The sequence below is a fragment of the Schistocerca piceifrons genome, chromosome 10, assembly GCF_021461385.2.
Source record: "Schistocerca piceifrons isolate TAMUIC-IGC-003096 chromosome 10, iqSchPice1.1, whole genome shotgun sequence".
Classification (NCBI taxonomy): Eukaryota; Metazoa; Arthropoda; class Insecta; order Orthoptera; family Acrididae; genus Schistocerca; species Schistocerca piceifrons.
In genome coordinates this window covers 4,210,330-4,354,508 of record NC_060147.1, presented here as the reverse complement: position 1 = coordinate 4,354,508, position 144,179 = coordinate 4,210,330, and positions in this window count along the sequence as shown.

The window sequence follows — 144,179 nt, the reverse complement described above, 5'->3', positions numbered from 1 at the left end:
CTGATACGGGTGTCATTGGACTTCCGCCCTGAAGAAATTCAGTGAACACTATAGAACGATTTTTTTTTAAAAGTAATTGGTGGCGTTCAAGCCGCTGGATTGCTGGAACGAGTTCCGTTCGTCGGTTTTTTTTCTTTTCAACACAGTCATTTTCTTTACTATTTAGATTACAATTGATATAATGGGAAAAATGCGGGCAATCAGATGAACTTTTATTAAATTTACAGTGTTATTTGGCAGCCTACTAATTTTTATTATCACAAATAATATAATACTCATAATGTATGCTTGTCCGTGTCTTCAAAGCTGTTCGTATTAAATCGAAAGAGAACGAGAAATTGCTTCTCGGAAGACGCTATTAAAATACACTCGATACTGCATAACCAATTATCAGCGCCGATTTTTAAGGAAATACTGCGTTATGCATGGTTTGCTTCCAAACTATCGTCTGAAAGAGAGGTATTTGAAAATGTTAACGAGGTTGTTTTTCCATGGAAAACGTCAAAAGACCTTGCGTATGCGGATACATAGCATTTATTCAATGCAGCTGGTGCCCTTTAACTTTTTGTTTTCCATGTTTCTACGAAAAATACCATCCTGCAACTTGTACTCGTTAGGTCGAAAGCGACTATTAGTTGTACATCTTTCAAAAGCTGACAGTGCCGGTCAAAACTTGGAGGTAACAAGTCGTTTCAGGCTCCTTCCAGCTAGAAGGGATTTCTCAAATTGCGGACAAGCATACATCTTCAGTATCACTTTATGCTTTTGCCCGTTTACTAGTCGGCAGTTATGAATATTATTTTATTTTTGGTAATAAAAATTTGTAGACTGCCAAATAAAATTGTAATTTTAATAAAAGTTCATCCGATTACACGTATTTTCCCCATTATATCAATTGTGATATAAATAATAAAGAAAATGACTGTGTTGAAAATAAAAAAAACGACGAACGGAACTAGACCCAGCGATCTAGCTGCTTGAGCGCCAACCACTTAAAAAAAAAAAAAAATGTTCTATATTATTCGTTGAATGTATTCAGGGCGGACGTCCGGTGATACCCGTTTAGTTTTGTTCGATGGCCCGTTCGCTCAGTTCTTTTATTAGAATGGAAAAGCGAGCGAGGTGGCGCAGTGGTTAGACACTGGACTCACATTCAGGAGGACGACGGTTCAATCCCGCGTCCGGCCATCCTGATTTAGGTTTTCCGTGATTTCCCTAAATCACTCCAGGCAAATGCCGGGATGGTTCCTCTGAAAGGGCACGGCCGACTTCCTTCCCCATCCTTCTCTAATCCGATGAGACCGATGACCTCGCTGTCTGGTCTCCTTCCCCAAACAACGCAACCCTAGGATGGAAAGCTCACGCTCTGACCGAACACGCTGAGTTACCGTGCCGGCTTTACTCGGCTGCAGCCGCTTCATGGTTAAAATGGCCACGCACAGATATATATCTGACGACCGAAATTATCTTGCGATTTTCTCAGTAACGCTTGAGGAGTACGCGCCACTGCTCACACACTTTCTTGTCCTCGTGGAGTGCTACGAGTGTACAAAGTTCGCAGTAGATCCGCGTTCCAAACGTCGCGGGCTCCCCTTGTTGGACTGTGGAGCCGCCTGCGACGGAAGTTCCGATGCCCGGACGAGAGGGGTGTTTTTGTGGCCGACCGCCGCGCCTCGCTGCAGCAGCACAAGCACAGTACTGCAGAGGGCCAGGTGGCTGTGTGCCTTCTCGGAAGTGGGCGGCCCGCGACACGACACGCTGTTTACGGCATGAATGCGACGATGATGAATCGATTGCGGAGTCGACCGCGGGCGTCGACGGCGTGGCGAATGCGCTGCCCGGGGGCGGGGCGCGGTGGCAAGACGTGAGCAGGTACGTGTTCAGTGGGGCGGGGGGCGGCGGCGAGACGTGAGCAGCTACGTGTACAGGGGGGCGGGGGGCGGCGGCGAGACGCGAGCAGCTACGTGTAGCGGGGGGCGACCGCCACCGCGGAGAATCGACCGTGCGCAATCGATTCGGCCGGCGGCCCGAGGTGCGGCAACACAGACGTCACCAGGGGTTCAGGCGTGGTAGGGGGGGGGGGGGGGGGGGCGATTAGGTGCGAGGCGGAGGGTGTGGCCGCAGGCACTGTAGGCTGCTCCGTCCCGTTACGCGGGGAGGCTGCGTGTACGATCTACGTCTACGTCCACAGTACACGAGGCACCTTGCGGTCTGTCCTGGTACCTTCAGTATTCCCCCCCACCCCCCCTTATTCCATTCCCCAAATGCGCGTCGGAAAAATGATCGTTGGTAATACTACGTATGAGCTCTCATTTCTTCTGTTGTCTTGTCATTTCGGAACAGAGCATGTACGAGAGAAACTAACACGTTGCACGTCTGTTCTTCTAATGTACGCTCTCGTCATTTCCACGGCAGGCCTCTCCGTGATATACAGGGTCATTATACACTACTGGCCATTAAAATTGCTACACCAAGAAGAAATGCAGATGATAAACGGGTATTCATTGGACAAATATATTATACTAGAACTGACATGTGATTACATTTTCACGCAGTTTCGGTGCATAGATCCTGAGAAGTCAGTACCCACCACAACCACCTCTGGCCATAATAACGGCCTTGATACGCCTGGGCATTGAGTCAAACACAGCTTGGATGACGTGGACAGGTCCAGCTGCCCATGCAGCTTCAACACGGTACCACACAGTTCATCGAGAGTAGTGACTGGCGTATTGCGACGAGCCAGTTGCTCGGCCACAATTGACCAGACGTTTACAATTGGTGAGAGATCTGGACAATGTGCTGGCCAGGGGAGCAGTCGAACATTTTCTGTATCCAGAAAGGCCCGTACAGGACCTGCAACATGCGGTCGTGCATTATGCTGCTGAAATGTAGGGTTTCGCAGGGATCGAATGAAGGGTAGATGCCGGCCGGAGTGGCCGTGCGGTTCTAGGCGGTACAGTCTGGAGCCGAGCGACCGCTACGGTCGCAGGTTCGAATCCTGCCTTGGGCATGGATGTGTGTGATGTCTGTAGGTTAGTTAGGTTTAATTAGTTCTAAGTTCTAGGCGACTGATGACCTCAGAAGTTAAGTCGTATAGTGCTCAGAGCCATTTGAACCATTTGAAGGGTACAGCCACGGGTCGTAACACATATGAAATGTAACGTCTACTGTTCAAAGTGCCGTCAATGCGAACAAGAGGTGACCGAGACGTGTAACCGATGGCACCCCATACCATCACGCCGGGTGATACGCCAGTGCGGCGATGACGAACACACCCGTCCAATGTGCATTCACCGCGATGTCGCCGAACACGGATGCGACCATCATGATGCTGTAACCAGAACCTAGATTCACCAGAAAAAATGACGTTTTGCCATTCGTCCACCTAGGTTCGTCGTCGAGTACACCATCGCAGGCGCTCCTGTCTGTGATGCAGCGTCAAGGGTAACCGCAGCCACGGTCTCCGAGCTGATAGTCCGTGCTGCTGTAAACGTCATCGAACTGTTCGTGCAGATGGTAATAGTCTTGCAAACGTCGCCATCTGTTGACTCAGGGATGGAGACGTGGCTGCACGATGCGTTACAGCCATGCGGATAAGATGCCTCTCATCTCGACTGCTAGTGATACGAGGCCAGCACGGCGTTCCACCGATTCCATATTCTGCTAGAAGTTATTGGATCTCAACCAACGCAAGCAGCAATGTCGCGATACGATAAACCGCAGTCGCGATAGGCTACAATCCGACCTTTATCAAAGTCGGAAACGTGATGGTACGCATTTCTCCTGCTTACACGAAGCATCACAACAACGTTTCACCAGGCTACGCCGGTCAACTGCTGTTTGTGTATGAGAAATCGGTTGGAAACTTTCCTCGTGTCAGCACGTTGTAGGTGTCGCCACCGGCGCCAACCTTGTGTGAATGTTCTGAAAAGATAATCATTTGCATATCACAGCATCTTCTTCCTGTCGGTTAAATTTCGCGTCTGTAGCATGTCATCTTCGTTTTGTAGCAACTTTAATGACCAGTAGTGTAATTTAAGTTAAACTTTCAAAACGCTGTATAAATAACACCACTGGTCACAATAACGTCAAATTCCAACGGAATCTTATCGGAGAAGGTGCAAAACGTATGGAAGAAGAAAAAATAGTGTGGAGATTGGTCAATAGATGGCGCTGTATGTGTCATAATACGTAAATGAAAACACCTGTGATGCTCACGACCTGCTGAAGTCGGTATAAACACGCCGGGTACTCGGCTTGTCCCGCCTTCACGTCTGCGACGTTCGCCATGACTGTCTCAATGCAGGATCGCGCTCTGCTTGTAAAGCTGTATTACAAGAATGACGACTGTGCACACGCCGCTCTGCAGGAGTTCCGGACACTGAAGGGTTTGAAATAAGGCGCTGGTCCGATGACTGCCGTGGGCCTGGAGAAAATGGTTCGGAAACTGGAAAAGGCGGGTTTTTTGGTGTGCAACCTGGTAGAGGGAGGAAGCGAATTGATTCGACGTCAGCGGAAGCAGTGCAGTAGGAGACGACTGGTGGTGTGCAAACGTGCAATGCACGGAGAATTGTCCCAACATTGCACATACCCGTGACCACAGTGCGTAAAATCCTACCTAAAGTCCTTCTTTGTTATCCATTCAAAATTACCCACGTGCACGAGTTGCTTCCTGTTGACCTGCCAGCAAGAGAGACCTGTGCTTTGGAATTTCTTGCTCGCATGGAAGTGGACAATGATTGGCAGTGGAATATTTTGTGGACCGACGAAGCCCAGTTCCATCAGACAGGATATGTCAATACTCAGAATTTTCGAGTATGGGCAACGGAAAATCCACATGCAAATCAACCAGTACCACTTCATCCTGAAAAGGTTACTGTGTGGTGTAGGTTTATGGCATCACTTATCATAGCGCCATATTTTTTCGAAGAGACAGGTGCTTCAGATCCTGTTACGTATACTGGTAAGAGCTATCAGTGTCTTTTGCGCAACTTCGTCATTCCAGCTCTTGAACGGCGTGGATGTGTGGATGGGATCATTTTTATGCAAGATGGCGAACCTCCGCACATTCCAGATCCAGTTAAGCAGCTGCTGAAGCGCCATTTCGGAGATAATAGAATTATCGGCCGCCATTTCCCTACAGCCTGGCCGTTAATCCGTGTGACTTCTGGCTGTGGGGCTGTCTGACAGATGCTGTGCTCAGTGTTCCGATTGCAAACTTAGCTGCATTGAAGGCCGCCTAACCACTTACAATTTCCCACATGTATCTGTGTAGTCACCAGCAAATAATTTTTTTTGTATTTATTCAGTGATCTCCAACAGTACAAAGATGTACATGAATGTATAAACACCTGAAGATGGGCGCAAGCCCGAAACCGGTCGTGTGACAAATAAACAGCCTTTTATTGTGAATGGCAGCGGATATTTTTCTACAGCCCCATAAAAGAACAGTCACGGAGTTCGACAGCATCTGTAAGGTGTCAGGCAAATCCAACACCTTCCATGAAAACCCTGACATGATAGTAAATCCGGCAGTATGTGACATAGCTCCGAATAAATACTGATATTAAATTAACCAAAGTAATACGATCGATCAACGAGTGAGCAAATGGAATACCACAGACTAAGACAAGAACGCCTAAATGCATGTCATACCTTCCCACCGTGAAACACACGCAGTTCCGAGGGAAGAAACGAGAACAGAAGCCGAGAGCAGAACCGTGTTAAGGTAGAAGACCCTACGGTAGGGGACGGACACCCACATCCCCGGCTGACCGCCAGGACCACCCCCCAGGCCATGTTAAAAGATAGAGTCCTCCAGAAAAACAGTACAGATCTTACGATAACACTAAAAGGGCCACACCAGCTGCAAGTTTTAGCGTGAGACTTTTTCGCGTCTCTGTTACGTTGCAAACGTTAAAAACATTGCCCCACCACGAACAGCATAACGTTTCTCATTGGATAGACAGATGTTTTGTAGGCGGAGCTTAAGGTTAACATTGAGACCCTGATTGGTCAGTTGAAAACACAGCCAGATACCTTTTTTTTAAACCAACTTCGGTAAATTGTAGTAAGGAGAAGTTAGGAGAGAGTTGCTTCCGAGACGGCGAGGTGTGTGGAGCTGCGCCGTCCGCCGCCCCCTGACGCTGACTAAACACCGACAAGGTGATGAACGCACGCAATGCCGCATAACAGCACATAAGGCTTCACTCAGAACTGCAGAAGTCTCATCTGGTACATCCCCTTTTTACGTAATACTAGTGTCGATCGTCAATTGAAGCTCATGGTATTCACATTTGCTACTTGAAGTAAAAATCTGAAACGCGATGATTTTTCTGTTATATAATTATTGAGAAGCCACATCAGCCACTGTAATTTACGATAAGTTAGATAAGTAATTAAAGATAATTGCGGGTCACTGTAGACCATTTTTGATAGTTTTCACTTTTATGAAACTTAATTTAAACCTAGATTATAGATGTGATATGGCATAGGTCATCCTTCGATCCATTGTAGAACTTGGAAACCCATTCAGGGAATATTCGATCGCATTTTTGTTGAACGCAGTTGGTTTATATCATCCTGTATTAAAACATTTCGTTTTATCGATAGTGCAATTTATAAACAATGTTTTGTGAGTAGAATAAAATTTCCAATGGTAAATTTAACTGCTTTTCGACGTTATTTCACGAGCTAACTAAAAATAGGAAAGCCTTGAACCCCTCCCACTAAATTTAGTTAGTATTAAGATTCTTTTACAGGGAGTGCAGTGGAGCTGATGATGAAGTCAATAAGTATTTGGTTATATCATCGCTAGTCTCACTGAACTGCCCGCATCTCGTGGTCGTGCGGTAGCGTTCTCGCTTCCCACGCCCGGGTTCCCGGGTTCGATTCCCGGCGGGGTCAGGGATTTTCTCTGCCTCGTGATGGCTGGGTGTTGTGTGTTGTCCTTAGGTTAGTTAGGTTTAAGTAGTTCTAAGTTCTAGGGGACTGATGACCATAGATGTTGTCCCATAGTGCTCAGAGCCATCTCACTGAACTCTTCTGAATTCTACATGTCACGTGTGGTGTGGCGTCTCCTTACCGGCAACAGGTCCCAGGTTCAGACTAGTCAATTCCCTAAAAAACACGCTCAGAGCGTCGTTGCGCGAAAGTGGTAGGAAGACACGACTTGGAACAGACAGACACTATGCAGAATGTTAGACATCCACTACGGATTCATTTTTATTTATTTTCTTTTTTTTCTCGCGCGTGTATAATGAGAAGAATATCCACTGTGCCCTTTCTGTTGCGACCGTCACATACGGTTGGCGAGACGTAAGGTAGGCTGGCAGGCGGCCACGAGCAGACGGCGTAACGAGCGGGGCGTGCCGCGCGGCATGCCGGGAACGCGGGCTGCCGTCGCCATTGAGCGGCCGCCGGCTGCCCGCCACACGCATTCTGCGCGCGCCTGCTCCCTAGCCACTTTGCGCTCCTCTCCGGCGGGCAGGGAATCGGGAACAATGGCGCACCGGAGTGGGGGCAGCGCCGCCTGCGGTGGCCGCATTTTTGTCGCCAAACAAATTTCGGAGCGGACGTTTCGAGTGCCCGACCTCCCTCACCCCGTCCCAGAATACTCTGTTGTCCTAACCCTGGGCTCTTTCTTGCTGCTCCGTTTTTTCCATTCATTTGCCGTTCATTAAGACCTACATCTCCCTTTGGACGAGAAGCTACTGCGCACCATTCAGAATTGCACCTTATTTTGTTTTCGAGCGCACAGACGATTCCGGTACTAATTTTCCCACTCACCGTCACTATTGTGTACTCTCTCTTTCAAGTTCTGAAGGTGGCAGGCGTAAAATACAGGGAACGAAAGGCTATTTATAATTTGTACAGAAACAAGATGGCAGTTATAACAGTTGAGGGGCACGAAAGGGAAGCAGTGGTTGGGAAGGGAGTCAGACAGGGTTGTAGCCTCTCCCCGATGTTATTCAATCTGTATACTGAGCAAGCAGTAAAGGAAACAAAAGAAAAATTCGGAGTAGCTATTAAAATCCATGGAGAAGAAATAAAAACTTTGAGGTTCGCCGATGACTTTGTAATTCTGTCAGAGACAGCAAAGGACTTGGAAGAGCAGTTGAGCGGAATGGACAGTGTCATGAAAGCAGGATATAAGATTAACATCAACAAAAGCAAAACGAGGATAATGGAATGTAGTCGAATTAAGTCGGGTGTTGCTGACGGAATTAGATTACGAAATGAGACATTTAAAGTAGTAATTTGGGGAGCAAAATAACTGATGATGGTGGAAGTAGAGGGAATATAAAATGTAGATTGGCAATGGCAAGGAAAGCGTTTCTGAGAAAGAGAAATTTGTTAACATCGAGTATAGATTTAAGTGTGAGGAAGTCGTTTATGAAAGTATTTGTATGGAGTGTAGTGATGTATGGAAGTGAAAAATGGACAATAAATAGTTTGGACAAGAAGAGAATAGAAGCTTTAGAAATGTGGTCCTACAGAAGAATGCTGAAGATAAGATGGGTAGATGACGTAACTAATGAGGAGGTATTGAATAGGATTGGGGAGAAGAGGAGTTTGTGGCACAACTTGACCAGATGAAGGGATCGGTTGGTAGGACATGTCCTGAGGCATCAAGGGATCACCAGTTTAATATTGGAGGGCAGCGTGGAGGGTAAAAATCGTAGAGGGAGACCAAGAGATGAATACACTAAGCAGATTCAGAACGATGTAGGTTGCAGTAAGTACTAGGAGATGAAGCTTGCACAGGATAGAGTAGCATGGAGAGCTGCATCAAATCAGTCTCAGGACTGAAGACCACAACTAGAAAAACATTGCTAATCGATACGAAATACTTTTGTGCGTTCGTCTCGTGATCACTATCCGAATTCTGGCAAGTAATTTGCGTGTTCTCTCACGCCTCACGTGAGTTCAGCACTATATACTGTTTCCGTTCAAGAAAATGAGGGAGCGCAAAATACTCAGGTCTGTATTTTAAGAATTGCAGCAGCCAGCTACTTTATATATTTTTGATTATGCCAATTCGCTTTTCGACGTTTCCCCCATCTTATGTGCACTTAATTTCTATTCTACTTAATATTAATGGTATTTTCTTAGATGTACTTCTGTTGTGTTAATATTGTTCGAATTTTCGGATTTATAAACGTGGCGCCAATCCGTCACATTGCCGATGACCCGTTTGTTTCATCGGAAAATTAAATCTATGCTCGAAGATACGTTTTGCTTGCAGATGCCGAAAGTGACCCCCAGTTCGCCGGTACCAAACTCGCCACACTTCTCCAAAGTCAACATAATACTTACAGATTATTTTTTTTAAAGGAACGCACAGATTGTTTACTTAAGTACAACCCAGGTTTCGGCCTTTTACGCCATTTTCAAGTATTTGATTTTATGTCTTTAACGTATATTGCAGGACACTTAACATGTTGTGAAGCACAAAGTCGGCCATAAACTAACAAAAATGTTGGGTCCCGACGAAATGCAATACATGCTGAAAATGTCACAAAGAGGCCGAAACCTGGGTTGTGCTTAAACAAAAAATAAAACAGTCAAATAGCGGTGTGTTCCTTTAAAAAATATTTATGACTGTCGCTCAGGAACATCAAAAATCGTTTCTTGCGGATTAGTTTCTTCACACAAGTCACTAATAGCAGTTCAAATTTCAGTTAAATATTGAACAGATGTTGATAGTGCTCGTGTAAAAATCTCTGCTTCCTAAAAGTGATCATACTCTGCTACAATGGGATTTTCCTTTCCTGTTATCGACAATTCAACAATGTCGCATTCAGTGCGCGTTGTTGGTGCTCGTAAAGACGAAACACGACTCGTCAAGTTTTAACTATTTTCTTTCCAGTTCTGGATACACTTCGTCGTCACGAACCAGGCGGCTGCCGATAAAAATAATTAATAAACAACTCGATCTGATATTACATTCGATTTATGCGATACATGTGACCACATATAAGTAAATTATTTCATTCAGAAAGTGTCATATCTAAATGGGATATATATTTTAAGGTATAGTCGAGTACACTACGTGCGTGTACACGGTGTTCCCGTAAGAACGTTCAAAAATGTAACAGGACGTACAGAATGCTCCTCCGAACCATTTAAGGTGGGCAACATGGCGTAGGAGGGCCAGCTCAAGGAACTAAACTTGTCTACCGCTTTGCCTAGCATTACTGTTTTCCAGATTGCTTACAACTAAAGTGCGTAAAAGTTTATACGCACTGTGCCGCGGTCTGTGTTATGGTCTACGGTCCCACACGTACAGTGCGGGCTGGGCTGTTACGGAACTATGACTTGCAGCTTACCTGTGTTAAGTATCGTTAGTGTCGTGGGGTTGATCTCTCTATGGAGAAAGTGTAACCTCGTGTTCGCCTCTCGCGCGTTGTGAACCGCACGCTCGCGCAAGTCGCTGGAGAGCTCTTTTACCGTCCCCGGTGCGGCGTGTGACGTCAAAACGCCACGTCTGCCTCAGGTGATGTGGACTGACGAGGGGAGGTCACGACGCTTGGAACGCGGATTTACCGCAGACTTCCTACACTCGTAGTACTCCACGAGGACAACAAAATGTGTAAGCAGTAGCGCGCACTTCTCAAGCGTTATTGAGAAAATCGCAAGATAATTTCGGTCGTCAAATGTCTTCAAATATATACACCTGCGCGTGGCCGTTTTTACCAGGAAACGCCAGCAGCCGAGTGGTCAGCCGGCAGGGTAACTCTGCGTGTTCGGTCAGAGGGTTAGCTGCCCTCTGTAATAAAGAAAACTGAATTAATGGGTCAACGACGAACTGAAACGGGTGTCTTGCGACGTCTGCCCCGAGCAGATGCCACGAAGGAAAACGAATAAATTGAGATTTAAAAAAAAGAAAGTGGTTAGCGTTCAAGCCCGGTAATCGCTGGGGCCGGCCGATATGGCCGTGCGGTTCTAGGCGCTTCAGTCTGGAACCGCGTGACCGCTACGGTCGCAGGTTCGAATCCTGCCTCGGGCATGGATGTGTGTGATGTCCTTAGGTTAGTTAAGTTTAAGTAGTTCTACGTTACAGGGCCATTTTTTAATCATTGGGTAGCTGGATCGAGTCCCGATCGTCAGTTTTTTTTTATTTCTAACACAGTCATTTTCTTTACTATTTACATTACAATTGATGTAATGGGAAAAGTACGTGTAATCGGATGAACTTTTATTAAATTTACAATTTTATTTGGCGGTACAAATTTTTATTACCACGAATAATATGACTATATCTTTTTTACTATTATAATATTATTATATAATTACAATTATTATATATATTATATTATACTTTACTATTATAATATTATAATATTTTTTACTAAATCGAATAAATGAAAAGATAGAAAAGGAGCTGAGTGAACAACAGCATGGGTTTAGGAAAGTAAGGAGCACGATCGACCTGATATTTTCTATCCGTCAACTGATGGAAAAAAGTTGGGACTATAACAAAAGGGTGATACTGGTTTTTATACACATAGAAAAGGCATATGACTCAGTTGCCAGGGAAAGACTCTGGGAAGAAACGAAGAAGATAGATATAGAAGATGGATATATTAATGTTGTAAAGACAATGTACAGAGGACACAATTGTAGAATTAGAACACCATTGGGGAACTGAATACTTCGAAATAAGACAAGGACTTAAGCAAGGAAGTATTCTATCTCCTGCACTTTTTAATGTCGTGATGGAGGGAATGAATAGGACAGTTAAAGATATAGTAAAAGAAAAAGACAAAAAGATCATTTTTGCAGATGATATGGTAATACGGGGTGATAAAGAGGTAGATGTACAGTTACAGCCTGATGCGTGGAAGGAAATAATGAAAAAGTATGGATTAAAAATAAATAAAGATAAGAGTGAAGGTGTTTGCAAGAGGGAAAGGAATCAACGGAAGTATTACCTTGAATCGAGAACCCCTCAAAGTGGTAGAAAGTTTTACTTATTTAGGGAGTGAAATATCTAGGGATGGAAGAATAACTAACGAAATTAATAGGAGGTTACAGAAGAGAGGCAATTTCTACCAAACAATAAAACACCTGATTTGGAATAATGAAGTTTCAGAAAGATCAAAACTCCTTATGTACAAGAACTATTACATCCCTATTGTCACCTATGGTGGAGAAACATGGACAATGACAGAAAGGGACTGGAGCAGACTGCAAGCAGGGGAAATGAAATTTCTCAGAGCAGTTAAGGGAAAAACAAGAATGGACAGAGTAAGGAATGTAGAAATTAGAAAGGACCTCAAACAAGAAAGTATGAGAGAAGAAACTGAAAGAAAGAGATTAAGATGGTATGGGCATGTTAAGAGGATGCATGGGCAGAGACTCCCCAAAATTATGGAAGAACTAAAGATGGATGGGAAAAGACCTAGAGGGCGCCCAAGAACACGGTGGAAAATGGGAGTGAGAATATCTGTAGAAAGGAGAGGTGTGACCTGGCAGCAAGTGGAGGAAGAAAAGTGGTGGGAGGACCGAGCCAAATGGAGGGGACTCATCAGCACCCAGACCCAGCGGTAACTGGAGCAGGATTCGGATATAGATAGATAGATATAGATAGAATACAACTACCGACTAGTAAACAACAAAACGCATAAAGTGATACTGAAAATGTATGCTTATCCGTGTCTTCAAAATTGTTCGTATGTAATCGAAAGAGAACGAGAAATTGCTTCTCGTGAAGGCGCTATTACAATACACTCGATGTTGCATGACCAATGATCAGCGCCGATATTTAAGGAAATGCTGCGATATGCATGGTTTGCTTCCAAATTATCTGGCTGAAAGAGAGGTTTTTGAAAATCATAACGAGGTTTGTTTTCCCACGGAAAACATCAAAAGACCTTGCGTGTGCGGAAACATAGCATTTATTCGATGCAGCTGGTGCCGTTTAACTTTGTTCTTCATGTTTTTACGAAAAATACCATCCCGAAACTTGTAATCGTAAAGTCGAAAGCGACGATTAATAGTACATCTTCGGAAAGCCGTCTGTGCCGGTCAAAACTTGAAAGTAACAAGTAGTTTCGGGATCCTTCCAGGTATCAGGGATTTCTCAAACCACTGACAAGCATGCATTTTCAGTATCATTTTGTGCGTTTGGCCGTTTGCTAGTCGGTAGTTATGAATGTTATTTTATTTGAGGTAATAAAAGTTCGTAGACTGCCAAATAAAATTGTAAATTTAATAAAATTCATTCGAATTCACGTATTTTTCCCATTGCATCAATTGTAATATAAATAGTAAAGAATGACTGTGTTAGAAATAAAAAAAAACTGACGAGCGGGTGTCGATCTAGCGACCCAGCGATTACCGGGCTTGAACGCCTGCCGGCGCTTCCTGGTGAAAACGGCCACGCGCAGAAGTATTATTTGACGACATTTGACGATCGAATTATCTTGCGATTTTCTCAGTAACGCTTGAGAAGTGCGCGCTACTGCTTAGACATTTTGTTGTCCTAATGGAGTACTGCGAGTGTAGGAAGTTTGCAGTAAATACGCGTTCCAAACGTCGCGGCCTCGCCTTGTGTGTGCAGTAGAGTGGGTCTGCACAACACAGACTCAAAGGAAGGCCTCGGCGTTTGTTGGTGACGTCACGTCAGCTAGGCACGGCGAACGCCACGCCTGCTGCAGGCAGAAACGCCTCGGCGTGCTTATCACTATAAATCTCTTATTTTTGGACAAAATGTTTGGTATTGTTTTGGATTCTGCACTTTTATTTAGTTGAAAGATTTTGTTACTATCGTAAAGCTACAAATGAAGATCATAGGTCTGTATTATTGAATCCTGTCGAAACAAACGTAGATCAATATGAGAAGATGCTTTGCCCCATTGCAAGCTTCGGAAATTTTACATTCGAGTAACAATATTTACTTGATCCATTTTGCTGTCGAAACTTACCGCAACCCCCTTACAATGAACTCATTTCTTTTATATATTTTCGTTTGACATCGTCACTGGAAATGTGAACGAATTTACATGTGTGAATGCCCAAATGTTGCCAGTCAAGAAAAGGTAAATATTCCCCCCTTCAACTCGAAGGAGAAACTTCATAAGACAAAAAATTTTATTTGATGAAACAAGTCTCTCTTTTGCCTCTTCTTCTGTTCCCCACCCCCTCGCCCAACCTGTACAGTCGCGAGATATTTCATTAACATTCAGTGCCCCTCACCCCATAGTCAACCGAGATACCTAAAGAAGAGCATCAATATGTTCACAGTTTCTTGTAAAAGCAACCCAGCACAAACGTAAGTTCCTCAGATTTACAAATAAGGTAGAGAAGCACGAATTCTGTTGCTGCTGCATCACGAAGTTGTTTTTGTATGCCAATCCTTAAAACAGGTGGAGATTTAAGTTCGGGAGTAGACTATTTGTTAAGAAGTGTAACGAATTGCACAATTAATTGATTGCAGAAATCTCTCAGAACAGTGTGTGTCGGTCAACTACCGGCAATAGTTTGACATTTTCGTGTGTCAGAGAGGGAGACACCACCATTATGAGTATGCCTGCAACAGACATAGCGTTCGCCGTGCCTAGCTGACGTGACGCCTCCACCAAGCGCCGAGGCCTTCCTTTGGGTCGGTGTCGGTCTGGAGCGGTGTGGCGGGAGGTAGCGAGCGGGCAGCGGCGCCAGAGCCGGCCCGCTGCGCTAATCCCGTCAGGGTGCGGCGGTGCGAGCACCATTACGCCGGCTCAGCTGGCGCACAGCCCGCTGCCTCTCTGGAATGCCGCCGCCACACACCTGCTGGGGCCCGCGCATCACTCCACCTCCTCTGTCCTGGCCAGCCAGCAGCTTCTCTGTGCCCAACAGAATCAACTCCTCCGTTCCGACCATCTGGGGTTACGGAAATGTCGACCGTGTCGACTCAACTCTCAAATGACGCCACGAAAGCTACGCATTGCCGGCCGGAGCGGCCGAGCGGTTCTAGGCGCTACAGTCTTGAACCGCGCGACCGCTACGGTCGCAGGTTCGACTCCTGCCTCGGGCATGGATGTGTGTGATGTCCTTAGGTTAGTTAGGTTTAACTAGTTCTAAGTTCTAGGGGACTGATAGTGCTGTGTGTGGTACCGAGCGAGGTGGCGCAGTGGCTAGCACACTGGACTCGCATTCGGGAGGACGACGTTTCAATCCCGCGTCCGGCCATCCTGATTTAGGTTTCCCGTGATTTCCCTAAATCGCTTCAGGCAAATGCCGGGGTGGTTCCTTAGAAAGGGCACGGCCGGTTTCTTTCTCCATCCTTCACTAATCCGAGCTTGTGCTCCGTCTCTAATGACCTCGTTGTCCTCCTCCTCCTCCTCTGTGTGGTGCAGTAATCGAGGGTGCACGAGAAGGCCTTCTGCTTCTAAAGATCATATCTATGATGATGTTTCGTCGTATGGTACACACACTAAAGTTTGTTGATGGCCCAGCTTTAAAATAAGCAATAATTCGCGAAAGGGTTGCCTTCTGGCACTCGTCGTTGGTCATGTTCTTGCAATAACTTTTTCCGGCCCCAGCGATGTCGGATATTTGATATTTTACCGGATTCTTGATATTTACGGTACACTCGCGAAATGGTGGTACGGGAAAATCCCGACTTCATAGCTACCTCCGAGATGCTCTGTCCCATCGCTCGTGCGCCGACCATAACACCCCGTTCAAACAGACCATAACACCACGTTCAAACCGACCATAACACACCGTTCAAACAGACCATAACACCACGCTCAAACCGACACTAACATCCCGTTCAAACCGACCATAACACCCCGTTCGAACAGACCATAAAACCACGTACAAACCGACCATAACACCCCGTTCAAACAGACCATAACACCACGTTCAAACAGACCATAACACCCCGTTCAAACAGACCATAACACCACGTTCAAAACGACCAAAACACCCCCTTCAAACCGACCACAACACCACGTTCAAACGGACCATAACACCCCGTTCAAACAGACCATAACACCACGTTCAAACCGACCATAACATCCCGTTCAAACAGACCATAACACCACGCTCAAACCGACACTAACATCCCGTTCAAACCGACCATAACACCCCGTTCAAACAGACCATAACACCACATTCAAACCGACCATAACACCACGTTCAAACAGTCCATAACACCACGTTCAAACCGACCATAACACCCCGTTCAAACCGACCATAACACCCCATTCAAACAGACCATAACGCCACGTTCAAACCGACCATAACACCCTGTTCAAACAGACCATAACACCACGCTCAAACCGACACTAACATCTAGTTCAAACCGACCATAACACCCCGTTCAAACAGACCATAACACCCCATTCAAACAGACCATAACACCCCGTTCAAACCGACCGTAACATCCCGTTCAAACCGACCGTAACACCCCGTTCAAACCGACCACACACCTCGTTCAAACGGACCATAACACCCCGTTCAAACAGACCATAACACCACGTTCAAACCGACCATAACATCCCGTTCAAACAGACCATAACACCACGCTCAAACCGACACTAACATCCCGTTCAAACCGACCATAACACCCCGTTCAAACAGACCATAACACCACATTCAAACCGACCATAACACCACATTCAAACCGACCATAACACCCCGTTCAAACAGACCATAACATCCCGTTCAAACAGACCATAACACCACGCTCAAACCGACACTAACATCCCGTTCAAACCGACCATAACACCCCGTTCAAACAGACCATAACACCCCATTCAAACAGACCATAACACCCCGTTCAAACCGACCGTAACATCCCGTTCAAACCGACCGTAACACCCCGTTCAAACCGACCACACACCTCGTTCAAACGGACCATAACACCCCGTTCAAACAGACCATAACACCACGTTCAAACCGACCATAACATCCCGTTCAAACAGACCATAACACCACGCTCAAACCGACACTAACATCCCGTTCAAACCGACCATAACACCCCGTTCAAACAGACCATAACACCACATTCAAACCGACCATAACACCACATTCAAACCGACCATAACACCCCGTTCAAACAGACCATAACACCACGTTCAAACCGACCATAACACCCCGTTCAAACCGACCATAACACCCCGTTCAAACAGACCATAACGCCACGTTCAAACCGACCATAACACCCCGTTCAAACAGACCATAACACCACGTTCAAACCGACACTAACATCCCGTTCAAACCGACCATAACACACCGTTCAAACAGACCATAACACCACAATCAAACCAACCATAACACCCCATTCGAACAGACCATAACACCACGTACAAACCGACCATAACACCCCATTCAAACCGACCATAACACCCCGTTCAAACAGACCATAACACCACGTTCAAACCGATCATAACACCCCGTTCAAACAGACCATAACACCCCGTTCAAACAGACCATAACACCACGTTCAAATCGACCAAAACACCCCCTTCAAACCGACCACAACACCACGTTCAAACCGACCATAACACCCCATTCAAACAGACCATAACACCCCGTTCAAACCGACCGTAACATCCCGTTCAAACCGACCGTAACACCCCGTTCAAACCGACCACACACTTCGTTCAAACGGACCATAACACCCCGTTCAAACAGACCATAACACCACGTTCAAACCGACCATAACACCCCGTTCAAACAGACCATAACACCACGCTCAAACCGACACTAACATCCCGTTCAAACCGACCATAACACCCCGTTCAAACAGACCATAACACCACATTCAAACCGACCATAACACCACGTTCAAACCGACCATAACACCCCGTTCAAACCGACCATAACACCCCGTTCAAACAGACCATAACGCCACGTTCAAACCGACCATAACACCCCGTTCAAACAGACCATAACACCACGTTCAAACCGACACTAACATCCCGTTCAAACCGACCATAACACCCCGTTCAAACAGACCATAACACCACAATCAAACCGACCATAACACCCCATTCGAACAGACCATAACACCACGTACAAACCGACCATAACACCCCATTCAAACCGACCATAACACCCCGGTCAAACAGACCATAACATCCCGTTCAAACTGACCGTAACACCCCGTTCAAACCGACCACACACCTCGTTCAAACGGACCATAACACCCCGTTCAAACCGACCATAACACCACGTTCGAACCGACCACAACACCACATTCAAACCGACCACAACACCTCGTTCAAACCGACCATACACCTCGTTCAAACGGACCATAACACCCCGTTCAAACCGACGATAACACCACGTTCAAACCGACCGTAACATCCCGTTCAAACCGACCGTAACACCCCGTTCAAACCGACCACACACCTCGTTCAAACGGACCATAACACCCCGTTCAAACCGACCATAACACCACGTTCAAACCGACCATAACACCCTGTTCAAACCGACCATAACACCCAGTTCAAACCGACCATAACACCACGTTCAAACCGACCATAACACCACGTTCAAACCGACCATAACACCCAGTTCAAACCGACCATAACACCACGTTCAAACCGACCATACACCTCGGTCAAAGGGACCATAACACCCCGTTCAAACCGACGATAACACCACGTTCAAACCGACCGTAACATCCCGTTCAAACCGACCGTAACACCCCGTTCAAACAGACCATAACACTACGTTCAAACCGATCATAACACCCCGTTCAAAGAGACCATAACACCACGTTCAAACAGACCATAACACCCCGTTCAAACAGACCATAACACCACGTTCAAATCGACCAAAACACCCCCTTCAAACCGACCAAAACACCACGTTCAAACCGACCATAACACCCCATTCAAACAGACCGTAACACCCCGTTCAAACCGACCGTAACATCCCGTTCAAACCGACCGTAACACCCCGTTCAAACCGACCACACACCTCGTTCAAACGGACCATAACACCCCGTTCAAACCGACCATAACACCACGTTCAAACCGACCATAACACCACGTTCAAACCGACCATAACACCCAGTTCAAACCGACCATAACACCACGTTCAAACCGACCATACACCTCGGTCAAAGGGACCATAACACCCCGTTCAAACCGACGATAACACCACGTTCAAACCGACCGTAACATCCCGTTCAAACCGACCGTAACACCCCGTTCAAACAGACCGTAACACCCCGTTCAAACAGACCATAACACAACGTTCAAACCGATCATAACACCCCGTTCAAACAGACCATAACACCACGTTCAAACAGACCATAACACCCCGTTCAAACCGACCATAACACCACGTTCAAACCGACCATAACACCCCGTTCAAACAGACCATAACACCACGTTCAAACCGACCAGAACACCCCGTTCACACCGACCATAACACCCCGTTCAAACAGACCATAACGCCACGTTCAAACCGACCATAACACCCCGTTCAAACAGACCATAACACCACAATCAAACCGACCATAACACCCCGTTCGAACAGACCATTAAACCACGTACAAACCGCCCATAACACCCCGTTCAAACCGACCATAACACCCCGTTCAAACAGACCATAACACCACGTTCAAACCGATCATAACACCCCGTTCAAACAGACCATAACACCACGTTCAAACAGACCATAACACCCCGTTCAAACAGACCATAACACCACGTTCAAATCGACCAAAACACCCCCTTCAAACCGACCACAACACCACGTTCAAACCGACCATAACACCCCATTCAAACAGACCATAACACCCCGTTCAAACCGACCGTAACATCCCGTTCAAACCGACCGTAACACCCCGTTCAAACAGACCATAACACCACGTTCAAACCGACCATAACATCCCGTTCAAACAGACCATAACACCACGCTCAAACCGACGCTAACATCCCGTTCAAACCGACCATAACACCCCGTTCAAACAGACCATAACACCACATTCAAACCGACCATAACACCCCGTTCAAACAGACCATAACACCACGTTCAAACCGACCATAACACCCCGTTCAAACCGACCATAACACCCCGTTCAAACAGACCATAACGCCACGTTCAAACCGACCATAACACCCCGTTCAAACAGACCATAACACCACGCTCAAACCGACAGTAACATCCCGTTCAAACCGACCATAACACCCCGTTCAAACAGACCATAACACCACAATCAAACCGACCATAACACCCCGTTCGAACAGACCATAACACCACGTACAAACCGACCATAACACCCCGTTCAAACCGACCATAACACCCCGTTCAAACAGACCATAACACCACGTTCAAACCGATCATAAAACCCCGTTCAAACAGACCATAACACCACGTTCAAACAGACCATAAGACCCCGTTCAAACAGCCCATAACACCACGTTCAAATCGACCACAACACCCCCTTCAAACCGACCACAACACCACGTTCAAACCGACCATAACACCCCATTCAAACAGACCATAACACCCCGTTCAAACCGACCGTAACATACCGTTCAAACCGACCGTAACACCCCGTTCAAACCGACCACACACTTCGTTCAAACGGACCATAACACCCCGTTCAAACAGACCATAACACCACGTTCAAACCGACCATAACACCCCGTTCAAACAGACCATAACGCCACGTTCAAACCGACCATAACACCCCGTTCAAACAGACCATAACACCACGCTGAAACCGACAGTAACATCCCGTTCAAACCGACCATAACACCCCGTTCAAACAGACCATAACACCACAATCAAACCGACCATAACACCCCGTTCGAACAGACCATAACACCACGTACAAACCGACCATAACACCCCGTTCGAACAGACCATAACACCCCGTTCATACAGACCGTAACACCCCGTTCAAACAGACCATAACACAACGTTCAAACCGATCATAACACCCCGTTCAAACAGACCATAACACCACGTTCAAACAGACCATAACACCCCGTTCAAACCGACCATAACACCACGTTCAAACCGACCATAACACCCCGTTCAAACAGACCATAACACCACGTTCAAACCGACCAGAACACCCCGTTCACACCGACCATAACACCCCGTTCAAACAGACCATAACGCCACGTTCAAACCGACCATAACACCCCGTTCAAACAGACCATAACACCACAATCAAACCGACCATAACACCCCGTTCGAACAGACAATTAAACCACGTACAAACCGCCCATAACACCCCGTTCAAACCGACCATAACACCCCGTTCAAACAGACCATAACACCACGTTCAAACCGATCATAACACCCCGTTCAAACAGACCATAACACCACGTTCAAACAGACCATAACACCCCGTTCAAACAGACCATAACACCACGTTCAAATCGACCAAAACACCCCCTTCAAACCGACCACAACACCACGTTCAAACCGACCATAACACCCCATTCAAACAGACCATAACACCCCGTTCAAACCGACCGTAACATCCCGTTCAAACCGACCGTAACACCCCGTTCAAACAGACCATAACACCACGTTCAAACCGACCATAACATCCCGTTCAAACAGACCATAACACCACGCTCAAACCGACACTAACATCCCGTTCAAACCGACCATAACACCCCGTTCAAACAGACCATAACACCACATTCAAACCGACCATAACACCCCGTTCAAACAGACCATAACACCACGTTCAAACCGACCATAACACCCCGTTCAAACCGACCATAACACCCCGTTCAAACAGACCATAACGCCACGTTCAAACCGACCATAACACCCCGTTCAAACAGACCATAACACCACGCTCAAACCGACAGTAACATCCCGTTCAAACCGACCATAACACCCCGTTCAAACAGACCATAACACCACAATCAAACCGACCATAACACCCCGTTCGAACAGACCATAACACCACGTACAAACCGACCATAACACCCCGTTCAAACCGACCATAACACCCCGTTCAAACAGACCATAACACCACGTTCAAACCGATCATAAAACCCCGTTCAAACAGACCATAACACCACGTTCAAACAGACCATAAGACCCCGTTCAAACAGCCCATAACACCACGTTCAAATCGACCACAACACCCCCTTCAAACCGACCACAACACCACGTTCAAACCGACCATAACACCCCATTCAAACAGACCATAACACCCCGTTCAAACCGACCGTAACATACCGTTCAAACCGACCGTAACACCCCGTTCAAACCGACCACACACTTCGTTCAAACGGACCATAACACCCCGTTCAAACAGACCATAACACCACGTTCAAACCGACCATAACACCCCGTTCAAACAGACCATAACGCCACGTTCAAACCGACCATAACACCCCGTTCAAACAGACCATAACACCACGCTGAAACCGACAGTAACATCCCGTTCAAACCGACCATAACACCCCGTTCAAACAGACCATAACACCACAATCAAACCGACCATAACACCCCGTTCGAACAGACCATAACACCACGTACAAACCGACCATAACACCCCGTTCGAACAGACCATAACACCCCGTTCAAACAGACCATAACACCACGTTCAAACCGATCATAACACCCCGTTCAAACAGACCATAACACCACGTTCAAACAGACCATAACACCACGTTCAAATCGACCACAACACCCCCTTCAAACCGCCCACAACACCACGTTCAAACCGACCATAACACCCCATTCAAACAGACCATAACACCCCGTTCAAACCGACCGTAACATCCCGTTCAAACCGACCGTAACACCCCGTTCAAACCGACCACACACCTCGTTCAAACGGACCATAACACCCCGTTCAAACAGACCATAACACCACGTTCAAACCGACCATAACACCCCGTTCAAACAGACCACAACACCACGCTCAAACCGACACTAACATCCCGTTCAAACCGACCATAACACCCCGTTCAAACAGACCATAACACCACATTCAAACCGACCATAACACCCCGTTCAAACAGACCATAACACCACGTTCAAACCGACCATAACACCCCGTTCAAACCGACCATAACACCCCGTTCAAACAGACCATAACGCCACGTTCAAACCGACCATAACACCCCGTTCAAACAGACCATAACACCACGTTCAAACAGACCATAACACAACGTTCAAACAGACCATAACACCACGTTCAAACCGACCAAAACACCCCGTTCAAACAGACCATAACACCACGTTCAAACCGACCACAACACCCCATTCAAACAGACCATAACACCCCGTTCAAACCGTCCATAACACCCCGTTCAAACCGACCGTAACATCCCGTTCAAACTGACCGTAACACCCCGTTCAAACCGACCACACACCTCGTTCAAACGGACCATAACACCCCGTTCAAACCGACCATAACACCACGTTCGAACCGACCACAACACCACATTCAAACCGACCACAACACCACGTTCAAACCGACCATACACCTCGTTCAAACGGACCATAACACCCCGTTCAAACCGACGATAACACCACGTTCAAACCGACCGTAACATCCCGTTCAAACAGACCATAACACCACGCTCAAACCGACACTAACATCCCGTTCAAACCGACCATAACACCCCGTTCAAACAGACCATAACACCACGTTCAAACCGACCATAACACCCTGTTCAAACCGACCATAACACCCAGTTCAAACCGACCATAACACCACGTTCAAGCCGACCATAACACCACGTTCAAACCGACCATAACACCCCGTTCAAACAGACCATAACACCACGTTCAAACCGACCATAACACCCCGTTCAAACAGACCATAACATCCCGTTCAAACGGACCAATACACCCCGTTCAAACCGACCATAACACCACGTTCAAACTGACCATAACACCCTGTTCAAACCGACCATAACACCCAGTTCAAACCGACCATAACACCACGGTCAAACCGACCATAACACCACGGTCAAACCGACCATACACCTCGATCAAACGGACCATAACACCCCGTTCAAACCGACGATGACACCACGTTCAAACCGACCGTAACATCCCGTTCAAACCGACCGTAACACCCCGTTCAAACCGACCACACACCTCGTTCAAACGGACCATAACACCCCGTTCAAACCGACCATAACACCACGTTCGAACCGACCACAACACCACATTCAAACCGACCACAACACCACGTTCAAACCGACCATACACCTCGTTCAAACGGACCATAACACCCCGTTCAAACCGACGATAACACCACGTTCAAACCGACCGTAACATCCCGTTCAAACCGACCGTAACACCCCGTTCAAACCGACCACACACCTCGTTCAAACGGACCATAACACCCCGTTCAAACCGACCGTAACACCACGTTCAAACCGACCATAACACCCTGTTCAAACCGACCATAACACCCAGTTCAAACCGACCATAACACCACGTTCAAACCGACCATAACACCACGTTCAAACCGACCATAACACCACGTTCAAACCGACCATAACACCCCGTTCAAACAGACCATAACACCACGTTCAAACCGACCATAACACCCCGTTCAAGCAGACCATAACACCACGCTCAAACCGACATTAACATCCCGTTCAAACCGACCATAACACCACGTTCAAACCGACCATACACCCCGTTCAGACGGACCATAAACTCCGTTCAAACCGACCATAACACCACATTCAAACCGACCACAACACCACGTTCATACCGACCATAACATCACGTTCAAACCGACCATAACACCCCGTTCAAACCGAACATAACAACCCGTTCAAACCGACCATAACACCCCGTTCAAACGGACCATAACACCCCGTTCAAACCGACCATAACATCACGTTCAATCCGACCATAACACCATATTCAAACCGACCACAACACCACGTTCAAACCGACCATAACACCTCGTTCAAACTCACTTAAATCTTGATAACCTGCTCTTCCAGCAGTAGTAATCGATATAACAACATTGATCTCTTATGTAGGCGCTGCCGACGTCATCCCCTTATTCTGCCTTTTTACATATCTCTGTATTTGAATAACCATTCCTAGACCAGTTCTTTGGCGCTTCAGTCTATGTCGAGTATGGTTTTCTGCGAACAAAAAAAACACAAAAAAGCAGTGGTTTTCCGAGGTAGAAAAATGGCTGTAAGAAATGGGTGTAACCCTTAGGAGAACGTCCAGAAACGCATGTCCGCTGCAGAACAAACTCAAAGAGTAGCCTAACTTTGATTACATGTCGAAACTAAAAACTCTAATCGACAGAAGAAGGGGAAATTAATGTGGGAATAGTGGGCTACAGGTAAAGTCAGAGCGCAAGCAGGGAGATAACTGCAGATGAAATAGCGTGTTGCGGGGATGATTGATAGAAAAGAAGAAGAGGAAAAAGATGACGGCAGCTGCGTTGCCAATCCTTTCATGTCGGAACAGCCTCATCTCCATCTGAACGGATACAGCCCACCTTAATCGTATACACCCAAAACAAAGTTATCATCAATTGCACGGGAAGCGGCCATCTCGCTTACAGAAAGAAAAAGCTTTCCCCTTAGGCGACCGAACGTACTATTTGTCTCGCAGCTAGTGCTGCACGAGCATTTCTTGATTTCGTATTCTGCATCTCTGCGCGAGTGGATTCTACTAGAAGCCGTCCTTGGGGAAGAAATGTAGGAAAACGCAAACTGATAGTAACCTCACGACTATTCTTAGAAGGAATGTAAAGAAACAAAAATGTACATTTATAGCATTTTAAGAGCACAAGGCAAAAATGATGATAGTCACTTTTTTTCCCATTTTCAGGTTAGGACAGGAATTTGTAGCTCAGATACATGGTGATAATTTTATTGACACCCCTGTGTGTTATAAAGCAGTTTTGTCTATTTTTGGTGTAACTGGGAGATGGGTTCAAACTATCCAAACGGGTCTGAAAGAAACAGGTGAACCCCCAACAGACAAGAGAGGAAAGTATGACCACAAACATTGTAGGACCTCAGAAGAAGTTACGCAAAGTGTCATTGATCACATTGCACCATTTAAGGGCCGTACAAGCCATTATAGTTTTGATAAAACTAAAAAAAACATATCAGCCAGACACTTTAAATTTGAAAAAAATGTACACATTGTACAAGACAGGTAGGCCTAGTGGTAAGATTGTGTCCTATGAATATTATAGACAGATATTCGTATCTAAGTTTAACATAGCTTTCGGATATCCCATAAGCGACACCTGCAGTGCATGTGACAGGTACCAAGCAGAAATGAAAGCACTAAACCTCCAGCTGGAACAGACTAATGATGACAAGGAAAAAGCAAATATTTTAAGCACCATTAAGACAAAACAATGTGGAAATGAACTACACTTGAGGAAAGCTAACATGTTTTATGACACAAAGAGAAAATGTAAGAAAATTTCAAGGAAAAGGGAGGATACTGAGACACTTACCATTGATTTCAAAAAAATTTAAGCTTACCTAATTTGACCACAAATTACTACCGCCGTCAGTTGTCATTGTATTTGTTCAATGTCCACAGCCTGTCTACGGGAAATGCAACTTTTTTTGCTTACCCAGAAACAGAAGGAGGTAAAGGTGCAGACAAAGTAGTATCGATGTTGCACTAGTATATCTTCACCATGTTACACTCCAATGTCAAAAACTTGTACATATTTTGAGATTCTCGTAGCGGACAGAACAAGAACTACACCATGTTTCGCTTCTGTCATTATGTGGTACAAATCCTAAAAAAACTAGATTGCTAACAATCATATTCCCTATTCGCGGCCACTCTTACCTAGAATGCGATAGAGATATGGGCCTGATAAACGGCAAATTCCCCGCAGAGATATCAGAACAATGGGTAAATGAAATAAACAATGCCAGAATAAAGCCTTCGCCTTTCACTGTGATTCAAGCTGACCAAAACCTATTTAGAAAATGGACTGCTTTTTTGGAAAATCACTATCACAAGGAATGCCCATTTGCTACACGACCAATTCTTGAAATAAAATTTTCAAGAGACCATTGTATGTTAGTTGAACACAGATCATCTTACACTAGGTACTTTCTTATGTCACTGATCCTAACACAACACCAACTTACCAAGCTTTCAAAAGAGATAGAAGACGCTGGTGATAATTTGTCCTTCTCTTTACCACCAATTCTGCGTGGAGATAAGAGAAAATGACTCAGCACTTTACCTTTGCTTTCACATATCAATAATCTATAGACCCATAATGAGTTATAGAATAATACCTCATGAAAATAGTGTAACCTTGAAAGTAATGAAAACTTATCAGTACAGGAAATGTTTTTGCCGTTATTGCAACAGATATTTAGTTAGGTTATTAGTTAAATTCATAATACTCTATGTAAGTAGGTAGGATACTATTTTATGACAAAAACCACCAGCAGGTTGCCTTGTTTCAGTCCAAAAGTTTGCTTATTTCACCTGCAGTACCTGAAGCAGTTTTGCCGTCCATCTGCTCAAAAGTACTTTGAAGAACTTCCTCATTGACAAAACGTAAGCTGTAAGTAACAGTATTAAAATAAAATCTATATGGGCCTAATGTGCTAAAATCTAGAACATTATAAATCTTATAAAATAAACAGTAAACAGAATCTGTTTACAGGTCACAAGATCCACTGAAGAAGCACAGAAAGATAATGGACTTTCATTGTTTTCACCAAGTTTTTTTATGACTACCATCACTTTTACCATGTTTTTTGTGTACCTATTTAAGTTCTTAATTAGTAAAGTACCTTAAAATTGAAAATGTGTTTATTGTATTACATTTATTACCTAAACAAATATATATAGAACAATAAAATTGTTGTTGTGATAATTATACGGTGAACGTTTATGATACACGAGAGACTAGAGCAGAAAATTCGTCGTCCTGAAAAGTTACAAAAAAGTGACTATCATCATTTTTGCCTTGTGCTCTTCATTTGCAGAGGCAGAGAAAGCTTTCGACTATGTTGACTGGACTACACTCAGTGAAAATCTGAAGTTACCACTGGCAAATACAGGAAGCGAAAATTCATTTAAAACTCCTCCAGAAACAAGACTGCAGTTGTTACAGCCGAAGGACTTTAAGGGGAAACAGTATTTGAGAAGGGAGTGAGACGGTTGTAGCCTACCTCAACGTTATTCAGTGTGTACTTGAGCAAGCAGTGAAACAAACCGAGTTCAATTTGGAGAGGGAATTAGTGTTCGGAGAGAAGAAATAGAAACTCTGATGTTTGGCGCTGATATGCTGGATCTGTCAGAGACTCAAAGGACGTGCAACAGCAATTTAACGGAGTGGATAGGCTTTGAGATGAACATCGGCAGAAGTAAAACAACGATAAAGGAGTTTTGTGGAATTAGGTGATGCAGAGCGATATTAGGAAGCGAGACGCTAAAAGTATTAGAAGGATTGTGCTATTTGGGCAGGTAAACATCTGAAGGTGCCCGAAGTAGGGAGGGTGTAAAATGCTGACTGTCAATAGAAAGAAAACCATTTCTGAAAAACAGGATTTCGGAAAGATTTATATGAATATATGATTATTAGGCATATTAGCCAGCGGAACTGCTCTTTAAATGGTTTTTGTTTTATAAATCATTCACGATGAGCCCGTTTCGCCATATTGCCATCATCAAGTGCCCTGTAAATACATAAGTAAGTGATGGTCTTAATATAATGGTCTGTAACAATGATCAAGTATTTTTACCTTACATGTAATATCGTTGCTGCCATGTCCTGTCTTTTTTTTTTTTACAATTATTAGTTTCTACTTAGATGTAGCTGAAGATATATACCTGACTTTAGTTTGTTTGTATGTATGCTATTTTTATCTTAATAGCCTGGATGACAGAGGATCAGCAATACTACGTGTTTAAATAGTTACCATTATAAGTGATTGGTGTGTGTAAATTCGAATGTTTTTTGTTACTCTTATAGATTTGGTCCTAATTATGTTTTTGTCTGGAATTTATTTAGTTTTATTTGAGATTTTTATGTTATACCTTTTTCATAATAATTTTGTTATTGTCTGTAATTTATGATGTTTTTTTGGTGTTATGTCTTTGTTTTATACTCTTCATGTTATTATCGCTGTTACTATGGATGTGTGTGATTTAGTGTATCTGATTTATTACTTTACCTGTTTTCTTGATTTATAGTGTGAAGAAAGTTTTCTACGTACGTTTTTGTCCAAAAGGTCGGTTTGATCATTCAGTAAATTAGTGGAGTTGCTGTATGCAAGTGAACATATCTCTATTTCTTCAAAGATGTTGATGAATGCTCCACTTTGCCTAATATGATTTCTTACGTCGCATTTTTCTACCTGTAGATGTTGAAAAAATGTGGATGAGTTGTTCTGACTTTCTTTGGTGTGCTCTTAATATCTGATTTTGAAGTTTCTACCGGTTCGTCCCACGCGGATTTTGTAGCATATGTTATATGCAATGTTGTAAACGCCACGGTTGTTGCCGGCCGGTGTGGCCGTGCGGTTCTAGGCGCTTCAGTCTGAAACCGCGTGACCGCTACGGTCGCAGGTTCGAAGCCTGCCTCGGACATGGATGTGTGTGATGTCCTTAGTTAGGTTTAAGTAGTTCTTAGTTCTAGGCGACTGATGACCACAGATGTTAAGTCCCATAGTGCTCAGAGTCATTTGAACCATTTTTTTGCCACTGTTGTTGTGTATGGGAGTTTTCGAGCTGCTTTTGTGGGTTTTGTTGTGTTGGCAGAAGAGCCAAAACCGTGTTACTAGAGGAGGCCAAAATGCACGCGTTTAGCTCACGCAGGCTGGCGTGAGGAGGGAAGAACTATACTGACGTGAGGTCTGGAACATGACAAGGAATGAGAATTCGGAAAGCGGACCTAATTAGTTTGATAGTTAACTTTAATCCATTAATGATGAACGTCGCTCTTGACGGTACATGATTCACAATATTATCTGTTCAGAAGACATAGTAACTGAATATGGCGCCTTGTTAGGTCGTAGCAAATGACGTAGCTGAAGGCTATGCTAAACTGTCGTCTCTGCAAATGAGAGCGTATGTAGACAGTGAACCATCGCTAGCAAAGTCGGCTGTACAACTGGGGCGAGTGCTAGGAAGTCTCTCTAGACCTGCCGTGTGGCGGCGCTCGGTCTGCAATCACTGATAGTGGCGACACGCGGGTCCGACGTATACTAATGGACCGCGGCCGATTTAAAGGCTACCACCTAGCAGGTGTGCTGTCTGGCAGTGACATCACAGGTTTTGTATTTGAGGCTGTATGTATTGTGATACGCAAAGACGATGTCGGTTTTGTTGAATCATTTGTTAATTTTGTTTGAGATGTTTCCTAGATAAATTTAAGTGTTCGGATGTAATTTCTGAAGGTGTTGTCTAGAGTGTAACCTTGCACCGAAATGAAACGTAGCAGTTTAGACAGGAAGGGAACAGCCGGACGGAGTGGCCGAGCGGTTCTAGGCGCTTCAGTCTGGAACCGCGCGACCGCTACGGTCGCAGGTTCGAATCCTGCCCCGGACATGGATGTGTGTGATGTTCTTAGGTTAGTTAGTTTTAAGTAGTTCTAAGTTCTAGGGGACTGATGACCTCAGAAGTTAAGTCCCATAGTGCTCAGAGCCATTTGAACCATTTTGAACCAGGAAGGGAACGTAAGTTCTTGAAACCTTGAAATGTACTGTAGAAGGATGCTTAAGATTCGGCGCGTAGATGGATTAAGCAATGAACCAAACCAAACTCCGCAGGAATTGGCGACGAAGACCGAACGGTAGCATCCGGCCGCCGCGTCACCCTCAGGCCATTGTTGTCACTGGATGCGGATACGGTGGGGCATGTGGTCAGCACACCGCTCTCCCGGCCGTACGTCAGTTTACGAGACAGGAGCCGCTACTTCTCAATGAAGTCGCTCCTCAGTTTGCCTCACAAGGGCTGAGTGCACCCCGCTTGCCAACAGCGCTCGGCAGACCGGATGGTCAGCCACTCTACATCTACATCTACATGATTACTCTGCAATTCACATTTAAGTGCTTGGCAGAGGGTTCATCGAACCACAATCATACTATCTCTCTACCATTCCACTCCCGAACAGCGCGCGGGAAAAACGAACACCTAAAACTTTCTGATAGAGCTCTGATTTTTCTTATTTTATTTTGATGATCATTCCTACCTATGTAGGTTGGGCTCGAAAAAATATTTTCTCATTCGGAAGAGAAAGTTGGTGACTGAAATTTCGTAAATAGATCTCGCCGCGACGAAAAACGTCTTTGCTTTAATGACTTCCATCCCAACCCGCGTATCATATCTGCCACACTCTCTCCCCTATTACGTGATAATACAAAACGAGCTGCCCTTTTTTGCACCCTTTCGCTGTCCTCCGTCAATCCCACCTGGTAAGGATCCCACACCGCGCAGCAATATTCTAACAGAGGACGAACGAGTGTAGTGTAAGCTGTCTCTTTAGTGGACTTGTCGCATCTTCTAAGTGTCCTGCCAATGAAACGCAACCTTTGGCTCGCCTTCCCCACAATATTATCTATGTGGTCTTTCCGACTGAAGTTGTTCCTAATTTTTACACCCAGTTACTTAGTTGAATTGACAGCCTCGAGAATTGTACTATTTATCGAGTAATCGAATTCCAACGGATTTCTTTTGGAACTCGTGTGGATCACCTCATACTTTTCGTTATTTAGCGTCAACTGCCACCTGCCACACCATACGGCAATCTTTTCTAAATCGCTTTGCAACTGATACTGGTCTTCGGATGACCTTACTAGACGGTAAATTACAGCATCATCTGCGAACAACCTAAGAGAACTTCTCAGATTGTCACCCAGGTCATTTATATAGATCAGGAACAACAGAGGTCCCAGGACGCTTCCCTGGGGAAGCCCCACAGCGCTTAAGTTGCTTGATCTGCCACTGCGGCGAGGCCGTTGGTGATTAAGTCGTGAGGAGGTACTCGGCCGTATGGTACAGCTTCGCTAACAGGAGGCATCGATTGCTGCAAGACTTCCTGACGCAGATCCACAATCTGGTAGTGGAAGAAAGAGGAGGGATGGAGATCGAAGAAAGAGACCACGACTCCAGTACAAGAAGCAAGTTCAAACGGATGTAGTTATGAATGCCGGACATCTGCCACGCCGGACTTTCGCCATACTTGCCCCTTCGCCAGGTAGCTTGAGTAGCGATCCCTCAGGTAAGGGACGCCCTTCCTCGTACTTCTCCTGTCCGCTTTCAAACTGCCATCTCCACATCTTACTCGATACATCCAGTACGTAAGGGACCTTCTTCTTCGACATCTTGGCCAAATACAGAGCTTCTTTTCCGAAATCGAAATATTTATAACTTTCGGGAAACGAAAGCAATACCGACGATTAAGTCAGTATGTAATTAGTTCTGCCAAGTATAAATATAGATCCCTTTGTCTGTACAGTAGCTTCCTTTCACGCTTACTGATTGCGATAGAAACAGTCCATCGCCATAGGAGCAACAAGAAAGGAACGATGTAAACAGACTGCGAAACTACGCTAATCATATCTTTTTTATCACTGCATTTGTGCCTACTTTAATTACTACAACTGCATGCCCAAAAGTCAATAAGAAAAGAAGAAATGGGTATGTGAATGTTTGAAAAGAAGAACGACATACTTCATATTAATTTACCCTCTAAAATACGATATCCCCTGCAGCGAAACATTAGTTAATAAAGTGTAGCGGGACAATGTTCAAAACATGACTGAAAGTACGTTCATAAACAAAGAACATCTATGATTGACATGTCATCTAAAGTCGACGTACAATTTTAAAATGTTAGAAATAAGAAAATGAAGTAATACAGAATGCTATGCTTGTAACGTACGTTGTTGTACTACATTCTTTAGCTCTGGTATTTACAGGGTCACAGAGGAAGCATCCTAGGTTTTGAAGGGAAAAGCCGTGCTTCTAATGATCTGCACTACAACAGAAACAAGAAGCACAACTTAAGAAAAAATAATGTAATGTGTGTTCCAGCTCACAAGTGACATTGAAGCAGGTAGTTCCCGTGACTTAGTATGGGCAGAGGTTATATTCGACAACCGGAATAAATTTATAACTGGCTCCTTTTACCGCCCCCCGGTCTCAGATGAAACAGCTGCTGAACAGTTCAAAGAAAACTCGAGTGTCATCGCAAATAGGTACCCTACTCATACAATTATAGTTGGCAGTGACATCAATCTACCTTCTGTATGTTGACAAAAATACATTTTCAGACCCTGTTGTGGATAGAAAACAACTTCCGTAATTGTTCTAAATGCTTGTTATAAAATTATTTTGAACAATTAGTTCACGACTCCATTCAAATTGTGAATGGTTGCGAAAACACACTTGACCTCTTAGCCACAAATAATCCTGAGCATCACGACGGATACAGGGATTAGTGAACACACATTCGTAGGGAGGCTCTATTCCGTAACAAAGAAATTCACGAAACTAAACGCGAAATATATCTATTTATAAAAGCAGCTAAAAATTCGGTTGACGTCTTTCTAAGAGACAGTCTCCCATCCTTCCAAACTATGTAAGTGAAGACCATATGTGGCTTAAGTTCAAAGTAATAGTATCAACAGCACTCGAGATATTCATACCAAATAAATTATTAAGAGACGGAACTGATCCCCCGTAGTACACAAAACACGTCAGAAAGCTGCTGCAGGAGCACCGAAAAAGGCACGTATAATTTAGAGCAGGGCTTCTCAACGTGTGATCCACGGACCCCTAAGGGGTCCGTCGGCTCTATCTACGGGGTCCGCGGCCACCTTTCAACAAATCGTGTAAAATAATGAGTAAAATTATTGAATAAAAATGTGAAAATCAAATTCATCACTTTTTTTCGTGTGAAAAACGTGTACTTTTACTTCAGGTCGTATTCCCAAGCAGCCAGCCTTTCCGGTTCCTAAGTGAGAACGCACGCACAGTTTAGTTCAAAATGGTTCAAATGGCTCTGAGCACTATGGGACTTAACATCTTAGGTCATTAGTCCCCGAGAACTTAGAACTAATTAAACCTAACTAACCTAAGGATATCACTAACATCCATGCCCGAGGCAGGATTCGAACCTGCGACCGTAGCAGTCTTGCGGTTCCAGACTGCAGCGCCTTGAACCGCACGGCCACTTCGGCCGGCCCACAGTTTAGTGCCGGAGAATGCGGCTTCTCTGATCGACTGTTTCGCAACAATACGGGGGTCATTTGTGCCCCGGCTCACGGCGCTAGATGCGCTGAAACCTTTTACGCGCGAGAGGAGCGAGCTTTGTCGACCAATCACAGCGCTCGCTGGCACGTATACGGCCCCAGGCGTCGTTAAATGTTGAACTTGCTTTGTCAGTGCACTACCTGCTTCATGAGTCGATTTTTGACCACTTTATTACTTCTAACATGGAACGGTGGCTGAAGTCAGGATCATTGAAGAAGGGTGCAGTTTCTCCATCGCCTTCACAACAAGGGAAGTTTCCAGTTGAAATGAATTAGGAGGGAGGACGACCAAAGGAAGAACAGTCACAAGAAGCTCCAAAGACTATTGATAGTTAGGGGGGGAGGGGTATTGGAAACATGGCACTTGCATTAAGAAGCTTTCAGTTCAGTTCCCATGGGTTTCGCTCTGAAATTTAAAGTTACTATGCTCTTGACTGACTAGGGGTGCGCCATGTATTTTCGACTGTAGAAAGGGTACGGCAGCTGAAAAGAATGGGAAGCGCTGATTTAGACGAACGCAAAATCTCAAAGATTGGCGAAGTTTTTCTGAGGCTCGAAATTTGGTGCGGATTTCAATGCGAGATGCATTTAATAGGTTCCACAACGAAAGTCTCTCTGAAAATGTGGCAGAAAATCCGAAGATATTCTGGTGCTATGTTAAGTAAACCAGCGGAAAGGCTCAGTAATTGATGAGGAGGAGGGGGAGACAAGGGACCCAACCCTTCGGAGCAAGTAGCATCGTGGCAAATGTCCGGCGTGTCAAATGTCTGCACACCGTAGTTATTTGGAGATGAAGACGCTTGCACGGCGGTGCAGACTAGCGGGGAGCGCAAATCAGACAAGCAGTCTTCTGACGGAAAGAGGCAAGTCGAAATAAAACAGAGTATGTTGGCGACACACACAGACACGTGACTACTGAGTGGAGCAGGTGTTCGGGAGAGCTAGTTGGCCCACACCACAGGGAGGGGTGTGGCGGCAGGCTCACAGATCGGCGATAACCAGCCTGGGGCTTCCCCGCAAACAGCCGCTGTTTGCAGGCGGCCAATATTTGAGCGTCGGCCGGCGACCAGGGAGCTGTTTGCCGAGCGGCAAACACGCTGCGCCTATAGACCCAGCCAGCTCCGCTCTGTCAACAGCCCGCCGGCGCGACGCGTGTTAAACGCCCAGGGGGCAGCGCGTTTGACAGCTGTTTCACGGTGTAATGGTACTTCGATTACGTAACCATTACGGCACCTCACGTGAACCTCTCGATACCAGTAATATTCTACTGTGTTTCTGTTAACTACTTAAAATATTTCTGAGACAAAATTCAGATATGATTTCATTTGTGATACATCGATACGTTTATATTGCAATGATATTATTCTTATGTGTATTCTTTTTGTCACTATGATCTTTGACGTACTTGTAACTCTGATATTTGGGCGCGTAAGCGATTACTAGTTAGTAGTTAGAGTCGGACCTTAAAAAAGTCAAGTCTTGCACGTCATGTTGGAAAGACGGATAACGTAGTCAGCTTATAAAATGTGAGCTTTAACAGTCAGGAAGATCTTTTCAAGTATGTTTTGTATTCTGATGTGATATTTTGTGTGTTACGTGCTATTGCAACAAAAGCAATAAAAACGAACTGTCACTTAAATTCGGAGTGCTGATTTTTTTTTTTTTTTTTTTTTTTACATCACTATAGTGCTAACTTTGAAAGGTTTAATCTTAAAGAATCGTTTGTGAAGCGCATCTACAAAACTTTCGAATATAGCAGAATAAAACCTAGGCCTCTTTGCATCCGAGCTTGCAATCACCACCACCTAGATTTTCGACGATTGAGCCACGATTTTACAACGAGACCAGCGTGGGGAACACGAAAAGATGAGTGCCTAGTTTCTTCATTATTACATGAAATGACTTTATTAACTGTGCTCTAACGACACCTGCCACATAATAACTTTGTTGTTGCCCGGAAATGCAGTATTAAGCAGCGTGAGCAACTCCACAACCATTATAAAATTTTGACATTTGTTGTGGTAGGGGTGTTAGAACGGCGGCCCTGGAGCCGACTACGTGCGCTGATCAGCCGACGCATCATGACGACATGCCTTACAGCCGGTAGGTCCAGCTCTGGCGCAGAAGCAGTGAAGCCTTGGCAGGTGGCTGGAGGGGGTTGGCACCACACCTGCGCACACACACACACACACAAGTCACCTGATTACCGTAACTTCCGTGAAGCTCTGAAGCCACGCCAGCCGGCCGCGGTGGCCGAGCGGATCTAGGCACTACAGTCCGGAACTGCGCGACTGCTACGGTCGCACGTTCCCATCCTGCCTCGGGCATGGATGTGTGTGGTGACCTTAGGTTAGTTAGGTTTAAGTAGTTCTAACAAGGGAACCTCCCCATCGCACCCCCCTCAGATTTAGTTATAAGTTGGCACAGTGGATAGGCCTTGAAAAACTGAACACACATCAATCGAGAAAACAGGAAGAAGTTGTGTGGAACTATGAAAAAAAAGCAAACTACACAAACTGAGTAGTCCATGCACAAGACAGGCAACATCAGGGATAGTGTGAGCTCAGCAGCGCCGTGGTCCCGTGGTTAGTGTGAACAGCTGCGGAACGCGAGGTCCATGGTTCAAATCTTCCCTAGAGTTAAAAAGTTTAACTTTTTTATTTTCAGACAATTATCAAAGTTCAGGCACTCACACATAATCAACTTTGCTCTCCAAAATTCCAGGACATGTTCAGATTTGCTTGGACATATGCAGGATTTGACGGTCTACGCACGGAAAAAATTGGAAACGTTAAAAACATATGTTTTGACAGAACACAGGGAAAACTGTGCGACTGTGAAAGTGTTGCATTCATTTGTTGCAGTTTATGTGACAAACTCTTATGTTTTCATCACCTTTTTGGGAGTGATTATCACATCCGCAAGAAAACCGAAATCGGGCAAGGTAGAAGAGTCTTTTTACCCATTCGCCAAGTGTGCAAGTTAGGTGGGTAGACAACATATTCCTGTCATGTGACGCACATGCCGTCACCAGTGTCGTATAGAATATATCAGACGTGTTTTGCCGTGGAGGAATCGGTTGACCTATGACCTTGCGATCAAATGTTTTCGGTTCCCATTGGAGAGGCACGTCCTTTCGTCTACTAATCGCACGGTTTTGCGGTGCGGTCGCAAAATACAGACACTAAACTTATTACAGTGAACAGAGACGTCAATGAACGAACGGACAGATCATAACTTTGCGAAAATAAAGAAACTAAACTTTTCACTCTAGGGAAGACTTGAACCGAGGACCTCTCGTTCCGCAGCTGCTCACGCTAACCACGTGACCACAGCGCTCCTGAGCTCACACTCTCCTTAATGTTGCATATGTTGCGCATCGACTACTCAGTTTGTATATTTTGCTTATTTTTTTCATAGTTCCACACAACTTTTTCCTGTTTTGTCGTTTGATCTGTGTTCAGTTTTTCAAGGCCTATCCACTGTGCCAATTTATAACTAAATCTGAGGGGGGTGCGATGGGGAGGTTCCCTTGTAAGTTGTAGGGGACTGATGACCTCAGATGTTACGTCCTATAGTGCTCAGAGCTATTTGAAACATTTTTGGAGCCACGCCAGTTGGGGGGGAGGGGGGGGGGAGGAAAGCACACCAATTGCAACTCGCCACTGTGCTTCTCGAACCACTCCATCACAATCCTGGCCTTATGACGTGGCGCTTTATCTAGCTGAAAAATGCTACTGCGGTAGGGAAAAAATCATCGTCATCAAGGTGTGCACGTGCTGTGCACAAGGCATGCGATACTGCTCGGCCGTCGCGGAGCGTCGCGCGAGCTACCCTGGACCCACGGACGCCCACGTGTATGTTTCCCAGAGGAGAATAGAGCCGCCGCCGTCTCCGTCTCGCAGCAGAGGAGTCGCCGGCCGGGGTGGCCGAGCGGTTCTAGGCGCTACAGTCTGGAACCGCTAGACCGCTACGGTCGAAGGTTCGAATCCTGCCTCTGGCATGGATGTGTGTGATGTCCTTAGATTAGTTAGGTTTAATTAGTTCTGAGTTCTAGGCGACTGATGTCCTCAGAAGTTAAGTCCCATGGTGCTCAGAGCCATTTGAACCATTTTTTGCCTAGCTAGCAGTCGTTCCTCGCCAGGTGACGCCGCTGTCGCGTGGACGGGTTTAGGTCGACGGTCACAGCCTACTGTTCTGGGCTGACCAGTGCAAGAGTCCCGATTCCGTCGGCCACTGGTGCTCCACCTCCACGCCCGCCTCTACCACTCGGACGTCCAAAAACTGGTCTGCAGCCGTAGGAGTGTTCCACGGGTCACTACTGAAGGCACTGTACGCCAGATGTGCGATTCGTCACACATGTGATACGTCGATTCGTCCATTGAGCTCCCCACAACATTGCATGAATATTCACGAAAAGCTGTCTCACCAATTTCTGAGACATTCACAACCTTAAAGGACGAAAGCACAAAGCCTACTTTTGTTGCCCTGCGCTGCTCGCTTCTTAACTAGGGGCCAACATAATTTTGGCTACATCACATACGTAATAGTACTTCGTAACTGAAGGTAGTTTGCCAACACTATTTGTTTTGGGTAGCTGTTGAAGGTTACAGCTTGTAATAATAAACTAGTTGTAGGAAAGGTAGAAGACGTTTAAGGAATGAAAATGTGTGGAATCGAATGTCAGAAAGCAGAAAAGGAGCAGTGGTAAAGAGTACGTGGCTGCTGTAAACACCATGGTCCCACGGAAAAAGCAGCCAGCGGGATAAACGTAATCCACCATTCAGAATTCTCGAAACTTTCTCAAAGGCGAGTAAGCTGGCTACACTTTGCAGATTAGCAAATTATAATTTGCTCTTTTTACAATTTATAGTGTATAAAATGGGCGTTGAAGATTTCAGAACCTTTAAAAGCTCATTACCAAATCAACAGTTGATATAGATGGTAACAACGCACATTTATGAAATTTTTCAACGGTGAAGTTTTTAACAGGTCGGCGAAACTATTGTTCGTAGGAATCTTGGAAGCCCACCATTTTCTGCAGGTTAGGTCGAGAGATACCAGAATCTTGTCATTTCCTTACAGTCTGTAGAGGCCTCGCACAATTTAACGCCCATGTTATCACAAGAGCAAAACAAATTGCAAAACGATTGACATAAGTTACCTGTGTGATTCAAAAATTAGTAACTGACCTTTGATAATGAAAAGTGTCAGGTTAACCATATGAGTGCTGAAAGGAATCCGTTAAACTTCAGTTGCACGATAAATCAATGTAATCTGGAGGCCGTAAATTCAACTACATACTTAGGAATTACAATTACGAACAACTCATATTGGAAAGAACACACAGAAAACCTTGTGGGGTAGGCGTATGAAACGACCGATTTATTGGCAGAACACCTAGAAGATGTAACAGATACACTAAAGAGGCTGCTTGTCCATCCTCTTTTAGAATATTGCTGCGCGGTGTCGTATCCCTACCATATAGGATTAACGAAGTGCATCGAGAAAGTTCAAAAATGGTGAGCACGTTTTGTTTTATGCAGCAATTGGAAAGAGAGAGTGTCGCCGGCATGATGCGATATTTCGGATGAGCATCATTTAAACAAAGACATTCTCGTTGCGGCGGAATGTTCTAACGAAAGGTCAATCGCCAACTTTCTTCTCCGAAAGCGAAAATATTTTGGTGACGCCGACCTACATAGGGAGAAATGATCACCATGATAAAATATGCGAAAGCAGAGATCGCATGGAAAGGTATTGGTGTTCGTTTTTTTCCGCGCGCCGCTCGAAATTGGAATAATATGGAATTATTGTGAAGGTCGTTGGATGAACCTTCTGCCAGGCACTTAAGTGTGATTTCAGGGTATGCGTATACAGGGTGTTACAAAAAGGTAAGGCCAAACTTTCAGGAAACATTCCTCACACACAAAGAAAGAAAATATGTTATGTGGACATGTGTCCGGAAACGCTTACTTTCCATGTTAGAGCTCATTTTATTACTTCTCTTCAAATCACATTAATCACGGAATGGAAACACACAGCAACAGAACGTACCAGCGTGGCTTCAAACACTTTGTTACAGGAAATGTTCAAAAAGTCCTCCGTTAGCGAGGATACATGCATCCACCCTCCGTCGCACGGAATCCCTGATGCGCTGATGCAGCCCTGGAGAATGGCGTATTGTATCACAGCCGTCCACAATACGAGCACGAAGAGTCTCTACATTTGGTACCGGGGTTGCGCAGACAAGAGCTTTCAAATGCCCCCATAAATGAAAGTCAAGAGGGTTGAAGTCAGGAGAGCGCGGAGGCCATGGAATTGGTCCGCCTCTACCAATCCATCCGTCACAGAATCTGTTGTTGAGAAGCGTACGAACACTTCGACCGAAATGTGCAGGAGCTCCATAGAGCATGAACCACATGTTGTGTCGTACTTGTAAAGGCACATGTTCTAGCAGCACAGTTAGAGTATCCCGTATGAAATCATGATAACGTGCTCCATTGAGCGTAGGTGGAAGAACATGGGGCCCGATCAAGACATCACCAAAAATGCCTGCCCAAACGTTCACAGAAAATCTGTGTCGATGACGTGATTGCACAATTACGTGCGGATTCTCGTCAGCCCACGCACGTTGATTGTGAAAATTTACAATTTGATCATGTTGGAATGAAGCCTCATCCGTAAAGAGAACATTTGCACAGAAATGAGGATTGCCACATTGGCTTCCACGGGTACACTTCTGCCAATGGTTCATCCGACAATCACCTGCCGATAGTGCCTGCACACGCTGTACATGGCACGGAAACAACTGTTTCTCCCGCAGCACTCTCCATACAGTGACGTGGTCAACGTTAGTTACCTTGTACAGCAGCAACTTCTCTGACGCCGACATTAGGGTTTTCGTAAACTGCACGAAGAATTGCCTCGTCCACTGCAGGTGTCTTCGTCGTTCTAGGTCTTCCCCAGTCGCGAGTCATTGGCTGGAATGTTCCGTGCTCCCTAAGACGCCGATCAATTGCTTCGAACGTCTTCCTGTCGGGACACCTTCGTTCTGGAAATCTCTCTCGATACAAACGTACCGCGTCACGGCTATTGCCCCGTGCTAATCCGTACATCAAATGGGCATCTGCCAATTCCGCATTTGTAAAGATTGCACTGACTGCAAAACCACGTTCGTGATGAACACTAACCTGTTGATGCTACGTACTGATGTGCTTGATGCTAGTACTGTAGAGCAATGAGTCGCATGACAACACAAGCACCGAAGTGTAACATTATGTGATTGTCTTATCATTTTAAATCATTCACTAATCGAGCAGTCGCTCGGCAACAGCTACAGTTAGCAAATAATGTTGCGAGAATGTAAAAGGTGAACGACCTGTGACGGACTTGTTTATTGTCGAAGCGCCGTCAGAGATGCAGTGAGTTACTGACTTTGAAAACCGCGGCGCGAAAAACGGACAGAAGAAGAACACTCACACATTCTTTTGATGTACGTGATATTCTCGATGAACAGTTACTCATTCTTCTCTTGTCTCTTGTAAACTGTGTCGGACGCGCGTGTTTTGCCGCCGTATTATTATCGTTAAAAATAATATTATTTTAGTGTAAAGTAAAAGTGCTATACTAAAAGTGCAATACTGCATAGCAGCAGATTTATTGTGCGACGTGTATGTGAAAACGTCAAAGGAATTATTTTCATTACGAGATGTGCCAGTCAAAACGGCATCCATGTTAAATCTTTCACTGCAGTGTAAGTTCATCTATTAATTGCCATAAATTCAGATTTAAATGGAATTGGTGTATAGATTATTTATTTAATATAGAATCTATGTCTCACTCCTTCATGAAGTTATTTAATTTTCTTTATGTTTCTGCCAAATAGAGTCACGAATTATTTCGTCGAAATCGGACGGAGGTTGTATGCGGCGAAATATTTTCTCCGCGCCATATTCTACTGGTAAATGCATGATAAACTACTAAATAATTATATTTTGAATAGGCATTTACTCTCCTCTGCAATGCAACTTCCGACTGATCAGACGATCCGACAAGAAACAGCCGCACACGGTCGGCGTTCGCAAATATATTTCCACCGCTGATTATAGCTACATGTTACAGCACGAAAGTAAACATATTGTTATAATTAGCGACTACGAACGGGGACATTTATAACTGTTTGTTTATGTATACACATTACGTAAACATATCGTTACAGAAGTCAACATTACCTTACTTCAATTGGGCCAACTGGCGGTGAATCGAGGAAGTACAGTACATACTGACGAAACTAGAATGAGCTCTAACATGGAAATTAAGCGTTTGCGGACACATGTCCACATAACATCTTCTCTTTATTTGTGTGTGAGGAATGTTTCCTGAAAGTTTGGCCGTACCTTTTTGTAACACCCTCTATATATATATATATATATATATATATATATATATATATATATATATGAACCAGAGTGAACAATTGTTTTTTAATGTTTATAAAATTAAATTGTGTTTGAAACTGTAACCTCATTTGGGTCTACGCTTTCACTCCCTGGCGCCTTTGTGCTCTGCTTACCTTACGTTTTGGTTAAGTTTTCCCATACCACGACGTATCACTACCGTCGACCATCACATGTGTAGGTAAGCTCTATTCTCCGCCGTCACAGAACCCGTGTTGCTGGACAGAGAAACCTGGCCGCTGAAGCGTGACGGTACTTCACGCCGTCAGCAGCTGCAGTGCGGGGGCGGTGTGGCTGTGAGAACGTGTGTGGCGTCTGTTCTCACATGGGAGCCCGGGACCGGTCGTGTGTGTAGCGGGCGTGCGTGAAGACTCAGGCCGGTGCGCGTGAGTGGGGCGCGGCCAGAGGCGCCTCCGCGAGATGGGTCGTGGTCGTGGTCGTGGTCGCCGTAATGGTCGTGTCAGGAAGCCGGCGAGCCGGGGTCAGTCACCCCTGCCTGCCCCACTACCTCCCAACCCGTACTTACGTGCACAGCTTCTCTGCTGCCCCGGAACAACTCTTTTCGACTCCATAGAGACGCAGCATCGGACGGAGTGAATCACGAACTGTGCGAGAAACCGGAAGAGGGCCCAAGCGCGTTGAGAAGTAGATGTCCCCAGCGGTGATGTTGATCAAAAAATAAATTAAACTCCTCCCGAACAGGCCGTGAAGGCCCAACGGCACCGACCGGCCGCCGTTTTCTGACTTGGCAGAAAATCCAAAGAAATTTTGGTCTTTTGTCAAACCGGTAGGTGGATCAAAACAAAATGTCCAGACACCCTGTGACCAAAATGGTACTGAAACAGAGGATGACAGACTAAAGGCCGAAATACTAAATGTCTTCTTCCAAAGCTGTTTCACAGAGGAAGACTGCACTGTAGTTCTTTCTCTAGACTGCCGCACAGATGACAAAATGGTAGATATCGAAATAGACGGTTGAGGGATAGAGAAACAATCAAAATCGCTCAAAAGAGGAAAGGCCGCTGGACCTGATGGGATACGAGTTCGATTTTACACAGAGTACGCGAAGGAACTTGCCCCCCTTCTTGCAGCGGTGTACCGTAGGTCTCTAGAAGAGCGTAGCGTTCCAAAGGACTGGAAAACGGCAAAGGTCATCCCCGTTTTCGAGAAGGGACGTCGAACAAGATGTGCAGAACTATAGACCTATATAACGTCGATCAGTTGTAGAATCTTGGAACACGTATTATGTTCGAGTATAATGACTTTTCTGGAAACTAGAAATCTACTCTGTAGGAATCAGCATGGGTTTCGAAAAAGACGATCGTGTGAAACCCAGCCCGCGCTATTCGTCCACGAGACTCAGAGGGCCATAGACACGGGTTCACAGGTAGATGCCGTGTTTCTTGACTTCCGCAAGGCGTACGATACAGTTCCCCACAGTCGTTTAATGAACAAACTAACAGCATATGGACTATCAGACCAATTGTGTGATTGGATTGAAGAGTTCCTAGATAACAGAACGCAGCATATCATTCTCAATGGAAAGAAGTCTTCCGAAGTAAGAGTGATTTTAGGTGTGCCGCAGGGGAGTGTCGTAGGACCGTTGCTATTCACAACATACATAAATTGCCTTGTGGATAACATCGTAAGTTCACTGAGGCTTTTTGCGGATGATGCTGTGGTATATCGAGAGGTTGTAACAATGGTAAATTGTACTAAAATGCAGGAGGATCCGCAGCGAATTGGCGCATGGTGCAGGGAATGGCAATTGAATCTCAATGCAGACAAATGTAATGTGCTGCGAATACATAGAAAGATAGATCCCTTATCGTTTAGCTACGATATAGCAGGTCAGCAACTGGAAGAAGTTAATTCCATAAATTATCTGGGATTACGCATTAGGAGTGATGTAAAATGCAATGATACAAATGTTAGTATAACTGCATATGTAGCAATTATATCCTTAATCAAAAAGCAATGTCTGAGTGCTGCTACAGCCATGAATACTTCGAATCTAAAAAGTAAATACCTTATGTTTTGTTATTCTGAGGATATCATTTATGTCTACAGATCATTAAATTCACCAGATTGCACTGCAATTAACCTGAAGTCAAATTCTGTAACTGTAACATTTTAAATGTAAATTCAAATTTTTACAAGTTATGATTATTGGGATGTGTACATACTTGGGTGCTTTGAGGCAGCGCAGCCAGTGCAAGTTTCATTGTGTTTCGGTCAGCTTCGGTATATGACTTATTTCAGAAAATTTGTAGAGGTTATTAAAATTCAAGTAAAAAATCAAATTGTTACGAAACACCTCGCACTATAAAAACGTGTGCTACTTATGATTTAACGTACGTGCTTCTTGCACGTATTCGTGACACGAAAAAGTTCGCTATTGTTATTGTTGTTGTTGTTGTGGTCTTCACACCAGAGACTGGTTTGATGCAGCTCTCCATGCTACTCTATCCTGTGCAAGCTTCTTCATCTCCCAGTACTTACTGCAACCTACATCCTTCTGAATCTGCTTAGTGTATTCATCTCTTGGTCTCCCTCTACGATTTTTACCCTCCACGCTGCCCTTCTTGTCCAAACTATTTATCGTCCATGTTTCACTTCCATACATGGCTACACTCCATGCAAATACTTTCAGAAATGACTTCCTGACACTTAAATCTATACTCAATGTTAACAAATTTCTATTCTTCAGAAACGCTTTCCTTGCCATTCCCAGTCTACATTTTATATCCTCTCTACTTCGACCATCATCAGTTATTTTGCTCCCCAAATAGCAAAACTGCTTTACTACTTTAAGTGTCTCATTTCCTAATCTACTTCCCTCAGCATCACCCGACTTAATTCGACTACATTCCATGATCCTCGTTTTCCTTTTGTTGATGTTCATCTTATATCCTCCTTTCAAGACACTGGCCATTCCGTTCAACTGTTCTTCCAAGTCCTTTGCTGTCTCTGGCAGAATTACAATGTTATCGGCGAACCTCAAAGTTTTTATTTCTTCTCCATCGATTTTAATACCTACTCCGAATTTTTCTTTCGTTTCCTTTACTGATTGCTCAGTATACAGATTGAATAACATCCGGGAGAGGCTACAACCGTGTCTCACTCCCTTCCCAACCACTGAAGTGAATAATTATATTATAGTATCTAATTTACGTGTTAAATACTTCGTTTTGATTAATTAACTGAACCACAACACAGAGTTACAATTTTTGCATTAAGAACTAAGTACACACTGAAACGTCAAGTAATAACTTGGAGGGAGGTGCAAAGGGGAAAAATTTCAGGGCAATACACAATACAGAGGCTGGAATACAGCCAACAAATAATGGAGGATTTCCTAGTTTCAAAAACAAAAAATAAATAAATAAAAAAATGTTCAAATGTGTGTGAATTCCTATGTCACCAAACTGCTCAGGTCATCGGTCGCTAGACTAGCTCATCATAGTCCAGGTCTCACCTGATAATGTCAGCTAATCTCGCTGCCGAAAATTCGTGCAGAACCAAAGATTCTATGCGACGGGAGTTCAGAGAAGAGTTTAGAGTGCGTAGTAATCGACATGTAAACTCAAAACCCGTTGCCAGAGCAGTGATAATAGAAAAGTCACGACCAGGAAAAAAACGGCCGAGTAAAACAACGTTACAATCTTAAGAACACGACTGAGTTTTAGAGTGTAGCCGAATGCAAACACTTTTACATCTAAAGAAAAGTACGACTCTCCAATTGAAATCCAATGTATGAACGCAGAGACAGTTGTTCGGTACTGCGCAGTTTAAATTCATCGCGTGGCCTTCCACCAACAACCCGCAACCGCGTCAGCGTATCACAAAAAAAATTTACGCTTCATCTCTACATCTACACGACTGCCACCATTGACCAGATGTTTTCAGTTGGTGAGCGATCTGGAGAATGTGCTGGCCAGGGCAGCAGTCGAACATTTTCTGTATCCAGAAAGGCCCGTACAGGACCTGCAACATGCAGTCTTGCATTATCCTGCTGAAATGCAGGGTTTGGCAGGGATCAAATGAAGGGTAGAGACACGGGTCGTAACACATCTGAAATGTAACGTCCAAGTCGGAAACGTGATGGTACGCATTTCTCCTCCTCACACGAGGCATCACAACAACGTTTCACCAGGCAACGCCGGTCAACTGCCGGCGTATGAGAAATCTGTTGGAAACTTTCCTTATGTCAGCACGTTGTAGGCGTCGCCACCGGCGCCAACCTTGTGTGAATGCTCTGAAAAACTAACCATTTGCATATCACAGCATCTTCTTCATGTCGGTTAAATTTCGCGTCTGTAGCACGTCATCTTCGTGGTGTAGCAATTTTAATGGCCAGTAGTATAAGTGGAGTATAAGTATATATAGAGGGTCTATACAAGGGCGATGTACTTGAGGACAATATTATGGAAATGGAAGAGGATGTAGATGAAGATGAAATGGGAGACATGATACTGCGTGAAGAGTTTGACAGAGCACTGAAAGACCTGAGTCGAAACAAGGCCCCGGGAGTAGACAACATTCCATTAGAACTACAGACAGCCTTGGGAGAGCCAGTCCTGACAAAACTCTACCATCTGGTGAGCAAGATGTACGAGACAGGCGATATAGACTTCAATAAAAATATAATAATTCCAATCCCAAAGAAAGCAGTTTAATAAGCCACAGCTGCAAAATACTAACGCGAATTCTATACAGACGAATGGAAAAACTAGTAGAAGCCGACCTCGGGGAAGATCAGTTTGGTTTCCGTAGAAATGTTGGAACATGTGTGACAATACTGACCCTACGACTTATCTTAGAAGCTAGATTAAGGAAAGGTAAAACTACGTTTCTAACACTTGTAGAGAAAGCTTTTGACAATGTTGAGTGGAATACTGTCATTCAAATTCTGAAGGCGGCAGGAGTAAAATACATGGAGCGAAAAGCTATTTACCATTTGTACAGAAAGCAGATGGCAGTTATAAGAGTCGAGGGACACGAAACGGAAGCACTGGTTGGTAAGGGAGTGAGACAGGGCTGTAGCCTCTCCCCGATGTTATTCAATCTGTATATTGAGCAAGCAGTGAAGGAAACAAAAGAAAAATTCGGAGTAGGTATTAAAATCCATGGAGAAGAAATAAAAACTTTGAGGTTTGCTGATGATATTGTAATTCTATCAGAGACAGCAAAGGACTTGGAAGAACAGTTGAACGCAATGGACAGTGTCTTGAAAGGAGGATATAAGATGAACATAAACAAAAGGAAAACGAGGATCATGGAATGTAGTCGAATTAAGTCGGGTGGTGCTGAGGGAATTAGATTAGGAAATGAGACACTTAAAGTAGTGAAGGAGTTTCGCTATTTGGGAAACAAAATAACTGATGATGGTCGAAGTAGAGAGGATATAAAATGTAGACTGGCAATGGCAAGGAAAGCGTTTCTGAAGAAGAGAAATTTGTTAACATCGAGTATAGATTTAAGTGTGAGGAAGTCGTTTCTGAAAGTATTTGTATGGAGTGTAGCCATCTATGGAAGTGAAACGTGGACGATAAATAGTTTGGACAGCAAGAGAATAGAAGCTTTCGAAATATGATGCTACAGAAGAATGGTGAAGAGAAGATGGGTAGATCACATAACTAATGGGGAGGTATTGAATAGAACTGGGGAGAAGAGGAGTTTGGCAGAGCTTGACAAGAAGAAGGGACCGATTGGTAGGACATGTTCTGATGCATCAAGGGATCACCAATTTAGTATTGGAGGGCAGCGTGGGGTGTAAAAATCGTAGAAGAGATGAATAGACTAAGCAGATTCGGAAGGATGTAGGCTGCAGCAGGTACTGGGAGATGAAGAAGCTTGCACAGTATAGAGTAGCATGGAGAGCTGCATCAAACCAGTCTCAGAACTGAAGACCACAACAACTACCAGTTTCTTTGGCTCTTCAGTGTATGTTTGAGGCGTTTCTCTACGCCAGGGATGCTTATTACTGTGTCGTGATTTCCTAGGACCCAGAACAGCGCTTACGGTGTCACCGGCGCCGCCTGCGCTGAGTGTATCCGGCCAGCCCCTGCAGTCCACCCACTGTGCGCGCGCTCCGGGGCTCCTCTTCCGCTCCGTTCCCAGGCGGGCGACGGCAGTCTGGGCGTTCTGTGGAGCGCGGCAGCTCCGTGGGCTTCCGCGGCCAGCTGTCGACCCCGGGCGCTCCTCAGACCTCAGCTCTGGGCAGTCACGTCGACGCGGCTCGTAATTTATGGAATAAATCATCTGCGGCGCGGAGCAGGTAATCCCGCAGCCCCGGGGCCGCCTCTGCCGTAACAAATCACATCTGCATCGACAGGGAGGGCCCGGCTGGGAGGTAACTCGCCGTGGCGGGGCACGCCGGGTAATTTACCGCCAGCTCGCTCCCGCCCACCCCCCACCCCCTTCTCAGATACGCATCTGATCCGCCAGCCGACATCCCTCTGCTACCCTCTAACGCGGCCCGTCCCAGAAAAACCACCCAGCCCTCTCAAATTCCCGTGGACGTCTACTGGCCGGGCACTGAGACACTCTGCTTTCTACGTCTGAGAGCGCGCGCGCGCGTCTGTGTGTGTGTGTGTGTGTGTGTGTGTGTGGTGTGCGTACTGTAAGACCTTCGGTACACAGACCATCACATTATTTGACTCGTCGCTCTAACGAAGTAGGCGAGTGTCAGCAATATCTCTCGTGGTCTTATCGTGGCGTGTTTATCTTCTGCCATTAGGTCAGACGATAGAAATACCACTTGCACGCTTAGAGTAGCAGATTGACGGTGACCAACTTTAAACAGAACTTGATTAATTTTCACACACATTTATTAAAATAATAAAAAATACAGACATTACGTAACGTGATTCTGGATGCTGTTTACAACTGACAATCTGAAGTTCCTTTGGTCTTGGTATGTTAATCTTATTTTCACGTATCTCTGATACTTGACAAAGTGTCTACATTTCTCTCCATGGCTATGTACAGGAATATGGTGATCTTATTAGACGCAGACTGAAACTTGACTACAGACTGGTGCAGACAAATGCAGACTGGCTAATCGGAGGTCTGTACACTCGTTATAATACCTTGTGTGTTCAGGTATCACTGCGCGAGTATGATCCGCGAGGAGAAAAGGTTCTACGTTAGCAGCAATCTCATTGGCTGCGTTACATATTAATACGCGGATCGGCAGAAGCAGAATTTGGTCCGTCTCTAAGGTAGCGCCATCTCGTAGTGCGGAGACGGACGAGCGCTGCGCCTGCGCTGTTGTGCTTAGCGGGGCGCGCTCTAGTGGGAAAGTTGTGTACGCGCTGACTACGCGGAACTATGTACACAACAGTGTGTGTGTGTGTGTGTGTGTGTGTGTGTGTGTGTGTGTGTGTTGGGGCTTATGGGCGCTCAACGTCGAGGTCATCAGCGCCCTGACACACAAGAAAAGGAACGAATGGGGACAGACCCAATAAAACTGAAGCGCACACGCAAAGAAAGCAGGAGAAGAAGGAAAATGCTACATAAGAAAGTAAAACGTAAGGAAAGGAAACACGTAGCAACAAGAATGCCACAGGAAATTGTCCTTGGCTGGTCACTTACATAAAATATGGGCGAGCTTGTCACACAGTTAGCAAATTAGAATTCTCTCCCTAAAATCTTTGTAAAAACATTTGACAGGGCACAGAACTTTAAAACTTTAACCACATTCGTCCGAGTGTTGCCTAAAAGAGATGGCACGTCCGCTGGCAAGTCAGCCGCGACCCGCTGGTCAGAAAATAAAACGCAATCCAATAAACCGTGGTGCACAGTGACCTGGACGCCGCAAGCACCACACATTGGAGAGTCCTCTCGCCGGAGCAGGAAGCCGTGCGTCATAGGGCTGTGGCCTATCCGAAGCCGAGTGAGGAGAACCTCGTCCCGTCGACGGGGCTGAAAGGAAGTACACCACACACGCGTTGTGGGCTCGACTATACGGAGCTTATTGTCAGTCACTTCCAGCCACTCATCCTCCCACCGACGCATGACCCGTGAACTCAACAGCGAGGTGAGTGCGTGCAGGGGGATAGCACACTGAGATACTTGTGGGCCGAGACAAGCCTCCTTGGCTGCGAGATCTGCCCTTTCATTCCCAGCAATGCCGACATGCCCCAGAACCCAGCAGAAAGCTACAACCTTCCCGAGTCGCTGTAGTCGGAGGAGGGCATCCTGGATGGTCTGGACAATTTTGTCTGCCGGATACAAACGTTGCAATGAGTGAAGGGCACTGAGTGAATCGGAACGGACAAGAAATTTAGGAGAGGAAGAATGTCTCCTCTGCTCCAGTGACCGCAAGATCGCAGACAATTCTGCATCCAAGACAGTAAAAGTCTGAGGCAGTCGGACCTTGAGGACACGATCCGGAAAAACAACAGAGCAACCAACGGAATCCTCTTGTTTCAACCCACCCGTAAAAACAGCTAAATAGACGTGGCGCTCAGATAAAATGGCAGAAAATGCTGCATTAAAAACGCTGGCAGAGTGCAATCTCTCTTGTACAGCACCAACTCTAAAATCGCTCCGTGCCTCTTCAGTAACCAGGGTGGCAGGCCGGTAAAACGTTGGATTTGCGGTTGTACAGACTCCACACCGAGGGACTCTAGCACACGTTGCACACGGATCCCAAACGGCAACGTAGCCCGAGGACGGTGGGAAAAAGGCGGTCCAGAGGTGGATGGGCAACAAGATGGTAAGCAGGCGAGCTGGGAGCTGCAAGAAACTTACAAGCCTGGGGCACCAGCAGGAGCTGCCGCCGGATGGTAAGTGGCGGTTCGCCAGACTCAGCACAGAGGCTGGGTACGGGACTGGTCCGACAAGCATCCGTGGCCAGTCGGATCCCAGCATGGTGGACACCGTCAAGGTTCCGCAAATAAGACGGCCTCGCTGATCCATACACCGTGCACCCGTAGGCCAGCCGTGAACCCACAAAAGCTCCACAAAACTGAAGGAGACGCGCCCTGTCCGCTCCCCAAGACCTGTGGCTGAGGCACTTGAGCCTCTACATCTACATTGACAACTGCACCTTCACACTCTGATCTATGCAGACATCTATTGGTGAACATTAAAGTTACAAACGTCCGCCCTTCAGCTCGAACACTTAAGATCAGGTGGCTGAGGATCTGTGGATGAATGGCAGTCCATTCTTTACCAACATACGAAATCAGAGAATTATGTATGTCAAAACATACATAAAACACAGTTTATACAACTGTTGACAGGTCAACACAGTTTACACTACTGGACATTAAAATTGCTTCACCAAGAAGAACTGCAGATGATAAACAGGTATTCATTGGAGAAATATATTATACTAGAACTGACATGTGATTACATTTTCACGCAATTTGGGTGCATAGATCCTGAGAAATCAGTACCCAGAACAACCACCTCTGGCCGCAATAACGGCCTTGATTCGCCTGGGCATTGAGTCAAACAGCTCGGGTGGCGTGTACAAGTACAGCTACCCATGTAGCTTCAACACGCTACCACAGTTCATCAAGGGTAGTGACTGGCGTATTGTGACGAGCCAGTTGCTCGGCCAGCATTGACCAGACGTTTCAGTTGGTGAGAGATCTGGAGAATGTGCTGGCCAGGGCAGCAGTCGAACATTTTCTGTATCCAGAAAGGCCCGTACAGGACCTGCAACATGCGGTCGTGCATTATCCTGCTGAAATGTAGGCTTCCGCAGGGATCGAATGAAGGGTAGAGCCACGGGTCGTAACACATCTGAAATGAAACGTCCACTGTTGAAAGTGCCATCAATGCGAACAAGAGGTGACCGAGACGTGTAACCAATGGCACCCCATACCATCACGCCGGATGATACGCCAGTATGGCGATGACGAATACACGCTTCCAATGTGCGTTCACCGCGATGTCGCCAAACACGGATGCGACCATCACGATGCTGTAAATAGAACCTGGATTCATCCGAAAAAATGACGTTTTGCCATTCGTGCACGCAGGTTCGTCGTTGAGTACACCATCGCAAGCGCTCCTGTCTGTGATGCAGTGTCAAGGGTAGCCGCAGTCACGATCTCCGAGCTGATAGTCCGTGCTGCTGAAAACGTCGTCGAACTGTTCGTGCAGATGGTAGTTGTGTTGCAAACGTCCCCATCTGTTGACTCAGGGATCGAGACGTGGCTGCACGATCAGTTACAGCCATGCGGATAAGATGCCTGTCATCTCGACTGCTAGTGATACGAGGCCGTTGGGGTCCAGCACGGCGTTCCGTATTACCCTCCTGAACCCACCGTTTCCATATTATGCTAACAGTCATTGGATCTCGACCAACGCGACCAGCAATGTCGCGATACGATAAACCGCAATCGCGATAGGCTACAATCCGACCTTTATCAAAGTCGGAAACGTGATGGTACGCATTTGTCGTCCTTACACAAGGCATCACAACAACGTTTCACCAGCAACGCCAGTCAACTGCTGTTTGTGTATGAGTGATCGGTTGGAAACTTTCCTCATGTCAGCACGTTGTAGGTGTCGCCACCGGCGCCAACCTTGTGTGAACGCTCTGAAAAGCTAATCGTTTGCATATCACAGCATCTTCTTGCTGTCGGTTAAATTTCTCATCTCTTGCACGTCATCTTCGTGATGTAGCAATTTTAATGGCCACTAGTGCATTTTATCTGTAACCAAAAGTTGGCCACTTACAGTGCATTTTCCGTTGTCCAATGAAGGTCACCTCCTGCGCAGGTGGCTGGACACAGTCGATACTGAAGTATGTGCTCATCAGTCTGTTGTTCCCCGCAGTCGCACCGGCTTTTGTTTTCTGCAGTGCCAGGTTAGCCCGTGATCTGTCCACTCCTGACCTGAGCCTATTCCAGACTGGCCAGTTCTCATCGTGACCAGGGGGTAATGTTCTGAAAATCTTTTCCAACCAAGAAGGTTGGATGTCTCAGCGCTATATAGTTGCAGCCTGACTTCTTCATCAGTGGTTAATTTCTCCGATGTTATGAGGAAACTTTTCCTTGGCCTTACTGGTTGTGGGTAGGCTTGTTGCCCATGCGTGCGATGACTTTTTTCCTGCTCCAGTTTTGTTCTTTCACTGTTTGCTGCTATTTCTCTTCGAACAGGAGGTGGTGAAATTCCTGAAAGACGGCAGAGTCATTGGACTGGAGCTGACTTTAAGCAGTCTGTTATTGTTCTGCACGTGTGGTTCAGGGCAGCATCCACCTGTTTGGCATGTGTTGACTTATACCAAAAGGGGACGCACACTCTGCAGCGGAGTAGCATAATGCCATTCCAGAAGTTCTGGAGGTTTCTGCTTGACTGCACCACCGTGATCTGGCCAGTTTCCTCAGTACGTTGTTCCTGGTGCAGACTTTTCCTTTGAAATTCCTACACCATTTCTTTAATGTTAGAGATCTGCCGAGTATTATTCCTAGGTATTTTGGACTGTCAGAGTGTTCAAATTTAACGCCTGACCATTCTACCTTCAACTGCCGGTTGGTTTTCCGTACTTCTCAGATGGAAAGCACACACTTGTGTCTTTGGTGGGTTTGCTTTAAGTTGGCGTATTCTGTAGTATTTTGACAGATGTTCAAGAGCACTCTTTAGGGCGATTTCTGTTGAATCGAAGCTTGTGCTCTTTTGGTCACAGCTAAGCATTACCTTAACCAACATGAAGGAGTAACACGAGCCAAAGAAGAATTGCTACAAGAGCTTTGCAGACAACAGCAGTGTCATGTAGTGTGTGTACACGAAACACATAACAGCTGCGACACGTATACACCGACGATAAGTGGAATGTGTCTTGCCATCAAAAGACTGTATGTAACCAGATAATGTAATCGAGGTGGACACTGGACCTGGTCCCGAACGTGTTCCATTGAGTTTAGTCTGGAGCTCTACACAGGTCAGTGCATTTCGTCTACAGACTACAGACTACTGCCTCAGAGATGCTGCTTTATGACACGGTGCTTTGTCATCCTCAAACAAGCGAGCATAGTCCCCAGACTGTCCATCTACTGTACAGAGCAAACGATGCCGTAAAATGTGCAGTAAGTGGACACGACCTCAACGATGATAAACAACCCCGTATCGTAACGACATCTCCATTGTACCTCAATTTTGGCTGCGATTACCTTAGACAACGTTCTCCAGCCATTCGCCAAAAAAGTCTTCCACAGGATTGCCACAGGATATAGGGCGATTCGCACCCGCAAACGATTCGTTTCCAGTCGTCCACTGTCCACTGCCGTCACTATTTACACCACCTCGAGCATCCCTCAGCTCTGACGACCAGCGTGTGGCTCGCGACTAACTGCTCGACGACTGTACCCGTTTACTTTTAACTCTCTACACACGGCGGTCTTGCCGGCCGGACTGCTGGTGGCACATTGGAATTCACGAGTGACTTCTTCCATCGATTTCCTGCTATTTTTTACATCCAGCCTCTGCAATGTTCGATAGTCCACGTCCACCAGTGCGTGAAGTGTGTCTGGTGCGTGTTTATCTGTGGTCGTTCCTCCACGTCTCCACTTTCCAATTACATCACCAACAATCCATCTGGTCACTTTTTGAAGTGTTGAAATGTCGCTGATGGGTGTGTTACTCCCTGAGCTGTCCTGACCGAGCGATTCTGTTGCCACTGTTTCTCTTCTCACAACGCGATTCTCCGTCTCGTGGTGCGCCTGTCTGTCTGTCGAGACGTCGACTGCTCAGTTTTGCATTACGTAGGGTGTCGGGACACTTTCGTTCGGGTAGTGTGCCGTGCGAGGCAGCTGCACAGTCTGGGGCGCCTCGCCACAGTTTGCGCGGCTACCCCTGTCGGAGATTCGACTCCTCCGTCAGGCGTGGGTGTCTGTGTTGTCCTTAGTGTGCATTAGCTTAAATTAGATTAAGTAGTAATGTTTAAGTCTAGGGACCGATGACCTCAGCAGTTTGGTACCATAGGAACTTACCAGGAATTTCCACATATTTCTAAATTTCAGGTAGTGTGCGCACTTAATATCTCATTTGCGGACCACAGCGCGAGTGCGCATCTGGACGGTATTTTGCCTGCCTGATCCATTACCCAGGGGTACGGAGGCGCCTGCAGCCCGCAGCTAATGGGTTGTGGCTGGAGCCAACGTGGATGCCTTACACATTTGTGATTCCCTCTACATCTACCTCTACATCTACGTGATTACTCTGCTATTCACAATAAAGTGCCTGGCAGAGGGTTCAATGAACCACCTTCAAGCTGTCTCTCTACCGTTCCACTCTCGAACGGCACGCAGGAAAAACGAGGGCTTAAATTTTTTGCTGTGAGCCCTGATTTCTCTTATTTTATCGTGATGATCATTTCTCCCTGAGCCGCAGTAAAGGTAGCTTTGAAAAGCGCGCCGCAGCGTGTAACATGAAGCAGTCGCCCTTTGTTTTCTGGACTTAGACAATGCCCATTCATAAGTATAGTCTAATAGCAAAGTTAATTGTGACATACGAAACTGATTAATCATCTTTTTATGGTCACGCATAATCGTGTTAAAGATAGGCCCCCAACACACGCTTTGCCGATTTTCGTCATTCACCGCATCCTTATAATCGTTCTCTCTCTCTCTCTCTCTTTCTCTCTCTCTTCTGACTCTTACATTCACTATAACCAGTATTAATAACTTATTAAAGGGAAAATTATATACACCATAAGCTTCGTGTAAAATATTTCGTTGCCAGACTGGTATTCGAGTGTATAGCCTGTAAAGTGGCTATAATTTTGCACCTTACAAGCACTCATCTACATACTTTGCCGTGATTTACAACCGGAATTAGGTATTATTTGATAGGTTGTACATCGTATATATGAATATTTAAAGAAGACTGACACTGTCATGTACATTGAGCAAATAACTTTACGCATATTGCATGAAAGGTGACGGAGTGTCTTTGTAATCAGAATGGCGTAATGAATGATTGCCTATAATAGTAGAAGTTGGAACGCCAGTGGAAATGAAATGGCGGCGTAACTCGAGGCCTGGGTGGAAAAGCCCGCACAGGTGTGTTGGTCCTGCTTCACACAGGAAGTGCCAAAACGAACGGTCTGGGCACTTGAGCGTGGAAGCACAATACAGCGGCGACCGGCCGGTGTTGTAGCGGGGCCGGAAGGATAACCGGACAATACTTTGGCAACGCTGAAAATCTTGGACACAGCAGAGAGGAACGAGGAAGCGTTACCTCGGAAATCGCAGGCTGGGTTATTTCTGAGGATTTTTACTCTGAGAAGCGTACCACTGTATCAGTATAGGTATTTCCTAGCAAACTTTCCGCGCTGGACGACAAAAGACAAAAATATGGTTGGTCAACGTTCGGAAGAATCTGTGGAGAGGGAGAATATTCCGTGGTTTCGAGAATATAATTCGCCTTCTGCAGGTACGAGGGAGGGGAGCCGAGTTTTGCTGGGAAGCCAGCGGTTGAGAGAAGAGGTCTTCCGTTTTTGAGCGCCTGGGTTTGACGGTCGCTCTCAGGAGATTTTATAGTTAGAACAGTTAGGCACTGTACTGTTGCGAACTTATACGATTGTGGACTTCGTCTCCGGGCAGGGAGTCGTCATTTAGTAAGAAGCATTCAGTGATTGAGAGCACTTCCTCTGCCTATACTCACATTGAGACGTTACCTGAACTCAGTCCTTTTGGCTGGGAGTTCGCGTTTCTCGTCTGTAGAACACAGAGAGGAGAAGACAGTATTAGATTATACTAGTCAGCGGACTGTCTTACGCCGTCCTAGTTCTTCCGTCGTCGCAGACTCGTACGAGAATCATCACTCCGACGCGCCAGACGCAGTACATACGGCGATATTTCTAGTTGCTTCGGCTTATGAGGGCTATAAAGCTAAGCAGCTGTGATCACGTAAATTTCATTTCCACTGTCGTAGCACACCACTGTAGATCATCTTTGAAAGTAGTGTTTGGTACGTAGATGATGTCAGCCGTCTCACGTTATTTATATTAGACCCTATAGCCATAAAAAGGGGCAGATTTGGGCAATTGATCAATCGTATTAGTTAGGAAATTCATTTGTATTTCTTTATGTCCATTGGACATTGATATATAAAGGAGTTTTAATCTATAATACATGTGTAACCAGAAACAGCATTTATCATTTGGTAGTTACTAGTTCCCTTAATCATTCATATGTTTATGTTGGCCGGCCGGAGTGGCCGAGCGGTTCTAGGTGCTACAGTCCGGAACCGCACGACCGCTACGGTCGCAGGTTCGAATCCTGCCTCGGGCATGGATGTGTATGATGTCCTTAGGTTAGTTAGGTTTAAGTAGCTCTAAGTTCGAGGGGACTGATGACCTCAGAAGTTAAGTCCAATAGTGCTCAGAGTCATTTGAGCCATTATGTTTATGCTGTAATTTATATGTTAAAGACCAAGAAGGAGGTAATCACTATTAAAGATCGTAAGATCTGCTTCAGGGCGTAGTCAAATCTTCACTTTCGCGTTCAGTATTTCCGTTGCGCACATTCATTTTACACCCACCTGGAGTAACATCTTGGAAGCCGATTGCCAGTGGCATACTCTGTGTTATTCACGTCTATGACAAATGACATGTGTCGCAATTATAAATTCTCTATGATGACAAAACTGATGTGGACCCGGAAAAGTTAGAACCTTGTGCATATTTAAGATGTAATTATAACCAAGTGTACATGATCACGATATTGTAATTAGATTTTAAGTATGAACAGGTTTCTATGCTTCCTGGATCCATATCAGTTTTAACATTATAAAGATATCATACTTGGCACACACGTCATTTATAGAGACGTACACAGTAAGTACCATTGATGACAGAGTATACGCCCAAATACCGATGTAGCGACTAAATATTTTACACGCAGCTCGTGGGTACAGAAAGATGTCTTTCAAGAGATATTGACAAGCTGTGGATTTTCCAGTTTAGTTTTCCACAGTTAGTAAATAATACCAAAATTAAAAAGAACTGTTGGCAAGATATGGAAATATTATTCGTCGTTAACTTTGTAGAAAAGCTGATGGCTTTATGCTTGTTGCGGTCGTCGGTCCCAAATCTGCTTTGATGCATCTGCTCTATCGTGCACAAGCCTCTTCGTCTCTGAATGGCTATCACAAGCTACATCGTTTTGACTCTGCTTACTGTATTCATCTCTTGGTCTCCCTCTGCGTTTTTTACCCCCCCCCCCCCCCCCCCACACACACACACATCTCAAACACACGCTTCCCACCATTAACAAACTGACGATTGCTTCATGCCTTAGGATGTGTCCTGTCAACCGTTCCATTGTTTTAGTCAAGCTGTTTGACATATATATTTGGGCCTGTATTCGATTCAATACCATCTCATTCCTTCCACCTTTCTGCTTTCTCTTCTTTGCTTGGGACTGGTTTTCCGCCTGAGCTTTTCTCTTTTCTCCAAACGCCTCCTTAACTTTCCTGTAGGCGCTATCTATCTTCCCAGTAGTAAAATACGCTTCTAAATTTAAAGTATATAGACGGAATGTACACGGGAGCTGAACCTGAAAGCACTACTATCGACATGGAAGAGGACGTAGATGAAGATATGACACTGCGAGAAGAATCTGACAGAGCTCTGAAACTCGTAAGTCGAAAGAAGTCCCCTGGAGCAGACGCTAGAACTAGTGACAGCCTTCGGAGAGCCAGCCGTGACAAAGCTCTTCCACCTGGTGCGCCAGATGCGTGAGAGAGACAAAGTACCCTCACACTGAACCAGACTGTAATAATTCCAGTTTTAGAAAAAGCAGGTGCTGGCAAGTGTCAATATTACCTAACAATCAGTTTAACAGGTAATGGTTGCACAATACTTTACACAAGACTGGAAAAACTGGTAGAAGAAGACCTCGAGGAAGATGAGTTTGACGTTTGCCGACATTAATGTAATTCTGTCAGACAGAAAAGGACTTGGAGGAGTAATTGAACGTAAAGGACAATACCTTGAAAGGAGGATATAAGATAAACATCGGCAAAACTAAAACACGGATAATGAGATCAGGTGATCCTGAGGGAATTAGATTAAAAAGATAAGTTATGCTATTACTTACTTACTCACTGGTCATAACGGACTCGAGAATCCATTACCGCAGCAACGTATTTTCGCCATTTGTCCCTGTCTTGGGCTATTTCCTTTCATTCCTTTTCAATACCTAGGCTCCTCAAATCAGCCTTCACATTGTCTTCCCATCTACGCCTCGGTCTCTCCACAGGACGTTTTCCCTCCAAGTGCCCTACCAGTACTCTGCGCGCTGCCCTGCCCTCATCCATTCGAGCTACGTGACCCGCCCATCGCAGCCTACGTGATTTAATAATACTGATTATGTCAGGCTTGAATAGAGTTCGTGAACCTCTTCGTTATGCAGTTTTCGCCACTCTCCGCTAATGTCATCCCTTTTCGCTCCGAAAATTTTCCTCCAAATTTTGTTTTCAAATACTCGAAACGGCTTTTCATTTTGCACAGTGAGAGACCAAGTCTCACATCCATACAGCATAACTGGTTGAATAATAGTTTCGTATATTCTAATCTTTAAATTCCTGGACAATATTCGTGATGAAAGTAATCTATTCAGTGAGAAGTAGCACGCATTTCCCGCCCGTAATCTCTTCTTCAGTTCGGATTCAATCTCATTTCTCGAAGTGATGTCCACGCCTAGATACTTAAATGTGTTCACTTTTTCAAACTACGTGTCTCCAACTCTTAACATTTCCTGATCTACTGCTGTTGGCATTCTAGTAGTAACCAGGTATTTAGTTTTGTCTTCACTTATCCTTAGACCTACATCTTCACTAGCCTTGATTAACGCATTCGCATTTGCTGTTACAGATTCTTTCCTATCGCTAATGGTGTTTAGACCATCTGCATACCCTAATATCTTAATATTTCCATTTAACTCCACACCCTCTGAATTATCTGCTGCCATTCGTACAATATATTGTAGGACTAAATTAAAAAGTAGCGCAGACAGGGCATCTCCCTGCTTAAGTCCGTTCTTTATTACAAATTCTTCTAACTCCAGTTTTCCCACGCGAACTCTACCTTTTGTGTTTTTCAAACTCGCTTCTATAAGTCTAACGTACTTCTCTGGTATTCCAAGTTCCAAAAGAATTCTGTACAATTTTGATTGCAATACTGAATCATATGCTTTTGTAAAATCTATGAAAAGATTATGAACTGGTTTATTGTATTCCCATTTCTTTTCCAAATTTTGACGCAGGGTGAATATTTGGTCTACAGTTGATCTGTTCCTCCGAAAGCCGGCTTGGTAATCCCCCACAATTTCATCTGCATATGGTGTAAGCCTGCTTAGCAGAATATTCGAGAAAATTTTGGAACATACTGGTAATAGCGATATCCCTCTATAATTACTACAATCCATTTTGTCGCCTTTCTTAAAAATTGGGATCAGAATCGACTCCTGCCACTCTTCAGGTATCATCTCTGAGTTCCATACTTTAGTTATCACTTTGTGAACTACTTTCACCAATTTCTGTCCCCCTTTTTAACTAATTCTGCAGTTATGTAATCTGATCCTGGTGCTTTATGGTTTTTCAATTTGTTGATTGCTTCTCTTACTTCCTTTAACGTTGGCTCAGGTATCTGGGGTTCTACTGAATATACACTCCTGGAAATGGAAAAAAGAACACATTGACACCGGTGTGTCAGACCCACCATACTTGCTCCGGACACTGCGAGAGGGCTGTACAAGCAATGATCACACGCACGGCACAGCGGACACACCAGGAACCGCGGTGTTGGCCGTCGAATGGCGCTAGCTGCGCAGCATTTGTGCACCGCCGCCGTCAGTGTCAGCCAGTTTGCCGTGGCATACGGAGCTCCATCGCAGTCTTTAACACTGGTAGCATGCCGCGACAGCGTGGACGTGAACCGTATGTGCAGTTGACGGACTTTGAGCGAGGGCGTATAGTGGACATGCGGGAGGCCGGGTGGACGTACCGCCGAATTGCTCAACACGTGGGGCGTGAGGTCTCCACAGTACATCGATGTTGTCGCCAGTGGTCGGCGGAAGGTGCACGTGCCCGTCGACCTGGGACCGGACCGCAGCGACGCACGGATGCACGCCAAGACCGTAGGATCCTACGCAGTGCCGTAGGGGACCGCACCGCCACTTCCCAGCAAATTAGGGACACTGTTGCTCCTGGGGTATCGGCGAGGACCATTCGCAACCGTCTCCATGAAGCTGGGCTACGGTCCCGCACACCGTTAGGCCGTCTTCCGCTCACGCCCCAACGTCGTGCAGCCCGCCTCCAGTGGTGTCGCGACAGGCGTGAATGGAGGGACGAATGGAGACGTGTCGTCTTCAGCGATGAGAGTCGCTTCTGCCTTGGTGCCAATGATGGTCGTATGCGTGTTTGGCGCCGTGCAGCTGAGCGCCACAATCAGGACTGCATACGACCGAGGCACACAGGGCCAACACCCGGCATCATGGTGTGGGGAGCGATCTCCTACACTGGCCGTACACCACTGGTGATCGTCGAGGGGACACTGAATAGTGCACGGTACATCCAAACCGTCATCGAACCCATCGTTCTACCATTCCTAGACCGGCAAGGGAACTTGCTGTTCCAACAGGACAATGCACGTCCGCATGTATCCCGTGCCACCCAACGTGCTCTAGAAGGTGAAGTCAACTACCCTGGCCAGCAAGATCTCCGGATCTGTCCCCCATTGAGCATGTTTGGGACTGGATGAAGCGTCGTCTCACGCGGTCTGCACGTCCAGCACGAACGCTGGTCCAACTGAGGCGCCAGGTGGAAATGGCATGGCAAGCCGTTCCACAGGACTACATCCAGCATCTCTACGATCGTCTCCATGGGAGAATAGCAGCCTGCATTGCTGCGAAAAGTGGATATACACTGTACTAGTGCCGACATTGTGCATGCTCTGTTGCCTGTGTCTATGTGCCTGTGGTTCTGTCAGTGTGATCATGTGATGTATCTGACCCCAGGAATGTGTCAATAAAGTTTCCCCTTCCTGGGACAATGAATTCACGGTGTTCTTATTTCAATTTCCAGGAGTGTATTTCGTACGCCTGCTCATTTCCTGCTTCCTGGTGTACATTTATGCTATAAGGGCAGCAAAATAACTCATGAAATAAAATGTAAACTGGCGATGACAAGAAAACTGTTTCTGAACATCAGAAGTTTGAAGAAGAAATCATGGAATATAGATTTAAGTGTTTGGGGGTCTTTCCTGAAAGTTTTGTAAGGAGTATAGCGTGTGCAGCAGTGAAATATAGATGGTAAAGTTTAGCAATCGAGGGTAAAAATCGTAGAAGGGGACCGAGAGATGAATACAGTAAGCAGATTCAAAGGATGTAAGTCGCAGTAGTTATTCGAAGATGAATACGCTTGCACAGGATAGAGTAACATGGGGTGCGGCATCAAACCAGTCTTCTGAATAAAGGCGACAAGAACAACAACAGAAACCTCACCAACAACCACCTCATTAGTTAATCTGACAGCCCACCTAATCTGCAGCATTCTTCTGTAGCACCACGTTTCAATAACCTTCTTACCTAAATTGCTTATCCTCACGTTTCCTTTCTGTACAAGCCTACACTCCAGGAAAATACCTTTCAAAAAGACCTGCTAACATCTAACTTTATTTATCTATTTATTTAGCGTATGGCTCATAACATCACAGTAAAATTACAGAAACAACTCGATATTAAAAAAATCACATACGTATAAACAGAACAATAAATAACAGTCTGTATATGAGGACACCACCAATTGTAAATTTACACTCACAGAAGAGCAATCACAAACAAACGTCCAGCTTAGATATTATATAGTCGATTGCCTCTTGGGTCGCCATTAGGAAATCCTGTGGGTCTCCCTCATATGCCCTTAGTGGGCATTCCTGCACGACGTGTTTGACCGTCTGTCTCTCGGCGCCACAGTCGCAAGCGGCCGAAGGAAGTTTATCCCATCTGTGTAAGGAGTCGGCGCATCTCCCACAGTTGGTTCTGATGCGATTAGGAGTTGACCAAACTTTGCGAGGGCAGTCAAATCCTTTTGGTTTACTAAAGATGCACGGCATACTGCGGCAGTTTACTGCTGTTCTGCTCCCTCTGCATCCCACTTTCCATCGGTCATTTATTCTAAAGTTGGTTTGGTGCGGCGCCTGTGTGGTCTTTAGTGGAGGATGCCTAGACCGGAGTCGGTTTCCTCGGATCTCGTATCTTCACGGATTTGTAATTGAGGGTTGGTCACGATTTTTTGAAATTCTCTAACCAGAGCGTGTTCTCGGCGCAGATTAGGAGGGGCTATGTTGCTGAGAACGGGCAGCCACATACCTGATTGTGCCTGATATAATACGTATTGTTGCATTAAGTCGGCTATCTACCATGTATGTGTGTGCTGTTGAACCACACCGGGGCGCAGTATTCTGCCACTGGATACACCAAGCCAAGTGCGGATGTTCTTAAGGTAGATGCTGGGGAGCCCCAAGTGGTGTCACAGAGCTTCTGCAATATGTTGTTGCGTGTTTTAAGTTTCACTGCAGTTTTCGTCAGGTGTTCTTTGAATGTTAGTGTCCTATCTAGGGTAACGCCAAGGAACTTTGGGTGTTTGTTGTGATTTAGTAATTTCCCGTCTAGATACACATGTAGTTCTCTGTTGGCCATTTTGTTGTTCAAATGGAAGGCAGATACTTCCGTCTTTATAGCACTAGGTTGTAGCCTCCATTTTCTAAAGTACTCGCTGAGAATCCCTAGGTCACTCGTAAGGATTACTTTGGCAGTTTCTATATTTCTGTGGGCTGTTGCTAGAGCCCAGTCGTCAGCATAACCAAATTTGCGCGATCTGGTCTCAGGCATGTCAGCGATGTAAAGGCTGAAAAGAAGGGGCGTGGGAGTCCATTATTGAGTTTCATCTGTTTACTTCAATCATTGCTCATTATTACTTGGAAGGTTCTATTTGACAACATACGAGGTGGTTATGTTCTTGCAGGGGACGGCACGGATTAATTTGTACACGAGTCCCTGTTTCCAAACTGTATCATAGGCTGCTGTTAGGTCTATGAATGCTGCAGCTACTTTATGTTTCTTCTGCAACCCCACCTCTATATATATGGTCAGTGATAGGACTAACTTTATATTAAACGCTAACAAATTTCGCGCTACGGGAATGCAGGCTTTCTCGCCGACCTTTATCGGTGAAATCTTGTCGGGTTGTCAGCAAGGTCGAGAGGCATTGCGTTGTGGCGAAGTTACTATTCGTCATCTTCAGCCGAAGAGAACTCGTCGAAACTTGGCGACAACCCGACGCCCTGCCCGCGCTGACGGTCCGACGAGATTTCGCCAGGCTCCCCTTTGCTAGCAGCGCGCGCCCCCGCCGCCCCCGCACCTGCTGCCCGCCGCCCACTGCAGACATCTCAATCCCTGAGGGCGGCCGGCGGGGCCCTTCCGCCCCTCGTGTTGTTGCTGACGTCGCCGGGAGGGTGGGAGGGAGGAGGAGAGGAGAGGAGCGGCACACGACCTCCGGCCCTCCCGGTACAGCACCGACCTAAAGCTTGCGCCACTTCTCAGCCGCCGCAATTATCACCGCCCCTCACCCGCTCTCGCAGCGGGGCTGACGATCGCAGCACCAGTTACCCGCTGCAGCCACGCGCGCTCAAACTCTCATTTGTTCTCGAATCTATTTTACTGCCTCTTCAGCCCCGTAGCTCTGGATTATACTCTGGACCGTCAAAGAAGCTGGTGTAGGTTGTGGTTGTAGTTGTGGTCTTCAGTCCTGAGACTGGTTTGATGCAGTTCTCCATGCTACTCTATTCTGTGCAAGCTGCTTCATCTCCCAGTACCTACTGCAGCTTACATCCTTCCGAACCTGCTTAGTGTATTCATCTCTTGGTCTCCCTCCACGATTTTTACCCTCCTCGCTGCCCTCCAATGCTAAATTGGTGATCCCTCGACGTCTCAGAACATGTCCTACCAGCCGATCCCTTCTTCTAGTCAAATTGTGCCACAAACTCCTCTTCTCCCCAATTCTATTCAATACTTCCTCATTAGTTATGTATTCTACCTATCTAATCTTCAGCATTCTTCTGTAGCACCACATTTCGATAGCTTCTATTTCTTCTTGTCCAAACTATTTATCGTCCACATTTCACTTCCATACTTGCTTACACTCCATACAAATACTTTCAGAAACGACTTGCTGGCACTCAAATCTATACTCCATGTTAACAAATTTCTCTTCTTCAGAAACGATTTCCTTGCTATTGCCAGTCTACTTTTATATCCTCTCTACTTCGTCCATCATCAGTTATTTCGCTTCCCAAATAGCAAAACTCCTTTACTACTTTAAGTGTCTCATTTCCTAATCTAATTCCCTCAGCATCACCCGACTTAATTCGACTACATTCCGTTATCGTCGTTTTGCTTTTGTTGATGTTCATCTTATATCCTCCTTTCAAGACACTGTCCATTCCGTTCAACTGCTCTTCCAAGTCCTTTGCTGTCTCTGACAGAATTACAATGTCATCGGCGAACCTCAAAGTTTTTGTTTCTTTTCCATCGATTTTAATACCTTCTGCGAATTTTTCCTTTGTTTCCTTCACTGCCTGCTCAATACTGACCCTACCACTTACCTTAGAAGCTAGATTAAGGAAAGCCAAACCTACGTTTCTAACACTTGTAGACTTAGAGAAAGCTTTTGACAGTGTTGACTGGAATACTCTCTTTCAAATTCTGAAGGGGGCAGGTAAAATGCAGGGAGCGAAAGGCTATTTCCAATTTGTACAGAAACCAGATGGCAGTTGTAAGAGTCGAGGGACATGAAAGGGAAGCCGTGGTTGGGAGGGGAGTGAGACAGGGTTGTAGCCTGGTGTAGGCATGTTCACATGCAGATGTATGTAAACAGGCAGAATACGGTGCTGCGGTCGGCAACGCCTATGTAAGACAACGGAGTTATTGAATTGGTTACTGCTGCTACAATGGCAGGTAATCAAAACTTAAGTGAATTCGAATGTGGTTTTAAAGTCGGCGCACGAGCGATGGGACACGGCATCGCCATCGCAGCGATGAAGTGGGGATTTTCCCGTACGACCGGTTCACGACTGTGCCGTGTACATCACGAATCCAGTAAAACATCAAATCTTCGACATCGCTGCGGCCGGAAAAAGATCCTGCAAGAACGGGGCCAACGACGACTGAAGAGAATCGTTCAACGTGACAGAAGTGCAACTCTTGCACTTCTGCTGTTGCAGATTTCGATCCTAGGTCATCGACAAATGTCAGCGTGCGGACCATTCGACGAAACTTCGTCGATATGGGCTTTCGGAGCCGAAGGACCACTCGTGTACCCTTGACGACTGCTACGGTCGCAGGTTCGAATCCTGCCTCGGGCATGGATGTGTGTGATGTTCTTACGTTACACGAACTGCGACATAAACGCGTATACAAACAGTGATCCAATACTGTAAAATGCTTTTTTGTTCCAGTTTCTGATCACAATATGAATTCTTTGGACGATGACCGGTTTCAGTCTGTAATGACCATCTTCAGATCTAAAATATATGAATATATACATCTAGTGAGCAGCGTGTCATAAAACAGCAATATGTATCACAATATACTGTCACACAACCAGGGAAATGTACAGATAAAATATGGTATAACGCACTTTTTTTACACCATGTCCTAAAGTGATACGGCCATAATGGCATCGTCAAAACATATAAATATAGTAAGCATAGCATCGTCACATCGATCTAAAATATGGTCTAGAATAGGCCACATCGTCCACATACCCAACTAGCTACTGGAGTACAGTAGCATCCAGAAACCTGTTTGCCTACACCCTCTCTAGATGTCGCTACTGTGGGTTGCTTATATGTAGTCATCATTTACGCAAAAACATAATCTGCTGAAAGCACATTAGATGAAATGCATGTAGCAGACTTATTAAAATTGATGACTATCATAGAAACCAATTTTAATAAGTCTGCTACATGCATACTATCTAATGTGCTTTTATCAGATTATAGTTTTGCGTAAATGATGACTACATATAAGCAACCCACAGTAGCGACATCTAGAGAGGGTGTAGGCAAACAGGTTTCTGGATGTTACTGTACTTCAGCAGCCGGCCGGAGTGGCCGTGCGGTTCTAGGCGCTACAGTCTGGAACCGAGCGACCGCTACGGTCGTAAGTTCAAATCCTGCCTCGGCCATGGATGTGTGTGATGTCCTTAGGTTAGTTAGGTTTAAGTAGTTCTAAGTTCTAGGCGACTGATGACCTCAGAAATTAAGTCCCATAGTGCTCATAGCCATTTGGACGACTGCACGACAGAAAGATTCACGCCTAGCCTGGGCCCGCCAAGACAGACAATGACTGGAAACATGCTGCCTGGTCGGAAGACTCTCGTTTCAAATTGTATCGAGAGGATGGACGTGTACAGGTTTGGAGACAACCTCATGAATCCGTGGACGCTGCATGTCAGCAGGCTGGTGTCTGGTGTTTCCAGTTAGATACGGGACCCTTTATAAGTCTAGATACGACTCTGACAGGTGACACGTAGCCTACGTAAGTATCCTGTATGATCACCTGCATCCATTCGTGTCCATTGTGCATTCCGACGGACTTCGACAATTCCAGCAGGACAATCCGACACTGCACACGTCCAGAATTCCTACAGAGTGGCTCCAGGAAAACTCTTCTGAATTTAAACACTACCGCTGGCCACGACCACCTCACGGGCAAGCTACTTTCAACTACGTCTGACCTATAAAGGGATATACATAATGGATGTGTGAGTACAGGTCGTAGACGCACGGTTGACAACATATGGCAGTTTGGGTCCGGCAGTGAGTCGTGCACAGATAGCCAGATGGTAAGCCGGCCGCTCGCGATAAGCGGGAACTCTGGGTTCGAGGCCCGGTCCGGCACAAATTTTCATTGTTTTCATTTCATTCTACAGCTAAGGGTTGTCCTTGTTCGCAGTTGCGAATTCATCTAACGTAATTAAATGTCAGTTGCTGGATTTAATCAAATTAATAAGCGGTAATGTAAATACGTATCTATTGCCTCAATTGCTCAATTTCTGGACATGCGCTGATCCTCTGAAGCGATGAAAGTCATCCGACACCCGTGTCCGTCCCCGGTAGCTGCGTGGTCAGCGCGACAGACTGTCAATCCCAAGGGCCCGGGTTCGATTCCCGGCTGGGTCGGCGATTTGCTCCGCTCAGGGACTGGGTGCTGTGTTGTCCTAATCGTGATCATTTCATCCCCATCGACGCGCAAGTCGCCGAAGTGGCGTCACATCGAAAGACTTGCACCAGGCGAACGGTCTGCCCGACGGGAGGCCCTCGTCACACACTATTATTATTATTAGTATTATTATCTGACACCCCTAAACAACACGTCGGACGCAGTGCAGCAACTCGGCGTGCTACGAACACAACACGTCGTCACATCCGTGCTGCCTCTGTAGCAGTCACAAATTCCGCAAGTGTTGGCGGTGCAGGATGTTGTCCTCATACAGACTACTCGATTCTGTCCCGAAAATGTTCGACGGGATTCACGTCGGGCGATCTGCGTGTCCAAGTCATTCGCTCGAATTTCCCATAATATTCTGAGATGACGCATTGTCATCCATAAAAATTCCACGGTCAGTTGGAGACATGAAGTCAATGAACGGCTGCGGTTATTTCACGCAGTGTTGCTTGTCTGTTAGCACTGACAAGTATAGGCAAACAACGCTGCTCTCGGTCTTTAAGTGAAGGCCGTCGGTCACTCCGTTGTCCTCGGTGAGAGGTAATGCGTGAAATTTATTATTCTCGGCATACTCTTGACACTGTGAACCTAGAAAGGTTGAATTCCTGAAACATTTACTAAATCATCACTTTTACTTACGTGCGTAAGTAAATATGAAACGGGTTCTTGAAGGGCCTCAGTTATTCATGGACCAACTGTAGACTCTGAACGTGATGACTAAAATATGGTTGCCGTTAACCGAATTGAATGTAATTTTATTAATCTCTATTTATTGATTGCAAAGCAAGGCTCGAGAGAATTTCGATTGTTGCCGTGGAGAGGCCAAGATAAAACTTACTGAACTCACGGAATCTGTATAATTTAAAAACATGAACTTTAACGTAAATTAATTATCTGCTGCAATTTAGAAAGGTTCTTACAACGAAATCCCTCGCATTGACATTTACTGTTGACACCTTGAAAACTAAATTAATACTTCGGCGCGTAATGGCCGACCAGTTGCTGCATCGGAAGATGAGCTTCCCACAGCGCAAATTACTGAAAAAAAGCCTATTAAAAATAATTAGCTACTGCGGGCATTTGAGGTGACAACTATTACAAAGGAATTCATTTTGTGATAATAATAACAAGTTTACTATAGCAGAAATACGAATAACTTACATAAAATATGAGTAGCCGCTCAATGGCTGCCTTCCGTATAGCGAAAGAAAACAGTGTGTGTGTACCATAAAATACCTCCTTCCTCCTCGGCCGTACAATCGCGCCTATTTCGATCCTTTTTTTATTTTCCCAGACATTAAATAAATATGGTAATTTCAAATTATCGCTGCATATCAGTTGTTTCAAGAACATTAACTACACATTTTACACCAATTATATTCATAAAATACTTTAAGTGCGGTTTACACCCGCTAAAAATGTCAATATTTATGTGACGTACCGTCACACAATCCGTGCACGACTCACTGCCGGACCCAAACTGCCATATGTAGTCAACCGTGCGTCTACGGCCTGTACACGTACATCCATTATGTATCTCCCTGTATAGGTCAGACGTTGTAGTTGAAAGTCGCTTGTCCGTGACGGCGGACAAGTGCGATACTGCAGTCGTAGGCGCATGGTTGACGACATATGGAATTTGAGTTTGGCCGTGACAAGTGACTGATAGCCAAATGGTGAGGCGACCGCTGGCGACAGGCGGGAAATCCGGGTTCGACTCACGGTACGGCACAAATGTTCCCTGTCGACATTCAAAAATGTTGAAATGTGTGTGAAATCTTATGGGACTTGACTGCTGAGGTCATCAGTCCCTAAGCTTACACACTACTTAACCTAAACTATCCTAAGGACAAACACACACACCCATGCCCGAGGGAGGACTCTAACCTCCGCCGGGACCAGCCTCACAGTCCATGACTGCAGCGCCTAACACCGCTCGGCTAATCCCGCGCGGCTGTCGACATTCCATTCTACAGCTGTGGCTGTCCATACAACGGCGAATACATTTGGTGGCTGCCGCAGTGCCTGTTGCAACGTAATCAGAAGAACACAAGGCACTGCAATATCGTGACATTTAATTCCCTGTAGGTAACATGTACCTGTAATACCATGGCCGCGATCGACTAAGCAAAGGAATAATATTAAATATCTAAACGTACGGGATTTATGTGTTTATTTTCATCTACATGCAGTACTATCCAGAAGAGTGTTTTGTACATGCAACATAACGTCACCGGATGACTAGCCACGCGGTCTAACGCACGGCTTTCCGGAGCGGGAAGGAGCGCCTGGTCCCCGGCACGAATCCGCCCGGCGGACTTGTTTCGAGGTCCGGTGAACCGGCCAGTCTGTGGATGGTTTTTAGGCGGTTTTCCATCTGCCTCGACGAATGCGGGCTGGTTCCCCTTATTCCGCCTCAGTTACACCACGTCGGAAATTGCCGTGCGTCCAGCTCCAGCTACCATTCCACGTTCAGAGCCTGTTAATTACCCTCGTGCGGTCGTAACCACGTTGTACACCTTTTCACACGAGTCACCTGAGTACAAATGGCACCTTTGCACCGCCCTTTTTACTTTGTGTATGGGATACTGCCTCCATCTGTACGTGTGTATATTGCTGTTCCATGACTTGTCACCTCAGTGTATGGAATCTACACGGAATTAGATGGCAGTCACTAGGTTTCTTGAAATTAATGAGCGATAGTGTAAATGCGAGTATATTGCATTTTTAACAACTCTTAATTTCTGGGTATGCGGCCACACTTCATTAAGTAGATGAACTGTATGATACAAGTGAGTGAGTGAAAAAGTTTCTTTCTTCTGTAGTTGTCAATCCAAGGATTGGTTTGCAACAGCTACAAAGGCAGCTTGTCTCCATTCTGTGCGTCTTTCAACTTTTTTCTTCATTTCTTTATAGGTGTTACATCCCACATCTTTCACGATTTGATCCATGTACCTCAGCCGTGGTCTTCCTCTTGGTCTTTTTCCCTCAACATATCCCTCTATGATTGTGCTCAGGAGCCCTCTATGTCTTAATAGATGGCCTGTAAATTGCACTCTTCTTATTAACAATGAAACTCCAGAAACTTCTCTTCTCACCTGCTCTTTCCAGAACCACTTCTTTTGTGACCTTGTCCATACATTTTAGTTTGAGCATGCGTCTATAGCACCACATTTCAAAAGAATTTAGCTTCTGGTCTTCCTCTGTCCTGAGAGTCCACGTTTCACACCCATAGCATGCCACACTCCACACATATGATTTCAAAAATCTTTTCCCGATTTCAAGGCTGATGCTCTTAGATGTTAATATGTTTTTCTTCTTGTTAAAAGCAGCCTTTGCTTGAGCTATTCTACTTCTCACTTCTGCCTTGCTCCTTCGATCCCTGGTAATATTACCGCCCAGATAAGTAAATTTATCAACTTGTTCGAGCAGTTTATTGCCTACATGAACTCGGACTTTCACTCGATCTTTTTTGTCGCATGCCAGTACTTTTGTTTTGGCTTTATTAATTCTCATATTACATTCTTCCCCCACGACTTTATCCATTCTATTCAGTAGGCCTACAAGATCTACTTCACTTTCAGCCAGCACAGCTATATCATCGGCATATCTTATCATATCTATTCGTTGGCCACGAAATACTACACCTGTCTGTGAATTTTCCCTTACTTTTTTCAGCGCCTCTTCAATTAAATGAAACAACAAGTTCACTGTTACCAGTCACCGTTTTATTTATTTCCACGGCGCGTTTCGAAGGTTTAAACCTCCATCATCGGGTGGATTTACGTTAGTAAGTATTACATTTGTGTGTGTGTTGTGTTACGATTTTTTGGAGGAACTTGTGGCACTGCCTAGTGGAGAAACGAGACACTATATCAGAATGTGGTTTAGGATTACTTTTGACGAAAAATTAAACTGATATCTAATGGTAAATATTGAGTAAGTAAACTACAGTACCTTCAGTGATCACAGGTTCCTTTTGCTATCGTAACACATCACATGTATACTGCCACATTTGTAAACAAATATGGCGTCTGGGATCAGCTGGGTGCAAGGTTCGTATAGCAGAGGTGAAGACATAATCGCAAAGTGCAAAAAATATATATCATAACAATATTATTACAGAATAATTGCTTTAAGCATTTGGCGGTGTTTGTTTTGAGGTGTCAAATATATGTGTGTGTACTTCAGGTGGTATATAAATCCAGTTCTGACAAGTTAAAACAGCAAACATTCCTACTCGTTTATACAGTCAGGTGAAAAGTTAAAATGGCTTAAACTTCATACTTATTGATAACAATTAGGTGAAATGTTTACAGACTGTAATTACAATGATCATATTGGCTATAACAGTAAAATCATACATACATTACACACTTTGTGATTGAGGTTAATAAACAGATGTGAAGTGACGGGCTGGAGGCAGAAGGAGAGGTAGAGAGAGAGAAAGAGGGTGTGTGTGTGTGTGTGTGTGTGTATGTGTGTGTGTGTGTGTGTGTGTGTGTGTGTGTGTGAGTGAAAGGGAGAGGGAGAGGGAGAGAGAGAGAGAGAGAGAGAGAGGAAAGAGTGATTATATGAGAGGAAACATTTACTTGGCAAGGAGTCTTAAGATTGCATGTTGCATATATTAGCTGCCTAAAGGATAACAGGGGATAGTGCGCAACCTTGTCTGACACCATTCCGTATCTGCACCTCTTCTTGTTTTGTCCATCCACGGATAACTGCTGTCTCGTTTTTGTACAGGTTCCATATCATTTTTCTGTCTTTATAGTCTATTCCTACTTTTTTGAGTACCTCAAAAATCTTATCCCATTTAACATTATCAAAGGCTTACTCTACATCTACGAAAGCTATGTATGTTGTCATGTTCTTATCTAGTCGTTTCTCTATTATTAGTTTTAAGTGGAGAAGAAAAATGGCGACCGTGCCAGCATAGCAGTGCGGCTATTGCGAGGCCGACCAGAAACGTGAGACGATGACTGTGGGTGGTGTGTCAGCAGCGCCGGCCCGTCCCGAGACCCCCGTCCTCATATTCGGCGTCAGGCGGTGGCGAGTCCAGTCAGGTTCTGGGCGGGGGACCGCACAAAAATAAAAAGCCCCTAATTACCGTGCGCCTGCGCTGCCGTATTCGCCCATTAGGGAGGCGGCGTCCAGTGATGAAGACATTACACTGGGACCACCCCGGACCCCGCCGCCGCCGCCGCCGCTTCCCAGAAGCCATCCCATCCTGTCCTGGCACGGTCGCCACATCATCTCCCGCGCGCCATCAGCCGATGATGGAGCGAGCCAAACAGGAAAGCAAAGAAACAGGTACCAAATCACCTTCCATCTTGTTTTACATACGCACTGTTGTCGTTGTTGTGGTCTTCAGCCATGAAACTGGTTTGATGCAGCTCTCCATGCTACTCTATCCTGTGCAAGCTTCTTCATCTCCCAGTTCCTACTGCAGCGTACATCCTTCTGAATCTGCTTAGTGTATTCATCTCTTGGTCTCCCTCTACGATTTTTACTCTCCACGCTGCCTTCCAATGCTAAACTGGTGATCCCTCGATGCCTCAGAACATCTCCTACCAACCGGTCCCTTCTTCTTGTCAAGTTGTGCCACAAACTCCTCTTCTCTCCAATTCTATTCAATACCTCCTCAATAGTTATATGATTTACCCATCTAATCTTCAGCATTCTTCTGTAGCACTACATTTCGAAAGCTTCTATTCTCTTCTTGTCCAAACTATTTATAGTCCATGTTTCACTTCCATACATGGCTACACTCCATACAAATACCTTCAGAAACGACTTCCTGACATTTAAATCTACACCTGATGTTAACAAATTTTTCTTCTTCAGAAACGCTTTCCTTGCCATTGCCAGTCTACATCTGATATCATCTCTACTTCGAGCATCATCAGTTATTTTGCTCCCCAAATAGCAAAACTCCTTTACTACTTTAAGTGTCTCATTTCCTAATCTCATTCGCTCAGCACCACCCGACTTAATTCGACTACATTCCATTATCCTTGTTTTGCTTTTGTTGATGTTCATCTTATACCCTGCTTTCAAGACACTGTCCATTCCGTTCAAGTGCTCTTCCAAGTCCTTTGCTGTCTCTGACAGAATTACAATGTCATCGGCGAACCTCGAAGTTTTTATTTCTTGTCCATGGGTTTTAATACCTGGTGGGAAAAAATCCCCCTGCAATTTGGAAACCCTGTTCCTAGGGTAAGTAAGATAACGCCGGATGGGTAGGAGAGATGCCTTAAAATTGTACTTTGGACCTGGTTCGTTTAATTATAAAGACAAATCTAGCCTACTGGTTTACAACTCGCTTACGGAACTCCCTTTTCAATTTCAAATCAATGGAAGCAATAGAGAAGTCAAAATAGCACTTAACTATTACAAACGCATGTGGTAACTGATATAAACGTATAAACGGAATGAAATCATTGACAGAAGGTCACTAAATACCCAAAGAAATTACAAGATAGAAAGTAGTATTCTACTCTTGTGTAAGTGTAATGTCTGCCGCGTTGCTTCGAATTTTTTGCCAACAGAGGACATACATGTTTTTGTTAACTGAGTAATCTTCAGCAACCACCGTTTGCACAATACACACTGTAACCAGTCAGCGTTACATCGGGTTGCGCAGTAAAGTTCCACACATTCTACACATTCATCCCCACTGAACGCGTGTGAGTTATTATTACAGTGTCATGATGCGAGACTGCAGTGGATTTGAACTGAAAGTGATTCGTGCTATCGGTAACAGTAGAATATTTTTGTTAGTAGCTAGTTTCGTAACGGAAAAAATCAAAGGTATTCACATGATGCGCGCTATAAACTGAAAGTAATGGCATACGTAGAAGATCACGGAAATACAACAGGTGAAGAGCATTTCGGCCCTCCACCAACGGAAAAAACCGTTCGCGATTGGCTAACTAGTTAAGAAGAACTGATAAACACGAGGAAGACTAAATGTGCAAATAGAGGACAATGCAAAATGGGCAAAACTAGAAGATGACGTATTGAACTAGATTCAAGGGCACGGTCAAAATGGCATTGGAATAAATGCAAAAATGATTCTAATACACGCTCGGAAGCCAACGCTGCAGCGCAACTTACAGACGGTAAAGGAGGTCGGTGCTACAGGTTTATGAAGCTTCATATAGCGAATATGGACGGACCTACGCTGGCATCTGGTGTGCCGAGTAACTGGTTTCCGTGAAAGGCGCTAATGATCATTTTCCACAGTAAAACAATGCCCAAACCTTCTGATATACCGCCAGGAGTTGTTCACTTACATGACAGGGATTGAATGGAAGAAGCTGGTAAGAAGTTATGAATTAAGAGAGTGTGGAGGAGAAGGAAAGGTGCTCTATTGAAGAAGAGCAATTCTCTTCTTGTGCTGGATCAGTTTAGCAGTTATTTGAGAAGTTCTGTGAAAGAGAATTTGAGACAGGGGATACACAACTTGCTGTTATTCCGGGAGAAGTAACTTCACAATTGCAACCTCTTGATGTCTCGTTTCAAACAGGTATGTCGGTGGATAAAACACTCGTGGTCTAGTCTGAGAGAAGACATGGTAAAATATTTCAGTAAGTAAAGCTTTCGATGGCAGTAAAGACCATCTTATGTATGAAGAGGACAACGAAGGCGACGATGATGTGGAAGAAGAAGAAGAAGAAGAAGAAGAACACGAAAAAATTCAGACGACGATTTTCAGGAATTTAAAGGTCAGTTCATAATCTACAGTTCATAACGAATTGATTGTGGTCAGAGTCCACATCTGTCCCTGGAAATGTCTTACAATTTAGAATCTGGTTCCTGAATCTCTGTTTTCCCATTATATAATCTATCTGAAACCTGTCAGTATCTCCAGGCTTCTTCCATGTATACAACCTTCTTTTATGATTCTTGAACCAAGTGTTAGCTATGATTAAGTTGTGCTCTGTGCAAAATTCTACCAGGCGGCTTCATCTTTCATTTCTTACCCCCATTCCATATTCATTTCTAGCATTTGTAGACTTGGAGAAAGGTTTTGACAATGTTGACTGGAATACTCTCTTTCAAATTCTGAAGGTGGCAGGGGTAAAATACATGGAGCGAAAGGCTATTTACAAATTCTACAGAAACCAGATAGCAGTTATAAGAGTCGAGGGACATGAAAGGGAAGCAGTGGTCGGGAAGGGAGTGAGACAGGGTTGTAGCCTATCCCCGATGTTATTCAATCTGTATATTGAGCAAGCAGTAAATGAAACAAAAGAAAAGTTCGGAATAGGTATTAAAATCCACGGAGAAGAAATTAAAACTTTGAGGTTGGCGGATGACATTGTAATTCTGTCAGAGACAGCAAAGGACTTGGAAGAGCAGTTGAACGGAATGGACAGTGTCTTGAACGGAGGATATAAGATGAACATCAACAAAATCAAAACGAGGATAATGGAATGTAATCGAATTAAATCGGGTGATGCTGAGGGAATTAGAAATGTGGCGGTTAAAGTAGTAAATAAGTTTGGCTATTTGGGGGCAAAATAACTGAAGATGGTCGAAGTAGAGAGGATATAAAATGTAGACTGGCAATGGCAAGGAAAGACTTTCTGAAGAAGAGAAATTTGTTTACATGGAGTATAGATTAATGTGTCAGGAAGTCGTTTCTGAAAGTATTTGTATGGAGTGTAGCCATGTATGGAAGTGAAACGTGGACGATAAATAGTTTGGACAAGAAGAGAATAGAAGCTTTCGAAATGTGGTGCTACAGATGAAGGCTGAAGATTAGATTGGTAGATCACATAACTAATGAGGGGGTATTGAATAGGATTGGGGAGAAGAGAAGTTTGTGGCACAACTTGACTAGAAGAAGGGATCGATTGGTAGGACATGTTCTGAGGCATCGAGGGATCATCAATTTAGTATTGGAGGGCAGCGTGGAGGGTAAAAATCGTAGAGGGAGACCAAGAGATGAATACACTAAGCAGATTCAGAAGGATGTAGGTTGCAGTAAGTACCGGGAGATGAAGAAGCTTGCACAGGATAGAGTAGCACGGAGAGCTGCATCAAACCAGTCTCAGGACTGAAGACCGAAACAACAACAACAAAGGTCAGATCGGTTTTGTAAACTAAGTAATTTTTGGATTGGTTTTGCAATCAAATAATAACAACGGTGAAAAAGTTGTTTTTTGAGAAAAAAAAATTGCTTCAAAATTAAGGTGCGTCTAATCGTCTGTAGAGTCTTGAAAGAAGCGTTAGTGGTGGCGCCGTGGTGTATGGAGGCACCGGGTAGGACTTGAGGACACACCTGGTCGTGACCGAGGGAACGCTGTAAGTGCGCTGTCGCACGGCGCTGACGTCCTGTGTTCCCACGTGGACAGTGCTGTGGGGCCATTTTCGACAGGCAGTGCTCGTCCACAAACGACGTGTGTCTCCGTGATCTGTTCGCACGATGTCGAGCTACTACGTGGCCGGCGAGACCGCCAGATCTGCCAGTGATGGGACGTGTGGGACCAGCTCGGATGTGAAACCCACGATATCCACGATCAGGTACAACAGCCGCGGGCCATCTTGCCTCAGGAGGGAATACACTGGCCTTACGACGCATTAGCCAACGGACTCAGCGCACGCATGGACGCCACATAGGAGCGTATCGTCGTATTCGTAACTTCTTTGAAAATTTCACCCTATCTTATAAACATACCGGGTGATCAAAAAGTCAGTATAAATTTGAAAACTGAATAAATCACGGAATAATGTAGATAGAGAGGCACAAATTGACACACATGCTTCGAATGACATGAGGTTTTATTAGAAAAAAAAATATAAACGTTAAAAAAATGTCCGACAGATGGCGCTTCATCTGATCAGAATAGCAATAATTAGCATAACAAAGTAAGACAAAGCAAAGATGATGTTCTGTACAGGAAATGCTCAATATGTCCACCATCATTCCTCAACAATAGCTGTAGTCGGGGAATAATGTTATGAACAGCACTGTAAAGCATGTCCGGAGTTATGATGAGGCATTGGCGTCTTTCAGCATTCCTAGAGATGTCGGTCGATCACGATACACTTGCGACTTCAGGTAACCCCAAAGCCAATAATCGTACGGACTGAGGTCTGGGGACCTGGGAGGCCGAGTATGACGAAAGTGGCGGCTGAGCACACGATCATCACCAAACGACGCGCGAAAGAGATCTTTCACGCGTCTAGCAATATGGGGTGGAGCGCCATCCTGCATAAACATCGTACGTTCCAGCAGGTGTTTATCAGCCAGGCTGGGGATGATGCGATTCTGTAACATATCGGCGCACCTGTCACCCGTCACGGTAGCAGCTACAAAACCAGAATCACGCATTTCCTCGAAGAAAAAAGGCCCGATAACGGTAGATGTGGTAAACCGAACCCATAGCGTGACTTTGTCGTCGTGCAATGGAGTTGCCACGACAGTTGTAAGATTTTCGGTAGCCCAAATCCTGTAGTTGTGGGCGTTGAAGTCCCTCGGAGCGTGACATGTGCTTCGTCGGTCGGCAACACATCACTCAACCAATCGCCATCTTCCGCAATCTTTTGAAACGCCCACAACGCAAATGCCCTCCGCTTCACTAAATCACGAGGTAACAGTTCATGATGTCGCTGGATTTTGTACGGATAGCATCGGAGGGTACGCCCCAGTGCCAACCAAACTGTAGTGTATGGAATGCCGGTGCGACGTGCGACTGCACCAGCGCTGACTTCCCCGTGCATAGACGAACCCGCTACAGTCTCCATTTGTTCCTGAACTGTATTACGCCTTGTGCATGGTCGGCGACTATCGTATAAACAACCCGTGGCTTCGAACTTCGAAATCATTCGCGCCACAGCTGCATTTGTCAACGGACCCTTACCCGTTCGAATCCCCTTCCTGTGGCGATAGGATCGTAACGCTGAACTAGCACATTCCCCATTCTGATAATACAGCTTCACTAAAAGGGCCTTTTCGTGTAACGTCAACATGCTGCGACTGCTGGCGCATCTGATTCTCTCTCTCATTACAGCTCCTTTTATAAACGATTGTCATGCGCAGTCACTGACGTTTTGCTGTCCAGCGCCGTATGTCGGACATTTTGTGAACTTTTCTTTTTGTTCTAATAAAGCCCAATGTCATTCCAAGCATGTGTGTCAATTTCTACCTCTCTATCTACATTATTCCGTGTTTTTTTTTTTTTGTGTGTGTAGTTTCGGAGGAACTTACATGCCAGTTACTGTGCGCTCTTCTCGTGCTGTTACAACAAGATTGAAACGTTTCTAGGTTCCACGCGGTAGCTACTTTCCGGCTTGACGATCGGAATGCAGATCCTGATCGGATTCCGGGAACGACTAGTGGGCTGCGGGTGGCTTCGCCGACACTTTGCGCCGCGCCCATCCGACTGCCTATTCGCGCTCCGGCCACGCGGCCGGGAAATACCTGTGGCGGGCAGGTCGGCTCACCTGTCGTGAAATCACAGCGTGTGGTCCGCCACTTGGCAGCGACGGCGCCGCAGCCGACAACGTCTTAATAACCGCCTGCCGCCGAAACCCCCAACCACTGCGTCCCCACTCCTGGGCCGTTGCGTAAGTACTGCCGGCGAGCGTGAGTAACTATACGGGGCTATTACAAATGATTGAAGCGATTTCATAAATTCACTGTAGCTCCATTCATTGACATATGGTCACGACACACTACAGATACGTAGAAAAACTCATGAAGTTTTGTTCGGCTGAAGCCGCACTTCAGGTTTCTGCCGCCAGAGCACTCGAGAGCGCAGTGAAACAAAATGGCGACAGGAGCCGAGAATGCGTATGTCGTGCTTGAAATGCACTCACATCAGTCAATCATAACAGTGCAACGACACTTCAGGACGAAATTCAACAAAAGATCCACCAACTGCTAACTCCTTCCGGCGATGGTATGCGCACTTTAAAGCTTCTGGATGCCTCTGTAAGGGGAAATCAACGGGTCGGCCTGCAGCGAGCGAAGAAACGGTTGAACGCGTGCGGGCAAGTTTCACGCGTAGCCCGCGGAAGTCGACGAATAAAGCAAGCAGGGAGCTAAACGTACCACAGCCGACGGTTTGGAAAATATTACGGAAAAGGCTAAAGCAGAAGCCTTACCGTTTACAATTGCTACAAGCCCTGACACCCGATGACAAAGTCAAACGCTTTGAATTTTCGGCGCGGTTGCAACGGCTCATGGAAGAGGATGCGTTCAGTGCGAAACTTGTTTTCAGTGATGAAGCAACATTTTTTCTTAATGGTGAAGTGAACAGACACAATGTGCGAATCTGGGCGGTAGAGAATCCTCACGCATTCGTGCAGCAAATTCGCAATTCACCAAAAGTTGACGTGTTTTGTGCAATCTCACGGTTTAAAGTTTACGGCCCCTTTTTCTTCTGCGAAAAAAAACGTTACAGGGCACGTGTATCTGGAGATGCTGGAATATTGGCTCATGCCACAACTGGAGACCGACAGCGCCGACTTCATCTTTCAACAGGATGGTGCTCCACCGCACTTCCATCATGATGTTCGGCATTTCTTAAACAGGAGATTGGAAAACCGATGGATCGGTCGTGGTGGAGATCATGATCAGCAATTCGTGTCATGGCCTCCACGCTCTCCCGACTTAACCCCACGCGATTTTTTTCCGTGGGGTTATGTGAAAGATTCAGTGTTTAAACCTCCTCTGCCAAGAAAAGTGCCAGAACTGCGAGCTCGCATCAACGATGCTTTCGAACTCATTGATGGGGACATGCTGCACCGAGTGTGGGAGGAACTTCATTATCGGCTTGATGTCTGCCGAATCACTAAAGGGGCACATATCGAACATTTGTGAATGCCTAAAAAACTTTTTGAGTTTTTGTATGTGTGTGCAAAGCATTGTGAAAATATCTCAAATAATAAAGTTATTGTAGAGCTGTGAAACCGCTTCAATCATTTGTAATAACCCTGTATTAACACGAGCAGCGGTCTGGCTGCGAGGACAGGAGAGAAACAGTAATTGGCATCCGTATCCAAATACAGAGCTGTGTAAGAAGGCAGAATACGGCGCTGCAGTTGGCAACACCTGTATAAGACAACAAGTGTCTGTCGCAGTTAGATCGGATTCTGCTGCTACAATGGCGGGTTGTCGAGATGCAAGTCAGTTGGAACGTCGTGTTATAGACGGCGCACGAGCCATGGAACGCGCCATCTCCGAGGCAGCGATGGAGTCGAGATTTTCCCGTACGTCCGTTTCACGAGTGTACCGTGAAACCGGAGAATATGAAATCTCCCAAATCGCTGCAGCCGGAAAGAGATCCTGCGGGAAAGGGACCGACGACGACTGAAGAGAAATGTTCACCGTGACAGAAGAGCATCCCTTCCGCAAATTGCTGCAGATTTCAGTGCTGGGCGATCAACGACTTCTTAAGTAATAGAACCCAGTACGTTGTCCTCGATGGTGAGTGTTCATCGGAGGTGAGGGTATCATCTGGAGTGCCCCAGGGAAGTGTGGTAGGTCCGCTGTTGTTTTCTATCTACACAAATGATCTTTTGGATAGGATGGATAGCAATCTGCGGCCGTTTGCTGATGACGCTGTGGTGTACGGGAAGGTGTCGTCGTCGAGTGACTGTTGGAGGATGCAAAATGACTTGGACAGGATTTGTGATTAGTGTAAAGAATCGCAGTTAACTCTAAATAGAGGTAAATGTAAATTAATGCAGATGAATAGGAAAAAGAATCCCGTAATGTTTGAATACTCCATTAGTAGTGTAGCGCTTGACACCATTTAATAACAGTCACGTCAATTAAATAATTGGGCGTAACATTACAGACCTATATGAAGTGGGACAAGCATGTAATGGCGGTTGTGGGGAAGGCGGATAGTTGTCTTCGGTTCATTGGTAGAATTTTGGGAAGATGTGGTTCATCTGTAAAGGAGACAGCTTATAAAACACTAATACGACCTATTCTTGAGTACTGCTCGAGCGTTTGGGATCCCTATCAGGTCGGATTGTGCAAGGACGTAGAAGCAATTCAGAGGCGGGCTGCTAGATTTGTTACTGGTAGGTTTGATCATCACGCGAGTGTTACGAAAATGCTTCAGGAACTCGGGTGGGAGTCTCTGGAGGAAAGGAGGCGTTCTTTTCGTGAATCGCTACTGAGGAAATTTAGAGAAACAGCATTTGAGGCTGACTGCAGTACAATTTTACTGCCGCTAACTTATATTTTGCGGAAAGACCACAAAAATAGAGATTAGGACTCGTACAGAGGCATACAGACAGTCATTTTTCCCTCGTTCTGCTTGGGAGTGGAACAGGGAGAGAAGATGCTAGGTGTGGTACGAGGTACCCTCCGCCACGCATCGTATGGTGAACTGCGGAGTATGTATGTAGATGTAGATGTAGTGTCAGCGTGCGAACCATTCAACGAAACATCATCGGTTTGGGCTTTCGGAGCCGAAGGCCCACTGGTATACCCTCGATGAGTGCAACACTCACAGCTTTGTGCGTCGCCTGGGCCCGTCAGCACCGACATTGGGCTGTTGATGACTGGAAACACATTGGCTGGTCGGACGAGCCTCGTTTCAAATTGTATCTAACAGGTGCACGTGTACGGGTGTGGAGAGAACCTCACGAATCCCTGGGACCCTGCATGCCAGCAGGGGACTGTTCAGCCTGGTGGAGGCTCTGTAATGGTGTGAGGCGTGTACAGTTAGAGTGATGTGGGACCCGTGATGCGTCTAGATACGACTCTGACAGGTGACACATACGTAAGCATCCTGTCTGATCACCTGCATCCAATCGTGTGCATTGTGCATTCCGTCGGACCTGGGCAATTCCAGCAGGACAATGCGACACGCCACACGTCCAGAATTGTTACAGAGCTGGTACAGGAACACTCTTCTGAGTTTAAACACTTCCGCTGGCCACCAAACTCACCAAACATAAACATTATTGATAATATCTGGGATGCCTAGCAACGTGCTGTTCAGAAGAGATCTCCAGCCCCTCGTAGTCTTACGGATTTTTGGACAGCCCTGCAGGAGTCCGTCCAGCACTACTTCCGATAATTAGTCCAGTCCATACCACGTCGTTTTCCGCTTGCTCACGGGGGCCCTACACACTATTACACATGTGTAGCAGTTCCTTCAGCTCTTCGGTGTATTTCAGACAACACACAAGGCGTGCTGCAAGGCGGACACCACAAAGTGGGCCAGCATTCCATACGAACTGTTGACAACGCGCTGAGGAAATGGCGGTGCCGGTATGATTAGGCGAGGACCATAACTTTGGGCGTCTTGGCGACTAGCAGAAGCAGGGATCTGTGAGTTTCAAAAGGAAAGGCAGTGGGGCCTGGGGAACATTTGGGAGAGGGGAAAGGAGCAGGCGTGGAAGGGGGAGAGAGGAGAGGGAGGGAGGCCCTGGAGGGTGGAGGGGGTGGATTGGATCCGGAGCTGGTAGCAGGAGTTTATCATCTGGGAGAGGCAAACGGTTGAAACTTCTTTGGAAGAGGTGGGTCTGCAGGTGGTATGTGCACTCTAGGACTGGAGAACGGGGCGGACGCTACACGACTCTTGGAGGCCGCTAGTTCACGGTGTCGGCTGTGTAGCAAAAAGTGGCGCAGAGGTGCGGGCGTGTTGGCGGCCGTCACAGGAGCGTCCTCTGTCAAAATCCGCGGCTTCTGCGAATGCTCCCACTTGTGGCGCGCGGGCGCATGCGTAGAAGTTAAACTACATATGTCCACCCTCATTTGGACCGGGCGTTCGCGGCGCTAAAAGCAGATGTCGCCAGACGTTGTAAGACACCACGGTCTCCTGACCTTCATTGCTTACATATTCCGCCATCACAATCATATTCCGCACATCAAGACGCTTCATTTGAACCCAAACTCGATAAGATAAAGTCAATGTTGTATGAATTCGTGTAAACGATACGCAAGTAAGAAGTGCGCACCAGGGTTGAGATACTCGAGGCTGGCGTACACACACACATTCGAGACACGACGGCCGCAAGAGGTTTTAGTTCGGGTCAGGCGGACCGCACGCTGAGAGGCCCTTCAGAGGACGAGTCAACCTATCTACGTCAGACAGCGACCGCCCGTGGAATGGACAGCGTTTGCCCGAGCGAAAGGGGAGAATGACCCCGTGTTCTGCTTAAAAGCAAATTCCGCTACATTGTGTGGGAGCGCCCAGCCTACGCATTCTTTACAAACATAGCACACAGTTTCAGAGGTTTTCACAGGGAGACAGCAAACGCCAAACGCCGATGCTACAGATTTCGGGATTGGTCGCCTTAAGCGAAACGCCATTCTCCCGTTTTAGAAGATCAATGTTGATTGGCAGACGATATTTCTGACGCCTTGAGCTGAAGGAGTAATGGAAGAGACCGAAAGATATACCCCTTCACGTCTGGCGTGGAGAGGAGCCGTTCCGTTGTCGCTCTCGGAGCGAGGAACAAGTCTCTCCTCAGTACTTCACTGGGAGAGCACCTCTGTCGAGAGCGAATCAGAGTGTGACTCTTAGAGTTCTCGTGATTAAGCGTCATTCACTGTGTTGGCCGGCACACTTATTGTGCGGTGCGAACGGACAGAGTTACAGTTAAACGCCTGCGAGGGAATTTTTGAGTGGCATCACGGTGTACTGGTTATCTGACCGGTGTACCACGCCAATAGTCAAGACTAGGGGCAAATAGGAGTCCTCGACATCATCGAGGCGTAGGGAGAGTTTGATAGGCGAAGGTCAATCCAGATAGAACGAGAGTTCTCTTATTTGTCAGCAGCGAGCGGCGCAGACAGCAGTCATCGCATCTTGCGGCATTGCGCGCTGCAGCTATTGCGAGCCCCATATTTCCTCCACAACAATACACTTCACTGCATTTCACACACGACAGCCTCGACTGTACCTAGCAACATTCTAAAGGATAATTATTAAAGTTGAGTAGGCGCGGCTCTCAGCCATTCTGCCAAATCAATAAAAATCTTAAACTTTGTATAGTAATTTCATTAGCGAATCCTATCCTTAAGATGTAACTTCACATTCCGAAAAGAACCTGGAAATAACTTGTTCAGTCCATAACTAAAAGTGCCATTGTGATTTCTCATAATGTTTGCAAAATAAATAATTTTCGCTAGTTTCATCTTTTTCTTACACTAACTAGCACTACTACAGTACCCAAGTATCCCACTAGTTAACGTAAGAAATTTTGTGAATTTTTGTGTCATCTCGTTACAGCGGACGACTCCAGAAGATATTTATTGCTGAAAGTTTTCCAGAACGTTAGGAGCGTCTGTCTGACTTCTGATGTACTGTGAGGGTGGAAATTGCATCTTGCAGGAGCCACACGGTAAAGGGTACATCTCAGATTAATCCGTTACGCAGAAGGACAGAATAGCACCCACCCGCTCACAATTATCGCTATGAATAAAATGTTTTCTCTCGGAAGAAATTAAAGAGATCGCCGAGTCCAAAGCCTTGTCCAGTTAAAAGCCGCCATTACGATTTACAAGGTCTTGTGCTAGACGTATACACACACATTCTTTAATTAATCAATCCCAAAAGCATCTAGCCGGGGCCAAGATTTTCGCGGCAGAATAATCCATAGACGGTCCTGCTAAGTGTGGCTGACTTATTGGGCTGCGAAAGGCGAGTGTGGCGTCCATGTTCAACGCACCTTTCGTGGTCTGAGCATATAGTCTGGCCAGTGTAAGCTTTGTCACACTGACAAGGGGTTTTGTAGATCCTGGCCTTCTGCAGACCCAGTTCGTCCTTTATCGAACCGAGAGGCGCTCTAATCTTCACCGGTGGCCGGAATGTTGCTATAACTTTATGTTTCCTTAGTATCCTGCCTACTTTGAATGAAATGTTGGCAAGGTATGAAAGGAACGGCTTGGGGCTGAACAGCTCCTTATCTTTTTGACGTTGTGGGTGGTTACGTTTCTTCTACTTTGGCGCTATACTAATCTATTGTGGAGAGTAACCGTTACCTCTCGACACCGACTGTAGATGTTCTGGCTCCTCTGTAAGGCTGTCTCCGTGAGAAGACCGGTGCACCAACGTTCTAAGGAAATCGTGGATTTGGAAATTTCTGGTAAGATGGTATGGGACCAAACTGCTGAGGTCATCGGTCCCTAAGCTTACATCCTACCTAATCTGACTTAAAGTAACTTGCGCTAAGGACAACACACACACCCATGCCCGAGGGAGAACTGGAACCTCCGACGGGGGGAGTCGTGCGAACCGTGGCAAGGCGCCTAAGACCGCGCGGCTACCACGCGCGGCGTCCTAAGGCTGGCAGCTCGACGCATACAGGTAAAGGGCCGTCTGTGTGGGCTTACGGTAGGAGGTATGCCCTAATGACCCGTACACTTCCCTGCTAACCCAAATGTCCAAACGATAAGCACCTGCTAACCGAAATGTCCAAACGGTAAGCAACCATTCTATTATAAATTGGATGTTCTTGTGAATTGAATTCAGATGTTGCAAGAAACGTGACAGTTCTCCTTCAAGTGTGAAATCTTATAGGACTTAACTGCTAAGGTCATCAATCCCTAAGCTTACACACTACTTAACCTAAATTATCATGAGGACAAACACACACACCCATGCCCGAGGGAGGACTCGAACCTCCTCCGGGACCAGCCGCACAGTCCATGACTGCGGCGCCTTAGACGGCTCGGCTAATCCCGCGCCCCTGCTGCCACACTACATATCGGCAGAATACTCTCGGCTTAAGTTATGATGAATCATGTACCCTTTCGTCAAAGTGTTCCATAAAAAGCTTTCCTACCAAAGGAGAGAGAGAACTGCCCAGGGCACCGCCATTGCTCGTGCATCTCGTCGCCACTGTTTACTACAAAGCCGACTTCGTGAACCAGCAGTCTCCACTCACCTGAAGATGGCTGAATGGTTGCCAGCCGAAATATTGCGGCAAAAAGTCAACACGATCCGGCTACAGTCCCGAAACCTCATAGAATATTCAGCTCGGCGGGAAAACTTCAAGAACAACACAGCAGATGCCTACAAGAGCTGCAAAATGCACTACAGTTGACAGTCGACCATTTGAACGTATTTTGTGGTGAAATATACATAGTTAAACAGAACATTATGTACAACGTTTCATGTACAAACAGCCGCATTCGTCCTGTTCCCCGTTGTTTTCATACGTTTACTCGTAAGCTGTTACAGATAGGATATTTGTCCATATGACAGGTTCCTGTCAGTATCTCTAATACTGTCACTCCTCAAAGCGGGTACCTTTTGTTGTGTACATAGTTCCGCGTAGTCAGCGCGTACACAACTTTCCCACTAGAGCGCGCCCCGCTAAGCACAACAGCGCAGGCGCAGCGCTCGTCCGTCTCCGCACTACGAGATGGCGCTGCCTTAGAGACGGACCAAATTCTGCTTCTGCCGATCCGCGTATTAATATCTAACGCACCCAATGAGATTGCTGCTAACGTAGAACCTTTTCTCCTCGCGGATAACACTCGCGCAGTGATACCTGAACGCGCGAGGTATTATGACGAGTGTACAGACCTCTGATTAGTCAGTCTGCATTTGTCTGCACCAGTCTGTACCAGTCCGTATTAGTCTGTACCAGTATATAGTCAATTTGCAGTCTGCGCCTAATAAGATTACCATATTCCTCTACATAGCCATGAAGATAAATGAATAGACACTTTGTCAAGTATCAGAGATATGTGAGAATAAGATTAACGTACCAAGACCAAAGGAACTTCAGATTGTCAATTGTAAACAGCATCCAGAATCAAGTTACGTAATGTTTATGCTTGTTATGATTTTAATAAATGTGTGTGAAAATTAATCAAGTTGTGTTTAAAGTTGGTCACCGTCAATCTGCTACTCTAAGCATGCAAGTGGCATTTCTATCATCTGACCTAACGGCAGAACAGAAACACGCCACGATAAGACCACGAGACATATTGCTGGCACTCGCCTACTTCGATAGAGCGACAAGTCAAATAATCTGATGGTGTGTGTACCGAAGGTGTTACAGTACGCGCAGCACACCTTTCCTCCCGAGTCACCCTGCATCCTGGTTTTTGAAGGAATTTCGTGCGAGTTTCTCCTGTGGAGATGGGTTTCCCGACCCATCCGAAGGTCTTCGTAAAAAGTCTTCTAGAACGTTCCACATGGTTCTCGAAAATTCTGGTTGCTTTATACAGTGGGTTGTAACATTGTGATGTAATATCGTAGATATTTCCTATATGAAACAACACAAAATTGACGTGAAATCAATAGTTTAGAATTTTACGTGAAATATAACGACAAGCGTCACACCAGATCTTACATATACGTGAGGACAAGGCAGACGTACTTGAAAATGGAAGTTTTCCGAAACAGCTGTCGTAATAACAAATGAACGTTTAAGCAGTGACACTGCAACATTACTTTCATGAAATATATTTCACTGCAGGCCCAATCATCAAGAAACTAATGTCCAACATCTGTAATGGCGGGTGGCCGGCCAACCCCACTACGGTTTCACCGCAGCTCTCCTCCAACACACGACAAGTCGTGCCGAGCCCCCGGGCCATCGCAATCTGCCCTCAGTCAGACTCGGTTAGACCGCGCGCCTTCCCCATCCTACACACGGACAGCATTCTCGCTGATACTGCGTGTGTGTGTGACTAGCAGTCATTCCTTGGCTGGTGACGGTGATGTCACCTGGACGGGTGGTCACAATCTTCTGGCTGACCAGTTTATTTAATCGGCAGTTATTAAGAATTTTGCCCGAAGATTGGCTAAAATTTACAGACGCGCGAAATTTGGCACGGACTTCAATGCGAGATGCCTTTAATAGGTTCCACAACGAAACATTGTCTCGAAATTTGGAAGAAAATCCGTAGAAATTCCGGTCGTAAGTAAAGTACACAAGCGGCAAGACGCAGTCAATACCTTCGCTGCGCAGTGCCGATGGAACTCTTACCGACGACTGTGCCGCTAAAGCGGAGCTATTGAACGCAGTTTTCCGAAATTTCTTCACCAGGGAAGACGAATGGAATATTCCAGAATTTGAAACACGAACAGCTGCTAGCATGAGTTTCCTAGAAGTAGATACCTTAGGGGTTGCGAAGCAACTCAAATCGCTTGATACGGGCAAGTCTTCAGGTCCAGATTGTATATCGATTAGGTTCCTGTCAGATTACGCTGATACAATAGCTCCCTACTTAGTAATCATATACAACCGCTCGCTCACCGATAGATCTGTACCTGCAGATTGGAAAATTGCGCAGGTCGCACCAGTATTTAAGAAGGGTAGTAGGAGTAATCCATCGACTACAGACCTATATCATTGACGTCGGTTTGCGGTAGGGTTTTGGAGCATATACTGTATTCAAAGTTTACGAATCACCTCGAAGGGAACGATCTATTGATACGCAATCAGCACGGTTCCAGAAAACATCGTTCTTGTGCAACGCAGCTAGCTCTTTATTCGCACGAAGTAATGGCCGCTATCGACAGGGGATCTCAAGTTGATTCCGTATTTCTAGATTTCCGGAAAGCTTTTGACACCGTTCCTCACAAGCGACTTCTAATCAAGCTGCGGGCCTATGGGATATCGTCTCAGTTGTGCGACTGGATTCGTGATTTCCTGTCAGGAAGGTCGCAGTTCGTAGTAATAGACGGCAAATCATCGAGTAGAATTGAAGTGATATCAGGTATTCCCCAGGGAACCGTCCTGGGACCTCTGCTGTTCCTGGTGTCTATAAATGACGTGGGTGACAATCTGAGCAGTTCTCTTAGGTTGATCGCAAATGATGCTGTAATTTACCGTCTAGTAAGGTCATCCGAAGACCAGTATCAGTTGCAAAGCGATTCAGGAAAGATTGCTGTACGGTGTGGCAGGTGGCAGTTGACGCTAAATAACGAAAAGTGTGAGGTGATCCACACGAGTTCCAAAAGAAATCCGTTGGAATTCGATTACTCGGTAAATAGCACAATTCTCGAGGCTGTCAATTGAACTAAGTAACTGGGTGTAAAAATTAGGAACAACTTCAGTTGGAAAAACCACATAGATAATATTGTGGGGAAGGCGAGCCAAAGGTTGCGTTTCATTGGCAGGACACTTAGAAGATGCGACAAGTCCACTAAAGAGACAGCTTACACTACACTCGTTCGTCCTCTGTTAGAATATTGCTGCGCGGTGTGGGATCCATACCAGGTAGGATTGACGGAGGACATCGAAAGGGTGCAGAAAAGGGCAGCTCGTTTTGTATTATCACGTAATAGGGGAGAGAGTGTGGCAGATATGATACGCGACTTGAGATGGAAGTCATTGAAGCAAAGACGTTTTTCGTCGCGGCGAGATCTATTTACGAAATTTCAGTCACCAACTTTCTCTTCCGAATGCGAAAATATTTTCTTGAGTCCAACCTACATAGGTAGGAATGATCATCAAAATAAAATAAGAGAAATCAGAACTCGAACAGAAACGTTTAGATGTTCGTTTTTCCCGCGCTCTGTTCGGGAGTGGAATGGTAGGGAGATGGTATGATTGTGGTTCGATGAACCCTCTGCCAAGCACTTAAATGTGAATTGCAGAGTAATCATGCAGATGTAGATGTAGACGAGGTATTTGAAAATTGTGGAACGTTATGCTAAGACGGCGATAACACCAGAAGGTTTCATCAAATGCAACTAAATCTTCACGTGTAGTAGGGCGCCCACCACTGTTGTACGCTACGGTAGTGGCTTTGTTCTTGTAGCGTGCGTTCTCGGTGAGTTGTGATGAGTGGACTGGGGGAGGGGGGAGGGGGGGGGATAGACTGGGACGTGTAGCGTGGATGTCGGCGGCGGGGGAAGAAGATCCAGCCACATTACGTCTCTATCAGCATCTGTGGAAGCGGCTGCTACCGAGCAGGCAGTCAGAAGTGGAGGAGGAGCAATCGAGAGGGAGGGAGAGAGAGAGAGAGAGAGAGAGAGAGGGAACGAGGAAGGGGGAGGGTGGGGCTGGGATGGCCAGATTGTGGGGGGAGTGGCCGCCCGCGCCGACAGGAAAGCCTCAATCAGCGATGATACGCGGCAAAAACAAGCGGGCAGGGCCGCACACACACACACACACACACACACACACACACACACTAGTGCTGCGGTGTGCGGCAAAGGCAGCAGGGGCACCGCCGCTCAAACCACACCTGTCTCCCACTCCACGGCGACGAGCCACTTCCGAGGCGCATTTGACTCTCGACCACAATACATCCCCTACTGTCAAAAGCACGACTGTATGGCGAACGTAGCGAAATTCGCGACTGGACGGAGAATTTCTGTGTCTGATCTCGGATATTCAGCGGCAGATGGCCCTCACACTGGATGATACACTCCTGGAAATGGAAAAAAGAACTCATTGAGACCGGTGTGTCAGACCCACCATACTTGCTCCGGACACTGCGAGAGGGCTGTACAAGCAATGATCACACGCACGGCACAGCGGACACACCAGGAACCGCGGTGTTGGCCGTCGAATGGCGCTAGCTGCGCAGCATTTGTGCACCGCCGCCGTCAGTGTCAGCCAGTTTGCCGTGGCATACGGAGCTCCATCGCAGTCTTTAACACTGGTAGCATGCCGCGACAGCGTGGACGTGAACCGTATGCGCAGTTGACGGACTTTGAGCGAGGGCGTATAGTGGGCATGCGGGAGGCCGGGTGGACGTACGGCCGAATTGCTCAACACGTGGGGCGTGAGGTCTCCACAGTACATCGATGTTGTCGCCAGTGGTCGGCGGAAGGTGCACGTGCCCGTCGACCTGGGACCGGACCGCAGCGACGCACGGATGCACGCCAAGACCGCAGGATCCTACGCAGTGCCGTAGGGGACCGCACCGCCACTTCCCAGCAAATTAGGGACACTGTTGCTCCTGGGGTATCGGCGAGGACCATTCGCAACCGTCTCCATGAAGCTGGGCTACGGTCCTGCACACCGTTAGGCCGTCTTCCGCTCACGCCCCAACATCGTGCAGCCCACCTCCAGTGGTGTCGCGACAGGCGTGAATGGAGGGACGAATGGAGACGTGTCGTCTTCAGCGATGAGAGTCGCTTCTGCCTTGGTGCCAATGATGGTCGTATGCGTGTTTGGCGCCGTGCAGGTGAGCGCCACAATCAGGACTCCATACGACCGAGGCACACAGGGCCAACACCCGGCATCATGGTGTGGGGAGCGATCTCCTACACTGGCCGTACACCACTGGTGATCGTCGAGGGGACACTGAATAGTGCACGGTACATCCAAACCGTCATCGAACCCATCGTTCTACCGTTCCTAGACCGGCAAGGGAACTTGCTGTTCCAACAGGACAATGCACGTCCGCATGTATCCCGTGCCACCCAACGTGCTCTAGAACGTGTAAGTCAACTACCCTGGCCAGCAAGATCTCCGGATCTGTCCCCCATTGAGCATGTTTGGGACTGGATGAAGCGTCGTCTCACGCGGTCTGCACGTCCAGCACGAACGCTGGTCCAACTGAGGCGCCAGGTGGAAATGGCATGGCAAGCCGTTCCACAGGACTACATCCAGCATCTCTACGATCGTCTCCATGGGAGAATAGCAGCCTGCATTGCTGCGAAAGGTGGATATACACTATACTAGTGCCGACATTGTGCACGCTCTGTTGCCTGTGTCTATGTGCCTGTGGTTCTGTCAGTGTGATCATGTGATGTATCTGACCCCAGGAATGTGTCAATAAAGTTTCCCCTTCCTGGGACAATGAATTCACGGTGTTCTTATTTCAATTTCCAGGAGTGTAATACTGACCGTCAGAGAGCGGTACTGAGAGTTTCCGCAATCCATTGAAGGAGGCTGCAGCGCTTAAATACAGCTACTGAAAGGGTCCTGTAGCCACCTTTCATTAGTCCGGTAGCCCATTTTCACTAGCATTTCTCTTTCCTTTCCTTGTTTCTTCTTTCTCATAACTCATAGTGGTGTGATTGAATGAATGTGGTTGTGTGTCACGTTGCTAGGCGGTGGTGTAGTCTGCTGCAGAAAGTCTGCGACAGTCATACAGATTCAGCAGCAATTGTACAGAATAGCCAACTCTCGTAGTGGTCAAGTAGGCGAAGAGGTTTGCGCTACTTGTGAGAAATCCGCCTGCGCAAGGTTGGTGGAGGAAATGGCATCTTTGGGTTTTCCGGGCCACGCGGAGCGTGGAAGAGGCTGGAGAAGAAGCGGGAGGCAGCCTGCCGGCGGTGCGGGAAGCGTCCACAGCTGTGCTCCAGTCGGAGGAGGGTGAGTTAGACTGACCGCGTCGCGCGTTGTTACTTGGCGAGGGGAGAGCTGTTAGCTTTTGGTCTCGCTTTTCAACTCGGAATGACTGCTTTGCCTCGTCGCAGCAAGGAATGCAAAACTTTGTCAGATTTTTCTTTTAGTAGATTTCTATAGCAGATTTGATCCGCCGGAAGAGCGCCACACAAAGGTGTCGATAAGAAGTGAGCACTTGCTTCAGTATAAATATCTGTTTGCCTTCCGCTGTGCCTGTATAAGCTTTCATTTTTCTAAATATTAATAGCTTTGCCTTCTGGTAAATTTTCCTTTCGTCCTTGGGGAGCAGACCACGTGGTTGAACATTATAGTTTGTCGGGCTACCGTCATCACTAACTGTCCGATCTCATGTTTGTTTTAAAGAATGTTAACTGTTCATGACTGTGTGATGTGATATTGTTGCAACTTGGCCACGATACCTAGAAATCGCGTCTCCACAAACCACGTGGACACGCGGGTGTACTGCGAAACGTGTACCGTTTCACGAGTTATCGCGATCAATTGTCAGGCGACAGCAGTTGTATGAATGATTCACACCAATGATTTTAGGTGTAGATTATAACGGTGAATGTATCGATGCTTTTCTTTAATGTTTTAGGAATTAATGTTATCAGGAATTGTGTACATGCCTCACATTCTTACCTTAGGAATAAATGATTTTATCCACCATTTCCTCTTGTATTCCGAGGTTACGTTTTTGCACCTAAGCCACTCACCTCATAGCTTTCCCGTTACCACATCCAACACGTTTCCTTACGCACATGCGCAGTGATTAGTTTCCCCTTTCATTTTAAAACGAATGCTTTAGATTAAGTCTTATTTTCAGGTGTGTTGCTGGGAGCTGATCTTATGCAGTGTCATGCATTTTCTATTTTATTTTAAGTGTTTGATTCTCGTGAACAGTGCACGGGCAATATTATTAATTATATCGCATCCTCTATGAGCGACATCACAACGCATGCAATTTTATGAGTTTTTGGTCTGTGATCAAATTAATTTATTTTCCGACTCGGCCAAACCTTTGATTAGTTGAGTGGTTAGAGTAGGTGGCGACCCTAATCTTAACGTAATAACCCGTAGAAACGGGTTAGTTACACTATTGGCATTCGCTTTTTACGCTGAAGAGCCAAAGAAACGGGCACACCTGCCTAATATCGTGTAGAGCCCCAGCGAGCACACGAAGTGGCATGGACTCCACTAACGTCTGAAGTAGTGCTGGAGGTAATTGACACAATGAATTCTGCAAGGTTGTCCATAAATCCGTAAGAGTACCACGGGGCGGAGATCTCTTCTGAACAGCACGTTGCAAGGCCAGATATCCTCAGTAATGTTCACGTCTGGGCAGTTTCGTAGCCAGCGGAAGCGTTTAAACTCGGAGGAGTGTTCCTGGAGTCACTATGTAGCAATTCTGGACGTGTGTGGTGTCGCATTGTCCTGCTGGAATTGGCCAAGTCCATCGAAATGCACAATGGACATGAATGGATGCAGGTGGTCACACAGGATGCTTACGTACGTGTCACCTGTCACAGTCGTATCTAGACGTATCAGGGGTCCCATATCACTCTAACTGTACACGCCCCACGCCATTACAGAGCCTCCACCAGGCTGACATGCAGGGTCCAGTGATTCGTGAGGTTGTCTCCATACCCGTCCGTACACGTGCATCCGCTCCATACAATCTGAGCCGGTCGGGTGGCCGAGAGGTTCTAGGCGCTACAGTCTGAAGCCGAGCGACCGCTACGGTCGCAGGTTCGAATCCTGCCTCGAGCATGGATATGTGTGATGTCCTTAGGTTAGTTAGGTTTAAGTAGTTCCAAGTTCTAGGGGACTGATGACCTCAGAAATTAAATCCCATAGTGATCAGAGCCATTTCCATACATCTGAAACGAGACTCGTTCAACCAACCATCATGTTTGCAGTCAACAGTCCAACGTCGGTGCTGACGGGCCCAGACGAGGCCCAAAGCTTTCAGTGATGGAGTCACCGAGGGTACACGAGTGGGCTTTCGTCTTCTAAAGCCCATACCGATTAGGTTCCGTCGAATGGTTCGTATGCTGACACTTGTTGGTGGCCCAGCAGTGAAATCTACAACAATCTGTGGAAGGGTTGCGCTTCTGTCACTGTGAACATTTCTCTTCAGTCGTCGTTGGTCTCGTTCTTGCACGGTGTTTTTCCTGCCGTAGCGATGTCGGAGATTTGATGTTTTACCGAATTCCCGATATTCGAGGTATACGCGTGAAACGGTCGTACGGGAAGATCCATACTTCATCGCTACCTCGGTGATGCTGTACCGCATCGCTCGTGCACCGACTACAACATAACGTTCAAACTCACTTAGATATTGATGACCTGCCACTGTAGCTGCAGTAACAGATCTAACAACTGCGCCAGACACTTGTCTTATACAGGGTGTTACAAAAAGGTACGGCCAAACTTTCAGGAAACATTCCTCACACACAAATAAAGAAAAGATGTTATGTGGACATGTGTCCGGAAACGCTTAATTTCCATGTTCGACCTCATTTTAGTTTAGTCAGTATGTACTGTACTTCCTCGATTCATCGCCAGTTGGCTCAATTGAAGGAAGGTAATGTTGACTTCGGTGCTTGTGTTGACATGCGACTCATTGCTCTACAGTACTAGCATCAAGCACATCAGTACGTAGCATCAACAGGTTAGCGTTCATCACGAACGTGGTTTTGCAGTCAGTGCAATGTTTACAAATGCGGAGTTGGCAGATGCCCATTTGATGTACGCATTAGCACGGGGCAATAGCCGTGGCGCGGCACGTTTGCATCGAGACAGATTTCCAGAACGAAGGTGACCAGACGGGAAGACGTTCGAAGCGATTGATCGGCGTCTTAGGGAGCACGGAACATTCCAGCCTACGACTCGCGACTGGGGAAGACCTAGAACGACGAGGACACCTGCAATGGACGAGGCAATTCTTCGTGCAGTTGACGATAACCCTAATGTCAGCGTCAGAGAATTTGCTGCTGTACAAGGTAACGTTGACCACGTCACTGTATGGAGAGTGCTACGGGAGAACCAGTTGTTTCCGTACCGTGTACAGCGTGTGCAGGCACTATCAGCAGCTGATTGGCCTCCACGGGTACACGTCTGCGAATGTGTCAATCCTCATTTCAGTGCAAATGTTCTCTTTATGGACAAGGCTTCATTCCAACGTGATCAAATTGTAAGTTTTCATAATCAACATGTGTGGGCTGACGAGAATCCGCACGCAATTGTGCAATAACATCACCAACACAGATTTTCTGTGAACGTTTGGGCAGGCACTGCTGGTGATGTCTCGATTAGGCCCCATGTGCTTCCACCTACGCTCAATGGAGCACGTTATCACGATTTCATACGGGATACTCTACCTGTGCTGCTAGATCATGTGCCTTTACAAGCACGACACAACATGTGGTTCGTGCACGATGGAGCTCCTGCACATTTCAGTCCAAGCTTCTCAACAACAGATTCGGTGACCGATGGATTGGTAGAGGCGGACCAATTCCGTGGCCTCCACGCTCTCCTGACCTCAACCCTCTTGACTTTCATTTATGGGGGCATTTGAAAGCTCTCGTCTACGCAACCCCGGTGCCAAATGTAGAGACTCTTCGTGCTCGTATTGTGGACGGCTGTGATACAATACGCCATTCTCCAGGGCTGCATCAGCGCATCAGGGATTCCGTGCGACGGAGGGTGGATGCATGTATCCTCGCTAACGGAGGACTTTTTGAACATTTCCTGTTACAAAGTGTTTGAAGCCATGCTGGTACGTTATGTTGCTGTGTGTTTCCATTCCGTGATTAATGTGATTTGAAGAGAAGTAATAAAATGAGCTCTAACATGGAAAGTAAGCGTTTCCGGTCACATGTCCACATAACATATTTTCTTTCTTTGTGTGTGAGGAATGTTTCCTGAAAGTTTGGCTGTACCTTTTTGTAACTCCCTGTATATTCCTAGAGTCGTCATTTAAAGCTGGTACTTGAAACTTCGTTAATAGACCTCCTCGATAACAAGAGTCTTCCACTCCAGTTCCTTCAGTTTCTCTGCGACACCCTCCCACGAATCAAACAAATCTGTGTCCATTAGTGGTGCCCTTCTGTGTGTAAGTTTGATATCCACTGTTAGTCCTATTTGGTATAGATTTTAGGAACATTTAAGGAATATTCCAGAACCGGTCGCACAAGCGATTTGTAAGCAATCTCCTTTGTAGATGAATTGTACTTCCCCAGTATTCTGCCAGTAAATCGAAGGCTACCACCTTCGTTACCCACGACTAAGCGTATGTGATAGTTCCTCTTCATATCGGTACAAAGTGTTCCATCCAGGTATTTGCATGCGTTGTCCGATTCTAACATTGATATTATAATCATAGGATACTATGTGTTTTTTTCCGTTTTGTGACGTGCACAGTCCTACATTTTTGAACAATTAAAGCAAGTTGCCAATTGTTGCATAACTTTCAGACAGCACTTTATTATACCCGGTGATCAAAAAGTCACTATAAATTTGAAAACTGAATAAATCACGGAATAATGTAGATAGAGAGGTACAAATTTACGCACATGCTTGGAATGACATGGGGTTTTATTAGAACCAAAAAAATACAAAAGTTCAAAAAATGTCCGACAGATGGCGCTTCATCTGATCAGAATAGCAATAATTAGCATAATAAAGTAAGATGATGTTCTTGTAGTCGAGGAATAATGTTGTGAACAGCACTGTACAGCATGTCCGGAGTTGTGGTGAGGCATTGGCGTCGGATGTTGTCTTTCGGCATCCCTAGGGATGTCGGTCAATCACGATACACTTGCGACTTCAGGTAACCCCAAAGCCAATAATCGCTCTGACTGAGGTCTGGGGACCTGGGCGGCCAAATATGACGAAAGTGGCTGCTGAGCACACTATCATCACCAAACGACGCGCGCAAGAGATCTTTCACGCGTCTAGCAACACTTTTTTCGGTTCTAATAAAACCCCATGTCATTCCAAGCATGTGTGTCAATTTCTACCTCTCTATCTACATTATTCCGTGGTTTATTAAGTTTTCAAATTTATACTGACTTTTTGATCACCCGGTAGATACCTTCATCATAACGGCAGGAAACTACGTCAGGTTGAAACCGGTTGGCGGTATTATAACAATAATAAATGCGATTAAGACTGTTCTTCAATTATTGATTAATCATACTAATCGCAGCTTCTCTCCACGACCATGTTGTCCACAAATCTGTGATGTAACTGGAAATGATGGTGCCAAAGGCATAAAACATAGACAACGGACCAATGGAAGATTTTCATTTGGTTGGATGGATCTCGTTTCGCCCTATTTCGAACCTCTGGTTGAGTTTACGTCCCAAGGGTGAAACAGGGTGGGCGTGAGGTGATCATTTAGGGAGCCCTATCGTTGTATCTCTTGTAGTGTAAGGTTACCCTGGAAGGTCGCAAAGATTACTGGCAAAGATTATGTGATCATTACGGCTGATGAGATCTGTCCCAGATCTTAAGGTCAACTGCAAGGCACCAAAACCGGCCAATAATTGCATTTTCGATAAGTAAAACATGACTTGTACTAATTCTTACTTGTCGATCGCATCAACTTAGAAGCTTATATTTCGTACAGAGTGGTGCGACTGCATACCTCAGAATGCGACATAAATTTCCAGGCCATAAATGTAAACGTTTCCCAGAGAAAAGCGACCAATGTGACGATCTGGCATTACGACATTACGAAGACAAATGACGAAAACGTGAAGGTTTCTTAGGTTTTTAATACATATTAACACTTTTCGCATTTTCTCGTGTAATGTGGCTGCCAGACCTCGGTTCATGCAAAATCTTAAGGTCCTAGGTCAACTGCAAGGCACCAAAACTGGCAAATAATTGAATTTTCGATAACTAAAACATGACTTGTACTAATTCGTACTTGTCGATCGCATCAACTTAGAAGCTTCCATTTCGTACAGAGTGGTGCGTCTGCATACCTTAGCACGCGACATAAATTTCCAGATGATAAATGCAAACGTTTCCAAGAGAAAAGCGAGCAATGTGACGATCTGGCATTACGACATTACGAAGACAAATGACGAAAACGTGAGGTTTTCTTAGTTTTTACTACATATTAACACTTTTCGCATTTTCTCGTGTAATGTGGCTGCCAGACCTCGGTTCATGCAAAATCTTAAGGTCCTGCGTCAACTGCATGGCACCAAAACTGGCAAATAATTGAATTTTCGATAACTAAAACATGACTTGTACTAATTGTTACTTGTCGATTGCATCAACTTAGAAGCTTCTATTTCGTACAGTGTGGTGCGACTCCATTGCTTAGCATGCGACATAAATTTCCAGACGATAAATGTAAACGTTTCCCATGGAAAAGCGAGCAATGTGACGATCTGGCATTACGTCATTACGGTGTCCGTCCCGAAATGGTGGTGGCACGGGTCACATCGTCCAGCACTTGTTTTGTGACCTCAAGGACGGATTTCCGTCTCCGCCTGGTCACCACACACTCACCAGGTCTCAGTACCGGCGAGAGTTCCTAGTCTACCTTGGAGAAAGGCTGCGTCATCGCTATACAGCTCTATCACTGTTGGCTGAACCAGCCACTATTTCGCAGCAAAAATGTTGTAAAATTGTCTCAGAAACCGTACAGGACCTGTCTTTTCAGAGGCGACAGGTATCTCTTTTGATTGGCGTTCCGCTACACCGTATTAGGCGTAGTGAAATATATGTCGTCTTTTTGGGGTGTCCATATTTTTGCCGCTGCCCCGCATGAGTACTAAACAGAGAGAGTAAATGTTGTTTTAGCCCGCCCGGTTGGCCGTGCGGTCTAACACACGGCTTTCCGGGCGGGAAGGAGCGCCTGGTCCCCGGCACGAATCCGCCCGGCGAATCTGTGTCGAGGTCCGGTCAACCGGCCAGTCTGTGGATGGTTTTTAGGCGGTTTTCCATCTGCCTCGGCGAATGCAGGCTGGTTCCCCTTATTCCGCCTCAGTTACACTATGTCGGCGATTGCTGCGCAAACTAGTTCTCCACGTACGCGTACACCACCATTACTGTGCCACGCAAACATAGGGGTTACGCTAAAAAAAAAAAAAAATGTTTAAAAATGGCTCTGAAAACTATGGGACTTAACATCTGTGGTCATCAGTCCCCTAGAACTTAGAACTACTTGAACCTAACTAACCTAAGGACATAACACACATCCATGCCCGAGGCAGGATTCGAACCTGCAACCGTAGCAGTCGCGCGGTTCCGGACTCAACGCCTAGAGGGTTACACTCGTCTGGTGTGAGACGTTCCCTGAGGGGGGTCCACCGGGGGCCGAACCGCACAATAACCCTGGGTTCGGTGCTGGGCGGCGGAGGGGTGAAGTGGACTGCGGTAGTCGTCGTGGGGTTGTGGACCACTGCGGCTGCGGCGGGGACGGAGCCTCTCCGTCGTTTCTAGGTCCCCGGTCAAACTACAATACAAATGGTGTTTCAAATACACAAGTGTCAGAAAATTGGTCAACGAGTGTGTTGATTCCCTTGATTTATTCCCTCACACTCCCACCCCCTCTTGACCCCGCGATTTCAGGGCAAGACGTCAATAACGTCACAGCTAGAGAGACCGGACGGAAGACTGTTTCTGTTTTTGGGGGCAAAAACAAGTGGGGTCATACGCGCCCACGTCAAGATTATAGTACACGAAAACAGAGAGGAGTTAAAAATTGACTAAACGTCAGTCCCAACTGAATATGAGAAGACAGCTAAAAACAGGGACGTGGAGAAAGGGCTATTAAGGACACCATACAGAAACGGAGGTCCCGAGCTAAAAATTAAATTTTTATTTAATAAAATTGCAAACCAAATAGCCATACAGAGTTACTTCGGTTAACATTTTACATTTACATTTTTGCATATTCATTTATCGATTTCACTCTTTTACTGCACAGTTCTATGTGATATCGTTCACAGGCGTCGTTACACAGTTCACATACACATGTTATGGTTGGGTCGTTATAAGTTTTGTTTCTGCAGATTAGATGATGAAAGCCGTGAATAGAAAGTCTAGTTACTACATGTTGCTGTTCGAAGTTTCGTGCTGTCCACGAGCGTTACGTCATTGCTTCGGTGCCACAGAGCTCCGGCCATATTTTTTCTCGTTTGTCCTCCAAGATCTTCAGTTGCTTTCTGGAATGCCTGGTACGTGGCATCAGATATCGAAGTCTGATGTCTTCAATTAGGAATGCCTCTCTCGGTAGCAGGTACACTAGTCTAGATCTTGTTGTCCTTGAGAGACCTAGTGCTCTTTTTAGATAGGTAGATTTTACTTTTTCTAGTGTTTCTAGATTTTTTTCTGTCAGGTGGTCCCATATGACCTCCATCCCATAAGCCAGGATTGGCAAGATTTTTGTGTTGAATAATTTCATGGCTGTTTCTAGACTGAGTAGGCGGATGTTTTCGATGTCGTGTATTGCTATTATTGCTTGGGCTGCACGTTCTGTTGTATGTTTTGTGAAGCATTTGGCTGTTGGTTGCAATGTCACTCCTAGGTATTTAAAGTCTGATGAGATTTTTATTTTTTGTCCTCTGATTCTGATTTCCGCATTCTTGGATGTTTTGCCTCCTTTTCTGAAAATTACCATTTCTGTCTTTGTTATATTTATGTGTAGTTTGTGTTCACTGCAGCATTTGTCTATTTTCTCAATGATTCTCTGCACCTTGTGTGTATCTGTTGAACCTACGGCTATGTCGTCAGCGTATGCATATACATATACATCTTCTTCTTCAGTGGCAACAATGTACAGCAAAGGGCTCATTCGGTCACCCTGTAAGACTCCGTTCGATTGCAGAACGAGGTTCGAAAAAGAGAGGTTGTCTGATATTGTGATTAAGTTGTATTCGAGGATTGACTTGATTATTCTTGCCCATACGCTAGCTTCTCCCATTGTGTTTTCCAGTGTTCTCCCTTCCAGTAGGTCAAAGGCTTTGGTAAAGTCTATGAACACTGTGTAGAACATTTGTTTCTTTTGTAGCGCTTCGTCGATTATGTTTAGAAGCAGCCTGACTGCCGTAAGTGTTGATCTTCCAGATCTGAAACCCATTTGTCGTTCTGGGAGATGACTGTCCACAGAAATTAAATGCCCTTCACCATATAGCATTGACGGATATAAAGTGAAACGCGGTCGACAGCCCGCGCGTCATTCGCTAAAACGGCTGATAACTCAGGCGCCAACGACGAGCGGGAACGCAAACTGTTAAAAAATAGGCATTCCGTCAGGAAGTGACGGACAGTAAAAACTAGGGCGCAATGTATACAAAGCGGTGGGGTAGCGGCACTGATCAAATGACGATGGTTAAAACGGCAGTGCCCAACACGTAACAGAGTTAAAACGACCTCCTCCAGGCTGGAGGGACGAGAGGAGTTCGTGCAAGCCGCAGGGACAGAATGATCCTGAGGTTATTCCCGTGATGGGAGGGCCACTGGCGATGCTAAAGGGACACCAACTCTACATCTACATCTACATCCATACTCCGCAAGCCACCTGACAGTGTGTGGCGGAGGGTACCTTGAGTACCTCTATCGGTTCTCCCTTCTATTCCAGTCTCGTTCGTGGAAAGAAGGATTGTCGGTATGCCTCTGTGTGGGCTCTAATCTCTCTGATTTTATGCTCACGGTCTCTTCGCGAGATATACGTAGGAGGGAGCAATATACTGCTTGACTCTTCGGTGAAGGTATGTTTTCGAAACTTCAACAAAAGCCCGTACCGAGCTACTGAGCGTCTCTCCTGCAGAGTCTTCCACTGGAGTTTCGCGATTACTAAATGATCCTGTAACGAAGCGCGCTGCTCTCCGTTGGGTCTTCTCTATCTCTTCTATCGACCCTATCTGGTACGGATCCCACACTGCTGAGCAGTATTCAAGCAGTGGGCGAACAAGCGTACTGTAACCTACTTCCTTTGTTTTCAGGTTGCATTTCCTTAGCATTCTTCCAACGAATCTCAGTCTGGCATCTGCTTTACCGACGATCAACTTCATATGATCATTCCATTTTGAATCACTCCTAATGCGTACTCCCAGATAATTTATGGAATTAACTGCTTCCAGTTGCTGACATGCTATATTGTAGCTAAATGATAAGGGATCTTTCTTTCTATGTATTCGCAGCACATTACACTTGTCTACATTGAGATTCAAATGCCATTCCCTGCACCGTGCGTCAATTCGCTGCAGATCCTCCTGCATTTCAGTACAATTTTCCATTGTTACAACCTCTCGATATACCACAGATCATCCGCAAAAAGCCTCAGTGAACTTCCAATGTCATCCGCAAGGTCATTTACGTATATTGTGAATAGCAACGGTCCTACGACACTCCCCTGCGGCACACCTGAAATCACTCTTACTTCGGAAGACTTCACTCCATTGAGAATGACATGCTGCGTTCTGTTATCTAGGAACTCTTCAATCCAATCACACAACTGGTCTGATAGTCCATATGCTCTTACTTTGTTCATTACACGACTGTGGGGAACTGTATCGAACGCCTTGCGGAAGTCAAGAAACACGGCAGGCCGGTCGGAGTGGCCGAGCGGTTCTAGGCGCTACAGTCTGGAACCGCGCGACCGGTCCGGTCGCAGGTTCGAATCCTGCCTCTGGCATGGATGCGTGTGATGTCCTTAGGTTAGTTAGGTTTAAGTAGTTCTAAGTTCTAGGGGACTGATGACCTCAGAATTTAAGTCCCATAGTGCTCAGAGCCATTTTTTTTTTTTTTTTTAACACGGCATCTACCTGTGAACCCGTGTCTATGGCCCTCTGAGTCTCGTGGACGAATAGCGCGAGCTGGGTTTCACACGACCGTCTTTTTCGAAACCCATGCTAATTCCTACACAGTAGATTTCTAGTCTCCAGAAAAGTCATTATACTCGAACATAATACGTGTTCCAAAATTCTACAACTGATCGACGTTAGAGATATAGGTCTATAGTTCTGCACATCTGTTCGACGTCCCTTCTTGAAAAAGGGGATGACCTGTGTCCTTTTTCCAATCCTTTGGAACGCTACGCTCTTCTAGAGCGTGACAGACGGCAACACAGAGATCGTTGGAGGGAATACAGGGACTCGCGGGCTGAGGCACGAGGACTGCAGCGTCAGCAGCCTCGCTTCCCGGCAGACCGACCTGACCAGGGAGCCACAGAAACGTCACGGGAGAATGTGAGCTGCCATAAAGCAGTCTGCTGTGAGGGGCAGAGCCAGAGTGGAAGGGCACACGTGCGGTGTGTCTGTGCAGCAGCAGCCCACGCTACGCCACCTCTGTGTGTGTGTGTAGCGCCGGCTCGCCGGATGGTGCCCTCCTCCGACGCTATAGTCTGTGCCGGACCGCGGCCCGCCTCGCCTCATGGGATGATTAATGTTTTTATTTCCCTGCCGGCAAACAAAAGGCGAGCGCGCTGCCCGCCGCCGCCGCCGCCGCAGGAGGTACAGCTGCGCGCAGCGAGTCTGCAGCAGCGGCCGGCGACGTGGACAGGGGGGCGGCGAGGGAGCCAGCAGGCACGCCCGGCACGGGACATTGCGTCCACACACAGCTGGCCGCAGATGCCGGCGCGTCGCAGGTGAGACAGTCTCCGCCTGTCCTCACTCTGGGACGTGTTTCACTGTTATTGTTGTTGTGGTCTTCAGTCCTGAGACTGGTTCGATGCAGCCCTCCGTGCTACTCTATCCTGTGCAAGCCGCTTCACTTCCCAGTACCTACCGCAACCTACATCCTTCTGAATCTGCTTAGTGTATTCATCTCTTGGTCTCCCTCTACGATTTTTACCCTCCACGCTGCCCTCCAATGCTAAATTTGTGATCCCTTGATGCCTCAAAACATGTCCTACCAACCGATCCCTTCTTCTAGTCAAGTTGTGCCACAAACTCCTCTTCTTACCAATCCTATTCAACACCTCCTCATTAGTTACGTGATCTACCCATCTAATCTCCAGCATTCTTCTGCAGCACCACATTTCCAGAGGTTCTATACTCTTCTTGTCTAGACTATTTAACGTCCATGTTTCACTTCCATACATGGCTACACTCCATAGAAATACTTTCAGAAACGACTTCCTGACTCTTAAATCTATTCTCGATGTTGACAAATTTTTCTTCTAGAGAAACGCTTTCCTTGCCATTGCCAGTCTTCGTTTTATATCCTCTCTACTTCGACCATCATCAGTTTTTTTTTGCTCCCCAAATAGCAAAACTCCTTTACTACTTTAAGTGTCTCATTTCCTAATCTAATTCCCTCAGCATCACCCGACTTAATTCGACTTGCTTTTGTTGATGTTCATCTTGTATCCTCCTTTCAAGACACTGTCCATTCCGTTCAACTGCTCTTCCAAGTCCTTTGTTGTCTCTGACAGAATTACAATCTCATCAGCGAACCTCAAAGTTTTTATTTCTTCTCCATGGATTTTAATACCTACTCCGAATTTTTGTTTTGTTTCCCTTACTGCTTCCAATTACTACTACCACCTTTCAAAAGCCTGAAAAACACCTTTGTCAGTGCGGATGTGCAGGAAGAGAGTGAGAGCGGTTCTGCGAGGTACTGAGAGCGATGTGGAGCCATGGCAGCTCCAGTGCAGTGGTGCTGGGTTTCTAGGTTGTGGCTGGTCCCGCAGATTCTCGATTGGGTTGAAATCGGGGGAGACTCGTGGCGACGGCAGTACGCTGAACTAACTCTCATACTCTTCCAGCCACGCCCGCACGCTGCGAGCCGTTTGGCACGTCGCAGATGCCAGCGTGCCGGAGGCCCCACACGTTCGCTGGATGGTTGTTGAGGAGAAACACCGTCGGTAGCCCCTCGGATCTTAGGGGCGGTCATTTTTCCTCACAGCTATACGTGTATTTTGGAGTATATTCTGTATTCAAAAATTATGAATCACCTCGAAGGGAACGATCTATTGATACGTAATCAGCACGGCTTCAGAAAACATCGTTCTTGTGCAACGCAGCTAGCTCTTTATTCGCACGAAGTAATGGCCGCTATCGACAGGGGATCTCAAGTTGATTCCGTATTTCTAGATTTCCGGAAAGCTTTTGACACCGTTCCTCACAAGCGACTTCTAATCGAGCTGCGGGCCTATGGGGTATCGTCTCAGTTGTACGACTGGATTCGTGATTTCCTGTCAGGAAGGTCGCAGTTCGTAGTAATAGACGGCAAATCGTCGAGTAAAACTGAAGTGATATCAGGTGTTCCCCAGGGAAGCGTCCTGGGACCTCTGCTGTTCCTGGTCTATATAAATGACGTGGCTGACAATCTGATCAGTTCTCTTAGGTTGTTCGCAGATGATTTATCGTCTAGTTAGGTCATCCGAAGACCAGTATCAGTTGCAATGGGATTTAGAAAAGATTGCCGTATGGTGTGGCAGTTGACGCTAAATAACGAAAAGTGTGAGGTGATCCACACGAGTTCCAAAAGAAATCCGTTGCAATTCGATTACTCAATAAATAGTACATTCTCGAGGCTGTCAATTCAACTAAGTACCTCGGTGTTAAAATTACGAACAACTTCAGTTCGCAAGACCACATAGATAGTATTTTGGGGAAGGCGAGCCAAAGGTTGCGTTTCATTGGCAGGACACTTAGAAGATGCGACAAGTCCACTAAAGAGACAGCTTACACTACACTCGTTCGTCCTCTGTTAGACTGTTGCTGCGCGGTGTGGGATCCTTACCAGGTGGGATTGACGGAGGACATCGAAAGGGTGCAAAAAAGGGCAGCTCGTTTTGTATTATCACGTAATAGGGGAGAGAGTGTGGCAGATATGATACGCGAGTTGGGATGGAAGTCATTAAAGCGAAGACGTTTTTCGTCGCGGCGAGACCTATCTACGAAATTTCAGTCACCAACTTTCTCTTCCGAATGCGAAAATATTTTGTTGAGCCCAACCTACATAGGTAGGAATGATCATCAAAATAAAATAAGAGAAATCAGAGCTCGGACAGAAAGGTTTAGGTGTTCGTTTTTCCCGCGCGCTGTTCCGGAGTGGAATGGTAGAGAGATAGTATGATTGTGGTTCGATGAACCCTCTGCCAAGCACTTAAATGTGAATTGCAGAGTAATCATGTAGATGTAGATGTAGATGTATTGGCTCGAACGCGTGTCCTTGTCATCTACGGCCTGTGGTGCACCACAGTTTAGGAAATGGGACGGGAGGAAAAGTCAGCTCTGTTCGCGATGGTCGAAGATAATCGCAGGAAATTGCAAAAAAGATACTGAATACACAAATGGATTGCACAATAAGTTGTTACAAATATACACTGGAGAGCCAAAGAAACTGGTACTCCTGCCTAATATCGTGTACGGCTCAAATGGTTCTGAGCACTATGGGACTCAACTTCTGAGGTCATTAGTCCCCTAGAACTTTGAACTACTTAAACCTAACTAACCTAAGGACATCACACACATCCATACCCGAGGCAGGATTCGAACCTGCGACCGTAGCGGTCTCGCGGTTCCAGACTGCAGCGACTAGAACCGCATGGCCACTTCGGCCGGCTCGTGTACGGCCCCCGCGAGCACACAGAAGTGACGCAATATGACGCGGTACTTCGACTAATGTCTGAAGTAGTGCTGGAGGGAACTAACACCGTGAATCCTGCAGAGATGTCCATAAATACGTAAGAGTACGACGAGGCGGAGATCTCTTCTGAACAGCACGGTGCAAGGCATCCCAGATACGCTCAATAATGTTCACGTCTGGGAAGTTTGGTGGCCAGCAGAAGTGTTTAAACTCTGAAGAGTGTTCCTGGAGCCAGTCTGTTGCATTTCTGGACGTGCAAGATGTCGCATTGTCCTGCTGGAATTGCTCAAGCCCAGCGGAATGCACAATGGACATGAATGGATGCACTTCCCGACTAAGTCCGACACGCCGTGATCCTCAGAGCCGAAGTTACCGATCCAATTTGCCGACTTCCCTTACCTACATTATTCTATCGACTGTACTGTGTAGACATTCAGAACTTGGTAGACGGATATGGAAGTGTTCGACAGGCCACACCTGAATGCAGCGATCGATGAATGCACCAATCAGCCGACACGTCCATCCAACCTGCCGCACACCCACGATGCGATCCGTTCGAATGTCCGTAGTTGCTCGACACGCAGACGTAGCCATCAGCATAGTGTGATTGTAACGTTCAATAAATACTGCAAACACTGTTCTTCTCTTAACTCGACACAGTTTCTGCCTGAGAGGGCGCACAGGTAGGCTAACAGCCGTTTGATCGACACGAACGTGACAAATGAATCACCAACTGTAAAACTCCTCAGTATGCACATATATGCCGGTGCCACTGAACTTCGCATTTTAGTGTATGAGGTCTATTCAAGACGTTCCGAAACATTCGTAATTTCGCGCCAGTGGTGTGTTGGACCGAAATCCTGTTGGCATCCCTGCACACGCCTCTGTTTAATGTGTAACTGCCGGAAGTTTCATTCTCGTACGTCTGTTAGCTATCGTTCAGTGATGTATTGAGTAGAACGTTGTGCTGCACAGTCTGGAAATTTCGAGATGCAGAGGAGCAACGCGTCTGCAATAAATGTTGCGTGAAACTCAAGAAAATCTTTAGGGAGGAACACCACATGATGCAGAAAGCCGACGGTGATGTGTGCTTAAGCCGTACTCGGTATTACGAATGGTTCACACTAGACTTGGCCACTGCTTCTAAGTTTCGATACAGTGTATCGATACGTGGAACTGTTTCAGGGTTTCGGAACGGCTGTGGTTCACTGTTTCGAAACAGTGGTGTTTCATTCCGCCCCTGTCTCGGATAACCGGACCAGATTCGATCTCGGGCCAGACACAGAAACTGTATCGTTGTTTCAAAATAATGCTGTTTCAGTCCACTTGTGCTTGGAACGGACTAATTGTATCGAAACAGTGATGTTTTATTCCGCTATGTGTCGTACGAGATTCGGGCTCGGCACAGGTACTGAAACATAACTTACCACTTCGTGAAACACTTTCAAGAGTGTCGAAATCTTTTTGTCAAGCAATAACATGAAGCTTAAGATATCCGAAAACAGAGCTTCGTTTCTAGCTGGCTGTCCTATTACGAAATGGCGTAACATCTACTTTATAAATGCTAACCAAACAATAAAACAACGCATACTATTCACATTCAAAATATTAAATATGTGAAAATCATTCAGTTAAATTGTAAGTAGGCTGTTTAAGTTTTTATATTGGTAACGCCACGTAGCGCTGTGTATTTGCTGTGTGCAGTCTGTGGCTGGTTTGCATTGTTGTTGGAATATCTGCCATTGTAGTGTTGGGCAGCTGGAATGACTATTAAGAAAACTCTATCAAAATCTTTCATTTGCTAACTATGCCTATCAGTAGTTAGTGCCTTCGGTAGTTTGAATCTTTTATTTAGCTGGCAGTAGTGGCGCTCGCTGTATTGCTGTAGCTTGAGTAACGAAGATTTTTGTGAGGTAAGTGATTTGTGAAACGTATAGGTTAATTTAGTCAGGGCCATTCTTTTGTAGAGATTTTTGAAAGTCAGATTGCGTTGCGCTAAAAAAAAAAAAATTGTGTGTCAGTTTAAACACAGTCATGTATAATTTTTCATAAGGGGACGTTTCAAAATTACACTTTTTGTATAACATATGCTTCTCTGTTCATGTACAGTAATCATATTAAGAAACGCATGGAAGCCTACAACATTTTGAATAAAAAAAGGCGTAGAGTGACAGTTATTAGACATATACATAAATCTGATGTAGATATTTTTGTGGCGGTGTTCGTAGCGACAAACACTTGGCTGTAGAAATGGCTTACGAAGTCACCGCCACACTTTTAATAGCGGGCCGACCGGTCCTCTGGAACAGTGAACAGAAAGATGAAAGCCCAAACACTCAGATTAAATAAAAGTCGGTACTTATGTTTTATTAATGAAGATACAGTAACACAGTAGTGAACTCGGTGTCTACAGAAATCTGTCTAGTTCAAGTCGGAGCGGCTAGGTCAGCGTCGGTTGACGACAAACAACAACTCTGCTGCGATGAACACACAACTGACTAGCAAGTACACAATTCGGTGGCGAGTACACAACTGAGCGGCGAATACTGAACTGTCCTAGCGCTCGCGACTCCAGCGCTTAAGAAGCCAGAAGCCAGCGGTGGCGCGCGCAGACTTGCGGCGATTTCCTGTCTCGCTGGCGCTGCTTATGCGGACGGCGTCCGGACTTTGATGCTGCCAACCTTTTGGCAGCGGGCTCGGTTGGCATTACTGGCTGGGATATAACAGATATAATTGCAAGCAATCTGTTTGACGTATCACTGATAGTGTAATGGTGAACGGGAAGGGCTGGGAAGCATGGTGAATTCATAGTAACGATTCGAAACACCTTGAAAGACAAAATTTTTTTCTCTTATATTTTGTTATTTATTCGAATTATTTGGCGTTATTTGTGAGTCTATAGTCACTGTGCCTATTATCCACAATGATTCCCTTTGTGTGCATGGAAATTAGCAGGCTGGGTATATTACCCATACTAACGGAATGTGGGAATCCCAGTAGCATATCCGTTGTTTCTGCAGTTTGCTCCCACCTCCAGTACCGTTCGTGGTGGTTCTTCTGTCTTCAGCTATGACTGTCCCCAGCCAATTGAAAAGTATGAAAGTCACACGACACGAAAGCAGCGCAGGAAATACGAAACTGCCAAGACGCCCAAGTGATAGTTTCATGCTTTCTGTGACATGATTAGCGCTCTCGCACCTCATTTGTGTTTATATGGACATACTTATACAGTAGACATTCAAGATGATGAAATGTGTAGGTTTATTAGATTACAAAACACAAACTGTTTCACTGTTTCGAAACAGCGTATCGAAACATTACTGTATAGAAACATTACTGTTTCGAAACAGTTAAGTGTTTCAGTTTGCCCATCTCTAGTTCACACGATTTAAAAATGGCCGGACGAAAGTTCAAGATCCTCATTCAGGACGCCCTTCGAAGTCTACCGACGACGCTCACGTCAGGGGCGTCAACGAAACTGTGCGAGCCAATCGAAGACTGGCTGTCCGAAGAGGTTGCAGAAGAACGTAACATTTCTGTTGGATCACGTCATGAAATCCCGACACGGCATCTCGGAGTGCGTCTTGTTGCCGCCAAGTTCGGCCCACGGCTCGTCAGTCCAGACCAGAGAGACCTTCGCAACTGGGAACGAGATGTTCCTTAAGAGAATCGTAACTGATGACGAGACGTGGGTGTACAGAAATGATGTTGAGACCGACGTTCAATCTTCACAATGGGTCGGGGAAGGTTGTCCGAGACCAAAAACAACTCGTCAGGTCAGGGCCCAATGTCAGAGCCATTCTGATACTTTTATTTGACTTTGAAGGATTAGTTCATCATGAATTGGTGGAATGGGGACGAACTGTTCAAATGGCTCTATGGGACTTAACATCAATGGTCATCAGTCCCCTGGACGAACTGTTAATCGAGGCAGTATAGGGACGTGTCGCGACTCCTGCGAGAAAATGTGAGAAGGGAAACGGGCTGAAATGTGGCGAGACAATTCCTGGCTCTCGCATCACGATAACGCACTGACAGATTCATCCCTGTTGGTGAGTGACTGTCGCACGAGAAACGAAATCACTGCGCTGCCACATGCTCCGTACGCTCGGGACCTGGACCCTGCTGACCTTTTTTCATTTTTGAAGCTGAAAACCCTATTGAAAGGACGAAGATATGCAACGATAGACGAAATGAAAGAAAATTCGCAGACGGAGCTTCGCACGATCCAGCAAGAGGCGTACCAGGACTGCTTCCGGAAGTGGAAACGGCGTTGGGAGTGTGTGTGTGTGTGTGTGTGTGTGTGTGTGTGTGTGTGTGTGTGTGTGTCAATTCCTAAGGGATCAAATGCTGAGGCCATCGGTCCCTAGACTTACAAACTACTTAAACTAATTTTTGAAACATATGAAAAATATGTAAAAATCAGCCAACCGGTTGCATAAGTTTTCTACAGGGTGTTACAAAAAGGTACGGCCAAACTTTCAGGAAACATTCCTCACACACAAAGAAAGAAAATATGTTATGTGGACATGTGTCCGGAAACGCTTACTTTCCATGTTACTACTCATTTTATTACTTCTCTTCAAATCACATTAAGCGTGGAGGCCATGGAATTGGTCCGCGTCTGCCAATCCATCGGTCACCGAATATGTTGTTGAGAAGCGCACGAACACTTCGACTGAAATGTGCAGGAGCTCCATCGTGCACGAACCACATGTTGTGTCGTACTTGTAAAGGCACATGTTCTAGCAGCACAGGTAGAGTATCCCGTATGAAATCGTGATAACGTGCTCCATTGACCGTAGGTGGAAGAACTTGGGGCCCAGTCAAGACATCACCAACAATGCCTGCCGAAACGTTCACAGAAAATCTGTGTTGATCACGTGACTGCACAATTGCGTGCGGATTCTCGTCAGCCCACACATGTTGATTGTGAAAATTTACAAGTTGATCACGTTGGAATGAAGCCTCATCCGTAAAGAGAACATTTTCACTGAAATGAGGATTGACACATTGTCGGATGAACCAATCGCAGAAGTGTACCCGTGGAGGCCAGTCAGCTGCTGATAGTGCCTGTACACGCTGTACATGGTACGGAAACAACTGGTTCTCCCGTAGCACTCTCCATACAGTGACGTCGTCAACGTTACCTTGTACAGCAGCAGCAGGAACATTAAATTCGTAAAAAGCTTATTACTTGGGCTGGTATTACACTATCGTATTTCCTTGACAAAGAAATGTGATCAAATGTTCTAGCAGCGTAGGTGGACGAAACTAAAATGAGCTGTAACTCGGAAATTAAGCGTTTCCGGACACATGTCCACGTAACATCTTTTCTTTAATTGTGTGTGAGGAATGTGTCCTGAAAGTTTGGCCGTACCTTTTTGTAACACCCTGTATATACCTTGACCAGGTTTCGTCACCTCTAAGGTTGACTTCATCAGAAGGTAAGGTAATTACATGAAGAACATATCGTCAAAGGTGTACAGTGATTTATGAGCTGAGTTGCTCAAGTTATACATTAAAATATAAAACATAATGTTCTTCAAAAGGTCAAACATTAAAATATATGTAACACCAGTGTGTTTTAATGTTTGACCTTTTGAAGAACATTATGTTTTATATTTCAATGTATAACTTGAGCAACTCAGCTCTTAAGTCACTGCACATCTTTGACGATAATTTCTTACCTTCTGATGAAGTCACCCTTAGAGGTGACGAAACCTGGTCAAGGTATACAGAAAACCTATGGAACCGGTTGGCTGATTTTTACATATTTTTCAAATTTGTGCATACGGTTGCTGCAAACGACAGCCATGTTCAAAGTGGTACTTAAACTAACTTACGCTAAGAACAACACACACACCCATGCCCGAGAGAGGACTCGAACCTCCGGCGGGAGTGGCCGCGCAATCCGTGACATGGCGCCTCAAACCGCGCGGCCACTCCGCGCGGCGCGGTGGGAGTGGTGTATCGGTTGTGTGGGGGAGAGTATTTCGAATGAGTCGACGCACAGTAAGTAAAAGGTAGTCGTAAAACAATTTTGTGGACAAAGTTCGGGATTTTTTCGAGTGAAGCTCCGACATAAGAACACAAACCCGACACTGGACTGTAGAAGGAGACGTCACAGCCATCGACACACACACGACACTTCGCAGTAGGTCGGTGGAAGGCAATGACGAAACCACCTGAACTCCGTCCTTGCCTTGAGCGACGGTGGAGAATTCCTCCATGCGCTCACCCACCCTCGCTCCCTGAGTATGGGGTTACTTGTGACGGGAGCGCTATAGCACGAGGCTCGTTCAATAAGTAACGCCACAGATTTTTTTTTAAAAAAAAGCTGTTAATAAGAGCAGTTTGGCACCTGCAGAGGGTGCGGCGTCACGTAGCGAGCACAGTAGTGTGAGGGCCGTTCAATAAGTAATGTCCTACATTTCTTTTTAAAAAACCATTGATATACAAACATCCTTGTTGTGTGCCGGTGCAGTTTCGAACCGTTCTGGCAGATGGTACAGCCGTATTAGATCTTAAAAGTTGCGTCTACATACGACTCACGCTAAAGCTTTGCGCTCTTACTGTGTATAGCGATGCTGCAGTTGATAGGTGATGCGTAAAAGAAGTTGCAGAAACACAGCTCCACGGCCAGCCACGCTCGGGACGTCCTGTCACAGCCACTGCTCCAGACGTGCTGATTCGTGCGGCTGCCGTTATCCGTGCCGACCGGCGCATCACAACTCGACAACTGGCTCTACAGTTGTCGGTCAGCACTGGAAGTGCACGTCTGCATTGATCGAGACTCTCGGACATTCAAACAGGTGCTCACGGTGGGTTCCACGAATGCTCACAGCGGACCACAAAATTTAAAGAAGGGCCACTTCGTCTGAATTGTTGGAGCGTTTTGAGACCGACGGAGAGGCCTTTCTGTTACGAATGGTTACGGCGGATGAAAGCTGAGTGCACCACTTCGCGCCGGAAACAAAAAGGCAGTCCGTGGAGTGGTATTATCTTCATTCTCCACAAAAGAAGAAATTTGAGAAAAACCCTCTGCCGGAAAAGTCATGGTGACAGTCTTCTGGGATTGTTATGGCGTCATTCACGTGGACGTGATGCCAAGAAGGTCAACTATCAATTCAGAGGCATACGTGAAGACTGAATAAACTCAAGGACCGTTTCCGACGTGTTCGATCGGACAAGTATCCAGCAGAGATCTTGCTTCAACACGATAATGCACTCCCACACACATGTCTGAGAACCCGGGAACACATCGCCAAGTTGGATTCGACATCATTATCTCATCCTCCCTACAGTCCAGACCTGGCACCCATGGACTTCCATCTCTCTGGGCCGCTCAAAGATTCTCTGCGGAGAACACACTGTGAAGATGACGAGAGCGTCAGCTGCGCAGTGAAAACATGGCTACGCCTACAGGACAAGAGCTTTTATCAGCAGGGGATACGTGCTCTTCCACAACGTTCGCGTACGGCCACAGAACGTGATGGAGACTACGTAGAAAAATGGGACAAGACATGTTGGACTATTGTTGTGATCTTCAGTGCTAACACTGGTTTGATGCAGCTCTCCATGCTACTCTATCCTGTGCAAGCTTCTTCATCTCCCAGTACCTACTGCAACCTACATCCTTCTGAATCTCCTTAGCGTATTGATCTCTTGGTCTCCCTCTACGATTTTTACCCTCCACGCTGCCCTCCAACGCTAAATTTCTGATGCCTTGATGCCTCAGAACATGCCCTACCAACCGGTCCCTTCTTCTTGTCAAATTGTGCCACAAACTCCTCTTCTCCCCAATTCCATTCAATACCTCCTTAGTTATGTGATCTACCCATCTAATCTTCAACATTCTTCTGTAGCACCACATTTCGAAAGCTTCTATTCTCTTCTTGTCCAAACTATTTATCGTCCATGTTTTACTTCCATACATGGCTACACTTCGTACAAATAGTTTCAGAAACGACTCCCTGTCACTTAAACCTATACTCGATGTTAACAAATTTCTCTTCCTCAGAAACGCTTTCCTTCTTATTGCCAGTCTACATTTTATATCCTCTCTACTTCGACCATCATCAGTTATTTTGCTCCCCAAATTGCAAAACTCCTTTACTACTTTAAGTGTCTCACTCCCTAATCTAATTCCCTCAGCATCACCCGACTTAATTCGACTACATTCCATTATCCTCCTTTTGCTTTTGTTGATGTTCATCTTACATTCTCCTTTCAAGACACTATCCATTCTGTTCAACTGCTCTTCCAAGTCCTTTGCTGTATCTGACAGAATTACAATGTCATCGGCGAACCTTAAAGTTTTTAATTCTTCCCCATGGATTTTAATACCTACTCCGAATCTTTCTTTTGTTTCCTTCACTGCTTGCCCAATATACAGATTGAATAACGTAGGGGATAGGCTACAATCCTGTCTCACTCCATTCCCAACCACTGCTTCCCTTTCATGCCCCTCGACTCTTATAACTGCCATCTGGTTTCTGTACAAATTGTAAATAGTCTTTCACTCCCTGTATTTTACCCCTGCCACCTTCACAATTTGAAAGAGAGTATTCCACTCAGCATTGTCAAAAGCTTTCTCTAAGTCTACAAATGCTAGGAACGTAGGTTTGCCTTTCCTTAATCTAGCTTCTAAGATAAGTCGTAAGGCCAGTATTGCCTCACGTGTTCCAATATTTTTACGGAATCCAAAGTGATCTTCAAAAATTGTTCAAATGGCTCTGAGCACTATGCGACTTAACTTCTGAGGTCATCAGTCCCCTAGAACTTAGAACTAATTTAACCTAACTGACCTAAGGACATCACACACATCCACGCTCGAGGCAGGATTCGACCATGCGGCCGTAGCGGTCGCTCGGTTCCAGACTGTAGCGCCTAGAACCGCACGGCCACTCCGGCCGGCAACTGATCTTCCCCGAGGTCGGCTTCTACTAGTTTTTCCATCAAATTCTGACTCTCAACTCTATTGAACGACCCTCGTACAAGTGCGCGCCGTAGTCGTTTTTACGAAGCCCGGTGGTGCAGACGGAACAGGAAGAAGACATGAAGAGGGGTCCCTCCACTCGGTAGAGGCGGTACGGGGTAACGGGGTAACCATTACCCGGCGCTATCTGCGTGTCGGCATCGGAGCGCCCGGCGGCCCAGAGCGGCCCAACAACAAAAACAGAGCGTCCGTCCGTCCGGCCGAGTCAATCAGCGGCGGGCGAGCATCGGCCACGCTATCGTCGGGCCGCCATCGCCGATGGAGTAAAAATAACGTGGCGGCGGCGGCGGCGGCGGCCGGTGGTCGGTGGCGAGTGTGTAATTAAAACGAACCGGCTGTGTAAACAATACGGCCCCCGACAACAGCCGCCGGGATCTGATAGCGCGTAATGGCTGACGGCTCTGGGCGGAGGTTGTCCAGCTGTCTGTCTGTCTGTCTGTCCGGGGCTCGCTGGCCGGGCTGCGAGTTAATGAATGGCGCCGATTACCGAACTGGAGCGGCGGCGGCAGCCACTGTGTCCAGGAGGCGCGAGGTGTGGGCGAAGCGACCCGGAACCGTGCAGCTGTCCGCCCGGGTGTCTGAATTCCGAGCACCTTCAACTTCCTGCCGTTTTGCACGTCGCCGACGCGTGTGCTGCCACGTGTGAACACATCGTTTCATGGCGGTGTGACTGGATAAGGTCTCGCGCTATTCGTCCACGAGACTCAGAGGGCCATTGACACGGGTCCACAGGTAGATGCCGTGTTTCTTGACTTCCGCAAGGCGTTCGATACAGTTCCCCACAGTCGTTTAATGAACAAAGTAAGAGCATATCGACTATCAGACCAATTTCGTGATTGTATTGAAGAGTACATAGATAACAGAACGCAGCATGTCATTCTCAATGGAGAGAAGTCTTCCGAAGTAAGAGTGATTTCAGGTGTGCCGCAGGGGAGTGTCGTAGGACCGTTGCTATTCACAATATACATAAATCACCTTTTGGATGACATCGGAAATTCACTGAGGCTTTTTGCGGTATATCGAGAGGTTGTAACAATGGAAAATTGTACTGAAATGCAGGAGGATCTGCAGTGAATTGACGCACGGTGCAGGGAATGGCAATTGAATCTCAATGTAGACAAGTGTAATGTGCTGCGAATACATAGAAAGAAAGATTCCTTATCATTTAGCTACAATATAGCAGGTCAGCAACTGGAAGCAGTTAATTCCATAAATTATCTGGGAGTACGAATTAGGAGTGATTTAAAATGGAATGATCATATAAAGTTTATCGTCGGTAAAGCAGATGCCAGACTGAGATTCATTGGAAGAATTCTAAGGAAATGCAATCTGAAAAGAAAGGAAGTAGGTTACAGTACGCTTGTTCGCCCACTGCTTGAATACTGCTCAGCAGTGTGGGATCCGTACCACATAGGGTTGATAGAAGAGATAGAGAAGATCCAACGGAGAGCAGCGCGCTTCGTTACAGGATCATCTAGTAATCACGAAAGCGTTACGGAGATGATAGATAAACTCCAGTGGAAGGCTCTGCAGGAGAGACGCTCAGTAGCTCGATACGGGCTTTTGTTGAAGTTTCGAGAACATACCTTCACCGAAGAGTCAAGCAGTATATTGCTCCCTCCTACGTATATCTCACGAAGAGACCGTGAGGATAAAATCAGAGAGATTAGAGCCCACACAGAAGCATACCGACAATCTTTCTTTCCACGAACAATACGAGACTGGAATAGAAGGGAGAACCGATAGAGGTACTCAAGGTACCCTCCGCCACAAACCGTGAGGTGGCTTGCGTAGTATGGATATAGATGTAGATGTAAACTCGAGGTCAGTAACTAATTAAATACTCACCCCCTACCCCCCCCCCCCCCCCAGATTACGCCAAAACTTCGACTTTCGGGGTAATCTAGGATGAATCAGGTACACTTAGCTCACGAAACTTATGGGATATCTCCTAACATCGCGTTGGATGCTTCAGCAGCTCCACGTCGCACCGACTCAAGAAAGCTTTGGATGTACCCTGCAGAAATGTTCTGCCATCTTGCCCCTATAGCCACCCGTAATTGCAAAACCGTTGCCAATACAGGATTTTGTGCACGAACTGGCCTCTCCGTTATGTCCAATAGTCTTCGATGGGATTCGTGTCGTACGGTCTGGTCGGCCAAATTCTCAAAGTCTCAGTATAAAATTAAAACCATATGGTCAGTCGTAAAGGAAGTGGCTGGTCTGCAGAGACAGGTCGAGGATATAGAATCAGTGCGCAGTGGGAATGTCCGTGTTACTGATAAGACGCATACATGTACAGTATTTAATAATCACTTTCTGAATATACCAGGTGAACTAAATAGAAACCTAGTCCCAACAGGGAATCATATAGCGCTCTTAGAAAAAAAGTGTTCCGAGACTGTTCCCTGAAATGCTCCTCCATGATACTGACAAGAGGGAGATTGAGTTAATAATTAAATCACTAAAGACCAAGAACTCTCATGGATATGACGGGATATCTAGCAGAATACTGATGTATTGTTCTATGTATGCTAGCCCAGTACTTAGCCATACCTGTAACTTCTCCTTTAGGAGTGGTCGGTTTCCTGACCGATTAAAGTACTCGGTAGTGAAGCCACTTTATAAAAAGGGAGACAGGAATAATGTTGACAATTATAGACCAATTTCTATGCTATCGGTGTTTGCTACAGTTATCGAGACGGTTGTATATACTAGGTTACTGGAGCATTTAAATTCACATAATTTGCTGTCAAATGTACAGTTTGGTTTTAGAAATGGCTTAAAAACTGAAAATGCTATATTCTCTTTTCTCTGTCAGGTTTTGGACGGACTAGATAAAAGGTTGCGAACGCTAGGTGTTTTCTTCGATTTAACGAAGGCTTTTGACTGTGTTCACCACAAAATATTACTCCAGAAATTGGACCATTCTAGAATAAGGGGAGTAGCTTACAATTGGTTCGTCTCTTACTTTAAGAATAGAAAGCAGAAGGTGATTCTCCGCAATATTGTGAGTGGTAGTGATATTCAGTCCCAATGGGGCACTGTTAAATGGGGCGTTCCCTAAGGGTTGGTGCTGGGGCCACTGCTGTTTCTTATTTATATAAATGATATGCCTTCTGGTATTACAGGTGATTCAAAAATATTTCTGCTTGCTGATGACACCAGCTTGGTAGTGAAGGATCTTGTGTGTAATATTGAAACAGTATTAAATAATGTAGATCATGAAATAAGTTCGTGGCTTGTGGAAAATAATTTGATGCTAAATCACAGTGAGACTCAGTTTTAACAGTTACTAACTCACAATTCAACAAAAACCGATATTTTGATAAGACAGAATGGGCATATTATAAGCGAGACTGAACATTTCAAGTTCCTAGGCGTTCGGATAGATAGTAAGCTGTTGTGGAAAGCCCATGATCAGGTTCTTGTTCAGAAACTAAATGCTGCTTTATTTACCATTAGAACAGTATCTGAAATCAATGACAGTTCAACACGAAAAGTAGTCTACTTCGCATATTTTCATACGCTTATGTCATACGGTATTATTTTTTGGGGTAATTCTTCTGATTCAAAAAGGGTATTTTTGCTCAAAAACAGTCTGTTCGAGCTATATGTGGTGTAAGTTCGAGAACCTCTTGTCGACCCCTATTCAATAGTCTGGGAATTCCGACATTGCCCTCACAGTATATATTTTCTTTAATGTCGTTTGTTGTTAACAATATTAGCTTATTCCCAAGAGTTAGCAGCTTTCACTCAGTTAATACTAAGCAGAAATCAAATCTGCATGTGGAATGCACTTCCTTGACTCTCGTGCAGAAAGGAGTGCAGTATTCTGCTGCATCCATTTTCAATAAGCTACCACAAGAACTCAAAAATCTTAGCAGTAGCCCAAACACTTTTAAGTCTAAACTGAAGAGTTTCCTCATGGCTGACTCCTTCTATTCTGTCGAGGAACTCCTGGAAGAGCTGAAAAATTAAGCAAATTCCAGTGTCACATTGTTGATTTTCTTTATTTAAACTTACGACTCCTCGCCTGAATACGTTTCTTATATTTCATTTTATCTGTTTCTACTATCATGTTACAATTTCATGTATTGACTCGTTCCACGACCATGGAGACTTCTCCTTAATTTCGTCCCACGAAACAATAAACAAATAAATAAATAAGCGTTGCCAATACAGGATTTTGTGCACGAACTGGTCTCTCCATTATGTCCAATAATCTTCCATGGGATTCGTCTCGTACGGTCTGGTCGGCCAAATTATTCGCTCCAGCTGTCCAGGACGTTCTCCAAACCAGTCGCAAGCAACTGTGGCCCAGTGTCATCCACAAAAATTCCATCGTCGACTGGGAGCACAAAGTCCCTGAATGGCTGCAAATGGTCTCGAAATAACCGAATATAAACATTTCTGCTGTATGATCGATTCAGTCGGACGAGAGGACAATTCCGTGTAAACACAGCCCACGCCATTACTGAGCCAGCTACTTGCACAGTGCAGGCTGGTCCATGGCTTTTTGGGATCTGCACCACACTCAGATCCTATCGTCAGCCATTACCGAGTGAAATCGGGACTCATCTTGTGGGGCCACGATTTCCGAGTCATTTACGGTTGACTTCTGCTGGCGTAACCTGCCGTCAGCACACCGGTCGGCAACGATGAAGCGAAGATGGATCAGTAGGTTCCGGATCGAGCGTGCCTATCACGAGAGAGGCCAGAGACACACCTACAAACAACGCGCCGCCAACGCCGTCTCGACAGCAAGTGTTTGGGCCGCCGTCTCATTGGCTGACTCCTTCAGACCACTCACAGAACGGGTACAGTTCACATCGCAGGTTTCAACAATATGTACCGATCAGATTAGAGCCCGTAGCGGGACTACCAGTGAGACTATAGTTCACAATTACTGATATTGTCTGTGAGAGAACTAATACTGATGAAGTTTGTACCACAACACATGGACTCTGTCCAAGATGAGCAAACTTGCCAGTTATAAATGTTGTTGTGGTCTTCTGTCCTGAGACTGGTTTGATGCAGCTCTCCATGCTACTCCATCCTGTGCAAGCTTCTTCATCTCCCAGTGCCTACTGCAGCCTACATCCTCCTGAATCTGCTTAGTGTATTCATCTCTTGGTCTCCCTCTACGATTTTTACTCTCCACGCTGCCCTCCAATACTAAATTGGTGATCCCTCGATGTCTCAGAACATGTCCTACCAACCGATCCCTTCTTCTAGTCAAGTTGTGCCACAAGCGCCTCTTCTCGCCAATTCTATTCAATACCTCCTCATTAGTTATATAATCGACCAATCTAATCTTCATTGTTCTTCTGTAGCACCAAATTTCGAAAGCTTCTATTCTCTTTTTGTCTAAACTATTTATCGTCCACGTTTCACTTCCATACATGGCTGCACTCCATACAAATAGTTTCAGAAACGACTTCTTGACACCTAACTCTATAATCGATGTTAACCAATTTCTCTTCTACAGAAACGCTTTTCTTGCCATTGCCAGTCTACATTTTATATCCTCTCTACTTCGACCATCATCAGTTACTTTGCTCCCCAAATAGCAAAACTCCTTTACTACTTTAAGCATCTCGTTTCCTAATATAATTTCCTCAGCATCACCCGACTTAATTCGACTACATTCCATTATCCTCGTTTTGCTTCTGTTGATGTTCATCTTATACCCTCCTTTCAACTCCTTTGCTGTCTCTGACAGAATTACAATGTCATCGGCGAACCTCAAAGTTTTTATTTATTCTCCATGGATTTTAATACCAACTCCGAACTTTTCACTTGTTTCCTTTATTGCTTGCTCAATATACAGATTGAATAACATCGGGCATAACTCCTCGACTCGTATGACTGCCATCTGCTTTCTGTACAAATTGTAAACAGCCTTTCCCTCCCTGTATTTTACCCTTGCCACCTTCAGAATTTGAAAGAGAGTATTCCAGTCAACATTGTCAAACGCTTTCTCTAAGTCTACAAATGCTGGAAATGTAGGTTTGCCTTTCCTTAATCTTTCTTCTGAGATGTCATAAGGTCAGTATTGCCTCACGTGTTCCAACATTTCTATGGAATCCAAACTGATCTTCCCCGAGGTCGGCTTCTATCCGTTTTTCCATTCGTCTGTAAAGAATTCGCGTTAGTATTTTGCAGCTGTGACTTATTAAGCTGACAGTTCGGTAATTTTCACATCTGTCAGCACCTGCTTTCTTTGGGATTGGAATTATTATATTCTTCTTGAAGTCTGAGGGTATTTCGCCTGTCTCATACACCTTGCTCACCAGATGGTAGAGTTTTGTCAGGACTGGCTCTCCCAAGGCTGTCAGTAGTTCTAAGGGGTTGTTATCTACTCCGGGGGCCTTGTTTAGACTCAGGTCTTTCAGTTCTCTGTCAAACTCTTCACGCAGTATCATATGTCCCATTTCATCTTCATCTACATCCTCTTCATTTCCATAATATTGTCCTCAAGAACATCGCCCTTGTATAGGCCCTCTATATACTCCTTCCACCTTTGTGCTTTCCCTTCTTTGCTTAGAACTGGGTTTCCTTCAAAGCTCTTGATATTCATGTTATTCATTCAGGTATAAATAAAGAACCACATTAATTCACGTGTACGTTTGTGTTGTAGAAAGAGGATACTGGCCACCTGTAACAACATCCTGTCCCTTGCTTCCCTCCTCCCTGTCCAAGACTCCACTGTTGCAGGAGGAGACTACACAAACAATATAGTCACGAGCCCAGCAGAGCCGTTGCAGTCCGTGTCGTGCTTTTACCAAAGGCACGCGCGTCTTTCGTCTGCTGCCACAGTCCATTCACACCACATTTCGCTGCGCTGTCCTGACGGAAACGTTCGTCGTACGTTCCACACTGACTTCTGCAGTCATTTCACGGAGAGTTCCTTGTTTGTAACAGTTGTAAGCAAACGCCGCTGCTCTCGGTCGTTAAGTGAATACCGTCGGCTACTATGTTGCCCGTGTTGACAAGGGAACCTCCCCACCGCACCCCCCTCAGATTTGGTTATAAGTTGGCACAGTGGATAGGCCTTGAAAAGCTGAACACAGACCAATCGAGAAAACAGGAAGAAGTTGTGTGGAACTATGGAAAAAATAAGCAAAATATACAAACTGAGTAGTCCATGCGAAAGATAGGCAACATCAAGGATAGTGTGAACCAAGGAGCGCCGTGGTCCCGTGGTTAGCGTGAGCAGCTGCGGAACGAGAGGTCCTCGGTTTAAGTCTTCCCTCGAGTGAAGAGTTTAATTTTTTATTTTCAGACAATTATTATCTGTCCGTCCGTCCGATGCGAGGTAATTGCACCGTAGTCTGGGGACGCTACACCTAAACAAACATATTTTGGCAGAGCACAGGGAAAACTGTGCGACTGTGAAACTGTTGCAATCATTTGTTGCAGTTTATGTGACAAACTCTTATGTTTTCAACACTTTTTTGGGAGTGATTGTCACATGCAGAAGAAACCCTAAATCGGGCAAGGTAAGAGAATCTTTTTACCCATTCGCCAAGTGTACAAATTAGGTGGGTCGATAACATATTCCTGTCATGTGACGCACATGCCGTCACCAGTGTCGTATAGAATATATCAGACGTGTTTTGCCGTGGAGGAATCAGTTGACCTATGACCTTGCGATCAAATGTTTTCGGTTCCCATTGGAGAGGCACGTCCTTTCGTCTACTAATCGCACGCTTTTGCGGTGCGGTCGCAAAACACAGACACTAAAACTTATTACAGTGAACAGAGACGTCAATTAACGCTCGGACAGATCATAACTTTGCGAAAATGAAGAACGTAAACTTTTGACTCGAGGGAAGACTTGAACCAAGGACCTCTCGTTCCGCAGCTGCTCACGCTAACCACGGAACCACGGCCCTCCTGAGCTCACATTACCCTTGATCTTGCTTATCTTGCGCATGGACTACTCAGTTTGTATATTTTGCTTATTTTTTTCATAGTTCCACACAACTTCTTCCTGTTTTCTCGATTGGTCTGTGTTCAGTTTTTCAAGGCCTATCCACTGTGCTAACTTATAACTAAATCTGAGGGGGGTGCGATGGGGAGGCTCCCTTGTGAGTGTTGATGCCTGAAATTTGGTATTTTCGGCACATTCGTGAGACTGAAGATCTCAGAGTATGAATACCCTAACGGTTTCCGAAATGGAATGTCCCATGCATCCAACTCCAAGCACCATTCCGCATTCAAACTCTGTTAATTCCCATCGTGAAGCCATTGTCGTATCGTAAACCTTTCCACGTGAGTGACCTCACAACAAGTAACACCTCTCGCAGTGCACTGCCCTTACACACCTCGTGTATGCGATACTACCGCCATCTGAATATGGGCATATCACTATCCTCTGACTTCTCAATCCAGTGTGAGCATTGGCCGCGCGGGATTAGCCGAGCGGTAGTTCGGGGTAGCGGCCGTGCAAAGCGGAGGTCCGATACTTCCGCCTGTGCGGCGTGTGCGAGTGTTTGTTTACTTGTGGACTTAGTCTGCACGCGGGCTAGTAACAACGATCATGGCGAACAAGTACAGGAAAACTACATGACGATTCAATTTCTGCAAAGACTACGAACGATCAAAGGCTTTAGCAGTGGAACGATTCATTCGAGAGGACGTCAAGATACCGCCAAACGATATTGTCGGAATTCACCTGTCCATCGTTAGTCCCACGGTGTATGTTAAGATGGTAAATGACGCGGCGTGTGAGAGAATTCTACAGGCGACAAAAGCAGGTCTCCGATTTTGCCATAGTGACGGGAATGTCGGCACGGTAACTGTAGAACATGCTGGTCTGGGTATACGGACAATACGTGTTTTTGAGCTGCCATTTGAGCTCCCGACTGACGACGTTATCGAGGCTTTTAAGCCATACGGCACAGTACATGGTCACACAGCAGAACGCTGGACACAATTCGCCACATACCCCGTTCTTAACGGAGTGCGGCAGATCACTATTGATCTTCAGAAGCATGTACCGTCCTATCTGACAATTGGTGGTTGTCGGGCGGTGGTGATTTACGATGGTCAACCACGTACATGTTCTGGATGTGGCCAGTACTACCGATCACCTATGCCAAAGCCCTCACTGCGTCCGCTGATAACCGAAAGGACACAGCCTCTGTGGAAGATCAAGATGGCACTCTCCGAAACCTTGTCGCAGACGTCGGGATGACAGAGCATGCTGCTCCGTCGAGCATACAATCTACGGCGACAACATCAGATGAGACCGAACTCCCACCAAGCACACCGATAGTACAAGAAGCAGTTCCGGCCACTACGGATGCTGTTCCGTCTGAAACGCACTCTGAGACGACATCATTAGTTTCGACCGAACTCCCGCCAAGTTCAACGATGGGATTCGAAACACTTCCAGTTCCTACGGATGCTTTTCTGTCGGGCAGCCGTGATTCCCTGCAATCTGAGGACACGGACGGAACATCACGCAAACAACGTTCCCCGAAAAGGAGGAAACGGCGGCGTCGCACGACATCTCCTCGGGATGACTCCCCTTGCCCCGACGACGATGTGCCTGTGGACCAAGACGACACAACAGCCTCTACGACACAGGACGAGGCACTGGGAACTGTTCGATCCGACCCGCAGCGGTCTGTCACATTGACGGTACCGGGACGTGGTGATGCTGAAGAGAAATCACAGCCGGTTGGCTCTCCAGACGCAGATGCTGTGGCTATGGACACGAATATATCACAGCCTGAGAAGATGTGGTATGAGGATATTGAGGAGGCGCCGGACGTCATACAGAGGCAGCCGGCACTCACGAAGACGGCCTAATAATTCGTGAAGGTGAAGGGAGAGGGGCGAGAGAACGTCTTCTACCTCAGCCCCCAGCGCCGGTGCAGGGAGATGCTGTTGCGCCTCGACAGAGTGGGATTCAACGCCATGCGAACCGTATTGCGACATTAAATATCAATGACGTGCGTTCACCGGCCAAAATACACCTATTGAAGGAAACGGTTTGGGCATCTGATGTGGATATTGCTTTGGTGCAGGAAGTCCACATAGCTGCACTCCCATACATCGCAGGCTACCAGTCCTATTCGTCACATGGAGATCACAATGGGAGTGGGGTGGCAGTTTACGTGCGAGATGGCTTCCCAGTGGAAAACGTGTGTTATCTTCCGTCGGCCAGGGGAATGGCTTTCACGACGTTTGGGACACGCATCATCAATCTTTATGCACCGTCGGGAAACAATCGGCGGCGGGAAAGGGCGCGATTTTATGCAGAAGACATTGCTCCACTATTCCATGGACGTTCTGAATGTGTAATAATTGGTAGAGATTTCAACTGTGTTCTCAGCCAGAAAGACCAATGGCCGCAAGCAAACATCAGCCAGGAGTTGCGAATCGTTGTCAACGACCTTGTACTTAGTGACACGTGGGAATTACGACATGGAGCTGCACCGGGATACACCTATGTGACAAGTCATTCGGCGAGCAGATTAGATCGCATTTATATCTCACGGGCTCATGCAAATGATGTCCAGGACGCGGAACGCTGGCCATTGGCATTTTCCGATCACAGCGCTTACATCTGTACGGTGCTTCTTCCCCGTAGAGAGGTGTGGAACAGTAAGGCCCCGTGGAAACTAAACATTCAACATCTACATGATCCTGAATGCCGTCAACGGATCTTTGAAACATGGACAATGTGCGAGCGAAGGGTTGGAAGGTATGCGACGATGCTTGATTGGTGGCTGACTTGTGCTAAACCGGCGCTTCGCCGTACGTTCATCTCATATAGCAGGGAGATGGCAGAATGGCGCCGCCGTACGACCGACTTTTATTTTGCAGCTCTGCGCGACCTGGATGATGGCCCGCCGGGACAGGACATCTGGATCGAACGCAAAAGGATAAAAGCTAAACTAGTGGCTTTAGCTCGGAAACATCTTCAGGGAACCATGGTGCGCGCCAGATGTCACGATACGATAAGGCACGAGATTCCTTCCATGCACCACGTCGTGAATAAACGAAAGCACCGACGACGCGTTTTGGTACGGGAGTTGATCACCCGCGAAGACCGAAGAGTGACGCGTCAAGCGGACATTGTCTCTGCATTCGTCGACCATTACCAACACATTTATCGGGAAGAAGCAGCCTCTTTCGATGACCTCGACCGTATAGCCACGTCCGTCTCCCGTACACTGACGGTGGAAGCCGCGGGAACCTTACTGGAAGCCATTAGCTGTGAGGAAGTACATGATGCGATCGCACAAGGTGCGTTGAATCGGTCCCCAGGCATTGATGGGCTTCCTGCTGAATTCTATCGCGAATTTCGCAACGAAATGGCACCGCGATGGACGGAAATGTACAACGAGATGTTAAATTCCGATGCGCCTATTCCACCGGCTTTTATGGAAGGCCTCCTGGTGCCAGTACATAAACCGAAGCCAGGAATTACGGTCACACATTATCGCCCCATCACCCTGCTTAATGCCGACTATAAGATCTTTGCACGTTTGCTAGCGTCCCGATGTCGTATGTTAATTCGTAGCGTTCTCTCTCCAGAACAGACGACACCGGGTGGATCGGTGAATGTGCAAACAGCTACTGGCGAATGCCGTGATATGATAGCGCTGGCGGAGGAGTGCCAGCTTAAAGCGGCGATGATGGCGGTTCATTTTGACACTGCTTTTGATAAGGTGCGCCACAACTATCTGTATGCTGTACTGGAACAAATGGGATTTCCAGACCGTTTTACTGGTCTCATTAGAAGGATTTACGAGGGCGCACAATCCTTGGTACAGGTTAATGGGCGTATAGCAGGGCCCATTCAAATTCGGCGATCCATTCGCCAGGGCTGCCCTCTTTCGATGCTGCTGTTCGCGATAGCGTTGGAACCATTAATTGGGAGGCTCACCAATTCTCTTTCTGGGATGGAACTACGGGGCTATACCTTCAAATGTCGTGCCTATGCGGACGACCTCCTGCTGCTCGTTCGTTCTGAGGAACAGGTGAAGACGGTCCTTGAGCTTTTGTTGGACCACAGTGTGACGGCGAGTAGTGCAGTGAACATGAACAAATCGGCGGCAATGCCGGTGGGTAGGGGCCTTACGCCGGAAGAAATCAGTCCGTTTCCTTATGTGCAACGATTCCGCTATCTCGGCATAGACTTTACCTCATCTGTAAAACATACTGCAGCAGTTAACTACCGACGTATTTTACAGACAACACGTACCATAGTCCGACAACATCTCCTACGGCGCCTTGATCCTTTGCAGCGAGTCGAGTATCTGAACACTTATGTGGTTTCTCGAATGGTGCATATTTCGCAGATCCTGCCCCTACCACTCACGCTCGGACGTCGACTTCAATCAGCACTAGGCTGTTTTCTGATGATTTGGTCGCCCCTCAAGGTGCGATACGAAACGCTCACTCTCCCTACGGACAATGGGGGACTCGGACTTACGAATGTTCACTGCCGTGCGACGGCGCTCCTTCTAGCCACAATGTACAAGCAATGGCGTAGCGGGCGTGATTCCCTTACATCCCGCCTACTGGATCTCCTGGTTCCAGCGTCCCTCACACCTCCAGTGGCGGTGGGCAACATTACGCCACATTTTGCGCATGTCTCAACATTTATCGTGGAACTTAGTTATATCAGAGACGAGCTTCCGCGCACGAGACCGCCATGCGCGAAGGATTTTTATGTTTGGCTGCTACGACGGATAAGTTGTAATGTAATTGAACTGAAACACCCCAGGTTGCATTGGCCGAAGATTTGGAGACATGTGCACCAAAAATTCCTTCCTACCTTCGTTCGGGCACTGTGGTTCTCTGTCGCCTGTGGCAAGTTCAACACCGACCGACGGCTCCATGCAATTGGACTAGTGGACACTCCACTATGCCCGAAATGTCACCAAGTGGATGACGACCATCACCGCTTAACTTGTATCGCGGTGGAGGACGTCTGGCTCCTAGGAAGACAGATGGTGGCTTGCTACCTCCGTGTGACCCCGCAACATGTTACACCTGCTTTCTTCTTACATCCGGAAACTGACTACTTTCCGGCGACTAAATCACAGTCGATCATCTGGATCAAAGGTTGGACGATCGCGTACCTCTATGGGGATGCTGCCACGTCGCGACTCGACTTTTGGTATTTCTTGCAGCAAGCCCACAATGAGGTTCATAGATGGTCACACTATCGGAAAACCTTTGCCAACTATCTTCAGGCAGTCTTCCTCGACCCCCCACGTAGTTGGGATGTGCCAGGTGCAGTCGGTGTGCACGTCTGACAGCTGATAATCAACCTCACGCTTCTCTCACCACTCAATATGTAATGCACATACTATACGATGAAATGGTCTATGTGTTCCTTTTAACAGAGTGGTCTTTATTGAAAATAAATAAATAAATAAATAAAAATAACATCCCTGTTCCTTTCAATTTGTGATTTGTTTTAAAATCTTTTGTTTTCTTTCTTTTTGGCAGAGGATGCATTTCATTAAAAAAAAAAAAAAAAAGCGGTCTGCGGCGCTGCAGTCGTGGACTGTGCGGCTGGTCCCGGCGGAGGTACGAGTCCTCCCTCGGGCATGGGTGTGTGTTACGTTTTAATTTAGGTTATGTAGTGTGTAAGCTTAGGTTATGTAGTGTGTAAGTTAAGCCCCGTAAGATTTCACACACATTTTTTCTGAGTTTGAGCATTACAGTCAACTAAGAGGATAATTAGGAGACAGAAAATTACAGTAATGGATTAGAAAAGTAAATTGGACTGCACTGAGTGTATGTAATTGTAGAGTTTTGTACCGCGATGAAGCAAGGAGAGGATGTTATGGGTGATCAGATCATTTTTCTGCAAATGCACACGTGGATTAAGGGGGTAGGACGTCAAACGGGTCGACTTGGAGCAGGAGAGGCAGCACAGGACATTTTAATTTACACTGTCTATACTTTTACAAATAAATACGTAAAACTTTATCGACATCTTCAGGAAGGATTCAGGATTCACACTCATTGCAGTGGAAGTTCGAAAACATAACAAAATAAATTTTTTTTACGTGCGAAATTTCATCATTTTTTTCACTTGCTAATGGCTGCATTTGTTGCTATAAGTACACTTTTCTTCATAAGTTAGAGAGATTCTCCGATGAATTTTGCGCAGCATACATATCATACTCACAGGTGTATGAAACTCTAGAACTTATATAATTTATGTAAAAACGAACGAACTGTTATATTTTAAACTTCATGTTTAGAAAAAACACAAACTTTTTAGTTAATAACCTCAAATTTTACCACAGGTTTTAATAAATCTGGAAAATTCAAGAGTTTCATACACCTTTATGTATGGTTTGTATGCTGTGCAAAATTCATCGAAGAATCTCTCTTACTTATGAAGAAAAGTGTACCTACAGCAACAAATGTAACCATTAGTAAGTGAAAAAAAAGACGAAATTTCACATGTAAAAGAAATTATTTCGTTATTTTTTCGAGCTTCCACTGCTATGACGGTGAATTCTGAATCCTTCCTGGTCGTGCTGACAAAGTTTTATGAATTTATTTGTAAAAGTATAGACAGTGGAAACTAAAATGTTCTGTGGTGCCTCTCCTGCTCCAAGTCGGCCCGTTTGACATCCTACGTCACTTAATAGGGTTCTTTATTTACGTGAACAGACACCTTCACGTATCTGCCATAGAGTCCACTTGTTACGGTAAACGTTCACCAGTAATAGTCCTCTTGCAGGCAATATCTTGCTATTGCAAACTCTAGTCTCACTACAGTCACTAATCTGGTCACTACATCAACATCTACATCTACAGGACTACTCTGCCATTCACATTTAAGTGCTTGGCAGAGGGTTCATCGAACCACAATCATACTATCTCTCTACCATTCCACTCCCGAACAGCGCGCGGGAAAAACGAACACCTAAACCTTTCTGTCCGAGCTCTGATTTCTCTTATTTTATTTTGATGATCATTCCTACCTATGTAGGTTGGGCTCAACAAAATATTTTCGCATTCGGAAGAGAAAGTTGGTGACTGAAATTTCGTAGATAGATCTCGCCGCGACGAAAAACGTCTTTGCTTTAATGACTTCCATCCCAACTCGCGTATCATATCTGCCACACTCTCTCCCCTACTACGTGATAATACAAAACGAGCTGCCCTTTCTTGCACCCTTTCGATGTCCTCCGTCAATCCCACCTTGTAAGGATCCCACACCGCGCAGCAATATTCTAACAGAGGACGAACGAGTGTAGTGTAAGCTGTCTCTTTAGTGGACTTGTTGCGCCTTTTAAGTGTCCTGCCAATGAAACGCAACCTTTGGCTCGCCTTCCCCACAATATTATCTATGTGGTCTTTCCAACTGAAGTTGTTCGTAATTTTAACACCCAGGTCCTTAGTTGAATTGACAGCCTCGAGAATGTACTATTTATCGAGTAATCGAATTGCAACGGATTTCTTTTGGAACTCGTGTGGATCACCTCACACTTTTCGTTATTTAGCGTCAACTGCCACCTGCCACACCATACGGCAATCTTTTCTAAATCGCTTTGCAACTGATACTGGTCTTTGGATGACCTTACTAGACGGTAAATTACAGCATCATCTGCGAACAACCTAAGAGAACTGCTCAGATTGTCACCCAGGTCATTTATATAGATCAGGAACAGCAGAGGTCCCAGGACGCTTCCCTGGGGAACACCTGATATCACTTCAGTTTTACTCGAAGATTTGCCGCCTATTACTACGAACTGCGATCTTCCTGACGGGAAATCACGAATCCAGTCGTACAACCGAGACGATACCCCATAGGCCCGCAGCTTGATTAGAAGTCGCTTGTGAGGAACGGTGTCAAAAGCTTTCCGGAAATCCAGAAATACGGAATCAACCTGCGATCCCCTGTCGATAGCGGCCATTACTTCGTGCGATTCTGAAATTATACAACTTTCGAAGACTGATAACACGGTCCTCACAGTCAAATGATTAGTAAAATCAAATATGATTCTCACCATTGTCAACCTTTCATTTAGTACTGTACGTACCTCACAAGCCAAACAACAGATCGCAGTTCTGCTGCTGTTTCTTTCAAGAAGTTGAGGTGCAAGTGTGTCAACAACTAAGAGTACTGAGTTTGGTACACACAGCCTTTGGTTGACCTTCCAAAACATTCATTCCTGAAAAACTGATCACAAGAACGATGTTTTCTGAAACCGTGCTGATTACGTATCAATAGATCGTTCTCTTCGAGGTGATTCATAATGTTTGAATACAGTAAATGCCGCAAAACCCTAGTGCAAACCGTCAATGATATAGGTCTGTAGTTCGATGGATTACTCCTACTACCCTTCTTAAACACTGGTGCGACCTGCGCAATTTTCCAATCTGTAGGTACAGATCTATCGGTGAGCGAGTGGTTGTATATGATTACTAAGTAGGGAGCTATTGTATCAGAGTAATCTAAAAGTAACCTGATCGGTATACAATCTGGACCTGAAGACTTGCCCGTATCAAGCGATTTGAGTTGCTTCGCAACCCCTAAGGTTGATAACCCCTAACTGTTCGTGTTTCAAATTCTGGAATATTCCATTCGTCTTCCCTGGTGAAGGAATTTCGGAAAACTGCGTTCAATAACTCCGCTACGGACGTATCCCGTTACGAAAGCTCGCTCTGCGAAGACAACGAACTAGAAGAGTGAGACAGTGAGGCCCTACAGTCAACAGCGGCGGCCTAAGGAGATGCCGTCGAGAGGGAGTTGGCGGCGTGTGGCGTGTCGGTGTGTCTCTGGCTCCTCTGACGATAGCCTCGCTCTATCCACCACATACTAGTCGATCTCCGCGCACAATCTTTACCGGGCGGACTACTGGAGACAGCTCATGCCAGCACAGTACTGACCTTTAACTGGCTTCAGATCTTAACCACACTTTTAACACGGTGCAGGTGTTCATTTTCTTTGCTTTCTCAGAGTGCACCTCGGGTTTGGGACAGGAGAGTCTGTGTCCCCCCAGAGAATAGGAAAGCGGGCCCGGGGGCACAGCAGGGACTCCAGCAGGCCAGGCAGCGTCGGGAGCTGCTGTTGCCGGTGTGGACACACTGCATCACAGGGCGGGCTCCAGGGGACTTGTGGTGTCGTTTCGTTTAGGGCGCGTCTCCACCCTAACAGCCGTGTAGTCCTCAGAGAAAGAATTTTTATCAGTGGCAGACTGGCGCTCCACCACGTTCAGAATAGTGCCTACACCAGGCAATAATCTCTTGTTTTCCAAAAGAAACACGGGATGGCACAAATTAATAGTGAGGTCATTGGCCCCACAGATTAGGGAAAGGTGGGGAAGCAAATCGGCCGTGCCCTTTCAAAGGAACCATCCCGGTATTTGCCTGAAGTGATTTAGGGAACTCATGGGAAATTGATGAGGATGAAATGGGAGATCCGATACTGCGGGAAGAGTTTGACAGAGTACTGAAAGACCTGAGTCGAAACAAGGCCCCCGGAGTAGACAACATTCCATTAGAACCACTGACGGCCTTGCGAGAGCCTGTCCTGACAAAACTGGTGAGCAAGATGTATGAGACAGGCGAAATACCCTCAGACTTCAGGAAGAATATAATAATTCCAATCCCAAAGAAAGCAGGTGTTGACAGATGTGAAAATTACCGAACTATCAGTTTAATAAGTCACAGCTGCAAAATACTAACGCGAATTCTTTACAGATGAATGGAAAAACTAGTAGAAGCCGACCTCGGGGAAGATCAGTTTGGATTCCGTACAAATGTTGGAACATGTGAGGCAATACTGACCCTACGACTTAGCTTAGAAGCTAGATTAAGGAAAGCAAACCTACGTTTCTAGCATTTGTAAACTTAGAGAAAGCTTTTGACAATGTTGACTGGAATACTCTCTCTCAAATTCTGAAAATGGCAGGGGTAAAATACAGGGAGCGAAAGGCTATTTACAATTTGTACAGAAACCAGACGGCAGTTATAAGAGTCGAGGGACATGGAAGGGAAGCAGTGGTTGGGAATGGAGTGAGACAGGGTTGTAGCCTCTCCCCGATGTTATTCAATCTGTATATTGAGCAAGCAGTAAAGGAAACAAAAGAAAAGTTCGGAGTAGGTATTAAAATCCATGGAGAACAAATAAAAACTTTGGGGTTTGCCGATGACATTGTAATTTTGTCAGAGACAGGAAAGGACTTGGAATAGCAATTGAATGGAATGCACAGTGTCTTGAAAAGACGATATAAGATGACCATCAGCAAAAGTAAAACGAGAATAATGGAATGTAGTGGAACTAAATCAGCTGATGCTGAGGGAATTAGATTAGTAAATGAGACACTTCAAATAGTAGATGAGTTTTGCTATTTGGGCAGCAAAGTGACTGATGATGACCACGTGAAGAGGATATAAAATGTAGACGGGTAATAGCAAGGAAAGCGTTTCTGAAGAAGAGAAATTTATTAACATGGAGTATACATTTAGGTGTCAGGATCTCTTTCTGAACGTATTTGTATGGAGTGTAGTCATATATGAAAGTGAAACGCAGACAATAAACAGTATAGACAATAAGAGAGTAAAAGCTTTAGAAATGTGGTGCTGCAGAATAATGTTTAAGATTAGACGGGTAGATCACGTAACTAGTGAAGAGGGACTGATGAGAATTGGGGAGAAGTGAAATTTATGGCACAACGTGACTAGAAGAAGTTATCGGTTGGCAGGACACATTCTGAGGCATCAAGGTGTCACCAGTTTAGTACTGGAGGGCAGCGTGGAGGGTAAAAATCATAAAGGGAGATCAAGAGATAGTAAGCAGATGCAGAAGGATGTAGGCTGCAATATTTACTCGGAGATGAAGAGGCTTGCACAGGATAGAGTAGCATGGAGAGAGCTGCACCAAACTAGACTTTGGACTCAAATGGTTCAAATGGCTCTGAGCACTATGCGACTTAACTTCTGAGGTCATCAGTCGCATAGAACTTAGAACTAATTAAACCTGACTAACCTAAGGACATCACACATATCTATGTCCGAGACAGGATTCGAACCTGCGACCGTAGCAGTCGCTCGGTTCCAGACTGGAGCGCCTAGAACCGCACAGCCACTCCGGCCGGCGACTTTGAACTGAAGACCACAACAACAAAGATTTAATTTGGACACGGGGTTATTAACTAGCTTACAGAGCGGTTTGGGAAAACTGTCTCATAACAGTGTGTACATGTATCACTAAAGAAAAAATGTTTTCTAGCGTGATGTGATACTAGCCATATGCTAAATAAATAAATAAATAGTCTAGGTAATTAGTGCACCACCAGTTAATGCTACCTGAATACATATGCACGCTTTCTGAGTGTGCTACTTGTTTTATATATATATATATATATATATATATATATATATATATATATACATCACAGTCTGTAAGCTTTACAATGGTGTGTGGCGGAGGGTACTTCTGGAACCACTAACTGATCCCGCCTTCCCTGTTCCACTTGCGAATGGCACGTGGGAATAATGGTTGTCGGTAAGCCTCTGGATTGGCTCTAATTTCTCGAATTTTCTCGTCGCGGTCATTTTGTGAGATGTATGTTGTCCGACTAATCCCAGTCAGTGGTCAGAGTTTCCGCAGTAAACCTCTGTGCGATGCGCAACGCCCCTTGTGTAGCGTAGTCTGTTGAGCACTTCTGTGACTCTCTCGTGCTGATTCAACGATCCTGTGACCAAACGCGCCGTTCTCCCTCGGATCTTCTCTGTCTCTTCCATCACTCCTACGTGGTAAGAATACCAGATTGATGAGAAATGATCAAGGATCTGTCGAATGAGCACCGTGTAATCCACTTACTTTGTGGACGGGTTACATTTCCTCAAGATTACTTCTACGAATCTCAATCTGGTCTACTTTACCTGTTATTTGTTTTATGTGGCCATTCCATTTACGGTGTCTCTCGTTAGTTACTTCTAGATATTTACGGTAGATACTGTTTCCAGCAATTTGTCATCAGCAGTGTAGTTCTACAACAATGGATTTTTTTCCTACGTATGCGCAATATGTTACATTTATTTACGTTCAGGATCGGCTGCCGGAGCCTGCAGCATCCATCGTTCCTCGCAGATAATTCTGCAAATCGATTTTGTCTTCTGCCGTTGCTACTTTCGTAATGACAACCGCATCATCTGTGGACGCTTTAGAGCGACGTGTTGAGATCTGACAAGTTTGTTTGCGTGGCCATCCTTCGTAGCAAGCACAGAGATACCTTTTTCGTAAATAAAACAGCCTTTTCTTACTATATTGTAATTTATTTTTTCCCAGACCCGTTTCGCCTCCTCCTTACTCTGAGGCATCGTCAGTGGGAGAGTTCGTTGGCATCTCTGTTTCCTTTCATCTGGTCAGGAGGTCGCACTACCTCTTCAATTCCGAGACGTAAGCACAATTTTGTGTTCCGTACTTTTTCTTTTAGACTATTCACCGTGTATCCCCTTCTCCTTTGTGGTTGGCTATAATTCTTTTGTCACTAGCGTAAGATGGCAACAAGCATGCCCCTTACATGAAGTCATTACAGATCACCTGAAGTCATTACAGATCACGTAACTCACATTAAGCGAACAGTAGGGCTGAACAAAATGACTGACAAGGCACAATGCATCTTGTAGTGGGTATAGTATGGATATATTGGAATAATCATTGTCGGGTGATGGTTTTAAAGTAATTCACACGACATGAATACTTTGTGGAAACGCGTCGATTTACTGGAGGCTAGTTTATCCCAGGGAAGTACCCAGAAATGACCGCGGTCGCCGGGGGAGCGACTAAGAGAAGTGACAATAGGCAGCTTAGGGCGGCTCAAGCTCTGAGAAAGCGGTAACGGGGCGCGGCCTCCAGCCGCCTTAAGATGAGTGACAGCATGGGTGGTTGACCCCGACCCCATGCTGGCGTACCGGGAAGCAGACGGAGAACTTGTACGCCTGTTGATAAATGTCCGTCGTCCCGTTTTCAATGAAACATGCGAGAAAGCAGCGCAAAGCTATGGTGGAGCAGTCAACAGAGGTCAAAATATGCGTGTTCGTGACTATAGCAACTTCATGCTGAATTCACGGTCTGCAGAGTCTGAAGTAAATCAGGTGAAGAGCGACAGAATGAAATACGCTGGCCTCCGGTGGGAACATAGGACCGAGGAATTTGAAGTACTCTCCTGGGAGTCAGAATTCCGGAAAAATTGGTGTTTGTGCAGATGCTAACCTTGATGGGTGGCCTGGGGGGAATTTGTTCACTTCCCAGAGCAGGCACTGGTCGGCACTGGGAAGCGACGCATAATTAACACGACTTGCGCTGCAATTGGCGTAAGTGATTTTGCTGGAGGGGAAACCGAGGCGAAGAGCGGACTGTGAGAAGTCTCCGTAGAGGTCTTCCATTTCCAGCTTGCCTTGAGTGCGGACGTTGCGTTCTTGACTCAGCTTGCCTGAGAAAAAGTGAGCATCTCTGCAGTTTAGGACTCAGCAAAGGAACGATTGAGCTTGGAGATAGGAAGTTTTGGTTCAAGCTATGTACTGAGCAAGTTAGCTAGGAGTGAATAGACGAGCGCAGCCTTGCGGCACCACGAGGTCGGCCGACATCCACACAACGACGCCGCTCCGCCACGCTGTATTCGGTGATATTGCGCCCGCTCCGGACACTGATTAATTTGTTGGATTACGTCGGCAAAGTTTCCTCGAGGGTTTCATGGGCCGTGTATTGTAGAATTCTTCCGCACTTCGCATTACGCCTCGGTCAGTCGATAGGAATTACTTTTGAGTTATCGCGCTTTACTCCACGCAAACACAATTTATTACCACTGCCTGATAGGAGAGTCTTGTAATGTGATGATTGAAAACAGATGCAGTCGATTAGCACAAATTTATTTTTAACTCCCGACCTTCAATCAAGCAGTTGAAATCCCAATCACTTTATTAATTAATTTTATGTTTAACATTTGCATCTGGTGTTAAATAGCTGAATATAACATCAATGTGCACCCCTTTTTAATTTAAAGTGATTAATTCTGAATAAATTAATGTCAACACTGCCACTGCAGTTCAATCAGGAGTCACAGGGCCATATTAGTTTTTTTTGCGTTATCCGATATTTGCGGGAGTTTGGTACTCTCTGTTGATCTGTTAGTCAATTAGTTGGGGTGAACACACGCCAAAACCAGATAAGTGACGGGTGGGGTGTTACACTAGTTATAGCTATTTGTCTGAACGCTGCGCTTTTCCAGACGCAAATATTGTAAGTTAATTGTAAGTTTCCTCTTGTTTGGTTTGGAATACAAAATTGTGCTTATGTTTTGGAAATGAAATGGTAGTGCAACCTCCAGACCAGATAACAGGAAACACAAATGCCAGGAAACTCTCCCACTGAAGAAGACTTAGAGTGAGAAAGAGGCGAAACGCGTAAAAAAAAGTTGCAACAAGAAAAGGCGGTTTTATTTACAAAACAAGTCTTAAGTTCTGAAACTTCCTGGCCGATTAAAACTGTGTACCGGACCGAGACTCGGAACTCGGGACGTTTGCCTTTTGCGGACAACTGCTCCGACATACAGTTTTAATCTGACAGGAAGATTCATAGTGAAAATTTCATTCAAGTGTTGTGTTCTGCCTGCAAGGAAGCTTTGAATTCAGTCCCAATTATGGTGTGATATGCGATAAGCTTGTGTTAAATATTTAAGTTACAATTACAGCTCTTAATGACTAGTTTATGACTTTTAAAATTCTTAAAGTCGGCGAATAATAATGTGAAATAATGAGAAGGAAATTCTTCATGGTCTGGAAGTCGATAGTTAGGCAGTCTTCAACTGGGTTTGGGTGACGGGGTAACCGTTTTATTTGTTTAAAAACACAGATGGAGCCGGCTACTGACTGCGCGCTAGAGACTCTCTGACTTGCCTTCTGCTATAGTTCAATTCTTTTATCTTGGCGGCTCGCTCATGCCCACCCAGAAGCGGGAGATTGCTGCGTTGCCAGTTGTATGTGCCAAGAGAAGCAGCGCCATAGTATAGTTCGCAAACTTACGTTTAGGGGGGAGCGCACAGTTTATGAAGTAAAGCCACCACGGACGCATTAACCCTTTTGCTGCTTCAGAGACGTGCTCCCAGCATTCCGCGCTGTGCCCGATTTTGTCATCACTGCACTGCTCGCCTGTGCAGACATATGGGGTTCCGATTGCTTTGACACACTTATCATTCGATTTCACAAAAACTATTTGGCCCAAAAATTTGATTTTTACACATCTTCTTGACTGATACCTTCCCCCCATAAATGAGTTAATTTTTTTTCGATGTTCAACGCAGTTATTGTGCAGCATTAGATGTAGTAAACCATTGCACGAAATTTTGAAGAGTTTGCAGAGGTAAAAGTCCACAGCGTATACTTTTCGTATGGCCGATTTTAGTTACCACTAGAAATTTCAAAAAATTACATTCAAACGAATAAAATTCATGAAGTAAGACACTTCGATATTGTTTTTAAGTAAAGAAAATAATGAGCACCGCACAAGCTTTGAACACAGAACCTTTTGGTTAGAAACCAAACACCTTAACCATTACACTAACGGATTGTATTCCTGGAGGACTTTAAAATATCACACAAAATACCGATAAAAACTGTTGGTATGATTATGAATTACTCACGTTTCGTCGAAGTACAATAGGAAATAAACAATTACCGCTGTTCTTTATTGCGAAAAAGCGGTTAGTGAGAATGATACAAACACCTTTCCTTGCTATTGCCTGAATTAGGAGGCTTATTGCTGGTTTGGTTTAATTAATAAATAGAATATGAAGCAATTGGTATAAAGAATGCTTTTTCCAAACTTTCTATAAAAGGAAGTCTGAACAAAAGCAGTGTCTTGATAGCAATTACTTTATTTATGACTGAACGTTTCTAAAACTGAAGACACTCGTCCATGCTCTGCGCTGCAGTCGAGCTCTGGCAACGTCGTTCTCTGTTCATTGGCTGACTGTATTTTGTGACGTCAGATGCGCAGAACGAACCTAAACTCGGCCGCCGTCGTAAATGACGCGCACTTTAGTGCGCATCAGCTGGCGTTCCCAGTTTCCTCCGCCTGAAGATGACGAGTGAGAAACTCGTCGAAACGTTGCGTCAATGCGGCGCCATCACTCGGCCGATAACCCGGGGAGATTTCATCAGTGGAATTCGACGACAAAATCTGCGTTCCTATGTACCAGGGAGGAGAGCAAATACTGAAATTTTACTTGTGCGTGCATGCTACAGTAGTAACACTGCGTCATTAATTGATGACCTGGTACTATGTCGTCGTCCGCCCCCGGTAGCTGAGTGGTGCCGGCACGGTAGCTCAGCGTGTTTCGTCAGAGGGTTAGCTGCCCTCTGTAATAAAAAAAAACTGAGTTAATCGATCAACAACGAATCCAGAAGGATGTCTTACAACTTCCACCCTGAGCAGACGCAACGAACAAAAGGGAACAAAATGACATTAAAAAAAAAAATAGTGGTCAGCGGGACGGACCGTCAATCGTAAGGGCCCGGGTTCAATTCCCGGCTGGGTCGGAAATTTTTCTCCGCTCAGGGACTGGGTGTTGTCCTAATCATCATCATCTCGTCCCCATTGACGCGCAAATCGCCGAAGTGGCGTCACATCAAAAGACTTGCACCAGGCGAGCGGTCTACCAGAATGGAAGCCCTCGTCACATGCCATTATTATGTCGTCGTCGTCGTTGTTGTTGTTGTTGTTGTTGTTGATGATGATGATGTCTTCAGTCCGAGAACTGGTTTGATGCAGCTCCCGCCTCAGACTATCCTTTGCAAGCCTGTTCATGTTCGCACAACTGCTGCAAAAGCTACGTTCATTTTAACCTGCGTCCCGAACTCAAGCCTTTGTCTCCCTCTACAACTTTTACTCCTCCACACGTTCTTCTTTCATCAAATTGACGATCGTCTGATGAGAGCCCTTCAAACTGAAAACTTTTCTGAACCTTTACCCACTGGTCACGATGACAGTTGGCCAATATGGAAGTCCTCGAATAGGCTGAGGTCAGGAGTGGGCAGATCACTGGTTAACCGGGCAAGATGCAGAAACGCTGAAGAAAACAAAACCCAATGTGACTGCGGGGAACAACAGACCGTTCGACATATACATTCGACTGGGTCCAGAAACCTACGCAGAAGATGACCTACACCGGGCTGCGAAAAATGCACTTGTAGTGGCCAAATTTTTATCATAGATCGTATAAACTGTGTTGATCTTTGTATAAACTGTGAAATTAAAATTTTTCCTGGCGAACTAGATATTCGAAAAGATTTCGGGCTTACAGCCGGTCGTCGTTAGCTTCCATCCACGATTTTTCGACTGGCCGCAGATGTAGACAAAATTCCGTCAGAGCTATTCATAGCCTTAGGAGAGCCAGCCATGACAAAACTCTTCCATCTGCTCAGCGGGATATATAAGACCGGCGAAATAACCTCAGACTTCAAGAAGAATATAATAATTCCAATCCCAAATAAAGCAGGTGTTGACAGATGTGAAAATGACCGAACTATCAGTTTAATAAGTCACAGCTGCAAAATACTAAAGCGAATTCTCTACAGACGAATGGAAAAACTGATAGAAGCCGACCTCGGGGAAGATCAGTTTGGATTCCGTACAAATGTTGGAACACGTGAGGCAATACTAACCTTACGACTTATCTTAGAAGAAAGATTAAGGAAAGCAAACCGACGTTTCTAGCATTTGTAGACTTACAAGGGGAAGCCGTCAATTGTGAAATTCAGATTCGATTCATACTGCGCATAATAAAAGCTCATGGCCAGAGGTGTAATGTGGCAAAGCACCAAGATGCACTTCTCAGCCGTTGTCGAGAAAATCGACAGTTAAAATAAACCGTTGCGGTGAAATACTCTCTACGATTATTGATTTTCTACAGCGCCGTGGCGCAGCGGTAAGCGCTCGGGTTCGTAATCCGAAGGTCACCCGATCGAATTTCCCGCCATGCAACCTCTTTTTTTTTGTATTTGTTTTTTGTAATTCAAATGTGTGTATATAAACACACACACACACACTTAGTTACAGATCTTGCATCGGAATGTCAGCTGGTTGGCTTGAACATGAACCTTTCCAAAACAAAAGTAATATCCAACAAATGGGTCCCACCTGGAAATGTGAAAGTCAAGGACAGTCTACTAGAAGAGTTCAGTGAATATGTCTACCTTCGCCGGATTATAAATATGAAGGGAGACATAAGGCCAGAAATCTATCAACGCATCAAGCTTGGCTGGCAAGCATTTGGGAAGAATTCAAAAGTATTCAGATCAAAAATGCCAGTAAATCTGAAGAAAGCAGTATTTGATCAATGCATTCTCCCTGTGATGACGTATGGCTGCGAGACATGGACACTGAACTCATTCACAAAAGGGAAACTTAGGAGAGCACAGAGAGCCATGGAGAGATCAATGC